We start from the raw sequence: 140,989 nt of genomic DNA, 5'->3' as shown, positions 1-140,989 counted from the left end.
GCCACATGTCAACACTGGGTCTGACAGAGGGCATCCAGGAGAGAGGCCCAAGCAAGACGCGCCCCGAGGAGCGTCTTGTCACATGTCACTACTCGATCTGACTGAGCGCCTCCAGGAGAGAAGCCCAAGCAAGACGCGCCCCGAGGAGCATCTTGCCACATGTCAACAGTGGGTCTGACTGAGCGCCTCCAGTAGAGAGGCCCAAGCAAGACGCGCCCCGAGGAGCGTCTTGCCACATGTGAACACTGGGTCTGACTGAGCGCCTCCAGGAGAGAGGCCCAAGCAAGACGCGCCCCAAGGAGCATCTTGACACATGTCTCCTCTGGGTCTGACTGAGCGCCTCCAGGAGAGAGGCCCAAGCAAGACGTGCCCCGAGGAGCGTCTTGCCACATGTCAACACTGGGTCTGACTGAGTGCCTCCATGAGAGAAGCCCCAGCAAGACGCGCCCCGAGGAGCATCTTGCCACATGTCAACACTGGGTCTGACTGAGCGCCTCCAGGAGAGAGGCCCAAGCAAGATGCGCCCCGAGGAGCGTCGTGCCACATGTCACTACTCGGTCGGACTGAGCGCCTCCAGGAGAGAGGCCCAAGCAAGACGTGCCCCGAGGAGCGTCTTGCCACATGTCAACAATGGGTCTGACTGAGGGCCTCCAGGAGAGAAGCCCAAGCAAGAAGCGCCCCGAGGAGCGTCTTGCCACATGTCAACACTGGGTCTGACTGAGCGCCTCCAGGAGAGAGGCCCAAGCAAGACACGCCCCGAGGAGCGTCTTGACACATGTCAACACTGGGTCTGACTGAGGGCCTCCATGAGAGAAGCCCAAGCAAGACGCGCCGCGAGGAGAGTCTTGCCACATGTCAACACTGGGTCTGACAGAGGGCATCCAGGAGAGAGGCCCAAGCAATACGCGCCCCGAGGAGCGTCTTGCCACATGTCACCACTGGGTCTGACTGAGCGCCTCCAGGAGAGAGGCCCAAGCAAGAAGCGCCCCGAGGAGCGTCTTGCCACGTGTCAACACTGGGTCTGATTGAGGGCCTTCGGGAGAGATGCCCAAGCAAGACGCGCCCCGAGGAGCGTCTTGCCACATGTCAACAATGGGTCTGACTGAGGGCCTCCAGGAGAGAAGCCCAAGCAAGACGCGCCCCGAGGAGCTTCTTGCCACATGTCAGCACTCGGTCTGACTGAGCGCCTCCAGGAGAGAGGCCAAAGCAAGACGCGCCCCGAGGAGCGTCTTGACACATGTCAACACTGGGTCTGACAGAGGGCCTCCATGAGAGAGGCCCAAGCAAGACGCGCCCCGAGCAGTGTCTTTCCACATGTCAACACTGGGTCTGACTGAGCGCCTCCAGGAGAGAGGCCCAAGCAAGACGCGCCCCGAGGAGCGTCTTGCCACATGTCACTACTCGGTCTAACTGAGCGCCTCCAGGAGAGAGGTCCAAGAAAGACGCGCCCCGAGGAGCGTCTTGCCACATGTCACTACTCGGTCTGACTGAGCGCCTCCAGGAGAGAGGCCCAAGCAAGACGTGCCCCGAGGAGCGTCTTGCCACATGTCAACAATGGGTCTGACTGAGGGCCTCCATGAGAGAAGCCCAAGCAAGATGCGCCCCGAGGAGCATCTTGCCACATGTCAACAGTGGGTCTGACTGAGGGCCTCTAGGAGAGAGGCCCAAATAAGACGCGCCCCGAGGAGCGTCTTGCCACATGTCAACAATGGGTCTGACTGAGGGCCTCCAGGAGAGAAGCCCTAGCAAGACGCGCCCCGAGGAGCGTCTTGCCACATGTAAGCACTCGGTCTGACTGAGTGCCTCCAGGAGAGAGGCCCAAGCAAGACGCGCCCGGAGGAGCGTCTTGCCACATGTAAGCACTCGGTCTGACTGAGTGCCTCCAGGAGAGAGGCCCAAGCAAGACGCGCCCCGAGGAGCATCTTGACACATGTCTCCTCTGGGTCTGACTGAGCGCCTCCAGGAGAGAGGCCCAAGCAAGACGTGCCCCGAGGAGCGTCTTGCCACATGTCAACACTGGGTCTGACTGAGTGCCTCCATGAGAGAAGCCCCAGCAAGACGCGCCCCGAGGAGCATCTTGCCACATGTCAACACTGGGTCTGACTGAGAACCTCCAGGAGAGAGGCCCAAGCAAGACGCGCCCCGAGGAGCGTCTTGCCACATGTCAACACTGGGTCTGACTGAGCGCCTCCAGGAGAGAGGCCCAAGCAAGACGCGCCCCGAGGAGCGTCTTGTCACATGTCACTACTCGGTCTGACTGAGCGGCTCCAGGAGAGAGGCCCAAGCAAGACGTGCCCCGAGGAGCGTCTTGCCACATGTCAACAATGGGTCTGACTGAGGGCCTCCAGGAGAGAAGCCCAAGCAAGAAGCGCCCCGAGGAGCGTCTTGCCACATGTCAACACTGGGTCTGACTAAGTGCCTCCAGGAGAGAGGCCCAAGCAAGACACGCCCCGAGGAGCGTCTTGACACATGTCAACACTGGGTCTGACTGAGGGCCTCCATGAGAGATGCCCAAGCAAGACGCGCCCCGAGGAGAGTCTTGCCACATGTCAACACTGGGTCTGACAGAGGGCATCCAGGAGAGAGGCCCAAGCAAGACGCGCCCCGAGGAGCGTCTTGTCACATGTCACTACTCGATCTGACTGAGCGCCTCCAGGAGAGAAGCCCAAGCAAGACGCGCCCCGAGGAGCATCTTGCCACATGTCAACAGTGGGTCTGACTGAGGGCCTCTAGGAGAGAGGCCCAAATAAGACGCGCCCCGAGGAGCGTCTTGCCACATGTCAACAATGGGTCTGACTGAGGGCCTCCAGGAGAGAAGCCCTAGCAAGACGCGCCCCGAGGAGCGTCTTGCCACATGTCAGCACTCGGTCTGACTGAGCGCCTCCAGGAGAGAGGCCCAAGCAAGACGCGCCCGGAGGAGCGTCTTGCCACATGTATGCACTCGGTCTGACTGAGCGCCTCCAGGAGAGAGGCCCAAGCAAGACGCGCCCCGAGGAGCATCTTGACACATGTCTCCTCTGGGTCTGACTGAGCGCCTCCAGGAGAGAGGCCCAAGCAAGACGTGCCCCGAGGAGCGTCTTGCCACATGTCAACGCTGGGTCTGACTGAGCGCCTCCAGGAGAGAGGCCCAAGCAAGACGCGCCCGGAGGAGCGTCTTGCCACATGTATGCACTCGGTCTGACTGAGCGCCTCCAGGAGAGAGGCCCAAGCAAGACGCGCCCCGAGGAGCATCTTGACACATGTCTCCTCTGGGTCTGACTGAGCGCCTCCAGGAGAGAGGCCCAAGCAAGACGTGCCCCGAGGAGCGTCTTGCCACATGTCAACACTGGGTCTGACTGAGCGCCTCCAGGAGAGAGGCCCAAGCAAGACGTGCCCCGAGGATCGTCTTTTCACATGTCAGCACTCGGTCTGACTGAGCGCCTCCAGGAGAGAGGCCCAAGCAAGACGTGCCCCGAGGAGCGTCTTGCCACATGTCAACACTGGGTCTGACTGAGCGCCTCCAGGAGAGAGGCCCAAGCAAGACGCGCCCCGAGGAGCGTCTTGCCACATGTGAACACTGGGTCTGACTGAGCGCCTCCAGGAGAGAGGCCCAAGCAAGACGCGCCCGGAGGAGCGTCTTGCCACATGTATGCACTCGGTCTGACTGAGCGCCTCCAGGAGAGAGGCCCAAGCAAGACGCGCCCCGAGGAGCATCTTGCCACATGTCACTACTCGGTCTGACTGAGCGCCTCCAGGAGAGAGGCCCAAGCAAGACGTGCCCCGAGGAGCGTCTTGCCACATGTCAACACTGGGTCTGACTGAGTGCCTCCACGAGAGAAGCCCCAGCAAGACGCGCCCCGAGGAGCATCTTGCCACATGTCAACACTGGGTCTGACTGAGAACCTCCAGGAGAGAGGCCCAAGCAAGACGCGCCCCGAGGAGCGTCTTGCCACATGTCAACACTGGGTCTGACTGAGCGCCTCCAGGAGAGAGGCCCAAGCAAGACGCGCCCCGAGGAGCGTCTTGTCACATGTCACTACTCGGTCTGACTGAGCGCCTCCAGGAGAGAGGCCCAAGCAAGACGTGCCCCGAGGAGCGTCTTGCCACATGTCAACAATGGGTCTGACTGAGGGCCTCCAGGAGAGAAGCCCAAGCAAGAAGCACCCCGAGGAGCGTCTTGCCACATGTCAACACTGGGTCTGACTAAGTGCCTCCAGGAGAGAGGCCCAAGCAAGACACGCCCCGAGGAGCGTCTTGACACATGTCAACACTGGGTCTGACTGAGCGCCTCCAGGAGAGAGGCCCAAGCAAGACGTGTCCCGAGGAGCGTCTTGCCACATGTCAACACTGGGTCTGACTGAGCGCCTCCAGGAGAGAGGCCCAAGCAAGACGCGCCCCGAGGAGCGTCTTGCCACATCTGAACACTGGGTCTGACTGAGCGCCTCCAGGAGAGAGGCCCAAGCAAGACGCGCCCCGAGGAGCATCTTGACACATGTCTCCTCTGGGTCTGACTGAGCGCCTCCAGGAGAGAGGCCCAAGCAAGACGTGCCCCGAGGAGCGTCTTGCCACATGTCAACACTGGGTCTGACTGAGTGCCTCCATGAGAGAAGCCCCAGCAAGACGCGCCCCGAGGAGCATCTTGCCACATGTCAACACTGGGTCTGACAGAGGGCATCCAGGAGAGAGGCCCAAGCAATACGCCCCCCGAGGAGCGTCTTGCCACATGTCACCACTGGGTCTGACTGAGCGCCTCCAGGAGAGAGGCCCAAGCAAGAAGCGCCCCGAGGAGCGTCTTGCCACGTGTCAACACTGGGTCTGATTGAGGGCCTTCGGGAGAGAGGCCCAAGCAAGATGCGCCCCGAGGAGCGTCTTGCCACATGTCAACAATGGGTCTGACTGAGGGCCTCCAGGAGAGAAGCCCAAGCAAGAAGCGCCCCGAGGAGCTTCTTGCCACATGTCAGCACTCGGTCTGACTGAGCGCCTCCAGGAGAGAGGCCAAAGCAAGACGCGCCCCGAGGAGCGTCTTGACACATGTCAACACTGGGTCTGACAGAGGGCCTCCATGAGAGAGGCCCAAGCAAGACGCGCCCCGAGGAGTGTCTTGCCACATGTCAACACTGGGTCTGACTGAGCGCCTCCAGGAGAGAGGCCCAAGCAAGACGCGCCCCGAGGAGCGTCTTGACACATGTCAACACTGGGTCTGACTGAGGGCCTCTAGGAGAGAGGCCCAAATAAGACGCGCCCCGAGGAATGTCTTGACACATGTCAACACTGGGTCGGACTGAGGAACTCCATGAGAGAAGCCCAAGCAAGACGTGCCCCGAGGAGAGTCTTGCCATATGTCAACACTCGGTCTGACAGAGGGCATTCAGGAGAGAGGCCCAATCAATACGCGCCCCGAGGAGCGTCTTGCCACATGTCAACAATGGGTCTGAGTGAGGGCCTCCAGGACAGAAGCCCAAGCAAGACGCGCCCCAAGGAGCATCTTGCCACATGTCAGCACTCGGTCTGACTGAGCGCCTCCAGGAGAGAGGCCCAAGCAAGACTTGCCCCGAGGAGCGTCTTGCCACATGTCAACACTGGGTCTGACTGAGCTTCTCCAGGAGAGAGGCCCAAGCAAGACGCGCCCAGAGGAGCGTCTTGCCACATGTCACCTCTGAGTCTGACTGAGCACCTCCAGGAAAGAGGCCCAAGCAAGACGCGCCCCGAGGAGCGTCTTGTCACATGTCAACACTGGGTCTGACTGAGCGCCTCCAGGAGAGAGGCCCAAGCAAGAAACGCCCGAGGAGCGTCTTGACACATGTCAACACTGGGTCTGACTGATCACCTCCCCAGGAGAGAGGCCCAACCAAGACGCGCCCTGAGGAGCGTCTGCCACATGTCAACACTGGGTCTGACTGAGTGCCTCCATGAGAGAAGCCCCAGCAAGACGCACCCCGAGGAGCGTCTTGCCACATGTCAGCACTCGGTCTGACTGAGCGCCTCCAGGAGAGAGGCCCAAGCAAGACGCGCCCCAAGGAGCGTCTTGCCACATGTAAACACTGGGTCTGACTGAGCGCCTCCAGGAGAGAGGCCCAAGCAAGACGCGCCTGGAGGACCGTTTTGCCACATGTCAACACTGGGTCTGACAGAGGGCCTCAAGGGGAGAGGCCCAAGCAAGATGCGCCCCGAGGAGCATCTTGCCACATGTCAACAATGGGTCTGACTGAGGGCCTCCAGGAGAGAAGCCCAAGCAAGACGCGCCCCGAGGAGCGTCTTGCCACATGTCAGCACTCGGTCTGACTGAGCGCCTCCAGGAGAGAGGCCCAAGCAAGATGTGCCCCGACGAACGTCTTGCCACATATCAACACTGGGTCTGACTGAGCGCCTCCAGGAGAGAGGCCCAAGCAAGACGCGCCCCGAGGAGCGTCTTGCCACATGTGAACACTGGGTCTGACTGAGCACCTCCAGGAGAGAGGCCCAAGCAGCCACATGTCAGCACTCGGTCTGACTGAGCGCCTCCAGGAGAGAGGCCCAAGCAAGACGCGCCCCGAGGAGCATCTTGACACATGTCTCCTCTGGGTCTGACTGAGCGCCTCCAGGAGAGAGGCCCAAGCAAGACGTGCCCCGAGGAGCGTCTTGCCACATGTCAACACTGGGTCTGACTGAGTGCCTCCATGAGAGAAGCCCCAGCAAGACGTGCCCTGAGGAGCATCTTGCCACATGTCAACACTGGGTCTGACTGAGAACCTCCAGGAGAGAGGCCCAAGCAAGACGCGCCCCGAGGAGCGTCTTGCCACCTGTCAACACTGGGTCTGACTGAGGGCCTCCAGGAGAGAGGCCCAACCAACACGCGCCCCGAGGAGCGTCTTGTCACATGTCACTACTCGGTCTGACTGAGCGCCTCCAGGAGAGAGGCCCAAGTAAGACGTGCCCCGAGGAGCGTCTTGCCACATGTCAACAATGGGTCTGACTGAGGGCCTCCAGGAGAGAAGCCCAAGCAAGAAGCGCCCCGAGGAGCGTCTTGCCACATGTCAACACTGGGTCTGACTGAGCGCCTCCAGGAGAGAGGCCCAAGCAAGAAACGCCCCGAGGAGCGTCTTGACACATGTCAACACTGGGTCTGACTGAGGGCCTCCATGAGAGAAGCCCAAGAAAGACGCGCCCCAAGGAGAGTCTTGCCACATGTCAACACTGGGTCTGACAGAGGGCATCCAGGAGAGAGGCCCAAGCAATACGCGCCCCGAGGAGCGTCTTGCCACATGTCACCACTGGGTCTGACTGAGCGCCTCCAGGAGAAAGGCCCAAGCAAGAAGCGCCCCGAGGAGCGTCTTGCCACGTGTCAACACTGGGTCTGATTGAGGGCCTTCTGGAGAGAGGCCCAAGCAAGACGCGCCCCGAGGAGCGTCTTGCCACATGTCAACAATGGGTCTGACTGAGGGCCTCCAGGAGAGAAGCCCAAGCAAGACGCGCCCCGAGGATCGTCTTGCCACATGTCAGCACTCGGTCTGACTGAGCGCCTCCAGGAGAGAGGCCCAAGCAAGACGTGTCCCGAGGAGCGTCTTGCCACATGTCAACACTGGGTCTGACTGAGCGCCTCCAGTAGAGAGGCCCAAGCAAGACGCGCCCCGAGGAGCGTCTTGCCACATGTGAACACTGGGTCTGACTGAGCGCCTCCAGGAGAGAGGCCCAAGCAAGACGCGCCCCGAGGAGCATCTTGACACATGTCTCCTCTGGGTCTGACTGAGCGCCTCCAGGAGAGAGGCCCAAGCAAGACGTGCCCCGAGGAGCGTCTTGCCACATGTCAACACTGGGTCTGACTGAGTGCCTCCATGAGAGAAGCCCCAGCAAGACGCGCCCCGAGGAGCATCTTGCCACATGTCAACACTGTGTCTGACTGAGCGCCTCCAGGAGAGAGGCCCAAGCAAGATGCGCCCCGAGGAGCGTCGTGCCACAAGTCACTACTCAGTCTGACTGAGCGCCTCCAGGAGAGAGGCCCAAGCAAGACGTGCCCCGAGGAGCGTCTTGCCACATGTCAACAATGGGTCTGACTGAGGGCCTCCAGGAGAGAAGCCCAAGCAAGAAGCGCCCCGAGGAGCGTCTTGCCACATGTCAACACTGGGTCTTACTGAGCGCCTCCAGGAGAGAGGCCCAAGCAAGACACGCCCCGAGGAGCGTCTTGACACATGTCAACACTGGGTCTGACTGAGGGCCTCCATGAGAGAAGCCCAAGCAAGACGCGCCCCGAGGAGAGTCTTGCCACATGTCAACACTGGGTCTGACAGAGGGCATCCAGGAGAGAGGCCCAAGCAATATGCGCCCCGAGGAGCGTCTTGCCACATGTCACCACTGGGTCTGACTGAGCGCCTCCAGGAGAGAGGCCCAAGCAAAAAGCGCCCCGAGGAGCGTCTTGCCACGTGTCAACACTGGGTCTGATTGAGGGCCTTCGGGAGAGATGCCCAAGCAAGACGCGCCCCGAGGAGCGTCTTGCCACATGTCAACAATGGGTCTGACTGAGGGCCTCCAGGAGAGAAGCCCAAGCAAGACGCGCCCCGAGGAGCTTCTTGCCACATGTCAGCACTCGGTCTGACTGAGCGCCTCCAGGAGAGAGGCCAAAGCAAGACGCGCCCCGAGGAGCGTGTTGACACATGTCAACACTGGGTCTGACAGAGGGCCTCCATGAGAGAGGCCCAAGCAAGACGCGCCCCGAGCAGTGTCTTTCCACATGTCAACACTGGGTCTGACTGAGCGCCTCCAGGAGAGAGGCCCAAGCAAGACGCGCCCCGAGGAGCGTCTTGCCACATGTCACTACTCGGTCTAACTGAGCGCCTCCAGGAGAGAGGTCCAAGCAAGACGCGCCCCGAGGGGCGTCTTGCCACATGTCACTACTCGGTCTGACTGAGCGCCTCCAGGAGAGAGGCCCAAGCAAGACGTGCCCCGAGGAGCGTCTTGCCACATGTCAACAATGGGTCTGACTGAGGGCCTCCAGGAGAGAAGCCCAAGCAAGATGCGCCCCGAGGAGCATCTTGCCACATGTCAACAGTGGGTCTGACTGAGGGCCTCTAGGAGAGAGGCCCAAATAAGACGCGCCCCGAGGAGCGTCTTGCCACATGTCAACAATGGGTCTGACTGAGGGCCTCCAGGAGAGAAGCCCTAGCAAGACGCGCCCCGAGGAGCGTCTTGCCACATGTCAGCACTCGGTCTGACTGAGCGCCTCCAGGAGAGAGGCCCAAGCAAGACGCGCCCGGAGGAGCGTCTTGCCACATGTAAGCACTCGGTCTGACTGAGTGCCTCCAGGAGAGAGGCCCAAGCAAGACGCGCCCCGAGGAGCATCTTGACACATGTCTCCTCTGGGTCTGACTGAGCGCCTCCAGGAGAGAGGCCCAAGCAAGACGTGCCCCGAGGAGCGTCTTGCCACATGTCAACACTGGGTCTGACTGAGTGCCTCCATGAGAGAAGCCCCAGCAAGACGCGCCCCGAGGAGCATCTTGCCACATGTCAACACTGGGTCTGACTGAGAACCTCCAGGAGAGAGGCCCAAGCAAGACGCGCCCCGAGGAGCGTCTTGCCACATGTCAACACTGGGTCTGACTGAGCGCCTCCAGGAGAGAGGCCCAAGCAAGACGCGCCCCGAGGAGCGTCTTGTCACATGTCACTACTCGGTCTGACTGAGCGCCTCCAGGAGAGAGGCCCAAGCAAGACACGCCCCGAGGAGCGTCTTGACACATGTCAACACTGGGTCTGACTGAGGGCCTCCATGAGAGATGCCCAAGCAAGACGCGCCCCGAGGAGAGTCTTGCCACATGTCAACACTGGGTCTGACAGAGGGCATCCAGGAGAGAGGCCCAAGCAAGACGCGCCCCGAGGAGCGTCTTGTCACATGTCACTACTCGATCTGACTGAGCGCCTCCAGGAGAGAAGCCCAAGCAAGACGCGCCCCGAGGAGCATCTTGCCACATGTCAACAGTGGGTCTGACTGAGGGCCTCTAGGAGAGAGGCCCAAATAAGACGCGCCCCGAGGAGCGTCTTGCCACATGTCAACAATGGGTCACACTGAGGGCCTCCAGGAGAGAAGCCCTAGCAAGACGCGCCCCGAGGAGCGTCTTGCCACATGTCAGCACTCGGTCTGACTGAGCGCCTCCAGGAGAGAGGCCCAAGCAAGACGCGCCCGGAGGAGCGTCTTGCCACATGTATGCACTCGGTCTGACTGAGGGCCTCCAGGAGAGAAGCCCAAGCAAGAAGCGCCCCGAGGAGCGTCTTGCCACATGTCAACACTGGGTCTGACTAAGTGCCTCCAGGAGAGAGGCCCAAGCAAGACACGCCCCGAGGAGCGTCTTGACACATGTCAACACTGGGTCTGACTGAGGGCCTCCATGAGAGATGCCCAAGCAAGACGCGCCCCGAGGAGAGTCTTGCCACATGTCAACACTGGGTCTGACAGAGGGCATCCAGGAGAGAGGCCCAAGCAAGACGCGCCCCGAGGAGCGTCTTGTCACATGTCACTACTCGATCTGACTGAGCGCCTCCAGGAGAGAAGCCCAAGCAAGACGCGCCCCGAGGAGCATCTTGCCACATGTCAACAGTGGGTCTGACTGAGGGCCTCTAGGAGAGAGGCCCAAATAAGACGCGCCCCGAGGAGCGTCTTGCCACATGTCAACAATGGGTCTGACTGAGGGCCTCCAGGAGAGAAGCCCTAGCAAGACGCGCCCCGAGGAGCGTCTTGCCACATGTCAGCACTCGGTCTGACTGAGCGCCTCCAGGAGAGAGGCCCAAGCAAGACGCGCCCGGAGGAGCGTCTTGCCACATGTATGCACTCGGTCTGACTGAGCGCCTCCAGGAGAGAGGCCCAAGCAAGACGCGCCCCGAGGAGCATCTTGACACATGTCTCCTCTGGGTCTGACTGAGCGCCTCCAGGAGAGAGGCCCAAGCAAGACGTGCCCCGAGGAGCGTCTTGCCACATGTCAACACTGGGTCTGACTGAGCGCCTCCAGGAGAGAGGCCCAAGCAAGACGCGCCCGGAGGAGCGTCTTGCCACATGTATGCACTCGGTCTGACTGAGCGCCTCCAGGAGAGAGGCCCAAGCAAGACGCGCCCCGAGGAGCATCTTGACACATGTCTCCTCTGGGTCTGACTGAGCGCCTCCAGGAGAGAGGCCCAAGCAAGACGTGCCCCGAGGAGCGTCTTGCCACATGTCAACACTGGGTCTGACTGAGCGCCTCCAGGAGAGAGGCCCAAGCAAGACGTGCCCCGAGGATCGTCTTGCCACATGTCAGCACTCGGTCTGACTGAGCGCCTCCAGGAGAGAGGCCCAAGCAAGACGCGCCCCGAGGAGCGTCTTGCCACATGTGAACACTGGGTCTGACTGAGCGCCTCCAGGAGAGAGGCCCAAGCAAGACGCGCCCGGAGGAGCGTCTTGCCACATGTATGCACTCGGTCTGACTGAGCGCCTCCAGGAGAGAGGCCCAAGCAAGACGCGCCCCGAGGAGCATCTTGCCACATGTCATTACTCGGTCTGACTGAGCGCCTCCAGGAGAGAGGCCCAAGCAAGACGTGCCCCGAGGAGCGTCTTGCCACATGTCAACACTGGGTCTGACTGAGTGCCTCCATGAGAGAAGCCCCAGCAAGACGCGCCCCGAGGAGCATCTTGCCACATGTCAACACTGGGTCTGACTGAGAACCTCCAGGAGAGAGGCCCAAGCAAGACGCGCCCCGAGGAGCGTCTTGCCACATGTCAACACTGGGTCTGACTGAGCGCCTCCAGGAGAGAGGCCCAAGCAAGACGCGCCCCGAGGAGCGTCTTGTCACATGTCACTACTCGGTCTGACTGAGCGCCTCCAGGAGAGAGGCCCAAGCAAGACGTGCCCCGAGGAGCGTCTTGCCACATGTCAACAATGGGTCTGACTGAGGGCCTCCAGGAGAGAAGCCCAAGCAAGAAGCACCCCGAGGAGCGTCTTGCCACATGTCAACACTGGGTCTGACTAAGTGCCTCCAGGAGAGAGGCCCAAGCAAGACACGCCCCGAGGAGCGTCTTGACACATGTCAACACTGGGTCTGACTGAGGGCCTCCATGAGAGAAGCCCAAGCAAGACGCGCCCCGAGGAGAGTCTTGCCACATGTCAACACTGGGTCTGACAGAGGGCATCCAGGAGAGAGGCCCAAGCAATACGCCCCCCGAGGAGCGTCTTGCCACATGTCACCACTGGGTCTGACTGAGCGCCTCCAGGAGAGAGGCCCAAGCAAGAAGCGCCCCGAGGAGCGTCTTGCCACGTGTCAACACTGGGTCTGATTGAGGGCCTTCGGGAGAGAGGCCCAAGCAAGATGCGCCCCGAGGAGCGTCTTGCCACATGTCAACAATGGGTCTGACTGAGGGCCTCCAGGAGAGAAGCCCAAGCAAGACGCGCCCCGAGGAGCTTCTTGCCACATGTCAGCACTCGGTCTGACTGAGCGCCTCCAGGAGAGAGGCCAAAGCAAGACGCGCCCCGAGGAGCGTCTTGACACATGTCAACACTGGGTCTGACAGAGGGCCTCCATGAGAGAGGCCCAAGCAAGACGCGCCCCGAGGAGTGTCTTGCCACATGTCAACACTGGGTCTGACTGAGCGCCTCCAGGAGAGAGGCCCAAGCAAGACGCGCCCCGAGGAGCGTCTTGACACATGTCAACACTGGGTCTGACTGAGGGCCTCTAGGAGAGAGGCCCAAATAAGACGCGCCCCGAGGAGTGTCTTGACACATGTCAACACTGGGTCGGACTGAGGAACGCCATGAGAGAAGCCCAAGCAAGACGTGCCCCGAGGAGAGTCTTGCCATATGTCAACACTCGGTCTGACAGAGGGCATTCAGGAGAGAGGCCCAAGCAATACGCGCCCCGAGGAGCGTCTTGCCACATGTCAACAATGGGTCTGACTGAGGGCCTCCAGGACAGAAGCCCAAGCAAGACGCGCCCCAAGGAGCATCTTGCCACATGTCAGCACTCGGTCTGACTGAGCGCCTCCAGGAGAGAGGCCCAAGCAAGACTTGCCCCGAGGAGCGTCTTGCCACATGTCAACACTGGGTCTGACTGAGCTTCTCCAGGAGAGAGGCCCAAGCAAGACGCGCCCAGAGGAGCGTCTTGCCACATGTCACCTCTGAGTCTGACTGAGCACCTCCAGGAAAGAGTCCCAAGCAAGACGCGCCCCGAGGAGCGTCTTGTCACATGTCAACACTGGGTCTGACTGAGCGCCTCCAGGAGAGAGGCCCAAGCAAGAAACGCCCGAGGAGCGTCTTGACACATGTCAACACTGGGTCTGACTGATCACCTCCCCAGGAGAGAGGCCCAACCAAGACGCGCCCTGAGGAGCGTCTTGCCACATGTCAACACTGGGTCTGACTGAGTGCCTCCATGAGAGAAGCCCCAGCAAGACGCACCCCGAGGAGCGTCTTGCCACATGTCAGCACTCGGTCTGACTGAGCGCCTCCAGGAGAGAGGCCCAAGCAAGACGCGCCCCAAGGAGCGTCTTGCCACATGTAAACACTGGGTCTGACTGAGCGCCTCCAGGAGAGAGGCCCAAGCAAGACGCGCCTGGAGGAGCGTTTTGCCACATGTCAACACTGGGTCTGACAGAGGGCCTCAAGGGGAGAGGCCCAAGCAAGATGCGCCCCGAGGAGCATCTTGCCACATGTCAACAATGGGTCTGACTGAGGGCCTCCAGGAGAGAAGCCCAAGCAAGACGCGCCCGAAGGAGCGTCTTGCCACATGTCAGCACTCGGTCTGACTGAGCGCCTCCAGGAGAGAGGCCCAAGCAAGATGTGCCCCGACGAACGTCTTGCCACATATCAACACTGGGTCTGACTGAGCGCCTCCAGGAGAGAGGCCCAAGCAAGACGCGCCCCGAGGAGCGTCTTGCCACATGTGAACACTGGGTCTGACTGAGCGCCTCCAGGAGAGAGGCCCAAGCAGCCACATGTCAGCACTCGGTCTGACTGAGCGCCTCCAGGAGAGAGGCCCAAGCAAGACGCGCCCCGAGGAGCATCTTGACACATGTCTCCTCTGGGTCTGACTGAGCGCCTCCAGGAGAGAGGCCCAAGCAAGACGTGCCCCGAGGAGCGTCTTGCCACATGTCAACACTGGGTCTGACTGAGTGCCCCCATGAGAGAAGCCCCAGCAAGACGTGCCCCGAGGAGCATCTTGCCACATGTCAACACTGGGTCTGACTGAGAACCTCCAGGAGAGAGGCCCAAGCAAGACGCGCCCCGAGGAGCGTCTTGCCACCTGTCAACACTGGGTCTGACTGAGGGCCTCCAGGAGAGAGGCCCAACCAACACGCGCCCCGAGGAGCGTCTTGTCACATGTCACTACTCGGTCTGACTGAGCGCCTCCAGGAGAGAGGCCCAAGTAAGATGTGCCCCGAGGAGCGTCTTGCCACATGTCAACAATGGGTCTGACTGAGGGCCTCCAGGAGAGAAGCCCAAGCAAGAAGCGCCCCGAGGAGCGTCTTGCCACATGTCAACACTGGGTCTGACTGAGCGCCTCCAGGAGAGAGGCCCAAGCAAGACACGCCCCGAGGAGCGTCTTGACACATGTCAACACTGGGTCTGACTGAGGGCCTCCATGAGAGAAGCCCAAGAAAGACGCGCCCCAAGGAGAGTCTTGCCACATGTCAACACTGGGTCTGACAGAGGGCATCCAGGAGAGAGGCCCAAGCAATACGCGCCCCGAGGAGCGTCTTGCCACATGTCACCACTGGGTCTGACTGAGCGCCTCCAGGAGAAAGGCCCAAGCAAGAAGCGCCCCGAGGAGCGTCTTGCCACGTGTCAACACTGGGTCTGATTGAGGGCCTTCTGGAGAGAGGCCCAAGCAAGACGCGCCCCGAGGAGCGTCTTGCCACATGTCAACAATGGGTCTGACTGAGGGCCTCCAGGAGAGAAGCCCAAGCAAGACGCGCCCCGAGGATCGTCTTGCCACATGTCAGCACTCGGTCTGACTGAGCGCCTCCAGGAGAGAGGCCCAAGCAAGACGTGTCCCGAGGAGCGTCTTGCCACATGTCAACACTGGGTCTGACTGAGCGCCTCCAGGAGAGAGGCCCAAGCAAGACGCGCCCCGAGGAGCGTCTTGCCACATGTGAACACTGGGTCTGACTGAGCGCCTCCAGGAGAGAGGCCCAAGCAAGACGCTCCCCGAGGAGCATCTTGACACATGTCTCCTCTGGGTCTGACTGAGCGCCTCCAGGAGAGAGGCCCAAGCAAGACGTGCCCCGAGGAGCGTCTTGCCACATGTCAACACTGGGTCTGACTGAGAGCCTCCATGAGAGAAGCCCCAGCAAGACGCGCCCCGAGGAGCATCTTGCCACATGTCAACACTGGGTCTGACTGAGCGCCTCCAGGAGAGAGGCCCAAGCAAGAAGCGCCCCGAGGAGCGTCGTGCCACATGTCACTACTCGGTCTGACTGAGCGCCTCCAGGAGAGAGGCCCAAGCAAGACGTGCCCCGAGGAGCGTCTTGCCACATGTCAACAATGGGTCTGACTGAGGGCCTCCAGGAGAGAAGCCCAAGCAAGAAGCGCCCCGAGGAGCGTCTTGCCACATGTCAACACTGGGTCTGACTGAGCGCCTCCAGGAGAGAGGCCCAAGCAAGACACGCCCCGAGGAGCGTCTTGACACATGTCAACACTGGGTCTGACTGAGGGCCTCCATGAGAGAAGCCCAAGCAAGACGCGCCCCGAGGAGAGTCTTGCCACATGTCAACACTGGGTCTGACAGAGGGCATCCAGGAGAGAGGCCCAAGCAATACGCGCCCCGAGGAGTGTCTTGCCACATGTCACCACTGGGTCTGACTGAGCGCCTCCAGGAGAGAGGCCCAAGCAAGAAGCGCCCCGAGGAGCGTCTTGCCACGTGTCAACACTGGGTCTGATTGAGGGCCTTCGGGAGAGATGCCCAAGCAAGACGCGCCCCGAGGAGCGTCTTGCCACATGTCAACAATGGGTCTGACTGAGGGCCTCCAGGAGAGAAGCCCAAGCAAGACGCGCCCCGAGTAGCTTCTTGCCACATGTCAGCACTCGGTCTGACTGAGCGCCTCCAGGAGAGAGGCCAAAGCAAGACGCGCCCCGAGGAGCGTCTTGACACATGTCAACACTGGGTCTGACAGAGGGCCTCCATGAGAGAGGCCCAAGCAAGACGCGCCCCGAGCAGTGTCTTTCCACATGTCAACACTGGGTCTGACTGAGCGCCTCCAGGAGAGAGGCCCAAGCAAGACGCGCCCCGAGGAGCGTCTTGCCACATGTCACTACTCGGTCTAACTGAGCGCCTCCAGGAGAGAGGTCCAAGCAAGACGTGCCCCGAGGAGCGTCTTGCCACATGTCACTACTCGGTCTGACTGAGCGCCTCCAGGAGAGAGGCCCAAGCAAGACGTGCCCCGAGGAGCGTCTTGCCACATGTCAACAATGGGTCTGACTGAGGGCCTCCAGGAGAGAAGCCCAAGCAAGACGCGCCCCAAGGAGCATCTTGCCACATGTCAACAGTGGGTCTGACTGAGGGCCTCTAGGAGAGAGGCCCAAATAAGACGCGCCCCGAGGAGCGTCTTGCCACATGTCAACAATGGGTCTGACTGAGGGCCTCCAGGAGAGAAGCCCTAGCAAGACGCGCCCCGAGGAGCGTCTTGCCACATGTCAGCACTCGGTCTGACTGAGCGCCTCCAGGAGAGAGGCCCAAGCAAGACGCGCCCGGAGGAGCGTCTTGCCACATGTAAGCACTCGGTCTGACTGAGCGCCTCCAGGAGAGAGGCCCAAGCAAGACGCGCCCCGAGGAGCATCTTAACACATGTCTCCTCTGGGTCTGACTGAGCGCCTCCAGGAGAGAGGCCCAAGCAAGACGTGCCCCGTGGAGCGTCTTGCCACATGTCAACACTGGGTCTGACTGAGTGCCTCCATGAGAGAAGCCCCAGCAAGACGCGCCCCGAGGAGCATCTTGCCACATGTCAACACTGGGTCTGACTGAGAACCTCCAGGAGAGAGGCCCAAGCAAGATGCGCCCCGAGGAGCGTCTTGCCACATGTCAACACTGGGTCTGACTGAGCGCCTCCAGGAGAGAGGCCCAAGCAAGACGCGCCCCGAGGAGCGTCTTGTCACATGTCACTACTCGGTCTGACTGAGCGCCTCCAGGAGAGAGGCCCAAGCAAGACGTGCCCCGAGGAGCGTCTTGCCACATGTCAACAATGGGTCTGACTGAGGGCCTCCAGGAGAGAAGCCCAAGCAAGAAGCGCCCCGAGGAGCGTCTTGCCACATGTCAACACTGGGTCTGACTAAGTGCCTCCAGGAGAGAGGCCCAAGCAAGACACGCCCCGAGGAGCGTCTTGACACATGTCAACACTGGGTCTGACTGAGGGCCTCCATGAGAGATGCCCAAGCAAGACGCGCCCCGAGGAGAGTCTTGCCACATGTCAACACTGGGTCTGACAGAGGGCATCCAGGAGAGAGGCCCAAGCAAGACGCGCCCCGAGGAGCGTCTTGTCACATGTCACTACTCGATCTGACTGAGCGCCTCCAGGAGAGAAGCCCAAGCAAGACGCGCCCCGAGGAGCATCTTGCCACATGTCAACAGTGGGTCTGACTGAGGGCCTCTAGGAGAGAGGCCCAAATAAGACGCGCCCCGAGGAGCGTCTTGCCACATGTCAACAATGGGTCTGACTGAGGGCCTCCAGGAGAGAAGCCCTAGCAAGACGCGCCCCGAGGAGCGTCTTGCCACATGTCAGCACTCGGTCTGACTGAGCGCCTCCAGGAGAGAGGCCCAAGCAAGACGCGCCCGGAGGAGCGTCTTGCCACATGTAAGCACTCGGTCTGACTGAGCGCCTCCAGGAGAGAGGCCCAAGCAAGACGCGCCCCGAGGAGCATCTTGACACATGTCTCCTCTGGGTCTGACTGAGCGACTCCAGGAGAGAGGCCCAAGCAAGACGTGCCCCGAGGAGCGTCTTGCCACATGTCAACACTGGGTCTGACTGAGTGCCTCCATGAGAGAAGCCCCAGCAAGACGCACCCCGAGGAGCATCTTGCCACATGTCAACACTGGGTCTGACTGAGAACCTCCAGGAGAGAGGCCCAAGCAAGACGCGCCCCGAGGAGCGTCTTGCCACATGTAAACACTGGGTCTGACTGAGCGCCTCCAGGAGAGAGGCCCAAGCAAGACGCGCCCCGAGGAGTGTCTTGCCACATGTCACCACTGGGTCTGACTTAGCGCCTCCAGGAGAGAGGCCCAAGCAAGAAGCGCCCCGAGGAGCGTCTTGCCACGTGTCAACACTGGGTCTGATTGAGGGCCTTCGGGAGAGATGCCCAAGCAAGACGCGCCCCGAGGAGCGTCTTGCCACATGTCAACAATGGGTCTTACTGAGGGCCTCCAGGAGAGAAGCCCAAGCAAGACGCGCCCCGAGGAGCTTCTTGCCACATGTCAGCACTCGGTCTGACTGAGCGCCTCCAGGAGAGAGGCCAAAGCAAGACGCGCCCCGAGGAGCGTCTTGACACATGTCAACACTGGGTCTGACAGAGGGCCTCCATGAGAGAGGCCCAAGCAAGACGCGCCCCGAGCAGTGTCTTTCCACATGTCAACACTGGGTCTGACTGAGCGCCTCCAGGAGAGAGGCCCAAGCAAGACGCGCCCCGAGGAGCGTCTTGCCACATGTCACTACTCGGTCTAACTGAGCGCCTCCAGGAGAGAGGTCCAAGCAAGACGTGCCCCGAGGAGCGTCTTGCCACATGTCACTACTCGGTCTGACTGAGCGCCTCCAGGAGAGAGGCCCAAGCAAGACGTGCCCCGAGGAGCGTCTTGCCACATGTCAACAATGGGTCTGACTGAGGGCCTCCAGGAGAGAAGCCCAAGCAAGACGCGCCCCGAGGAGCATCTTGCCACATGTCAACAGTGGGTCTGACTGAGGGCCTCTAGGAGAGAGGCCCAAATAAGACGCGCCCCGAGGAGCGTCTTGCCACATGTCAACAATGGGTCTGACTGAGGGCCTCCAGGAGAGAAGCCCTAGCAAGACGCGCCCCGAGGAGCGTCTTGCCACATGTCAGCACTCGGTCTGACTGAGCGCCTCCAGGAGAGAGGCCCAAGCAAGACGCGCCCGGAGGAGCGTCTTGCCACATGTAAGCACTCGGTCTGACTGAGCGCCTCCAGGAGAGAGGCCCAAGCAAGACGCGCCCCGAGGAGCATCTTGACACATGTCTCCTCTGGGTCTGACTGAGCGCCTCCAGGAGAGAGGCCCAAGCAAGACGTGCCCCGAGGAGCGTCTTGCCACATGTCAACACTGGGTCTGACTGAGTGCCTCCATGAGAGAAGCCCCAGCAAGACGCGCCCCGAGGAGCATCTTGCCACATGTCAACACTGGGTCTGACTGAGAACCTCCAGGAGAGAGGCCCAAGCAAGATGCGCCCCGAGGAGCGTCTTGCCACATGTCAACACTGGGTCTGACTGAGCGCCTCCAGGAGAGAGGCCCAAGCAAGACGCGCCCCGAGGAGCGTCTTGTCACATGTCACTTTTCGGTCTGACTGAGCGCCTCCAGGAGAGAGGCCCAAGCAAGACGTGCCCCGAGGAGCGTCTTGCCACATGTCAACAATGGGTCTGACTGAGGGCCTCCAGGAGAGAAGCCCAAGCAAGAAGCGCCCCGAGGAGCGTCTTGCCACATGTCAACACTGGGTCTGACTAAGTGCCTCCAGGAGAGAGGCCCAAGCAAGACACGCCCCGAGGAGCATCTTGACACATGTCAACACTGGGTCTGACTGAGGGCCTCCATGAGAGATGCCCAAGCAAGACGCGCCCCGAGGAGAGTCTTGCCACATGTCAACACTGGGTCTGACAGAGGGCATCCAGGAGAGAGGCCCAAGCAAGACGCGCCCCGAGGAGCGTCTTGTCACATGTCACTACTCGATCTGACTGAGCGCCTCCAGGAGAGAAGCCCAAGCAAGACGCGCCCCGAGGAGCATCTTGCCACATGTCAACAGTGGGTCTGACTGAGGGCCTCTAGGAGAGAGGCCCAAATAAGACGCGCCCTGAGGAGCGTCTTGCCACATGTCAACAATGGGTCTGACTGAGGGCCTCCAGGAGAGAAGCCCTAGCAAGACGCGCCCCGAGGAGCGTCTTGCCACATGTCAGCACTCGGTCTGACTGAGCGCCTCCAGGAGAGAGGCCCAAGCAAGACGCGCCCGGAGAAGCGTCTTGCCACATGTAAGCACTCGGTCTGACTGAGCGCCTCCAGGAGAAAGGCCCAAGCAAGACGCGCCCCGAGGAGCATCTTGACACATGTCTCCTCTGGGTCTGACTGAGCGACTCCAGGAGAGAGGCCCAAGCAAGACGTGCCCCGAGGAGCGTCTTGCCACATGTCAACACTGGGTCTGACTGAGTGCCTCCATGAGAGAAGCCCCAGCAAGACGCGCCCCGAGGAGCATCTTGCCACATGTCAACACTGGGTCTGACTGAGAACCTCCAGGAGAGAGGCCCAAGCAAGACGCGCCCCGAGGAGCGTCTTGCCACATGTAAACACTGGGTCTGACTGAGCGCCTCCAGGAGAGAGGCCCAAGCAAGACGCGCCCCGAGGAGCGTCTTGTCACATGTCACTACTCGGTCTGACTGAGCGCCTCCAGGAGAGAGGCCCAAGCAAGACGTGCCCCGAGGAGCGTCTTGCCACATGTCAACAATGGGTCTGACTGAGGGCCTCCAGGAGAGAAGCCCAAGCAAGAAGCGCCCCGAGGAGCGTCTTGCCACATGTCAACACTGGGTCTGACTAAGTGCCTCCAGGAGAGAGGCCCAAGCAAGACACGCCCCGAGGAGCGTCTTGACACATGTCAACACTGGGTCTGACTGAGGGCCTCCATGAGAGAAGCCCAAGCAAGACACGCCCCGAGGAGAGTCTTGCCACATGTCAACACTGGGTCTGACAGAGGGCATCCAGGAGAGAGGCCCAAGCAAGACGCGCCCCGAGGAGCGTTTTGTCACATGTCACTACTCGATCTGACTGAGCGCCTCCAGGAGAGAGGCCCAAGCAAGACGTGCCCCGAGGAGCGTCTTGCCACATGTCAACAATGGGTCTGACTGAGGGCCTCCAGGAGAGAAGCCCAAGCAAGAAGCGCCCCGAGGAGCGTCTTGCCACATGTCAACACTGGGTCTGACTAAGTGCCTCCAGGAGAGAGGCCCAAGCAAGACACGCCCCGAGGAGCGTCTTGACACATGTCAACACTGGGTCTGACTGAGGGCCTCCATGAGAGAAGCCCAAGCAAGACGCGCCCCGAGGAGAGTCTTGCCACATGTCAACACTGGGTCTGACAGAGGGCATCCAGGAGAGAGGCTCAAGCAATACGCCCCCCGAGGAGCGTCTTGCCACATGTCACCACTGGGTCTGACTGAGCGCCTCCAGGAGAGAGGCCCAAGCAAGAAGCGCCCTGAGGAGCGTCTTGCCACGTGTCAACACTGGGTCTGATTGAGGGCCTTCGGGAGAGAGGCCCAAGCAAGATGCGCCCCGAGGAGCGTCTTGCCACATGTCAACAATGGGTCTGACTGAGGGCCTCCAGGAGAGAAGCCCAAGCATGATGCGCCCCGAGGAGCTTCTTGCCACATGTCAGCACTCGGTCTGACTGAGCGCCTCCAGGAGAGAGGCCAAAGCAAGACGCGCCCCGAGGAGCGTCTTGACACATGTCAACACTGGGTCTGACAGAGGGCCTCCAGGAGAGAGGCCCAAGCAAGACGCGCCCCGAGGAGCGTCTTGACACATGTCTCCTCTGGGTCTGACTCAGCGCCTCCAGGAGAGAGGCCCAAGCAAGACGTGCCCCGAGGAGCGTCTTGCCACATGTCAACACTGGGTCTGACTGAGTGCCTCCATGAGAGAAGCCCCAGCAAGACGCGCCCCGAGGAGCATCTTGCCACATGTCAACACTGGGTCTGACTGAGAACCTCCAGGAGAGAGGCCCAAGCAAGACGCGCCCCGAGGAGCGTCTTGCCACATGTCAACACTGGGTCTGACTGAGCGCCTCCAGGAGAGAGGCCCAAGCAAGAAGCGCCCTGAGGAGCGTCTTGCCACGTGTCAACACTGGGTCTGATTGAGGGCCTTCGGGAGAGAGGCCCAAGCAAGATGCGCCCCGAGGAGCGTCTTGCCACATGTCAACAATGGGTCTGACTGAGGGCCTCCAGGAGAGAAGCCCAAGCATGATGCGCCCCGAGGAGCTTCTTGCCACATGTCAGCACTCGGTCTGACTGAGCGCCTCCAGGAGAGAGGCCAAAGCAAGACGCGCCCCGAGGAGCGTCTTGACACATGTCAACACTGGGTCTGACAGAGGGCCTCCAGGAGAGAGGCCCAAGCAAGACGCGCCCCGAGGAGCGTCTTGACACATGTCTCCTCTGGGTCTGACTCAGCGCCTCCAGGAGAGAGGCCCAAGCAAGACGTGCCCCGAGGAGCGTCTTGCCACATGTCAACACTGGGTCTGACTGAGTGCCTCCATGAGAGAAGCCCCAGCAAGACGCGCCCCGAGGAGCATCTTGCCACATGTCAACACTGGGTCTGACTGAGAACCTCCAGGAGAGAGGCCCAAGCAAGACGCGCCCCGAGGAGCGTCTTGCCACATGTCAACACTGGGTCTGACTGAGCGCCTCCAGGAGAGAGGCCCAAGCAAGACGCGCCCCGAGGAGCGTCTTGTCACATGTCACTACTCGGTCTGACTGAGCGCCTCCAGGAGAGAGGCCCAAGCAAGACGTGCCCCGAGGAGCGTCTTGCCACATGTCAACAATGGGTCTGACTGAGGGCCTCCAGGAGAGAAGCCCAAGCAAGAAGCGCCCCGAGGAGCGTCTTGCCACATGTCAACACTGGGTCTGACTAAGTGCCTCCAGGAGAGAGGCCCAAGCAAGACACGCCCCGAGGAGCAACTTGACACATGTCAACACTGGGTCTGACTGAGGGCCTCCATGAGAGAAGCCCAAGCAAGACGCGCCCCGAGGAGAGTCTTGCCACATGTCAACACTGGGTCTGACAGAGGGCATCCAGGAGAGAGGCCCAAGCAAGACGCGCCCCGAGGAGCGTCTTGTCACATGTCACTACTCGATCTGACTGAGCGCCTCCAGGAGAGAGGCCCAAGCAAGACGTGCCCCGAGGAGCGTCTTGCCACATGTCAACAATGGGTCTGACTGAGGGCCTCCAGGAGAGAAGCCCAAGCAAGAAGCGCCCCGAGGAGCGTCTTGCCACATGTCAACACTGGGTCTGACTAAGTGCCTCCAGGAGAGAGGCCCAAGCAAGACACGCCCCGAGGAGCGTCTTGACACATGTCAACACTGGGTCTGACTGAGGGCCTCCATGAGAGAAGCCCAAGCAAGACGCGCCCCGAGGAGAGTCTTGCCACATGTCAACACTGGGTCTGACAGAGGGCATCCAGGAGAGAGGCCCAAGCAATACGCCCCCCGAGGAGCGTCTTGCCACATGTCACCACTGGGTCTGACTGAGCGCCTCCAGGAGAGAGGCCCAAGCAAGAAGCGCCCCGAGGAGCGTCTTGCCACGTGTCAACACTGGGTCTGATTGAGGGCCTTCGGGAGAGAGGCCCAAGCAAGATGCGCCCCGAGGAGCGTCTTGCCACATGTCAACAATGGGTCTGACTGAGGGCCTCCAGGAGAGAAGCCCAAGCAAGACGCGCCCCGAGGATCGTCTTGCCACATGTCAGCACTCGGTCTGACTGAGCGCCTCCAGGAGAGAGGCCCAAGCAAGACGTGTCCCGAGGAGCGTCTTGCCACATGTCAACACTGGGTCTGACTGAGCGCCTCCAGGAGAGAGGCCCAAGCAAGACGCGCCCCGAGGAGCGTCTTGCCACATGTGAACACTGGGTCTGACTGAGCGCCTCCAGGAGAGAGGCCCAAGCAAGACGTGCCCCGAGGAGCGTCTTGCCACATGTCAACACTGGGTCTGACTGAGTGCCTCCATGAGAGAAGCCCCAGCAAGACGCGCCCCGAGGAGCATCTTGCCACATGTCAACACTGGGTCAGACTGAGCGCCTCCAGGAGAGAGGCCCAAGCAAGATGCGCCCCGAGGAGCGTCGTGCCACATGTCAGCACTCGGTCTGACTGAGCGCCTCCAGGAGAGAGGCCCAAGCAAGACGTGTCCCGAGGAGCGTCTTGCCACATGTCAACACTGGGTCTGACTGAGCGCCTCCAGGAGAGAGGCCCAAGCAAGACGCGCCCCGAGGAGCGTCTTGCCACATGTGAACACTGGGTCTGACTGAGCGCCTCCAGGAGAGAGGCCCAAGCAAGACGTGCCCCGAGGAGCGTCTTGCCACATGTCAACACTGGGTCTGACTGAGTGCCTCCATGAGAGAAGCCCCAGCAAGACGCGCCCCGAGGAGCATCTTGCCACATGTCAACACTGGGTCTGACTGAGCGCCTCCAGGAGAGAGGCCCAAGCAAGATGCGCCCCGAGGAGCGTCGTGCCACATGTCACTACTCGGTCTGACTGAGCGCCTCCAGGAGAGAGGCCCAAGCAAGACGTGCCCCGAGGAGCGTCTTGCCACATGTCAACAATGGGTCTGACTGAGGGCCTCCAGGAGAGAAGCCCAAGCAAGAAGCGCCCCGAGGAGCGTCTTGCCACATGTCAACACTGGGTCTGACTGAGCGCCTCCAGGAGAGAGGCCCAAGCAAGACACGCCCCGAGGAGCGTCTTGACACATGTCAACACTGGGTCTGACTGAGGGCCTCCATGAGAGAAGCCCAAGCAAGACGCGCCCCGAGGAGAGTCTTGCCACATGTCAACACTGGGTCTGACAGAGGGCATCCAGGAGAGAGGCCCAAGCAATACGCGCCCCGAGGAGCGTCTTGCCACATGTCACCACTGGGTCTGACTGAGCGCCTCCAGGAGAGAGGCCCAAGCAAGAAGCGCCCCGAGGAGCGTCTTGCCACGTGTCAACACTGGGTCTGATTGAGGGCCTTCGGGAGAGATGCCCAAGCAAGACGCGCCCCGAGGAGCGTCTTGCCACATGTCAACAATGGGTCTGACTGAGGGCCTCCAGGAGAGAAGCCCAAGCAAGACGCGCCCCGAGGAGCTTCTTGCCACATGTCAGCACTCGGTCTGACTGAGCGCCTCCAGGAGAGAGGCCAAAGCAAGACGCGCCCCGAGGAGCGTCTTGACACATGTCAACACTGGGTCTGACAGAGGGCCTCCATGAGAGAGGCCCAAGCAAGACGCGCCCCGAGCAGTGTCTTTCCACATGTCAACACTGGGTCTGACTGAGCGCCTCCAGGAGAGAGGCCCAAGCAAGACGCGCCCCGAGGAGCGTCTTGCCACATGTCACTACTCGGTCTAACTGAGCGCCTCCAGGAGAGAGGTCCAAGCAAGACGTGCCCCGAGGAGCGTCTTGCCACATGTCACTACTCGGTCTGACTGAGCGCCTCCAGGAGAGAGGCCCAAGCAAGACGTGCCCCGAGGAGCGTCTTGCCACATGTCAACAATGGGTCTGACTGAGGGCCTCCAGGAGAGAAGCCCAAGCAAGACGCGCCCCGAGGAGCATCTTGCCACATGTCAACAGTGGGTCTGACTGAGGGCCTCTAGGAGAGAGGCCCAAATAAGACGCGCCCCGAGGAGCGTCTTGCCACATGTCAACAATGGGTCTGACTGAGGGCCTCCAGGAGAGAAGCCCTAGCAAGACGCGCCCCGAGGAGCGTCTTGCCACATGTCAGCACTCGGTCTGACTGAGCGCCTCCAGGAGAGAGGCCCAAGCAAGACGCGCCCGGAGGAGCGTCTTGCCACATGTAAGCACTCGGTCTGACTGAGCGCCTCCAGGAGAGAGGCCCAAGCAAGACGCGCCCCGAGGAGCATCTTGACACATGTCTCCTCTGGGTCTGACTGAGCGCCTCCAGGAGAGAGGCCCAAGCAAGACGTGCCCCGAGGAGCGTCTTGCCACATGTCAACACTGGGTCTGACTGAGTGCCTCCATGAGAGAAGCCCCAGCAAGACGCGCCCCGAGGAGCATCTTGCCACATGTCAACACTGGGTCTGACTGAGAACCTCCAGGAGAGAGGCCCAAGCAAGATGCGCCCCGAGGAGCGTCTTGCCACATGTCAACACTGGGTCTGACTGAGCGCCTCCAGGAGAGAGGCCCAAGCAAGACGCGCCCCGAGGAGCGTCTTGTCACATGTCACTACTCGGTCTGACTGAGCGCCTCCAGGAGAGAGGCCCAAGCAAGACGTGCCCCGAGGAGCGTCTTGCCACATGTCAACAATGGGTCTGACTGAGGGCCTCCAGGAGAGAAGCCCAAGCAAGAAGCGCCCCGAGGAGCGTCTTGCCACATGTCAACACTGGGTCTGACTAAGTGCCTCCAGGAGAGAGGCCCAAGCAAGACACGCCCCGAGGAGCGTCTTGACACATGTCAACACTGGGTCTGACTGAGGGCCTCCATGAGAGATGCCCAAGCAAGACGCGCCCCGAGGAGAGTCTTGCCACATGTCAACACTGGGTCTGACAGAGGGCATCCAGGAGAGAGGCCCAAGCAAGACGCGCCCCGAGGAGCGTCTTGTCACATGTCACTACTCGATCTGACTGAGCGCCTCCAGGAGAGAAGCCCAAGCAAGACGCGCCCCGAGGAGCATCTTGCCACATGTCAACAGTGTGTCTGACTGAGGGCCTCTAGGAGAGAGGCCCAAATAAGACGCGCCCCGAGGAGCGTCTTGCCACATGTCAACAATGGGTCTGACTGAGGGCCTCCAGGAGAGAAGCCCTAGCAAGACGCGCCCCGAGGAGCGTCTTGCCACATGTCAGCACTCGGTCTGACTGAGCGCCTCCAGGAGAGAGGCCCAAGCAAGACGCGCCCGGAGGAGCGTCTTGCCACATGTAAGCACTCGGTCTGACTGAGCGCCTCCAGGAGAGAGGCCCAAGCAAGACACGCCCCGAGGAGCATCTTGACACATGTCTCCTCTGGGTCTGACTGAGCGCCTCCAGGAGAGAGGCCCAAGCAAGACGTGCCCCGAGGAGCGTCTTGCCACATGTCAACACTGGGTCTGACTGAGTGCCTCTATGAGAGAAGCCCCAGCAAGACGCGCCCCGAGGAGCATCTTGCCACATGTCAACACTGGGTCTGACTGAGAACCTCCAGGAGAGAGGCCCAAGCAAGACGCGCCCCGAGGAGCGTCTTGCCACATGTAAACACTGGGTCTGACTGAGCGCCTCCAGGAGAGAGGCCCAAGCAAGACGCGCCCCGAGGAGCGTCTTGTCACATGTCACTACTCGGTCTGACTGAGCGCCTCCAGGAGAGAGGCCCAAGCAAGACGTGCCCCGAGGAGCGTCTTGCCACATGTCAACAATGGGTCTGACTGAGGGCCTCCAGGAGAGAAGCCCAAGCAAGAAGCGCCCCGAGGAGCGTCTTGCCACATGTCAACACTGGGTCTGACTAAGTGCCTCCAGGAGAGAGGCCCAAGCAAGACACGCCCCGAGGAGCGTCTTGACACATGTCAACACTGGGTCTGACTGAGGGCCTCCATGAGAGAAGCCCAAGCAAGACACGCCCCGAGGAGAGTCTTGCCACATGTCAACACTGGGTCTGACAGAGGGCATCCAGGAGAGAGGCCCAAGCAAGACGCGCCCCGAGGAGCGTCTTGTCACATGTCACTACTCGATCTGACTGAGCGCCTCCAGGAGAGAGGCCCAAGCAAGACGTGCCCCGAGGAGCGTCTTGCCACATGTCAACAATGGGTCTGACTGAGGGCCTCCAGGAGAGAAGCCCAAGCAAGAAGCGCCCCGAGGAGCGTCTTGCCACATGTCAACACTGGGTCTGACTAAGTGCCTCCAGGAGAGAGGCCCAAGCAAGACACGCCCCGAGGAGCGTCTTGACACATGTCAACACTGGGTCTGACTGAGGGCCTCCATGAGAGAAGCCCAAGCAAGACGCGCCCCGAGGAGAGTCTTGCCACATGTCAACACTGGGTCTGACAGAGGGCATCCAGGAGAGAGGCCCAAGCAAGAAGCGCCCTGAGGAGCGTCTTGCCACGTGTCAACACTGGGTCTGATTGAGGGCCTTCGGGAGAGAGGCCCAAGCAAGATGCGCCCCGAGGAGCGTCTTGCCACATGTCAACAATGGGTCTGACTGAGGGCCTCCAGGAGAGAAGCCCAAGCATGACGCGCCCCGAGGAGCTTCTTGCCACATGTCAGCACTCGGTCTGACTGAGCGCCTCCAGGAGAGAGGCCAAAGCAAGACGCGCCCCGAGGAGCGTCTTGACACATGTCAACACTGGGTCTGACAGAGGGCCTCCAGGAGAGAGGCCCAAGCAAGACGCGCCCCGAGGAGCGTCTTGACACATGTCTCCTCTGGGTCTGACTCAGCGCCTCCAGGAGAGAGGCCCAAGCAAGACGTGCCCCGAGGAGCGTCTTGCCACATGTCAACACTGGGTCTGACTGAGTGCCTCCATGAGAGAAGCCCCAGCAAGACGCGCCCCGAGGAGCATCTTGCCACATGTCAACACTGGGTCTGACTGAGAACCTCCAGGAGAGAGGCCCAAGCAAGACGCGCCCCGAGGAGCGTCTTGCCACATGTCAACACTGGGTCTGACTGAGCGCCTCCAGGAGAGAGGCCCAAGCAAGACGCGCCCCGAGGAGCGTCTTGTCACATGTCACTACTCGGTCTGACTGAGCGCCTCCAGGAGAGAGGCCCAAGCAAGACGTGCCCCGAGGAGCGTCTTGCCACATGTCAACAATGGGTCTGACTGAGGGCCTCCAGGAGAGAAGCCCAAGCAAGAAGCGCCCCGAGGAGCGTCTTGCCACATGTCAACACTGGGTCTGACTAAGTGCCTCCAGGAGAGAGGCCCAAGCAAGACACGCCCCGAGGAGCGTCTTGACACATGTCAACACTGGGTCTGACTGAGGGCCTCCATGAGAGAAGCCCAAGCAAGACGCGCCCCGAGGAGAGTCTTGCCACATGTCAACACTGGGTCTGACAGAGGGCATCCAGGAGAGAGGCCCAAGCAAGACGCGCCCCGAGGAGCGTCTTGTCACATGTCACTACTCGATCTGACTGAGCGCCTCCAGGAGAGAGGCCCAAGCAAGACGTGCCCCGAGGAGCGTCTTGCCACATGTCAACAATGGGTCTGACTGAGGGCCTCCAGGAGAGAAGCCCAAGCAAGAAGCGCCCCGAGGAGCGTCTTGCCACATGTCAACACTGGGTCTGACTAAGTGCCTCCAGGAGAGAGGCCCAAGCAAGACACGCCCCGAGGAGCGTCTTGACACATGTCAACACTGGGTCTGACTGAGGGCCTCCATGAGAGAAGCCCAAGCAAGACGCGCCCCGAGGAGAGTCTTGCCACATGTCAACACTGGGTCTGACAGAGGGCATCCAGGAGAGAGGCCCAAGCAATACGCCCCCCGAGGAGCGTCTTGCCACATGTAACCACTGGGTCTGACTGAGCGCCTCCAGGAGAGAGGCCCAAGCAAGAAGCGCCCCGAGGAGCGTCTTGCCACGTGTCAACACTGGGTCTGATTGAGGGCCTTCGGGAGAGAGGCCCAAGCAAGATGCGCCCCGAGGAGCGTCTTGCCACATGTCAACAATGGGTCTGACTGAGGGCCTCCAGGAGAGAAGCCCAAGCAAGACGCGCCCCGAGGATCGTCTTGCCACATGTCAGCACTCGGTCTGACTGAGCGCCTCCAGGAGAGAGGCCCAAGCAAGACGTGTCCCGAGGAGCGTCTTGCCACATGTCAACACTGGGTCTGACTGAGCGCCTCCAGGAGAGAGGCCCAAGCAAGACGCGCCCCGAGGAGCGTCTTGCCACATGTGAACACTGGGTCTGACTGAGCGCCTCCAGGAGAGAGGCCCAAGCAAGACGCGCCCCGAGGAGCATCTTGACACATGTCTCCTCTGGGTCTGACTGAGCGCCTCCAGGAGAGAGGCCCAAGCAAGACGTGCCCCGAGGAGCGTCTTGCCACATGTCAACACTGGGTCTGACTGAGTGCCTCCATGAGAGAAGCACCAGCAAGACGCGCCCCGAGGAGCATCTTGCCACATGTCAACACTGGGTCTGACTGAGCGCCTCCAGGAGAGAGGCCCAAGCAAGATGCGCCCCGAGGAGCGTCGTGCCACATGTCACTACTCGGTCTGACTGAGCGCCTCCAGGAGAGAGGCCCAAGCAAGACGTGCCCCGAGGAGCGTCTTGCCACATGTCAACAATGGGTCTGACTGAGGGCCTCCAGGAGAGAAGCCCAAGCAAGAAGCGCCCCGAGGAGCGTCTTGCCACATGTCAACACTGGGTCTGACTGAGCGCCTCCAGGAGAGAGGCCCAAGCAAGACACGCCCCGAGGAGCGTCTTGACACATGTCAACACTGGGTCTGACTGAGGGCCTCCATGAGAGAAGCCCAAGCAAGACGCGCCCCGAGGAGAGTCTTGCCACATGTCAACACTGGGTCTGACAGAGGGCATCCAGGAGAGAGGCCCAAGCAATACGCGCCCCGAGGAGCGTCTTGCCACATGTCACCACTGGGTCTGACTGAGCGCCTCCAGGAGAGAGGCCCAAGCAAGAAGCGCCCCGAGGAGCGTCTTGCCACGTGTCAACACTGGGTCTGATTGAGGGCCTTCGGGAGAGATGCCCAAGCAAGACGCGCCCCGAGGAGCGTCTTGCCACATGTCAACAATGGGTCTGACTGAGGGCCTCCAGGAGAGAAGCCCAAGCAAGACGCGCCCCGAGGAGCTTCTTGCCACATGTCAGCACTCGGTCTGACTGAGCGCCTCCATGAGAGATGCCCAAGCAAGACGCGCCCCGAGGAGAGTCTTGCCACATGTCAACACTGGGTCTGACAGAGGGCATCCAGGAGAGAGGCCCAAGCAAGACGCGCCCCGAGGAGCGTCTTGTCACATGTCACTACTCGATCTGACTGAGCGCCTCCAGGAGAGAAGCCCAAGCAAGACGCGCCCCGAGGAGCATCTTGCCACATGTCAACAGTGTGTCTGACTGAGGGCCTCTAGGAGAGAGGCCCAAATAAGACGCGCCCCGAGGAGCGTCTTGCCACATGTCAACAATGGGTCTGACTGAGGGCCTCCAGGAGAGAAGCCCTAGCAAGACGCGCCCCGAGGAGCGTCTTGCCACATGTCAGCACTCGGTCTGACTGAGCGCCTCCAGGAGAGAGGCCCAAGCAAGACGCGCCCGGAGGAGCGTCTTGCCACATGTAAGCACTCGGTCTGACTGAGCGCCTCCAGGAGAGAGGCCCAAGCAAGACGCGCCCCGAGGAGCATCTTGACACATGTCTCCTCTGGGTCTGACTGAGCGCCTCCAGGAGAGAGGCCCAAGCAAGACGTGCCCCGAGGAGCGTCTTGCCACATGTCAACACTGGGTCTGACTGAGTGCCTCTATGAGAGAAGCCCCAGCAAGACGCGCCCCGAGGAGCATCTTGCCACATGTCAACACTGGGTCTGACTGAGAACCTCCAGGAGAGAGGCCCAAGCAAGACGCGCCCCGAGGAGCGTCTTGCCACATGTAAACACTGGGTCTGACTGAGCGCCTCCAGGAGAGAGGCCCAAGCAAGACGCGCCCCGAGGAGCGTCTTGTCACATGTCACTACTCGGTCTGACTGAGCGCCTCCAGGAGAGAGGCCCAAGCAAGACGTGCCCCGAGGAGCGTCTTGCCACATGTCAACAATGGGTCTGACTGAGGGCCTCCAGGAGAGAAGCCCAAGCAAGAAGCGCCCCGAGGAGCGTCTTGCCACATGTCAACACTGGGTCTGACTAAGTGCCTCCAGGAGAGAGGCCCAAGCAAGACACGCCCCGAGGAGCGTCTTGACACATGTCAACACTGGGTCTGACTGAGCGCCTCCAGGAGAGAGGCCCAAGCAAGACGCGCCCCGAGGAGCGTCTTGCCACATGTGAACACTGGGTCTGACTGAGCGCCTCCAGGAGAGAGGCCCAAGCAAGACGCGCCCCGAGGAGCATCTTGACACATGTCTCCTCTGGGTCTGACTGAGCGCCTCCAGGAGAGAGGCCCAAGCAAGACGTGCCCCGAGGAGCGTCTTGCCACATGTCAACACTGGGTCTGACTGAGTGCCTCCATGAGAGAAGCACCAGCAAGACGCGCCCCGAGGAGCATCTTGCCACATGTCAACACTGGGTCTGACTGAGCGCCTCCAGGAGAGAGGCCCAAGCAAGATGCGCCCCGAGGAGCGTCGTGCCACATGTCACTACTCGGTCTGACTGAGCGCCTCCAGGAGAGAGGCCCAAGCAAGACGTGCCCCGAGGAGCGTCTTGCCACATGTCAACAATGGGTCTGACTGAGGGCCTCCAGGAGAGAAGCCCAAGCAAGAAGCGCCCCGAGGAGCGTCTTGCCACATGTCAACACTGGGTCTGACTGAGCGCCTCCAGGAGAGAGGCCCAAGCAAGACACGCCCCGAGGAGCGTCTTGACACATGTCAACACTGGGTCTGACTGAGGGCCTCCATGAGAGAAGCCCAAGCAAGACGCGCCCCGAGGAGAGTCTTGCCACATGTCAACACTGGGTCTGACAGAGGGCATCCAGGAGAGAGGCCCAAGCAATACGCGCCCCGAGGAGCGTCTTGCCACATGTCACCACTGGGTCTGACTGAGCGCCTCCAGGAGAGAGGCCCAAGCAAGAAGCGCCCCGAGGAGCGTCTTGCCACGTGTCAACACTGGGTCTGATTGAGGGCCTTCGGGAGAGATGCCCAAGCAAGACGCGCCCCGAGGAGCGTCTTGCCACATGTCAACAATGGGTCTGACTGAGGGCCTCCAGGAGAGAAGCCCAAGCAAGACGCGCCCCGAGGAGCTTCTTGCCACATGTCAGCACTCGGTCTGACTGAGCGCCTCCATGAGAGATGCCCAAGCAAGACGCGCCCCGAGGAGAGTCTTGCCACATGTCAACACTGGGTCTGACAGAGGGCATCCAGGAGAGAGGCCCAAGCAAGACGCGCCCCGAGGAGCGTCTTGTCACATGTCACTACTCGATCTGACTGAGCGCCTCCAGGAGAGAAGCCCAAGCAAGACGCGCCCCGAGGAGCATCTTGCCACATGTCAACAGTGTGTCTGACTGAGGGCCTCTAGGAGAGAGGCCCAAATAAGACGCGCCCCGAGGAGCGTCTTGCCACATGTCAACAATGGGTCTGACTGAGGGCCTCCAGGAGAGAAGCCCTAGCAAGACGCGCCCCGAGGAGCGTCTTGCCACATGTCAGCACTCGGTCTGACTGAGCGCCTCCAGGAGAGAGGCCCAAGCAAGACGCGCCCGGAGGAGCGTCTTGCCACATGTAAGCACTCGGTCTGACTGAGCGCCTCCAGGAGAGAGGCCCAAGCAAGACGCGCCCCGAGGAGCATCTTGACACATGTCTCCTCTGGGTCTGACTGAGCGCCTCCAGGAGAGAGGCCCAAGCAAGACGTGCCCCGAGGAGCGTCTTGCCACATGTCAACACTGGGTCTGACTGAGTGCCTCTATGAGAGAAGCCCCAGCAAGACGCGCCCCGAGGAGCATCTTGCCACATGTCAACACTGGGTCTGACTGAGAACCTCCAGGAGAGAGGCCCAAGCAAGACGCGCCCCGAGGAGCGTCTTGCCACATGTAAACACTGGGTCTGACTGAGCGCCTCCAGGAGAGAGGCCCAAGCAAGACGCGCCCCGAGGAGCGTCTTGTCACATGTCACTACTCGGTCTGACTGAGCGCCTCCAGGAGAGAGGCCCAAGCAAGACGTGCCCCGAGGAGCGTCTTGCCACATGTCAACAATGGGTCTGACTGAGGGCCTCCAGGAGAGAAGCCCAAGCAAGAAGCGCCCCGAGGAGCGTCTTGCCACATGTCAACACTGGGTCTGACTAAGTGCCTCCAGGAGAGAGGCCCAAGCAAGACACGCCCCGAGGAGCGTCTTGACACATGTCAACACTGGGTCTGACTGAGGGCCTCCATGAGAGAAGCCCAAGCAAGACACGCCCCGAGGAGAGTCTTGCCACATGTCAACACTGGGTCTGACAGAGGGCATCCAGGAGAGAGGCCCAAGCAAGACGCGCCCCGAGGAGCGTCTTGTCACATGTCACTACTCGATCTGACTGAGCGCCTCCAGGAGAGAGGCCCAAGCAAGACGTGCCCCGAGGAGCGTCTTGCCACATGTCAACAATGGGTCTGACTGAGGGCCTCCAGGAGAGAAGCCCAAGCAAGAAGCGCCCCGAGGAGCGTCTTGCCACATGTCAACACTGGGTCTGACTAAGTGCCTCCAGGAGAGAGGCCCAAGCAAGACACGCCCCGAGGAGCGTCTTGACACATGTCAACACTGGGTCTGACTGAGGGCCTCCATGAGAGAAGCCCAAGCAAGACGCGCCCCGAGGAGAGTCTTGCCACATGTCAACACTGGGTCTGACAGAGGGCATCCAGGAGAGAGGCCCAAGCAAGAAGCGCCCTGAGGAGCGTCTTGCCACGTGTCAACACTGGGTCTGATTGAGGGCCTTCGGGAGAGAGGCCCAAGCAAGATGCGCCCCGAGGAGCGTCTTGCCACATGTCAACAATGGGTCTGACTGAGGGCCTCCAGGAGAGAAGCCCAAGCATGACGCGCCCCGAGGAGCTTCTTGCCACATGTCAGCACTCGGTCTGACTGAGCGCCTCCAGGAGAGAGGCCAAAGCAAGACGCGCCCCGAGGAGCGTCTTGACACATGTCAACACTGGGTCTGACAGAGGGCCTCCAGGAGAGAGGCCCAAGCAAGACGCGCCCCGAGGAGCGTCTTGACACATGTCTCCTCTGGGTCTGACTCAGCGCCTCCAGGAGAGAGGCCCAAGCAAGACGTGCCCCGAGGAGCGTCTTGCCACATGTCAACACTGGGTCTGACTGAGTGCCTCCATGAGAGAAGCCCCAGCAAGACGCGCCCCGAGGAGCATCTTGCCACATGTCAACACTGGGTCTGACTGAGAACCTCCAGGAGAGAGGCCCAAGCAAGACGCGCCCCGAGGAGCGTCTTGACACATGTCAACACTGGGTCTGACTGAGGGCCTCCATGAGAGAAGCCCAAGCAAGACACGCCCCGAGGAGAGTCTTGCCACATGTCAACACTGGGTCTGACAGAGGGCATCCAGGAGAGAGGCCCAAGCAAGACGCGCCCCGAGGAGCGTCTTGTCACATGTCACTACTCGATCTGACTGAGCGCCTCCAGGAGAGAGGCCCAAGCAAGACGTGCCCCGAGGAGCGTCTTGCCACATGTCAACAATGGGTCTGACTGAGGGCCTCCAGGAGAGAAGCCCAAGCAAGAAGCGCCCCGAGGAGCGTCTTGCCACATGTCAACACTGGGTCTGACTAAGTGCCTCCAGGAGAGAGGCCCAAGCAAGACACGCCCCGAGGAGCGTCTTGACACATGTCAACACTGGGTCTGACTGAGGGCCTCCATGAGAGAAGCCCAAGCAAGACGCGCCCCGAGGAGAGTCTTGCCACATGTCAACACTGGGTCTGACAGAGGGCATCCAGGAGAGAGGCCCAAGCAAGAAGCGCCCTGAGGAGCGTCTTGCCACGTGTCAACACTGGGTCTGATTGAGGGCCTTCGGGAGAGAGGCCCAAGCAAGATGCGCCCCGAGGAGCGTCTTGCCACATGTCAACAATGGGTCTGACTGAGGGCCTCCAGGAGAGAAGCCCAAGCATGACGCGCCCCGAGGAGCTTCTTGCCACATGTCAGCACTCGGTCTGACTGAGCGCCTCCAGGAGAGAGGCCAAAGCAAGACGCGCCCCGAGGAGCGTCTTGACACATGTCAACACTGGGTCTGACAGAGGGCCTCCAGGAGAGAGGCCCAAGCAAGACGCGCCCCGAGGAGCGTCTTGACACATGTCTCCTCTGGGTCTGACTCAGCGCCTCCAGGAGAGAGGCCCAAGCAAGACGTGCCCCGAGGAGCGTCTTGCCACATGTCAACACTGGGTCTGACTGAGTGCCTCCATGAGAGAAGCCCCAGCAAGACGCGCCCCGAGGAGCATCTTGCCACATGTCAACACTGGGTCTGACTGAGAACCTCCAGGAGAGAGGCCCAAGCAAGACGCGCCCCGAGGAGCGTCTTGCCACATGTCAACACTGGGTCTGACTGAGCGCCTCCAGGAGAGAGGCCCAAGCAAGACGCGCCCCGAGGAGCGTCTTGTCACATGTCACTACTCGGTCTGACTGAGCGCCTCCAGGAGAGAGGCCCAAGCAAGACGTGCCCCGAGGAGCGTCTTGCCACATGTCAACAATGGGTCTGACTGAGGGCCTCCAGGAGAGAAGCCCAAGCAAGAAGCGCCCCGAGGAGCGTCTTGCCACATGTCAACACTGGGTCTGACTAAGTGCCTCCAGGAGAGAGGCCCAAGCAAGACACGCCCCGAGGAGCGTCTTGACACATGTCAACACTGGGTCTGACTGAGGGCCTCCATGAGAGAAGCCCAAGCAAGACGCGCCCCGAGGAGAGTCTTGCCACATGTCAACACTGGGTCTGACAGAGGGCATCCAGGAGAGAGGCCCAAGCAAGACGCGCCCCGAGGAGCGTCTTGTCACATGTCACTACTCGATCTGACTGAGCGCCTCCAGGAGAGAGGCCCAAGCAAGACGTGCCCCGAGGAGCGTCTTGCCACATGTCAACAATGGGTCTGACTGAGGGCCTCCAGGAGAGAAGCCCAAGCAAGAAGCGCCCCGAGGAGCGTCTTGCCACATGTCAACACTGGGTCTGACTAAGTGCCTCCAGGAGAGAGGCCCAAGCAAGACACGCCCCGAGGAGCGTCTTGACACATGTCAACACTGGGTCTGACTGAGGGCCTCCATGAGAGAAGCCCAAGCAAGACGCGCCCCGAGGAGAGTCTTGCCACATGTCAACACTGGGTCTGACAGAGGGCATCCAGGAGAGAGGCCCAAGCAATACGCCCCCCGAGGAGCGTCTTGCCACATGTAACCACTGGGTCTGACTGAGCGCCTCCAGGAGAGAGGCCCAAGCAAGAAGCGCCCCGAGGAGCGTCTTGCCACGTGTCAACACTGGGTCTGATTGAGGGCCTTCGGGAGAGAGGCCCAAGCAAGATGCGCCCCGAGGAGCGTCTTGCCACATGTCAACAATGGGTCTGACTGAGGGCCTCCAGGAGAGAAGCCCAAGCAAGACGCGGCCCGAGGATCGTCTTGCCAAATGTCAGCACTCGGTCTGACTGAGCGCCTCCAGGAGAGAGGCCCAAGCAAGACGTGTCCCGAGGAGCGTCTTGCCACATGTCAACACTGGGTCTGACTGAGCGCCTCCAGGAGAGAGGCCCAAGCAAGACGCGCCCCGAGGAGCGTCTTGCCACATGTGAACACTGGGTCTGACTGAGCGCCTCCAGGAGAGAGGCCCAAGCAAGACGCGCCCCGAGGAGCATCTTGACACATGTCTCCTCTGGGTCTGACTGAGCGCCTCCAGGAGAGAGGCCCAAGCAAGACGTGCCCCGAGGAGCGTCTTGCCACATGTCAACACTGGGTCTGACTGAGTGCCTCCATGAGAGAAGCACCAGCAAGACGCGCCCCGAGGAGCATCTTGCCACATGTCAACACTGGGTCTGACTGAGCGCCTCCAGGAGAGAGGCCCAAGCAAGATGCGCCCCGAGGAGCGTCGTGCCACATGTCACTACTCGGTCTGACTGAGCGCCTCCAGGAGAGAGGCCCAAGCAAGACGTGCCCCGAGGAGCGTCTTGCCACATGTCAACAATGGGTCTGACTGAGGGCCTCCAGGAGAGAAGCCCAAGCAAGAAGCGCCCCGAGGAGCGTCTTGCCACATGTCAACACTGGGTCTGACTGAGCGCCTCCAGGAGAGAGGCCCAAGCAAGACACGCCCCGAGGAGCGTCTTGACACATGTCAACACTGGGTCTGACTGAGGGCCTCCATGAGAGAAGCCCAAGCAAGACGCGCCCCGAGGAGAGTCTTGCCACATGTCAACACTGGGTCTGACAGAGGGCATCCAGGAGAGAGGCCCAAGCAATACGCGCCCCGAGGAGCGTCTTGCCACATGTCACCACTGGGTCTGACTGAGCGCCTCCAGGAGAGAGGCCCAAGCAAGAAGCGCCCCGAGGAGCGTCTTGCCACGTGTCAACACTGGGTCTGATTGAGGGCCTTCGGGAGAGATGCCCAAGCAAGACGCGCCCCGAGGAGCGTCTTGCCACATGTCAACAATGGGTCTGACTGAGGGCCTCCAGGAGAGAAGCCCAAGCAAGACGCGCCCCGAGGAGCTTCTTGCCACATGTCAGCACTCGGTCTGACTGAGCGCCTCCAGGAGAGAGGCCAAAGCAAGACGCGCCCCGAGGAGCGTCTTGCCACATGTCAGCACTCGGTCTGACTGAGCGCCTCCAGGAGAGAGTCCCAAGCAAGACGCGCCCGGAGGAGCGTCTTGCCACATGTAAGCACTCGGTCTGACTGAGCGCCTCCAGGAGAGAGGCCCAAGCAAGACGCGCCCCGAGGAGCATCTTGACACATGTCTCCTCTGGGTCTGACTGAGCGCCTCCAGGAGAGAGGCCCAAGCAAGACGTGCCCCGAGGAGCGTCTTGCCACATGTCAACACTGGGTCTGACTGAGTGCCTCCATGAGAGAAGCCCCAGCAAGACGCGCCCCGAGGAGCATCTTGCCACATGTCAACACTGGGTCTGACTGAGAACCTCCAGGAGAGAGGCCCAAGCAAGATGCGCCCCGAGGAGCGTCTTGCCACATGTCAACACTGGGTCTGACTGAGCGCCTCCAGGAGAGAGGCCCAAGCAAGACGCGCCCCGAGGAGCGTCTTGTCACATGTCACTACTCGGTCTGACTGAGCGCCTCCAGGAGAGAGGCCCAAGCAAGACGCGCCCCGAGGAGCATCTTGCCACATGTCAACAGTGGGTCTGACTGAGGGCCTCTAGGAGAGAGGCCCAAATAAGACGCGCCCCGAGGAGCGTCTTGCCACATGTCAACAATGGGTCTGACTGAGGGCCTCCAGGAGAGAAGCCCTAGCAAGACGCGCCCCGAGGAGCGTCTTGCCACATGTCAGCACTCGGTCTGACTGAGCGCCTCCAGGAGAGAGGCCCAAGCAAGACGCGCCCGGAGGAGCGTCTTGCCACATGTAAGCACTCGGTCTGACTGAGCGCCTCCAGGAGAGAGGCCCAAGCAAGACGCGCCCCGAGGAGCATCTTGACACATGTCTCCTCTGGGTCTGACTGAGCGCCTCCAGGAGAGAGGCCCAATCAAGACGTGCCCCGAGGAGCGTCTTGCCACATGTCAACACTGGGTCTGACTGAGTGCCTCCATGAGAGAAGCCCCAGCAAGACGCGCCCCGAGGAGCATCTTGCCACATGTCAACACTGGGTCTGACTGAGAACCTCCAGGAGAGAGGCCCAAGCAAGACGCGCCCCGAGGAGCGTCTTGCCACATGTAAACACTGGGACAGGACTGAGCGCCTCCAGGAGAGAGGCCCAAGCAAGACGCGCCCCGAGGAGCGTCTTGTCACATGTCACTACTCGGTCTGACTGAGCGCCTCCAGGAGAGAGGCCCAAGCAAGACGTGCCCCGAGGAGCGTCTTGCCACATGTCAACAATGGGTCTGACTGAGGGCCTCCAGGAGAGAAGCCCAAGCAAGAAGCGCCCCGAGGAGCGTCTTGCCACATGTCAACACTGGGTCTGACTAAGTGCCTCCAGGAGAGAGGCCCAAGCAAGACACGCCCCGAGGAGCGTCTTGACACATGTCAACACTGGGTCTGACTGAGGGCCTCCATGAGAGAAGCCCAAGCAAGACACGCCCCGAGGAGAGTCTTGCCACATGTCAACACTGGGTCTGACAGAGGGCATCCAGGAGAGAGGCCCAAGCAAGTCGCGCCCCGAGGAGCGTCTTGTCACATGTCACTACTCGATCTGACTGAGCGCCTCCAGGAGAGAGGCCCAAGCAAGACGTGCCCCGAGGAGCGTCTTGCCACATGTCAACAATGGGTCTGACTGAGGGCCTCCAGGAGAGAAGCCCAAGCAAGAAGCGCCCCGAGGAGCGTCTTGCCACATGTCAACACTGGGTCTGACTAAGTGCCTCCAGGAGAGAGGCCCAAGCAAGACACGCCCCGAGGAGCGTCTTGACACATGTCAACACTGGGTCTGACTGAGGGCCTCCATGAGAGAAGCCCAAGCAAGACGCGCCCCGAGGAGAGTCTTGCCACATGTCAACACTGGGTCTGACAGAGGGCATCCAGGAGAGAGGCCCAAGCAATACGCCCCCCGAGGAGCGTCTTGCCACATGTCACCACTGGGTCTGACTGAGCGCCTCCAGGAGAGAGGCCCAAGCAAGAAGCGCCCTGAGGAGCGTCTTGCCACGTGTCAACACTGGGTCTGATTGAGGGCCTTCAGGAGAGAGGCCCAAGCAAGATGCGCCCCGAGGAGCGTCTTGCCACATGTCAACAATGGGTCTGACTGAGGGCCTCCAGGAGAGAAGCCCAAGCATGACGCGCCCCGCGGAGCTTCTTGCCACATGTCAGCACTCGGTCTGACTGAGCGCCTCCAGGAGAGAGGCCAAAGCAAGACGCGCCCCGAGGAGCGTCTTGACACATGTCAACACTGGGTCTGACAGAGGGCCTCCAGGAGAGAGGCCCAAGCAAGACGCGCCCCGAGGAGCGTCTTGACACATGTCTCCTCTGGGTCTGACTCAGCGCCTCCAGGAGAGAGGCCCAAGCAAGACGTGCCCCGAGGAGCGTCTTGCCACATGTCAACACTGGGTCTGACTGAGTGCCTCCATGAGAGAAGCCCCAGCAAGATGCGCCCCGAGGAGCATCTTGCCACATGTCAACACTGGGTCTGACTGAGAACCTCCAGGAGAGAGGCCCAAGCAAGACGCGCCCCGAGGAGCGTTTTGCCACATGTCAACACTGGGTCTGACTGAGCGCCTCCAGGAGAGAGGCCCAAGCAAGACGCGCCCCGAGGAGCGTCTTGTCACATGTCACTACTCGGTCTGACTGAGCGCCTCCAGGAGAGAGGCCCAAGCAAGACGTGCCCCGAGGAGCGTCTTGCCACATGTCAACAATGGGTCTGACTGAGGGCCTCCAGGAGAGAAGCCCAAGCAAGAAGCGGCCCGAGGAGCGTCTTGCCACATGTCAACACTGGGTCTGACTAAGTGCCTCCAGGAGAGAGGCCCAAGCAAGACACGCCCCGAGGAGCGTCTTGACACATGTCAACACTGGGTCTGACTGAGGGCCTCCATGAGAGAAGCCCAAGCAAGACGCGCCCCGAGGAGAGTCTTGCCACATGTCAACACTGGGTCTGACAGAGGGCATTCAGGAGAGAGGCCCAAGCAAGACGTGCCCCGAGGAGCGTCTTGTCACATGTCACTACTCGATCTGACTGAGCGCCTCCAGGAGAGAGGCCCAAGCAAGACGTGCCCCGAGGAGCGTCTTGACACATGTCAACACTGGGTCTGACAGAGGGCCTCCATGAGAGAGGCCCAAGCAAGACGCGCCCCGAGGAGTGTCTTGCCACATGTCAACACTGGGTCTGACTGAGCGCCTCCAGGAGAGAGGCCCAAGCAAGACGCGCCCCGAGGAGCGTCTTGACACATGTCAACACTGGGTCTGACTGAGGGCCTCTAGGAGAGAGGCCCAAATAAGACGCGCCCCGAGGAGCGTCTTGCCACATGTCAACAATGGGTCTGACTGAGGGCCTCCAGGAGAGAAGCCCAAGCAAGACGCGCCCCGAGGAGCGTCTTGCCACATGTCAGCACTCGGTCTGACTGAGCGCCTCCAGGAGAGAGGCCCAAGCAAGACGCGCCCCGAGGAGCGTCTTGCCACATGTCAACACTGGGTCTGACAGAGCGCCTCCAGGAGAGAGGCCCAAGCAAGACGCGCCCCGAGGAGAGTCTTGCCACATGTGAACACTGGGTCTGACTGAGCGCCTCCAGGAGAGAGGTCCAAGCAAGACGCGCCCGGAGGAGCGTCTTGCCACATGTCAGCACTGGGTCTGACTGAGCGCCTCCAGGAGAGAGGCCCAAGCAACACACGCCCCGAGGAGTGTCTTGACACATGTCAACACTGGGTCGGACTGAGGAACTCCATGAGAGAAGCCCAAGCAAGACGTGCCCCGAGGAGAGTCTTGCCACATGTCAACACTCGGTCTGACAGAGGGCATTCAGGAGAGAGGCCCAAGCAATACGCGCCCCGAGGAGCGTCTTGCCACATGTCAACAATGGGTCTGATTGAGGGCCTCCAGGACAGAAGCCCAAGCAAGACGCGCCCCAAGGAGCATCTTGCCACATGTCAGCACTCGGTCTGACTGAGCGCCTCCAGGAGAGAGGCCCAAGCAAGACGTGCCCCGAGGAGCGTCTTGCCACATGTCAACACTGGGTCTGACTGAGCTTCTCCAGGAGAGAGGCCCAAGCAAGACGCGCCCCGAGGAGCGTCTTGCCACATGTCACCTCTGAGTCTGACTGAGCACCTCCAGGAAAGAGGCCCAAGCAAGACGCGCCCCGAGGAGCGTCTTGTCACATGTCAACACTGGGTCTGACTGAGCGCCTCCAGGAGAGAGGCCCAAGCAAGAAACGCCCGAGGAGCGTCTTGACACATGTCAACACTGGGTCTGACTGATCACCTCCCCAGGAGAGAGGCCCAAGCAAGACGCGCCCCGAGGAGCGTCTTGCCACATGTAAACACTGGGTCTGACTGAGCGCCTCCAGGAGAGAGGCCCAAGCAAGACGCGCCCCGAGGAGCGTCTTGTCACATGTCACTACTCGGTCTGACTGAGCGCCTCCAGGAGAGAGGCCCAAGCAAGACGTGCCCCGAGGAGCGTCTTGCCACATGTCAACAATGGGTCTGACTGAGGGCCTCCAGGAGAGAAGCCCAAGCAAGAAGCGCCCCGAGGAGCGTCTTGCCACATGTCAACACTGGGTCTGACTAAGTGCCTCCAGGAGAGAGGCCCAAGCAAGACACGCCCCGAGGAGCGTCTTGACACATGTCACTACTGGGTCTGACTGAGGGCCTCCATGAGAGAAGCCCAAGCAAGACACGCCCCGAGGAGAGTCTTGCCACATGTCAACACTGGGTCTGACAGAGGGCATCCAGGAGAGAGGCCCAAGCAAGACGCGCCCCGAGGAGCGTCTTGTCACATGTCACTACTCGATCTGACTGAGCGCCTCCAGGAGAGAGGCCCAAGCAAGACGTGCCCCGAGGAGCGTCTTGCCACATGTCAACAATGGGTCTGACTGAGGGCCTCCAAGAGAGAAGCCCAAGCAAGAAGCGCCCCGAGGAGCGTCTTGCCACATGTCAACACTGGGTCTGACTAAGTGCCTCCAGGAGAGAGGCCCAAGCAAGACACGCCCCTAGGAGCGTCTTGACACATGTCAACACTGGGTGTGACTGAGGGCCTCCATGAGAGAAGCCCAAGCAAGACGCGCCCCGAGGAGAGTCTTGCCACATGTCAACACTGGGTCTGACAGAGGGCATCCAGGAGAGAGGCCCAAGCAATACGCCCCCCGAGGAGCGTCTTGCCACATGTCACCACTGGGTCTGACTGAGCGCCTCCAGGAGAGAGGCCCAAGCAAGAAGCGCCCTGAGGAGCGTCTTGCCACGTGTCAACACTGGGTCTGATTGAGGGCCTTTGGGAGAGAGGCCCAAGCAAGATGCGCCCCGAGGAGCGTCTTGCCACATGTCAACAATGGGTCTGACTGAGGGCCTCCAGGAGAGAAGCCCAAGCATGACGTGCCCCGAGGAGCTTCTTGCCACATGTCAGCACTCGGTCTGACTGAGCGCCTCCAGGAGAGAGGCCAAAGCAAGACGCGCCCCGAGGAGCGTCTTGACACATGTCAACACTGGGTCTGACAGAGGGCCTCCAGGAGAGAGGCCCAAGCAAGACGCGCCCCGAGGAGCGTCTTGACACATGTCTCCTCTGGGTCTGACTCAGCGCCTCCAGGAGAGAGGCCCAAGCAAGACGTGCCCCGAGGAGCGTCTTGCCACATGTCAACACTGGGTCTGACTGAGTGCCTCCATGAGAGAAGCCCCAGCAAGACGCGCCCCGAGGAGCATCTTGCCACATGTCAACACTGGGTCTGACTGAGAACCTCCAGGAGAGAGGCCCAAGCAAGACGCGCCCCGAGGAGCGTCTTGCCACATGTCAACACTGGGTCTGACTGAGCGCCTCCAGGAGAGAGGCCCAAGCAAGACGCGCCCCGAGGAGCGTCTTGTCACATGTCACTACTCGGTCTGACTGAGCGCCTCCAGGAGAGAGGCCCAAGCAAGACGTGCCCCGAGGAGCGTCTTGCCACATGTCAACAATGGGTCTGACTGAGGGCCTCCAGGAGAGAAGCCCAAGCAAGAAGCGCCCCGAGGAGCGTCTTGCCACATGTCAACACTGGGTCTGACTAAGTGCCTCCAGGAGAGAGGCCCAAGCAAGACACGCCCCGAGGAGCGTCTTGACACATGTCAACACTGGGTCTGACTGAGGGCCTCCATGAGAGAAGCCCAAGCAAGACGCGCCCCGAGGAGAGTCTTGCCACATGTCAACACTGGGTCTGACAGAGGGCATCCAGGAGAGAGGCCCAAGCAAGACGCGCCCCGAGGAGTGTCTTGTCACATGTCACTACTCGATCTGACTGAGCGCCTCCAGGAGAGAGGCCCAAGCAAGACGTGCCCCGAGGAGCGTCTTGCCACATGTCAACAATGGGTCTGACTGAGGGCCTCCAGGAGAGAAGCCCAAGCAAGAAGCGCCCCGAGGAGCGTCTTGCCACATGTCAACACTGGGTCTGACTAAGTGCCTCCAGGAGAGAGGCCCAAGCAAGACACGCCCCGAGGAGCGTCTTGACACATGTCAACACTGGGTCTGACTGAGGGCCTCCATGAGAGAAGCCCAAGCAAGACGCGCCCCGAGGAGAGTCTTGCCACATGTCAACACTGGGTCTGACAGAGGGCATCCAGGAGAGAGGCCCAAGCAATACGCCCCCCGAGGAGCGTCTTGCCACATGTCACCACTGGGTCTGACTGAGCGCCTCCAGGAGAGAGGCCCAAGCAAGAAGCGCCCCGAGGAGCGTCTTGCCACGTGTCAACACTGGGTCTGATTGAGGGCCTTCGGGAGAGAGGCCCAAGCAAGATGCGCCCCGAGGAGCGTCTTGCCACATGTCAACAATGGGTCTGACTGAGGGCCTCCAGGAGAGAAGCCCAAGCAAGACGCGCCCCGAGGATCGTCTTGCCATATGTCAGCACTCGGTCTGACTGAGCGCCTCCAGGAGAGAGGCCCAAGCAAGACGTGTCCCGAGGAGCGTCTTGCCACATGTCAACACTGGGTCTGACTGAGCGCCTCCAGGAGAGAGGCCCAAGCAAGACGCGCCCCGAGGAGCGTCTTGCCACATGTGAACACTGGGTCTGACTGAGCGCCTCCAGGAGAGAGGCCCAAGCAAGACGCGCCCCGAGGAGCATCTTGACACATGTCTCCTCTGGGTCTGACTGAGCGCCTCCAGGAGAGAGGCCCAAGCAAGACGTGCCCCGAGGAGCGTCTTGCCACATGTCAACACTGGGTCTGACTGAGTGCCTCCATGAGAGAAGCACCAGCAAGACGCGCCCCGAGGAGCATCTTGCCACATGTCAACACTGGGTCTGACTGAGCGCCTCCAGGAGAGAGGCCCAAGCAAGATGCGCCCCGAGGAGCGTCGTGCCACATGTCACTACTCGGTCTGACTGAGCGCCTCCAGGAGAGAGGCCCAAGCAAGACGTGCCCCGAGGAGCGTCTTGCCACATGTCAACAATGGGTCTGACTGAGGGCCTCCAGGAGAGAAGCCCAAGCAAGAAGCGCCCCGAGGAGCGTCTTGACACATGTCAACACTGGGTCTGACTGAGGGCCTCCATGAGAGAAGCCCAAGCAAGACGCGCCCCGAGGAGAGTCTTGCCACATGTCAACACTGGGTCTGACTTAGGGCATCCAGGAGAGAGGCCCAAGCAATACGCGCCCCGAGGAGCGTCTTGCCACATGTCACCACTGGGTCTGACTGAGCGCCTCCAGGAGAGAGGCCCAAGCAAGAAGCGCCCCGAGGAGCGTCTTGCCACGTGTCAACACTGGGTCTGATTGAGGGCCTTCGGGAGAGATGCCCAAGCAAGACGCGCCCCGAGGAGCGTCTTGCCACATGTCAACAATGGGTCTGACTGAGGGCCTCCAGGAGAGAAGCCCAAGCAAGACGCGCCCCGAGGAGCTTCTTGCCACATGTCAGCACTCGGTCTGACTGAGCGCCTCCAGGAGAGAGGCCAAAGCAAGACGCGCCCCGAGGAGCGTCTTGCCACATGTCAGCACTCGGTCTGACTGAGCGCCTCCAGGAGAGAGTCCCAAGCAAGACGCGCCCGGAGGAGCGTCTTGCCACATGTAAGCACTCGGTCTGACTGAGCGCCTCCAGGAGAGAGGCCCAAGCAAGACGCGCCCCGAGGAGCATCTTGACACATGTCTCCTCTGGGTCTGACTGAGCGCCTCCAGGAGAGAGGCCCAAGCAAGACGTGCCCCGAGGAGCGTCTTGCCACATGTCAACACTGGGTCTGACTGAGTGCCTCCATGAGAGAAGCCCCAGCAAGACGCGCCCCGAGGAGCATCTTGCCACATGTCAACACTGGGTCTGACTGAGAACCTCCAGGAGAGAGGCCCAAGCAAGATGCGCCCCGAGGAGCGTCTTGCCACATGTCAACACTGGGTCTGACTGAGCGCCTCCAGGAGAGAGGCCCAAGCAAGACGCGCCCCGAGGAGCGTCTTGTCACATGTCACTACTCGGTCTGACTGAGCGCCTCCAGGAGAGAGGCCCAAGCAAGACGCGCCCCGAGGAGCATCTTGCCACATGTCAACAGTGGGTCTGACTGAGGGCCTCTAGGAGAGAGGCCCAAATAAGACGCGCCCCGAGGAGCGTCTTGCCACATGTCAACAATGGGTCTGACTGAGGGCCTCCAGGAGAGAAGCCCTAGCAAGACGCGCCCCGAGGAGCGTCTTGCCACATGTCAGCACTCGGTCTGACTGAGCGCCTCCAGGAGAGAGGCCCAAGCAAGACGCGCCCGGAGGAGCGTCTTGCCACATGTAAGCACTCGGTCTGACTGAGCGCCTCCAGGAGAGAGGCCCAAGCAAGACGCGCCCCGAGGAGCATCTTGACACATGTCTCCTCTGGGTCTGACTGAGCGCCTCCAGGAGAGAGGCCCAAGCAAGACGTGCCCCGAGGAGCGTCTTGCCACATGTCAACACTGGGTCTGACTGAGTGCCTCCATGAGAGAAGCCCCAGCAAGACGCGCCCCGAGGAGCATCTTGCCACATGTCAACACTGGGTCTGACTGAGAACCTCCAGGAGAGAGGCCCAAGCAAGACGCGCCCCGAGGAGCGTCTTGCCACATGTAAACACTGGGTCTGACTGAGCGCCTCCAGGAGAGAGGCCCAAGCAAGACGCGCCCCGAGGAGCGTCTTGTCACATGTCACTACTCGGTCTGACTGAGCGCCTCCAGGAGAGAGGCCCAAGCAAGACGTGCCCCGAGGAGCGTCTTGCCACATGTCAACAATGGGTCTGACTGAGGGCCTCCAGGAGAGAAGCCCAAGCAAGAAGCGCCCCGAGGAGCGTCTTGCCACATGTCAACACTGGGTCTGACTAAGTGCCTCCAGGAGAGAGGCCCAAGCAAGACACGCCCCGAGGAGCGTATTGACACATGTCAACACTGGGTCTGACTGAGGGCCTCCATGAGAGAAGCCCAAGCAAGACACGCCCCGAGGAGAGTCTTGCCACATGTCAACACTGGGTCTGACAGAGGGCATCCAGGAGAGAGGCCCAAGCAAGACGCGCCCCGAGGAGCGTCTTGTCACATGTCACTACTCGATCTGACTGAGCGCCTCCAGGAGAGAGGCCCAAGCAAGACGTGCCCCGAGGAGCGTCTTGCCACATGTCAACAATGGGTCTGACTGAGGGCCTCCAGGAGAGAAGCCCAAGCAAGAAGCGCCCCGAGGAGCGTCTTGCCACATGTCAACACTGGGTCTGACTAAGTGCCTCCAGGAGAGAGGCCCAAGCAAGACACGCCCCGAGGAGCGTCTTGACACATGTCAACACTGGGTCTGACTGAGGGCCTCCATGAGAGAAGCCCAAGCAAGACGCGCCCCGAGGAGAGTCTTGCCACATGTCAACACTGGGTCTGACAGAGGGCATCCAGGAGAGAGGCCCAAGCAATACGCCCCCCGAGGAGCGTCTTGCCACATGTCACCACTGGGTCTGACTGAGCGCCTCCAGGAGAGAGGCCCAAGCAAGAAGCGCCCTGAGGAGCGTCTTGCCACGTGTCAACACTGGGTCTGATTGAGGGCCTTCGGGAGAGAGGCCCAAGCAAGATGCACCCCGAGGAGCGTCTTGCCACATGTCAACAATGGGTCTGACTGAGGGCCTCCAGGAGAGAAGCCCAAGCATGACGCGCCCCGCGGAGCTTCTTGCCACATGTCAGCACTCGGTCTGACTGAGCGCCTCCAGGAGAGAGGCCAAAGCAAGACGCGCCCCGAGGAGCGTCTTGACACATGTCAACACTGGGTCTGACAGAGGGCCTCCAGGAGAGAGGCCCAAGCAAGACGCGCCCCGAGGAGCGTCTTGACACATGTCTCCTCTGGGTCTGACTCAGCGCCTCCAGGAGAGAGGCCCAAGCAAGACGTGCCCCGAGGAGCGTCTTGCCACATGTCAACACTGGGTCTGACTGAGTGCCTCCATGAGAGAAGCCCCAGCAAGACGCGCCCCGAGGAGCATCTTGCCACATGTCAACACTGGGTCTGACTGAGAACCTCCAGGAGAGAGGCCCAAGCAAGACGCGCCCCGAGGAGCGTCTTGTCACATGTCACTACTCGGTCTGACTGAGCGCCTCCAGGAGAGAGGCCCAAGCAAGACGTGCCCCGAGGAGCGTCTTGCCACATGTCAACAATGGGTCTGACTGAGGGCCTCCAGGAGAGAAGCCCAAGCAAGAAGCGCCCCGAGGAGCGTCTTGCCACATGTCAACACTGGGTCTGACTAAGTGCCTCCAGGAGAGAGGCCCAAGCAAGACACGCCCCGAGGAGCGTCTTGACACATGTCAACACTGGGTCTGACTGAGGGCCTCCATGAGAGAAGCCCAAGCAAGACGCGCCCCGAGGAGAGTCTTGCCACATGTCAACACTGGGTCTGACAGAGGGCATTCAGGAGAGAGGCCCAAGCAAGACGCGCCCCGAGGAGCGTCTTGTCACATGTCACTACTCGATCTGACTGAGCGCCTCCAGGAGAGAGGCCCAAGCAAGACGTGCCCCGAGGAGCGTCTTGCCACATGTCAACAATGGGTCTGACTGAGGGCCTCCAGGAGAGAAGCCCAAGCAAGAAGCGCCCCGAGGAGCGTCTTGCCACATGTCAACACTGGGTCTGACTAAGTGCCTCCAGGAGAGAGGCCCAAGCAAGACACGCCCCGAGGAGCGTCTTGACACATGTCAACACTGGGTCTGACTGAGGGCCTCCATGAGAGAAGCCCAAGCAAGACGCGCCCCGAGGAGAGTCTTGCCACATGTCAACACTGGGTCTGACAGAGGGCATCCAGGAGAGAGGCCCAAGCAATACGCCCCCCGAGGAGCGTCTTGCCACATGTCACCACTGGGTCTGACTGAGCGCCTCCAGGAGAGAGGCCCAAGCAAGAAGCGCCCCGAGGAGCGTCTTGCCACGTGTCAACACTGGGTCTGATTGAGGGCCTTCGGGAGAGAGGCCCAAGCAAGATGCGCCCCGAGGAGCGTCTTGCCACATGTCAACAATGGGTCTGACTGAGGGCCTCCAGGAGAGAAGCCCAAGCATGACGCGCCCCGAGGAGCTTCTTGCCACATGTCAGCACTGGGTCTGACAGAGGGCCTCCAGGAGAGAGGCCCAAGCAAGACGCGCCCCGAGGAGCGTCTTGACACATGTCTCCTCTGGGTCTGACTCAGCGCCTCCAGGAGAGAGGCCCAAGCAAGACGTGCCCCGAGGAGCGTCTTGCCACATGTCAACACTGGGTCTGACTGAGTGCCTCCATGAGAGAAGCCCCAGCAAGACGCGCCCCGAGGAGCATCTTGCCACATGTCAACACTGGGTCTGACTGAGAACCTCCAGGAGAGAGGCCCAAGCAAGACGCGCCCCGAGGAGCGTCTTGTCACATGTCACTACTCGGTCTGACTGAGCGCCTCCAGGAGAGAGGCCCAAGCAAGACGTGCCCCGAGGAGCGTCTTGCCACATGTCAACAATGGGTCTGACTGAGGGCCTCCAGGAGAGAAGCCCAAGCAAGAAGCGCCCCGAGGAGCGTCTTGCCACATGTCAACACTGGGTCTGACTAAGTGCCTCCAGGAGAGAGGCCCAAGCAAGACACGCCCCGAGGAGCGTCTTGACACATGTCAACACTGGGTCTGACTGAGGGCCTCCATGAGAGAAGCCCAAGCAAGACGCGCCCCGAGGAGAGTCTTGCCACATGTCAACACTGGGTCTGACAGAGGGCATTCAGGAGAGAGGCCCAAGCAAGACGCGCCCCGAGGAGCGTCTTGTCACATGTCACTACTCGATCTGACTGAGCGCCTCCAGGAGAGAGGCCCAAGCAAGACGTGCCCCGAGGAGCGTCTTGCCACATGTCAACAATGGGTCTGACTGAGGGCCTCCAGGAGAGAAGCCCAAGCAAGAAGCGCCCCGAGGAGCGTCTTGCCACATGTCAACACTGGGTCTGACTAAGTGCCTCCAGGAGAGAGGCCCAAGCAAGACACGCCCCGAGGAGCGTCTTGACACATGTCAACACTGGGTCTGACTGAGGGCCTCCATGAGAGAAGCCCAAGCAAGACGCGCCCCGAGGAGAGTCTTGCCACATGTCAACACTGGGTCTGACAGAGGGCATCCAGGAGAGAGGCCCAAGCAATACGCCCCCCGAGGAGCGTCTTGCCACATGTCACCACTGGGTCTGACTGAGCGCCTCCAGGAGAGAGGCCCAAGCAAGAAGCGCCCCGAGGAGCGTCTTGCCACGTGTCAACACTGGGTCTGATTGAGGGCCTTCGGGAGAGAGGCCCAAGCAAGATGCGCCCCGAGGAGCGTCTTGCCACATGTCAACAATGGGTCTGACTGAGGGCCTCCAGGAGAGAAGCCCAAGCATGACGCGCCCCGAGGAGCTTCTTGCCACATGTCAGCACTCGGTCTGACTGAGCGCCTCCAGGAGAGAGGCCAAAGCAAGACGCGCCCCGAGGAGCGTCTTGACACATGTCAACACTGGGTCTGACAGAGGGCCTCCATGAGAGAGGCCCAAGCAAGACGCGCCCCGAGGAGTGTCTTGCCACATGTCAACACTGGGTCTGACTGAGCGCCTCCAGGAGAGAGGCCCAAGCAAGACGCGCCCCGAGGAGTGTCTTGCCACATGTCAACACTGGGTCTGACTGAGCGCCTCCAGGAGAGAGGCCCAAGCAAGACGCGCCCCGAGGAGCGTCTTGACACATGTCAACACTGGGTCTGACTGAGGGCCTCTAGGAGAGAGGCCCAAATAAGACGCGCCCCGAGGAGCGTCTCGCCACATGTCAACAATGGGTCTGACTGAGCGCCTCCAGGAGAGAGGCCCAAGCAAGACGCGCCCCGAGGAGCATCTTGACACATGTCTCCTCTGGGTCTGACTGAGCGCCTCCAGGAGAGAGGCCCAAGCAAGACGTGCCCCGAGGAGAGTCTTGCCACATGTGAACACTGGGTCTGACTGAGCGCCTCCAGGAGAGAGGCCCAAGCAAGACGCGCCCGGAGGAGCGTCTTGCCACATGTCAGCACTGGGTCTGACTGAGCGCCTCCAGGAGAGAGGCCCAAGCAACACACGCCCCGAGGAGTGTCTTGACACATGTCAACACTGGGTCGGACTGAGGAACTCCATGAGAGAAGCCCAAGCAAGACGTGCCCCGAGGAGAGTCTTGCCACATGTCAACACTCGGTCTGACAGAGGGCATTCAGGAGAGAGGCCCAAGCAATACGCGCCCCGAGGAGCGTCTTGCCACATGTCAACAATGGGTCTGATTGAGGGCCTCCAGGACAGAAGCCCAAGCAAGACGCGCCCCAAGGAGCATCTTGCCACATGTCAGCACTCGGTCTGACTGAGCGCCTCCAGGAGAGAGGCCCAAGCAAGACGTGCCCCGAGGAGCGTCTTGCCACATGTCAACACTGGGTCTGACTGAGCTTCTCCAGGAGAGAGGCCCAAGCAAGACGCGCCCCGAGGAGCGTCTTGCCACATGTCACCTCTGAGTCTGACTGAGCACCTCCAGGAAAGAGGCCCAAGCAAGACGCGCCCCGAGGAGCGTCTTGTCACATGTCAACACTGGGTCTGACTGAGCGCCTCCAGGAGAGAGGCCCAAGCAAGAAACGCCCGAGGAGCGTCTTGACACATGTCAACACTGGGTCTGACTGATCACCTCCCCAGGAGAGAGGCCCAACCAAGACGCGCCCTGAGGAGCGTCTTGCCACATGTCAACACTGGGTCTGACTGAGTGCCTCCATGAGAGAAGCCCCAGCAAGACGCGCCCCGAGGAGCGTCTTGCCACATGTCAGCACTCGGTCTGACTGAGCGCCTCCAGGAGAGAGGCCCAAGCAAGACGTGCCCCAAGGAGCGTCTTGCCACATGTAAACACTGGGTCTGACTGAGCGCCTCCAGGAGAGAGGCCCAAGCAAGACGCGCCTGGAGGAGCGTTTTGCCACATGTCAACACTGGGTCTTACAGAGGGCCTCAAGGGGAGAGGCCCAAGCAAGATGCGCCCCGAGGAGCATCTTGCCACATGTCAACAATGGGTCTGACTGAGGGCCTCCAGGAGAGAAGCCCAAGCAAGACGCGCCCCGAGGAGCGTCTTGCCACATGTCAGCACTCTGTCTTACTGAGCGCCTCCAGGAGAGAGGCCCAAATGAGACGCGCCCCGAGGAGCGTCTTGCCACATGTCAACAATGGGTCTGACTGAGCGCCTCCAGGAGAGAGGCCTAAGCAAGATGTGCCCCGACGAAAGTCTTGCCACATATCAACACTGGGTCTGACTGAGCGCCTCCAGGAGAGAGGCCCAAGCAAGACGCGCCCCGAGGAGCGTCTTGCCACATGTGAACACTGAGTCTGACTGAGCGCCTCCAGGAGAGAGGCCCAAGCAAGACGCGCCCGGAGGAGCGTCTTGCCACATGTCAGCACTCGGTCTGACTGAGCGCCTCCAGGAGAGAGGCCCAAGCAAGACGCGCCCCGAGGAGCATCTTGACACATGTCTCCTCTGGGTCTGACTGAGCGCCTCCAGGAGAGAGGCCCAAGCAAGACGTGCCCCGAGGAGCGTCTTGCCACATGTCAACACTGGGTCTGACTGAGTGCCTCCATGAGAGAAGCCCCAGCAAGATGTGCCCCGAGGAGCATCTTGCCACATGTCAACACTGGGTCTGACTGAGAACCTCCAGGAGAGAGGCCCAAGCAAGACGCGCTCCGAGGAGCGTCTTGCCACCTGTCAACACTGGGTCTGACTGAGGGCCTCCAGGAGAGAGGCCCAACCAAGACGCGCCCCGAGGAGCGTCTTGTCACATGTCACTACTCGGTCTGACTGAGCGCCTCCAGGAGAGAGGCCCAAGTAAGACGTGCCCCGAGGAGCGTCTTGCCACATGTCAACAATGGGTCTGACTGAGGGCCTCCAGGACAGAAGCCCAAGCAAGAAGCGCCCCGAGGAGCGTCTTGCCACATGTCAACACTGGGTCTGACTGAGCGCCTCCAGGAGAGAGGCCCAAGCAAGACACGCCCCGAGGAGCGTCTTGAAACATGTCAACACTGGGTCTGACTGAGGGCCTCCATGAGAGAAGCCCAAGAAAGACGCGCCCCGAGGAGAGTCTTGCCACATGTCAACACTGGGTCTGACAGAGGGTATCCAGGAGAGAGGCCCAAGCAATACGCGCCCCGAGGAGCGTCTTTTCACATGTCACCACTGGGTCTGACTGAGCGCCTCCAGGAGAAAGGCCCAAGCAAGAAGCGCCCCGAGGAGCGTCTTGCCACGTGTCAACACTGGGTCTGATTCAGGGCCTTCTGGAGAGAGGCCCAAGCAAGACGCGCCCCGAGGAGCGTCTTGCCACATGTTAACAATGGGTCTGACTGAGGGCCTCCAGGAGAGAAGCCCAAGCAAGACGCGCCCCGAGGATCGTCTTGCCACATGTCAGCACTCGGTCTGACTGAGCGCCTCCAGGAGAGAGGCCCAAGCAAGACGTGTCCCGAGGAGCGTCTTGCCACATGTCAACACTGGGTCTGACTGAGCGCCTCCAGGAGAGAGGCCCAAGCAAGACGCGCCCCGAGGAGCGTCTTGCCACATGTGAACACTGGGTCTGACTGAGCGCCTCCAGGAGAGAGGCCCAAGCAAGACGCGCCCGGAGGAGCGTCTTGCCACATGTCAGCACTCGGTCTGACTGAGCGCCTCCAGGAGAGAGGCCCAAGCAAGACGCGCCCCGAGGAGCATCTTGACACATGTCTCCTCTGGGTCTGACTGAGCGCCTCCAGGAGAGAGGCCCAAGCAAGACGTGCCCCGAGGAGCGTCTTGCCACATGTCAACACTGGGTCTGACTGAGTGCCTCCATGAGAGAAGCCCCAGCAAGACGCGCCCCGAGGAGCATCTTGCCACATGTCAACACTGGGTCTGACTGAGCGCCTCCAGGAGAGAGGCCCAAGCAAGATGCGCCCCGAGGAGCGTCGTGCCACATGTCACTACTCGGTCTGACTGAGCACCTCCAGGAGAGAGGCCCAAGCAAGACGTGCCCCGAGGAGCGTCTTGCCACATGTCAACAATGGGTCTGACTGAGGGCCTCCAGGAGAGAAGCCCAAGCAAGAAGCGCCCCGAGGAGCGTCTTGCCACATGTCAACACTGGGTCTGACTGAGCGCCTCCAGGAGAGAGGCCCAAGCAAGACACGCCCCGAGGAGCGTCTTGACACATGTCAACACTGGGTCTGACTGAGGGCCTCCATGAGAGAAGCCCAAGCAAGACGCGCCCCGAGGAGAGTCTTGCCACATGTCAACACTGGGTCTGACAGAGGGCATCCAGGAGAGAGGCCCAAGCAATACGCGCCCCGAGGAGCGTCTTGCCACACGTCACCACTGGGTCTGACTGAGCGCCTCCAGGAGAGAGGCCCAAGCAAGAAGCGCCCCGAGGAGCATCTTGCCACGTGTCAACACTGGGTCTGATTGAGGGCCTTCGGGAGAGATGCCCAAGCAAGACGCGCCCCGAGGAGCGTCTTGCCACATGTCAACAATGGGTCTGACTGAGGGCCTCCAGGAGAGAAACCCAAGCAAGACGCGCCCCGAGGAGCTTCTTGCCACATGTCAGCACTCGGTCTGACTGAGCGCCTCCAGGAGAGAGGCCAAAGCAAGACGCGCCCCGAGGAGCGTTTTGACACATGTCAACACTGGGTCTGACAGAGGTCCTCCATGAGAGAGGCCCAAGCAAGACGCGCCCCGAGGAGTGTCTTGCCACATGTCAACACTGGGTCTGACTGAGCGCCTCCAGGAGAGAGGCCCAAGCAAGACGCACCCCGAGGAATGTCTTGCCACATGTCACTACTCGGTCTAACTGAGCGCCTCCAGGAGAGAGGTCCAGGCAAGACGCGCCCCGAGGAGCGTCTTGCCACATGTCACTACTCGGTCTGACTGAGCGCCTCCAGGAGAGAGGCCCAAGCAAGACGTGCCCCGAGGAGCGTCTTGCCACATGTCAACAATGGGTCTGACTGAGGGCCTCCAGGAGAGAAGCCCAAGCAAGACGCGCCCCGAGGAGCATCTTGCCACATGTCAACACTGGGTCTGACTGAGGGCCTCTAGGAGAGAGGCCCAAATAAGACGCGCCCCGAGGAGCGTCTTGCCACATGTCAACAATGGGTCTGACTGAGGGCCTCCAGGAGAGAAGCCCAAGCAAGACGCGCCCCGAGGAGCGTCTTGCCACATGTCAGCACTCGGTCTGACTGAGCGCCTCCAGGAGAGAGGCCCAAGCAAGACGCGCCCCGAGGAGCGTCTTGCCACATGTCAACACTGGGTCTGACTGAGCGCCTCCAGGAGAGAGGCCCAAGCAAGACGCGCCCCGAGGAGAGTCTTGCCACATGTGAACACTGGGTCTGACTGAGCGCCTCCAGGAGAGAGGCCCAAGCAAGACGCGCCCGGAGGAGCGTCTTGCCACATGTCAGCACTGGGTCTGACTGAGCGCCTCCGGGAGAGAGGCCCAAGCAAGACACGCCCCGAGGAGTGTCTTGACACATGTCAACACTGGGTCGGACTGAGGGCCTCCATGAGAGAAGCCCAAGCAAGACGTGCCCCGAGGAGAGTCTTGCCACATGTCAACACTCGGTCTGACAGAGGGCATTCAGGAGAGAGGCCCAAGCAATACGCGCCCCGAGGAGCGTCTTGCCACATGTCACCACTGGGTCTGAATGAGCGCCTCCAGGAAAGAGGCCCAACCAAGACGCGCCCCGAGGAGTGTCTTGCCACATGCCAACACTGGGTCTGACTGAGCGCCTCCAGGAGAGAGGCCCAAGCAAGACGCGCCCCGAGGAGCGTCTTGCCACGTGTCAACACTGGGTCTGACTGAGCGCCTCCAGGAGAGAGGCCCAAGCAAGACGAGCCCCGAGGAGCGTCTTTCCACGTGTCACCACTGGGTCTGACTGAGCGCCTCCAGGAGAGAGGCCCAAGCAAGACGCGCCCCGAGGAGCGTCTTGACACATGTCAACACTGGGTCTGACAGAGGGCCTCCAGGAGAGAGGCCCAAGCAAGACGCGCCCCGAGGAGAGTCTTGCCACATGTCACCACTGGGTCTGACTGAGCGCCTCCAGGAGAGAGGCCCAAGCAAGACGTGCCCCGAGGAGCGTCTTGCCACATGTCAACAATGGGTCTGACTGAGGGCCTCCAGGAGAGAAGCCCAAGCAAGACGCGCCCCGAGGAGCATCTTGCCACATGTCAACACTGGGTCTGACTGAGGGCCTCTAGGAGAGAGGCCCAAATAATACGCGCCCCGAGGAGCGTCTTGCCACATGTCAACAATGGGTCTGACTGAGGGCCTCCAGGATAGAAGCCCAAGCAAGACGCGCCCCGAGGAGCGTCTTGCCACATGTCAGCACTCGGTCTGACTGAGCGCCTCCAGGAGAGAGGCCCAAGCAAGACGCGCCCCGAGGAGCGTCTTGCCACATGTCAAATCTGGGTCTGACTGAGCGCCTCCAGGAGAGAGGCCCAAGCAAGACGCGCCCCGAGGAGAGTCTTGCCACATGTGAACACTGGGTCTGACTGAGCGCCTCCAGGAGAGAGGCCCAAGCAAGACGCGCCCGGAGGAGCGTCTTGCCACATGTCAGCACTGGGTCTGACTGAGCGCCTCCGGGAGAGAGGCCCAAGCAAGACACGCCCCGAGGAGTGTCTTGACACATGTCAACACTGGGTCGGACTGAGGGCCTCCATGAGAGAAGCCCAAGCAAGACGTGCCCCGAGGAGAGTCTTGCCACATGTCAACACTCGGTCTGACAGAGGGCATTCAGGAGAGAGGCCCAAGCAATACGCGCCCCGAGGAGCGTCTTGCCACATGTCACCACTGGGTCTGAATGAGCGCCTCCAGGAAAGAGGCCCAACCAAGACGCGCCCCGAGGAGTGTCTTGCCACATGCCAACACTGGGTCTGACTGAGCGCCTCCAGGAGAGAGGCCCAAGCAAGACGCGCCCCGAGGAGCGTCTTGCCACGTGTCAACACTGGGTCTGACTGAGCGCCTCCAGGAGAGAGGCCCAAGCAAGACGAGCCCCGAGGAGCGTCTTTCCACGTGTCACCACTGGGTCTGACTGAGCGCCTCCAGGAGAGAGGCCCAAGCAAGACGCACCCCGAGGAATGTCTTGCCACATGTCACTACTCGGTCTAACTGAGCGCCTCCAGGAGAGAGGTCCAGGCAAGACGCGCCCCGAGGAGCGTCTTGCCACATGTCACTACTCGGTCTGACTGAGCGCCTCCAGGAGAGAGGCCCAAGCAAGACGTGCCCCGAGGAGCGTCTTGCCACATGTCAACAATGGGTCTGACTGAGGGCCTCCAGGAGAGAAGCCCAAGCAAGACGCGCCCCGAGGAGCATCTTGCCACATGTCAACACTGGGTCTGACTGAGGGCCTCTAGGAGAGAGGCCCAAATAAGACGCGCCCCGAGGAGCGTCTTGCCACATGTCAACAATGGGTCTGACTGAGGGCCTCCAGGAGAGAAGCCCAAGCAAGACGCGCCCCGAGGAGCGTCTTGCCACATGTCAGCACTCGGTCTGACTGAGCGCCTCCAGGAGAGAGGCCCAAGCAAGACGCGCCCCGAGGAGCGTCTTGCCACATGTCAACACTGGGTCTGACTGAGCGCCTCCAGGAGAGAGGCCCAAGCAAGACGCGCCCCGAGGAGAGTCTTGCCACATGTGAACACTGGGTCTGACTGAGCGCCTCCAGGAGAGAGGCCCAAGCAAGACGCGCCCGGAGGAGCGTCTTGCCACATGTCAGCACTGGGTCTGACTGAGCGCCTCCGGGAGAGAGGCCCAAGCAAGACACGCCCCGAGGAGTGTCTTGACACATGTCAACACTGGGTCGGACTGAGGGCCTCCATGAGAGAAGCCCAAGCAAGACGTGCCCCGAGGAGAGTCTTGCCACATGTCAACACTCGGTCTGACAGAGGGCATTCAGGAGAGAGGCCCAAGCAATACGCGCCCCGAGGAGCGTCTTGCCACATGTCACCACTGGGTCTGAATGAGCGCCTCCAGGAAAGAGGCCCAACCAAGACGCGCCCCGAGGAGTGTCTTGCCACATGCCAACACTGGGTCTGACTGAGCGCCTCCAGGAGAGAGGCCCAAGCAAGACGCGCCCCGAGGAGCGTCTTGCCACGTGTCAACACTGGGTCTGACTGAGCGCCTCCAGGAGAGAGGCCCAAGCAAGACGAGCCCCGAGGAGCGTCTTTCCACGTGTCACCACTGGGTCTGACTGAGCGCCTCCAGGAGAGAGAGGCCCAAGCAAGACGCGCCCCGAGGAGCGTCTTGACACATGTCAACACTGGGTCTGACAGAGGGCTTCCAGGAGAGAGGCCCAAGCAAGACGCGCCCCGAGGAGAGTCTTGCCACATGTCACCACTGGGTCTGACTGAGCGCCTCCAGGAGAGAGGCCCAAGCAAGACGTGCCCCGAGGAGCGTCTTGCCACATGTCAACAATGGGTCTGACTGAGGGCCTCCAGGAGAGAAGCCCAAGCAAGACGCGCCCCGAGGAGCATCTTGCCACATGTCAACACTGGGTCTGACTGAGGGCCTCTAGGAGAGAGGCCCAAATAAGACGCGCCCCGAGGAGCGTCTTGCCACATGTCAACAATGGGTCTGACTGAGGGCCTCCAGGAGAGAAGCCCAAGCAAGACGCGCCCCGAGGAGCGTCTTGCCACATGTCAGCACTCGGTCTGACTGAGCGCCTCCAGGAGAGAGGCCCAAGCAAGACGCGCCCCGAGGAGCGTCTTGCCACATGTCAAATCTGGGTCTGACTGAGCGCCTCCAGGAGAGAGGCCCAAGCAAGACGCGCCCCGAGGAGAGTCTTGCCACATGTGAACACTGGGTCTGACTGAGCGCCTCCAGGAGAGAGGCCCAAGCAAGACGCGCCCGGAGGAGCGTCTTGCCACATGTCAGCACTGGGTCTGACTGAGCGCCTCCGGGAGAGAGGCCCAAGCAAGACACGCCCCGAGGAGTGTCTTGACACATGTCAACACTGGGTCGGACTGAGGGCCTCCATGAGAGAAGCCCAAGCAAGACGTGCCCCGAGGAGAGTCTTGCCACATGTCAACACTCGGTCTGACAGAGGGCATTCAGGAGAGAGGCCCAAGCAATACGCGCCCCGAGGAGCGTCTTGCCACATGTCACCACTGGGTCTGAATGAGCGCCTCCAGGAAAGAGGCCCAACCAAGACGCGCCCCGAGGAGTGTCTTGCCACATGCCAACACTGGGTCTGACTGAGCGCCTCCAGGAGAGAGGCCCAAGCAAGACGCGCCCCGAGGAGCGTCTTGCCACGTGTCAACACTGGGTCTGACTGAGCGCCTCCAGGAGAGAGGCCCAAGCAAGACGAGCCCCGAGGAGCGTCTTTCCACGTGTCACCACTGGGTCTGACTGAGCGCCTCCAGGAGAGAGGCCCAAGCAAGACGCGCCCCGAGGAGCGTCTTGACACATGTCAACACTGGGTCTGACAGAGGGCCTCCAGGAGAGAGGCCCAAGCAAGACGCGCCCCGAGGAGAGTCTTGCCACATGTCACCACTGGGTCTGACTGAGCGCCTCCAGGAGAGAGGCCCAAGCAAGACGTGCCCCGAGGAGCGTCTTGCCACATGTCAACAATGGGTCTGACTGAGGGCCTCCAGGAGAGAAGCCCAAGCAAGACGCGCCCCGAGGAGCATCTTGCCACATGTCAACACTGGGTCTGACTGAGGGCCTCTAGGAGAGAGGCCCAAATAAGACGCGCCCCGAGGAGCGTCTTGCCACATGTCAACAATGGGTCTGACTGAGGGCCTCCAGGAGAGAAGCCCAAGCAAGACGCGCCCCGAGGAGCGTCTTGCCACATGTCAGCACTCGGTCTGACTGAGCGCCTCCAGGAGAGAGGCCCAAGCAAGACGCGCCCCGAGGAGCGTCTTGCCACATGTCAAATCTGGGTCTGACTGAGCGCCTCCAGGAGAGAGGCCCAAGCAAGACGCGCCCCGAGGAGAGTCTTGCCACATGTGAACACTGGGTCTGACTGAGCGCCTCCAGGAGAGAGGCCCAAGCAAGACGCGCCCGGAGGAGCGTCTTGCCACATGTCAGCACTGGGTCTGACTGAGCGCCTCCGGGAGAGAGGCCCAAGCAAGACACGCCCCGAGGAGTGTCTTGACACATGTCAACACTGGGTCGGACTGAGGGCCTCCATGAGAGAAGCCCAAGCAAGACGTGCCCCGAGGAGAGTCTTGCCACATGTCAACACTCGGTCTGACAGAGGGCATTCAGGAGAGAGGCCCAAGCAATACGCGCCCCGAGGAGCGTCTTGCCACATGTCACCACTGGGTCTGAATGAGCGCCTCCAGGAAAGAGGCCCAACCAAGACGCGCCCCGAGGAGTGTCTTGCCACATGCCAACACTGGGTCTGACTGAGCGCCTCCAGGAGAGAGGCCCAAGCAAGACGCGCCCCGAGGAGCGTCTTGCCACGTGTCAACACTGGGTCTGACTGAGCGCCTCCAGGAGAGAGGCCCAAGCAAGACGAGCCCCGAGGAGCGTCTTTCCACGTGTCACCACTGGGTCTGACTGAGCGCCTCCAGGAGAGAGGCCCAAGCAAGACGCGCCCCGAGGAGCGTCTTGACACATGTCAACACTGGGTCTGACAGAGGGCCTCCAGGAGAGAGGCCCAAGCAAGACGCGCCCCGAGGAGAGTCTTGCCACATGTCACCACTGGGTCTGACTGAGCGCCTCCAGGAGAGAGGCCCATGCAAGACGTGCCCCGAGGAGCGTCTTGCCACATGTCAACAATGGGTCTGACTGAAGGCCTCCAGGAGAGAAGCCCAAGCAAGACGCGCCCCGAGGAGCGTCTTGCCACATGTCAACACTGGGTCTGACTGAGGGCCTCCAGGAGAGAGGCCCAAATGAGACGCGCCCCGAGGAGCGTCTTGTCACATGTCAACACTGGGTCTGACTGAGCGCCTCCTGGAGAGAGGCCCAAGCAAGAAACGCCCGAGGAGCGTCTTGACACATGTCAACACTGGGTCTGACTGATCACCTCCCCAGGAGAGAGGCCCAACCAAGACGCGCCCTGAGGAGCGTCTTGCCACATGTAAACACTGGGTCTGACTGAGTGCCTCCATGAGAGAAGCCCCAGCAAGACGCGCCCCGAGGAGCGTCTTGCCACATGTCAGCACTCGGTCTGACTGAGCGCCTCCAGGAGAGAGGCCCAAGCAAGACGTGCCCCAAGGAGCGTCTTGCCACATGTAAACACTGGGTCTGACTGAGCGCCTCCAGGAGAGAGGCCCAAGCAAGACGCGCCTGGAGGAGCGTTTTGCCACATGTCAACACTGGGTCTTACAGAGGGCCTCAAGGGGAGAGGCCCAAGCAAGATGCGCCCCGAGGAGCATCTTGCCACATGTCAACAATGGGTCTGACTGAGGGCCTCCAGGAGAGAAGCCCAAGCAAGACGCGCCCCGAGGAGCGTCTTGCCACATGTCAGCACTCTGTCTTACTGAGCGCCTCCAGGAGAGAGGCCCAAATGAGACGCGCCCCGAGGAGCGTCTTGCCACATGTCAACAATGGGTCTGACTGAGGGCCTCCAGGAGAGAAGCCCAAGCAAGACGCGCCCCGAGGAGCGTCTTGCCACATGTCAGCACTCGGTCTGACTGAGCGCCTCCAGGAGAGAGGCCCAAGCAAGATGTGCCCCGACGAAAGTCTTGCCACATATCAACACTGGGACTGACTGAGCGCCTCCAGGAGAGAGGCCCAAGCAATACGCGCCCCGAGGAGCGTCTTGCCACACGTCACCACTGGGTCTGACTGAGCGCCTCCAGGAGAGAGGCCCAAGCAAGACGCGCCCCGAGGAGAGTCTTGCCACATGTCAACACTGGGTCTGACAGAGGGTCCAGGAGAGAGGCCCAAGCAATACGCGCCCCGAGGAGCGTCTTGCCACACGTCACCACTGGGTCTGACTGAGCGCCTCCAGGAGAGAGGCCCAAGCAAGAAGCGCCCCGAGGAGCATCTTGCCACGTGTCAACACTGGGTCTGATTGAGGGCCTTCGGGAGAGATGCCCAAGCAAGACGCGCCCCGAGGAGCGTCTTGCCACATGTCAACAATGGGTCTGATTGAGGGCCTCCAGGAGAGAAACCCAAGCAAGACGCGCCCCGAGGAGCTTCTTGCCACATGTCAGCACTCGGTCTGACTGAGCGCCTCCAGGAGAGAGGCCTAAGCAAGACGCGCCCCGAGGAGCGTCTTGACACATGTCAACACTGGGTCTGACAGAGGTCCTCCATGAGAGAGGCCCAAGCAAGACGCGCCCCGAGGAGTGTCTTGCCACATGTCAACACTGGGTCTGACTGAGCGCCTCCAGGAGAGAGGCCCAAGCAAGACGCATCCCGAGGAATGTCTTGCCACATGTCACTACTCGGTCTAACTGAGCGCCTCCAGGAGAGAGGTCCAAGCAAGACGCGCCCCGAGGAGCGTCTTGCCACATGTCACTACTCGGTCTGACTGAGCGCCTCCAGGAGAGAGGCCCAAGCAAGACGTGCCCCGAGGAGCGTCTTGCCACATGTCAACAATGGGTCTGACTGAGGGCCTCCAGGAGAGAAGCCCAAGCAAGACGCGCCCCGAGGAGCATCTTGCCACATGTCAACACTGGGTCTGACTGAGGGCCTCTAGGAGAGAGGCCCAAATAAGACGCGCCCCGAGGAGCGTCTTGCCACATGTCAACAATGGGTCTGACTGAGGGCCTCCAGGAGAGAAGCCCAAGCAAGACGCGCCCCGAGGAGCGTCTTGCCACATGTCAGCACTCGGTCTGACTGAGCGCCTCCGGGAGAGAGGCCCAAGCAAGACACGCCCCGAGGAGTGTCTTGACACATGTCAACACTGGGTCGGACTGAGGGCCTCCATGAGAGAAGCCCAAGCAAGACGTGCCCCGAGGAGAGTCTTGCCACATGTCAACACTCGGTCTGACAGAGGGCATTCAGGAGAGAGGCCCAAGCAATACGCGCCCCGAGGAGCGTCTTGCCACATGTCACCACTGGGTCTGAATGAGCGCCTCCAGGAAAGAGGCCCAACCAAGACGCGCCCCGAGGAGTGTCTTGCCACATGCCAACACTGGGTCTGACTGAGCGCCTCCAGGAGAGAGGCCCAAGCAAGACGCGCCCCGAGGAGCGTCTTGCCACGTGTCAACACTGGGTCTGACTGAGCGCCTCCAGGAGAGAGGCCCAAGCAAGACGAGCCCCGAGGAGCGTCTTTCCACGTGTCACCACTGGGTCTGACTGAGCGCCTCCAGGAGAGAGGCCCAAGCAAGACGCGCCCCGAGGAGCGTCTTGACACATGTCAACACTGGGTCTGACAGAGGGCCTCCAGGAGAGAGGCCCAAGCAAGACGCGCCCCGAGGAGAGTCTTGCCACATGTCACCACTGGGTCTGACTGAGCGCCTCCAGGAGAGAGGCCCAAGCAAGACGTGCCCCGAGGAGCGTCTTGCCACATGTCAACAATGGGTCTGACTGAGGGCCTCCAGGAGAGAAGCCCAAGCAAGACGCGCCCCGAGGAGCATCTTGCCACATGTCAACACTGGGTCTGACTGAGGGCCTCTAGGAGAGAGGCCCAAATAAGACGCGCCCCGAGGAGCGTCTTGCCACATGTCAACAATGGGTCTGACTGAGGGCCTCCAGGAGAGAAGCCCAAGCAAGACGCGCCCCGAGGAGCGTCTTGCCACATGTCAGCACTCGGTCTGACTGAGCGCCTCCAGGAGAGAGGCCCAAGCAAGACGCGCCCCGAGGAGCGTCTTGCCACATGTCAAATCTGGGTCTGACTGAGCGCCTCCAGGAGAGAGGCCCAAGCAAGACGCGCCCCGAGGAGAGTCTTGCCACATGTGAACACTGGGTCTGACTGAGCGCCTCCAGGAGAGAGGCCCAAGCAAGACGCGCCCGGAGGAGCGTCTTGCCACATGTCAGCACTGGGTCTGACTGAGCGCCTCCGGGAGAGAGGCCCAAGCAAGACACGCCCCGAGGAGTGTCTTGACACATGTCAACACTGGGTCGGACTGAGGGCCTCCATGAGAGAAGCCCAAGCAAGACGTGCCCCGAGGAGAGTCTTGCCACATGTCAACACTCGGTCTGACAGAGGGCATTCAGGAGAGAGGCCCAAGCAATACGCGCCCCGAGGAGCGTCTTGCCACATGTCACCACTGGGTCTGAATGAGCGCCTCCAGGAAAGAGGCCCAACCAAGACGCGCCCCGAGGAGTGTCTTGCCACATGCCAACACTGGGTCTGACTGAGCGCCTCCAGGAGAGAGGCCCAAGCAAGACGCGCCCCGAGGAGCGTCTTGCCACGTGTCAACACTGGGTCTGACTGAGCGCCTCCAGGAGAGAGGCCCAAGCAAGACGAGCCCCGAGGAGCGTCTTTCCACGTGTCACCACTGGGTCTGACTGAGCGCCTCCAGGAGAGAGGCCCAAGCAAGACGCGCCCCGAGGAGCGTCTTGACACATGTCAACACTGGGTCTGACAGAGGGCCTCCAGGAGAGAGGCCCAAGCAAGACGCGCCCCGAGGAGAGTCTTGCCACATGTCACCACTGGGTCTGACTGAGCGCCTCCAGGAGAGAGGCCCATGCAAGACGTGCCCCGAGGAGCGTCTTGCCACATGTCAACAATGGGTCTGACTGAAGGCCTCCAGGAGAGAAGCCCAAGCAAGACGCGCCCCGAGGAGCGTCTTGCCACATGTCAACACTGGGTCTGACTGAGGGCCTCCAGGAGAGAGGCCCAAATGAGACGCGCCCCGAGGAGCGTCTTGTCACATGTCAACACTGGGTCTGACTGAGCGCCTCCTGGAGAGAGGCCCAAGCAAGAAACGCCCGAGGAGCGTCTTGACACATGTCAACACTGGGTCTGACTGATCACCTCCCCAGGAGAGAGGCCCAACCAAGACGCGCCCTGAGGAGCGTCTTGCCACATGTAAACACTGGGTCTGACTGAGTGCCTCCATGAGAGAAGCCCCAGCAAGACGCGCCCCGAGGAGCGTCTTGCCACATGTCAGCACTCGGTCTGACTGAGCGCCTCCAGGAGAGAGGCCCAAGCAAGACGTGCCCCAAGGAGCGTCTTGCCACATGTAAACACTGGGTCTGACTGAGCGCCTCCAGGAGAGAGGCCCAAGCAAGATGCGCCTGGAGGAGCGTTTTGCCACATGTCAACACTGGGTCTTACAGAGGGCCTCAAGGGGAGAGGCCCAAGCAAGATGCGCCCCGAGGAGCATCTTGCCACATGTCAACAATGGGTCTGACTGAGGGCCTCCAGGAGAGAAGCCCAAGCAAGACGCGCCCCGAGGAGCGTCTTGCCACATGTCAGCACTCTGTCTTACTGAGCGCCTCCAGGAGAGAGGCCCAAATGAGACGCGCCCCGAGGAGCGTCTTGCCACATGTCAACAATGGGTCTGACTGAGGGCCTCCAGGAGAGAAGCCCAAGCAAGACGCGCCCCGAGGAGCGTCTTGCCACATGTCAGCACTCGGTCTGACTGAGCGCCTCCAGGAGAGAGGCCCAAGCAAGATGTGCCCCGACGAAAGTCTTGCCACATATCAACACTGGGACTGACTGAGCGCCTCCAGGAGAGAGGCCCAAGCAATACGCGCCCCGAGGAGCGTCTTGCCACACGTCACCACTGGGTCTGACTGAGCGCCTCCAGGAGAGAGGCCCAAGCAAGACGCGCCCCGAGGAGAGTCTTGCCACATGTCAACACTGGGTCTGACAGAGGGCATCCAGGAGAGAGGCCCAAGCAATACGCGCCCCGAGGAGCGTCTTGCCACACGTCACCACTGGGTCTGACTGAGCGCCTCCAGGAGAGAGGCCCAAGCAAGAAGCGCCCCGAGGAGCATCTTGCCACGTGTCAACACTGGGTCTGATTGAGGGCCTTCGGGAGAGATGCCCAAGCAAGACGCGCCCCGAGGAGCGTCTTGCCACATGTCAACAATGGGTCTGATTGAGGGCCTCCAGGAGAGAAACCCAAGCAAGACGCGCCCCGAGGAGCTTCTTGCCACATGTCAGCACTCGGTCTGACTGAGCGCCTCCAGGAGAGAGGCCTAAGCAAGACGCGCCCCGAGGAGCGTCTTGACACATGTCAACACTGGGTCTGACAGAGGTCCTCCATGAGAGAGGCCCAAGCAAGACGCGCCCCGAGGAGTGTCTTGCCACATGTCAACACTGGGTCTGACTGAGCGCCTCCAGGAGAGAGGCCCAAGCAAGACGCACCCCGAGGAATGTCTTGCCACATGTCACTACTCGGTCTAACTGAGCGCCTCCAGGAGAGAGGTCCAAGCAAGACGCGCCCCGAGGAGCGTCTTGCCACATGTCACTACTCGGTCTGACTGAGCGCCTCCAGGAGAGAGGCCCAAGCAAGACGTGCCCCGAGGAGCGTCTTGCCACATGTCAACAATGGGTCTGACTGAGGGCCTCCAGGAGAGAAGCCCAAGCAAGACGCGCCCCGAGGAGCATCTTGCCACATGTCAACACTGGGTCTGACTGAGGGCCTCTAGGAGAGAGGCCCAAATAAGACGCGCCCCGAGGAGCGTCTTGCCACATGTCAACAATGGGTCTGACTGAGGGCCTCCAGGAGAGAAGCCCAAGCAAGACGCGCCCCGAGGAGCGTCTTGCCACATGTCAGCACTCGGTCTGACTGAGCGCCTCCAGGAGAGAGGCCCAAGCAAGACGCGCCCCGAGGAGCGTCTTGCCACATGTCAACACTGGGTCTGACTGAGCGCCTCCAGGAGAGAGGCCCAAGCAAGACGCGCCCCGAGGAGAGTCTTGCCACATGTGAACACTGGGTCTGACTTAGCGCCTCCAGGAGAGAGGCCCAAGCAAGACGCGCCCGGAGGAGCGTCTTGCCACATGTCAGCACTGGGTCTGACTGAGCGCCTCCGGGAGAGAGGCCCAAGCAAGACACGCCCCGAGGAGTGTCTTGACACATGTCAACACTGGGTCGGACTGAGGGCCTCCATGAGAGAAGCCCAAGCAAGACGTGCCCCGAGGAGAGTCTTGCCACATGTCAACACTCGGTCTGACAGAGGGCATTCAGGAGAGAGGCCCAAGCAATACGCGCCCCGAGGAGCGTCTTGCCACATGTCACCACTGGGTCTGAATGAGCGCCTCCAGGAAAGAGGCCCAACCAAGACGCGCCCCGAGGAGTGTCTTGCCACATGCCAACACTGGGTCTGACTGAGCGCCTCCAGGAGAGAGGCCCAAGCAAGACGCGCCCCGAGGAGCGTCTTGCCACGTGTCAACACTGGGTCTGACTGAGTGCCTCCAGGAGAGAGGCCCAAGCAAGACGAGCCCCGAGGAGCGTCTTTCCACGTGTCACCACTGGGTCTGACTGAGCGCCTCCAGGAGAGAGGCCCAAGCAAGACGCGCCCCGAGGAGCGTCTTGACACATGTCAACACTGGGTCTGACAGAGGGCCTCCAGGAGAGAGGCCCAAGCAAGACGCGCCCCGAGGAGAGTCTTGCCACATGTCACCACTGGGTCTGACTGAGCGCCTCCAGGAGAGAGGCCCAAGCAAGACGTGCCCGAGGAGCATCTTGCCACATGTCAACAATGGGTCTGACTGAGGGCCTCCAGGAGAGAAGCCCAAGCAAGACGCGCCCCGAGGAGCATCTTGCCACATGTCAACACTGGGTCTGACTGAGGGCCTCTAGGAGAGAGGCCCAAATAAGACGCGCCCCGAGGAGCGTCTTGCCACATGTCAACAATGGGTCTGACTGAGGGCCTCCAGGAGAGAAGCCCAAGCAAGACGCGCCCCGAGGAGCGTCTTGCCACATGTCAGCACTCGGTCTGACTGAGCGCCTCCAGGAGAGAGGCCCAAGCAAGACGCGCCCCGAGGAGCGTCTTGCCACATGTCAACACTGGGTCTGACTGAGCGCCTCCAGGAGAGAGGCCCAAGCAAGACGCGCCCCGAGGAGAGTCTTGCCACATGTGAACACTGGGTCTGACTGAGCGCCTCCAGGAGAGAGGCCCAAGCAAGACGCGCCCGGAGGAGCGTCTTGCCACATGTCAGCACTGGGTCTGACTGAGCGCCTCCGGGAGAGAGGCCCAAGCAAGACACGCCCCGAGGAGTGTCTTGACACATGTCAACACTGGGTCGGACTGAGGGCCTCCATGAGAGAAGCCCAAGCAAGACGTGCCCCGAGGAGAGTCTTGCCACATGTCAACACTCGGTCTGACAGAGGGCATTCAGGAGAGAGGCCCAAGCAATACGCGCCCCGAGGAGCGTCTTGCCACATGTAACCACTGGGTCTGAATGAGCGCCTCCAGGAAAGAGGCCCAACCAAGACGCTCCCCGAGGAGTGTCTTGCCACATGCCAACACTGGGTCTGACTGAGCGCCTCCAGGAGAGAGGCCCAAGCAAGACGCGCCCCGAGGAGCGTCTTGCCACGTGTCAACACTGGGTCTGACTGAGCGCCTCCAGGAGAGAGGCCCAAGCAAGACGAGCCCCGAGGAGCGTCTTTCCACGTGTCACCACTGGGTCTGACTGAGCGCCTCCAGGAGAGAGGCCCAAGCAAGACGCGCCGCGAGGAGCGTCTTGACACATGTCAACACTGGGTCTGACAGAGGGCCTCCAGGAGAGAGGCCCAAGCAAGACGCGCCCCGAGGAGAGTCTTGCCACATGTCACCACTGGGTCTGACTAAGCGCCTCCAGGAGAGAGGCCCAAGCAAGACGTGCCCCGAGGAGCGTCTTGCCACATGTCAACAATGGGTCTGACTGAAGGCCTCCAGGAGAGAAGCCCAAGCAAGACGCGCCCCGAGGATCGTCTTGCCACATGTCAACACTGGGTCTGACTGAGGGCCTCCAGGAGAGAGGCCCAAATGAGACGCGCCCCGAGGAGCGTCTTGTCACATGTCAACACTGGGTCTGACTGAGCGCCTCCTGGAGAGAGGCCCAAGCAAGAAACGCCCGAGGAGCGTCTTGACACATGTCAACACTGGGTCTGACTGATCACCTCCCCAGGAGAGAGGCCCAACCAAGACGCGCCCTGAGGAGCGTCTTGCCACATGTCAACACTGGGTCTGACTGAGTGCCTCCATGAGAGAAGCCCCAGCAAGACGCGCCCCGAGGAGCGTCTTGCCACATATCAGCACTCGGTCTGACTGAGCGCCTCCAGGAGAGAGGCCCAAGCAAGACGTGCCCCAAGGAGCGTCTTGCCACATGTAAACACTGGGTCTGACTGAGCGCCTCCAGGAGAGAGGCCCAAGCAAGATGCGCCTGGAGGAGCGTTTTGCCACATGTCAACACTGGGTCTTACAGAGGGCCTCAAGGGGAGAGGCCCAAGCAAGATGCGCCCCGAGGAGCATCTTGCCACATGTCAACAATGGGTCTGACTGAGGGCCTCCAGGAGAGAAGCCCAAGCAAGACGCGCCCCGAGGAGCGTCTTGCCACATGTCAGCACTCTGTCTTACTGAGCGCCTCCAGGAGAGAGGCCCAAATGAGACGCGCCCCGAGGAGCGTCTTGCCACATGTCAACAATGGGTCTGACTGAGGGCCTCCAGGAGAGAAGCCCAAGCAAGACGCGCCCCGAGGAGCGTCTTGCCACATGTCAGCACTCGGTCTGACTGAGCGCCTCCAGGAGAGAGGCCCAAGCAAGATGTGCCCCGACGAAAGTCTTGCCACATATCAACACTGGGTCTGACTGAGCGCCTCCAGGAGAGAGGCCCAAGCAAGACGCGCCCCGAGGAGCGTCTTGCCACATGTGAACACTGAGTCTGACTGAGCGCCTCCAGGAGAGAGGCCCAAGCAAGACGCGCCCGGAGGAGCGTCTTGCCACATGTCAGCACTCGGTCTGACTGAGCGCCTCCAGGAGAGAGGCCCAAGCAAGACGCGCCCCGAGGAGCATCTTGACACATGTCTCCTCTGGGTCTGACTGAGCGCCTCCAGGAGAGAGGCCCAAGCAAGACGTGCCCCGAGGAGCGTCTTGCCACATGTCAACACTGGGTCTGACTGAGTGCCTCCATGAGAGAAGCCCCAGCAAGATGTGCCCCGAGGAGCATCTTGCCACATGTCAACACTGGGTCTGACTGAGAACCTCCAGGAGAGAGGCCCAAGCAAGACGCGCCCCGAGGAGCGTCTTGCCACCTGTCAACACTGGGTCTGACTGAGGGCCTCCAGGAGAGAGGCCCAACCAAGACGCGCCCCGAGGAGCGTCTTGTCACATGTCACTACTCGGTCTGACTGAGCGCCTCCAGGAGAGAGGCCCAAGTAAGACGTGCCCCGAGGAGCGTCCTGCCACATGTCAACAATGGGTCTGACTGAGGGCCTCCAGGAGAGAAGCCCAAGCAAGAAGCGCCCCGAGGAGCGTCTTGCCACATGTCAACACTGGGTCTGACTGAGCGCCTCCAGGAGAGAGGCCCAAGCAAGACACGCCCCGAGGAAAGTCTTGAAACATGTCAACACTGGGTCTGACTGAGGGCCTCCATGAGAGAAGCCCAAGAAAGACGCGCCCCGAGGAGAGTCTTGCCACATGTCAACACTGGGTCTGACAGAGGGTATCCAGGAGAGAGGCCCAAGCAATACGCGCCCCGAGGAGCGTCTTGCCACATGTCACCACTGGGTCTGACTGAGCGCCTCCAGGAGAAAGGCCCAAGCAAGAAGCGCCCCGAGGAGCGTCTTGCCACGTGTCAACACTGGGTCTGATTCAGGGCCTTCTGGAGAGAGGCCCAAGCAAGACGCGCCCCGAGGAGCGTCTTGCCACATGTTAACTATGGGTCTGACTGAGGGCCTCCAGGAGAGAAGCCCAAGCAAGACGCTCCCCGAGGATCGTCTTGCCACATGACAGCACTCGATCTGACTGAGCGCCTCCAGGAGAGAGGCCCAAGCAAGACGTGTCCCGAGGAGCGTCTTGCCACATGTCAACACTGGGTCTGACTGAGCGCCTCCAGGAGAGAGGCCCAAGCAAGACGCGCCCGGAGGAGCGTCTTGCCACATGTCAGCACTCGGTCTGACTGAGCGCCTCCAGGAGAGAGGCCCAAGCAAGACGCGCCCCGAGGAGCATCTTGACACATGTCTCCTCTGGGTCTGACTGAGCGCCTCCAGGAGAGAGGCCCAAGCAAGACGTGCCCCGAGGAGCGTCTTGCCACATGTCAACACTGGGTCTGACTGAGTGCCTCCATGAGAGAAGCCCCAGCAAGACGCGCCCCGAGGAGCATCTTGCCACATGTCAACACTGGGTCTGACTGAGCGCCTCCAGGAGAGAGGCCCAAGCAAGATGCGCCCCGAGGAGCGTCGTGCCACATGTCACTACTCGGTCTGACTGAGCACCTCCAGGAGAGAGGCCCAAGCAAGACGTGCCCCGAGGAGCGTCTTGCCACATGTCAACAATGGGTCTGACTGAGGGCCTCCAGGAGAGAAGCCCAAGCAAGAAGCGCCCCGAGGAGCGTCTTGCCACATGTCAACACTGGGTCTGACTGAGCGCCTCCAGGAGAGAGGCCCAAGCAAGACACGCCCCGAGGAGCGTCTTGACACATGTCAACACTGGGTCTGACTGAGGGCCTCCATGAGAGAAGCCCAAGCAAGACGCGCCCCGAGGAGAGTCTTGCCACATGTCAACACTGGGTCTGACAGAGGGCATCCAGGAGAGAGGCCCAAGCAATACGCGCCCCGAGGAGCGTCTTGCCACATGTCACCACTGGGTCTGACTGAGCGCCTCCAGGAGAGAGGCCCAAGCAAGAAGCGCCCCGAGGAGCGTCTTGCCACGTGTCAACACTGGGTCTGATTGAGGGCCTTCGGGAGAGATGCCCAAGCAAGACGCGCCCCGAGGAGCGTCTTGCCACATGTCAACAATGGGTCTGACTGAGGGCCTCCAGGAGAGAAACCCAAGCAAGACGCGCCCCGAGGAGCTTCTTGCCACATTTCAGCACTCGGTCTGACTGAGCGCCTCCAGGAGAGAGGCCAAAGCAAGACGCACCCCGAGGAGCGTCTTGACACATGTCAACACTGGGTCTGACAGAGGTCCTCCATGAGAGAGGCCCAAGCAAGACGCGCCCCGAGGAGTGTCTTGCCACATGTCAACACTGGGTCTGACTGAGCGCCTCCAGGAGAGAGGCCCAAGCAAGACGCACCCCGAGGAATGTCTTGCCACATGTCACTACTCGGTCTAACTGAGCGCCTCCAGGAGAGAGGTCCAAGCAAGACGCGCCCCGAGGAGCGTCTTGCCACATGTCACTACTCGGTCTGACTGAGCGCCTCCAGGAGAGAGGCCCAAGCAAGACGTGCCCCGAGGAGCGTCTTGCCACATGTCAACAATGGGTCTGACTGAGGGCCTCCAGGAGAGAAGCCCAAGCAAGACGCGCCCCGAGGAGCATCTTGCCACATGTCAACACTGGGTCTGACTGAGGGCCTCTAGGAGAGAGGCCCAAATAAGACGCGCCCCGAGGAGCGTCTTGCCACATGTCAACAATGGGTCTGACTGAGGGCCTCCAGGAGAGAAGCCCAAGCAAGACGCGCCCCGAGGAGCGTCTTGCCACATGTCAGCACTCGGTCTGACTGAGCGCCTCCTGGAGAGAGGCCCAAGCAAGACGCGCCCCGAGGAGCGTCTTGCCACATGTCAACACTGGGTCTGACTGAGCGCCTCCAGGAGAGAGGCCCAAGCAAGACGCGCCCCGAGGAGAGTCTTGCCACATGTGAACACTGGGTCTGACTGAGCGCCTCCAGGAGAGAGGCCCAAGCAAGACGCGCCCGGAGGAGCGTCTTGCCACATGTCAGCACTGGGTCTGACTGAGCGCCTCCGGGAGAGAGGCCCAAGCAAGACACGCCCCGAGGAGTGTCTTGACACATGTCAACACTGGGTCGGACTGAGGGCCTCCATGAGAGAAGCCCAAGCAAGACGTGCCCCGAGGAGAGTCTTGCCACATGTCAACACTCGGTCTGACAGAGGGCACTCAGGAGAGAGGCCCAAGCAATACGCGCCCCGAGGAGCGTCTTGCCACATGTCACCACTGGGTCTGAATGAGCGCCTCCAGGAAAGAGGCCAAACCAAGACGCGCCCCGAGGAGTGTCTTGCCACATGCCAACACTGGGTCTGACTGAGCGCCTCCAGGAGAGAGGCCCAAGCAAGACGCGCCCCGAGGAGAGTCTTGCCACATGTGAACACTGGGTCTGACTGAGCGCCTCCAGGAGAGAGGCCCAAGCAAGACGCGCCCGGAGGAGCGTCTTGCCACATGTCAGCACTGGGTCTGACTGAGCGCCTCCGGGAGAGAGGCCCAAGCAAGACACGCCCCGAGGAGTGTCTTGACACATGTCAACACTGGGTCGGACTGAGGGCCTCCATGAGAGAAGCCCAAGCAAGACGTGCCCCGAGGAGAGTCTTGCCACATGTCAACACTCGGTCTGACAGAGGGCATTCAGGAGAGAGGCCCAAGCAATACGCGCCCCGAGGAGCGTCTTGCCACATGTCACCACTGGGTCTGAATGAGCGCCTCCAGGAAAGAGGCCAAACCAAGACGCGCCCCGAGGAGTGTCTTGCCACATGCCAACACTGGGTCTGACTGAGCACCTCCAGGAGAGAGGCCCAAGCAAGACGCGCCCCGAGGAGCGTCTTGCCACGTGTCAACACTGGGTCTGACTGAGTGCCTCCAGGAGAGAGGCCCAAGCAAGACGAGCCCCGAGGAGCGTCTTTCCACGTGTCACCACTGGGTCTGACTGAGCGCCTCCAGGAGAGAGGCCCAAGCAAGACGCGCCCCGAGGAGCGTCTTGACACATGTCAACACTGGGTCTGACAGAGGGCCTCCAGGAGAGAGGCCCAAGCAAGACGCGCCCCGAGGAGAGTCTTGCCACATGTCACCACTGGGTCTGACTGAGCGCCTCCAGGAGAGAGGCCCAAGCAAGACGTGCCCCGAGGAGCGTCTTGCCACATGTCAACACTGGGTCTGACTGAGAACCTCCAGGAGAGAGGCCCAAGCAAGACGCGCCCCGAGGAGCGTCTTGCCACCTGTCAACACTGGGTCTGACTGAGGGCCTCCAGGAGAGAGGCCCAACCAAGACGCGCCCCGAGGAGCGTCTTGTCACATGTCACTACTCGGTCTGACTGAGCGCCTCCAGGAGAGAGGCCCAAGTAAGACGTGCCCCGAGGAGCGTCCTGCCACATGTCAACAATGGGTCTGACTGAGGGCCTCCAGGAGAGAAGCCCAAGCAAGAAGCGCCCCGAGGAGCGTCTTGCCACATGTCAACACTGGGTCTGACTGAGCGCCTCCAGGAGAGAGGCCCAAGCAAGACACGCCCCGAGGAGCGTCTTGAAACATGTCAACACTGGGTCTGACTGAGGGCCTCCATGAGAGAAGCCCAAGAAAGACGCGCCCCGAGGAGAGTCTTGCCACATGTCAACACTGGGTCTGACAGAGGGTATCCAGGAGAGAGGCCCAAGCAATACGCGCCCCGAGGAGCGTCTTGCCACATGTCACCACTGGGTCTGACTGAGCGCCTCCAGGAGAAAGGCCCAAGCAAGAAGCGCCCCGAGGAGCGTCTTGCCACGTGTCAACACTGGGTCTGATTCAGGGCCTTCTGGAGAGAGGCCCAAGCAAGACGCGCCCCGAGGAGCGTCTTGCCACATGTTAACAATGGGTCTGACTGAGGGCCTCCAGGAGAGAAGCCCATACAAGACGCTCCCCGAGGATCGTCTTGCCACATGACAGCACTCGATCTGACTGAGCGCCTCCAGGAGAGAGGCCCAAGCAAGACGTGTCCCGAGGAGCGTCTTGCCACATGTCAACACTGGGTCTGACTGAGCGCCTCCAGGAGAGAGGCCCAAGCAAGACGCGCCCCGAGGAGCGTCTTGCCACATGTGAACACTGGGTCTGACTGAGCGCCTCCAGGAGAGAGGCCCAAGCAAGACGCGCCCGGAGGAGCGTCTTGCCACATGTCAGCACTCGGTCTGACTGAGCGCCTCCAGGAGAGAGGCCCAAGCAAGACGCGCCCCGAGGAGCATCTTGACACATGTCTCCTCTGGGTCTGACTGAGCGCCTCCAGGAGAGAGGCCCAAGCAAGACGTGCCCCGAGGAGCGTCTTGCCACATGTCAACACTGGGTCTGACTGAGTGCCTCCATGAGAGAAGCCCCAGCAAGACGCGCCCCGAGGAGCATCTTGCCACATGTCAACACTGGGTCTGACTGAGCGCCTCCAGGAGAGAGGCCCAAGCAAGATGCGCCCCGAGGAGCGTCGTGCCACATGTCACTACTCGGTCTGACTGAGCACCTCCAGGAGAGAGGCCCAAGCAAGACGTGCCCCGAGGAGCGTCTTGCCACATGTCAACAATGGGTCTGACTGAGGGCCTCCAGGAGAGAAGCCCAAGCAAGAAGCGCCCCGAGGAGCGTCTTGCCACATGTCAACACTGGGTCTGACTGAGCGCCTCCAGGAGAGAGGCCCAAGCAAGACACGCCCCGAGGAGCGTCTTGACACATGTCAACACTGGGTCTGACTGAGGGCCTCCATGAGAGAAGCCCAAGCAAGAAGCGCCCCGAGGAGCGTCTTGCCACGTGTCAACACTGGGTCTGATTGAGGGCCTTCGGGAGAGATGCCCAAGCAAGACGCGCCCCGAGGAGCGTCTTGCCACATGTCACCACTGGGTCTGACTGAGCGCCTCCAGGAGAGAGGCCCAAGCAAGAAGCGCCCCGAGGAGCGTCTTGCCACGTGTCAACACTGGGTCTGATTGAGGGCCTTCGGGAGAGATGCCCAAGCAAGACGCGCCCCGAGGAGCTTCTTGCCACATTTCAGCACTCGGTCTGACTGAGCGCCTCCAGGAGAGAGGTCCAAGCAAGACGCGCCCCGAGGAGCGTCTTGCCACATGTCACTACTCGGTCTGACTGAGCGCCTCCAGGAGAGAGGCCCAGGCAAGACGTGCCCCGAGGAGCGTCTTGCCACATGTCAACAATGGGTCTGACTGAGGGCCTCCAGGAGAGAAGCCCAAGCAAGACGCGCCCCGAGGAGCATCTTGCCACATGTCAACACTGGGTCTGACTGAGGGCCTCTAGGAGAGAGGCCCAAATAAGACGCGCCCCGAGGAGCGTCTTGCCACATGTCAACAATGGGTCTGACTGAGGGCCTCCAGGAGAGAAGCCCAAGCAAGACGCGCCCCGAGGAGCGTCTTGCCACATGTCAGCACTCGGTCTGACTGAGCGCCTCCAGGAGAGAGGCCCAAGCAAGACGCGCCCCGAGGAGCGTCTTGCCACATGTCAACACTGGGTCTGACTGAGCGCCTCCAGGAGAGAGGCCCAAGCAAGACGCGCCCCGAGGAGAGTCTTGCCACATGTGAACACTGGGTCTGACTGAGCGCCTCCAGGAGAGAGGCCCAAGCAAGACGCGCCCGGAGGAGCGTCTTGCCACATGTCAGCACTGGGTCTGACTGAGCGCCTCCGGGAGAGAGGCCCAAGCAAGACACGCCCCGAGGAGTGTCTTGACACATGTCAACACTGGGTCGGACTGAGGGCCTCCATGAGAGAAGCCCAAGCAAGACGTGCCCCGAGGAGAGTCTTGCCACATGTCAACACTCGGTCTGACAGAGGGCATTCAGGAGAGAGGCCCAAGCAATACGCGCCCCGAGGAGCGTCTTGCCACATGTCACCACTGGGTCTGAATGAGCGCCTCCAGGAAAGAGGCCAAACCAAGACGCGCCCCGAGGAGTGTCTTGCCACATGCCAACACTGGGTCTGACTGAGCGCCTCCAGGAGAGAGGCCCAAGCAAGACGCGCCCCGAGGAGAGTCTTGCCACATGTGAACACTGGGTCTGACTGAGCGCCTCCAGGAGAGAGGCCCAAGCAAGACGCGCCCGGAGGAGCGTCTTGCCACATGTCAGCACTGGGTCTGACTGAGCGCCTCCGGGAGAGAGGCCCAAGCAAGACACGCCCCGAGGAGTGTCTTGACACATGTCAACACTGGGTCGGACTGAGGGCCTCCATGAGAGAAGCCCAAGCAAGACGTGCCCCGAGGAGAGTCTTGCCACATGTCAACACTCGGTCTGACAGAGGGCATTCAGGAGAGAGGCCCAAGCAATACGCGCCCCGAGGAGCGTCTTGCCACATGTCACCACTGGGTCTGAATGAGCGCCTCCAGGAAAGAGGCCAAACCAAGACGCGCCCCGAGGAGTGTCTTGCCACATGCCAACACTGGGTCTGACTGAGCGCCTCCAGGAGAGAGGCCCAAGCAAGACGCGCCCCGAGGAGCGTCTTGCCACGTGTCAACACTGGGTCTGACTGAGCGCCTCCAGGAGAGAGGCCCAAGCAAGACGAGCCCCGAGGAGCGTCTTTCCACGTGTCACCACTGGGTCTGACTGAGCGCCTCCAGGAGAGAGGCCCAAGCAAGACGCGCCCCGAGGAGCGTCTTGACACATGTCAACACTGGGTCTGACAGAGGGCCTCCAGGAGAGAGGCCCAAGCAAGACGCGCCCCGAGGAGAGTCTTGCCACATGTCACCACTGGGTCTGACTGAGCGCCTCCAGGAGAGAGGCCCAAGCAAGACGTGCCCCGAGGAGCGTCTTGCCACATGTCAACAATGGGTCTGACTGAGGGCCTCCAGGAGAGAAGCCCAAGCAAGACGCGCCCCGAGGAGCGTCTTGCCACATGTCAACACTGGGTCTGACTGAGGGCCTCCAGGAGAGAGGCCCAAATGAGACGCGCCCCGAGGAGCGTCTTGCCACATGTCAACAATGGGTCTGACTGAGGGCCTCCAGGAGAGAAGCCCAAGCAAGACGCGCCCCGAGGAGCGTCTTGCCACATGTCAGCACTGGGTCTGATTGAGGGCCTTCTGGAGAGAGGCCCAAGCAAGACGCGCCCCGAGGAGCGTCTTGCCACATGTCAACACTGGGTCTGACTGAGGGCCTCCAGGAGAGAGGCCCAAATGAGACGCGCCCCGAGGAGCGTCTTGCCACATGTCAACAATGGGTCTGACTGAGGGCCTCCAGGAGAGAAGCCCAAGCAAGACGCGCCCCGAGGAGCGTCTTGCCACATGTCAGCACTGGGTCTGATTGAGGGCCTTCTGGAGAGAGGCCCAAGCAAGACGCGCCCCGAGGAGCGTCTTGCCACATGTCAGCACTCGGTCTGACTGAGCGCCTCCAGGAGAGAGGCCCAAGCAAGACGTGCCCCGAGGAGCGTCTTGCCACATGTCAACACTGGGTCTGACAGAGGGCATCCAGGAGAGAGGCCCAAGCAATACGCGCCCCGAGGAGCGTCTTGCCACATGTCACCACTGGGTCTGACTGAGCGCCTCCAGGAGAGAGGCCCAAGCAAGAAGCGCCCCGAGGAGCGTCTTGCCACGTGTCAACACTGGGTCTGATTGAGGGCCTTCGGGAGAGAGGCCCAAGCAAGACGCGCCCCGAGGAGTGTCTTACCACATGTCAACAATGGGTCTGACTGAGGGCCTCCAGGAGAGAAGCCCAAGCAAGACGCTCCCCGAGGAGCTTCTTGCCACATGTCAGCACTCGGTCTGACTGAGCGCCTCCAGGAGAGAGGCCCAAGCAAGACGCGCCCCGAGGAGCGTCTTGACACATGTCAACACTGGGTCTGACAGAGGGCCTCCAGGAGAGAGGCCCAAGCAAGAGGCGCCCCGAGGAGTGTCTTGCCACATGTCAACACTGTGTCTGACTGAGTGCCTCCAGGAGAGAGGCCCAAGCAAGACGCGCCCCGAGGAGCGTCTTGCCACGTGTCAACACTGGGTCTGACTTAGCGCCTCCAGGAGAGAGGCCCAAGCAAGATGCGCCACGAGGAGCGTCTTGCCACGTGTCACCACTGGGTCTGATTGAGCACCTCCAGGAGAGAGGCCCCAGCAAGACGCGCCCCGAGGAGCGTCTTGCCTTATGTCAGCACTCGGTCTGACTGAGCTCCTCCAGGAGAGAGGCCCAAGCAAGATGCGCCCCGAGGAGCGTCTTGCCACATGTCACTACTCGGTCTGACTGAGCGTCTCCAGGAGAGAGGCCCAAGCAAGACGTGCCCCGAGGAGCGTCTTGCCACATGTCAACAATGGGTCTGACTGAGGGCCTCCAGGATAGAAGCCCAAGCAAGACGCGCCCCGAGGAGCGTCTTGCCACATGTCAACACTGGGACTGACTGAGGGCCTCCAGGAGAGAAGCCCAAGCAAGACGCGCCCCGAGGAGCGTCTTGCCACATGTCAGCACTCGGTCTGACTGAGCGCCTCCAGGAGAGAGGCCCAAGCAAGACGTGCCCCGTGGAGCGTCTTGCCAGATGTCAACACTGGGTCTGACTGAGAACCTCCAGGAGAGAGGCCCAAGCAAGATGCGCCCCGAGGAGCGTCTTGCCACCTGTTAACTCTGGGTCTGACTGAGCGCCTCCAGGATAGAGGCCCAACCAAGACGCGCCCCGAGGAGCGTCTTGTAACATGTCACTACTCGGTCTGACTGAGCACCTCCAGGAGAGAGGCCCAAGTAAGACGTGCCCCGAGGAGCGTCTTGCCACATGTCAACAATGGGTCTGACTGAGGGCCTCCAGGAGAGAAGCCCAAGCAAGAAGCGCCCCGAGGAGCGTCTTGCCGCATGTCAACACTGGGTCTGACTGAGCAACTCCAGGAGAGAGGCCCAAGCAAGACACGCCCCGAGGAGCGTCTTGACACATGTCAACACTGGGTCTGACTGAGGGCCTCCATGAGAGAAGCCCAAGCAAGACGCGCCCCGAGGAGAGTCTTGCCACATGTCAACACTGGGTCTGACAGAGGGCATCCAGGAGAGAGGCCCAAGCAATACGCGCCCCGAGGAGCGTCTTGCCACATGTCACCACTGGGTCTGACTGACCGCCTCCAGGAGAAAGGCCCAAGCAAGACGCGCCCCGAGGAGCATCTTGACACATGTCTCCTCTGGGTCTGACTGAGCGCCTCCAGGAGAGAGGCCCAAGCAAGACGTGCCCCGAGGAGCGTCTTGCCACATGTCAACACTGGGTCTGACTGAGTGCCTCCATGAGAGAAGCCCCAGCAAGACGCACCCCGAGGAGCGTCTTGCCACATGTCAACACTGGGTCTGACTGAGCGCCTCCAGGAGAGAGGCCCAAGCAAGACACGCCCCGAGGAGCGTCTTGACACATGTCAACACTGGGTCTGACTGAGGGCCTCCATGAGAGAAGCCCAAGCAAGACGCGCCCCGAGGAGAGTCTTGCCACATGTCAACACTGGGTCTGACAGAGGGCATCCAGGAGAGAGGCCCAAGCAATACGCGCCCCGAGGAGCGTCTTGCCACATGTCAACACTGGGTCTGACTGAGCGCCTCCAGGAGAGAGGCCCAAGCAAGACGCGCCCCGAGGAGCGTCTTGCCAAGTGTCAACACTGGGTCTGACTTAGCGCCTCCAGGAGAGAGGCCCAAGCAAGATGCGCCACGAGGAGCGTCTTGCCACATGTCACCACTGGGTCTGATTGAGCACCTCCAGGAGAGAGGCCCCAGCAAGACGCGCCCCGAGGAGCATCTTGCCTTATGTCAGCACTCGGTCTGAATGAGCTCCTCCAGGAGAGAGGCCCAAGCAAGATGCGCCCCGAGGAGCGTCTTGCCACATGTCACTACTCGGTCTGACTGAGCGTCTCCAGGAGAGAGGCCCAAGCAAGACGTGCCCCGAGGAGCGTCTTGCCACATGTCAACAATGGGACTGACTGAGGGCCTCCAGGAGAGAAGCCCAAGCAAGACGCGCCCCGAGGAGCGTCTTGCCACATGTCAACACTGGGACTGACTGAGGGCCTCCAGGAGAGAAGCCCAAGCAAGACGCGCCCCGAGGAGCGTCTTGCCACATGTCAGCACTCGGTCTGACTGAGCGCCTCCAGGAGAGAGGCCCAAGCAAGACGTGCCCCGAGGAGCGTCTTGCCACATGTCAACACTGGGTCTGACTGAGAACCTCCAGGAGAGAGGCCCAAGCAAGAAGCGCCCCCAGGAGCGTCTTGCCACCTGTCAACACTGGGTCTGACTGAGCGCCTCCAGGAGAGAGGCCCAACCAAGACGCGCCCCGAGGAGCGTCTTGTAACATGTCACTACTCGGTCTGACTGAGCGCCTCCAGGAGAGAGGCCCAAGTATGACGTGCCCCGAGGAGCATCTTGCCACATGTCAACAATGGGTCTGACTGAGGGCCTCCAGGAGAGAAGCCCAAGCAAGAAGCGCCCCGAGGAGCGTCTTGCGACATGTCAACACTGGGTCTGACTGAGCTCCTCCAAGAGAGAGGCCCAAGCAAGACACGCCCCGAGGAGCGTCTTGACACATGTCAACACTGGGTCTGACTGAGGGCCTCCATGAGAGAAGCCCAAGCAAGACGCGCCCCGAGGAGAGTCTTGCCACATGTCAACACTGGGTCTGACAGAGGGCATCCAGGAGAGAGGCCCAAGCAATACGCGCCCCGAGGAGCGTCTTGCCACATGTCACCACTGGGTCTGACTGAGCGCCTCCAGGAGAAAGGCCCAAGCAAGAAGCGCCCCGAGGAGCGTCTTGCCACGTGTCAACACTGGGTCTGATTGAGGGCCTTCTGGAGAGAGGCCCAAGCAAGACGCGCCCCGAGGAGCGTCTTGCCACATGTCAACAATGGGTCTGACTGAGGGCCTCCAGGAGAGAAGCCCAAGCAAGACGCGCCCCGAGGATCGTCTTGCCACATGTCAGCACTCGGTCTGACTGAGCGCCTCCAGGAGAGAGGCCCAAGCAAGACGTGCCCCGAGGAGTGTCTTGCCAAATGTCATCACTGGGTCTGACTGAGCGCCTCCAGGAGAGAGGCCCAAGCAAGACGCGCCCCGAGGAGCGTCTTGCCACATGTCAGCACTCGGTCTGACTGAGCGCCTCCAGGAGAGAGGCCCAAGCAAGACGCGCCCCGAGGAGCATCTTGACACATGTCTCCTCTGGGTCTGACTGAGCGCCTCCAGGAGAGAGGCCCAAGCAAGACGTGCCCCGAGGAGCGTCTTGCCACATGTCAACACTGGGTCTGACTGAGTGCCTCCATGAGAGAAGCCCCAGCAAGACACGCCCCGAGGAGCGTCTTGCCACATGTCAACACTGGGTCTGACTGAGCGCCTCCAGGAGAGAGGCCCAAGCAAGACACGCCCCGAGGAGCGTCTTGACACATGTCAACACTGGGTCTGACTGAGGGCCTCCATGAGAGAAGCCCAAGCAAGACGCGCCCCGAGGAGCGTCTTGCCACATGTCAGCACTCGGTCTGACTGAGCGCCTCCAGGAGAGAGGCCCAAGCAAGACGTGCCCCGAGGAGCGTCTTGCCACATGTCAACACTGGGTCTGACAGAGGGATTCCAGGAGAGAGGCCCAAGCAATACGCGCCCCGAGGAGCGTCTTGCCACATGTCACCACTGGGTCTGACTGAGCGCCTCCAGGAGAGAGGCCCAAGCAAGAAGCGCCCCGAGGAGCGTCTTGCCACGTGTCAACACTGGGTCTGATTGAGGGCCTTCGGGAGAGAGGCCCAAGCAAGACGCGCCCCGAGGAGCGTCTTACCACATGTCAACAATGGGTCTGACTGAGGGCCTCCAGGAGAGAAGCCCAAGCAAGACGCTCCCCGAGGAGCTTCTTGCCACATGTCAGCACTCGGTCTGACTGAGCGCCTCCAGGAGAGAGGCCAAAGCAAGACGCGCCCCGAGGAGCGTCTTGCCACGTGTCAACACTGGGTCTGACTTAGCGCCTCCAGGAGAGAGGCCCAAGCAAGATGCGCCACGAGGAGCGTCTTGCCACGTGTCACCACTGGGTCTGATTGAGCACCTCCAGGAGAGAGGCCCCAGCAAGACGCGCCCCGAGGAGCGTCTTGCCTTATGTCAGCACTCGGTCTGACTGAGCTCCTCCAGGAGAGAGGCCCAAGCAAGATGCGCCCCGAGGAGCATCTTGCCACATGTCACTACTCGGTCTGACTGAGCGTCTCCAGGAGAGAGGCCCAAGCAAGACGTGCCCCGAGGAGTGTCTTGCCACATGTCAACAATGGGTCTGACTGAGGGCCTCTAGGAGAGAAGCCCAAGCAAGACGCGCCCCGAGGAGCGTCTTGCCACATGTCAACACTGGGACTGACTGAGGGCCTCCAGGAGAGAAGCCAAGCAAGACGCGCCCCGAGGAGCGTCTTGCCACATGTCAGCACTCGGTCTGACTGAGCGCCTCCAGGAGAGAGGCCCAAGCAAGACGTGCCCCGAGGAGCGTCTTGCCACATGTCAACACTGGGTCTGACTGAGAACCTCCAGGAGAGAGGCCCAAGCAAGATGCGCCCCGAGGAGCGTCTTGCCACCTGTCAACACTGGGTCTGACTGAGCGCCTCCAGGAGAGAGGCCCAACCAAGACGCGCCCCGAGGAGCGTCTTGTAACATGTCACTACTCGGTCTGACTGAGCGCCTCCAGGAGAGAGGCCCAAGTAAGACGTGCCCCGAGAAGCGTCTTGCCACATGTCAACAATGGGTCTGACTGAGGGCCTCCAGGAGAGAAGCCCAAGCAAGAAGCGCCCCGAGGAGCGTCTTGCCACATGTCAACACTGGGTCTGACTGAGCAACTCCAGGAGAGAGGCCCAAGCAAGACACGCCCCGAGGAGCGTCTTGACACATGTCAACACTGGGTCTGACTGAGGGCCTCCATGAGAGAAGCCCAAGCAAGACGCGCCCCGAGGAGAGTCTTGCCACATGTCAACACTGGGTCTGACAGAAGGCATCCAGGAGAGAGGCCCAAGCAATACGCGCCCCGAGGAGCGTCTTGCCACATGTCACCACTGGGTCTGACTGAGCGCCTCCAGGAGAAAGGCCCAAGCAAGAAGCGCCCCGAGGAGCGTCTTGCCACTTGTCAACACTGGGTCTGATTGAGGGCCTTCTGGAGAGAGGCCCAAGCAAGACGCGCCCCGAGGAGCGTCTTGCCACATGTCAACAATGGGTCTGACTGAGGGCCTCCAGGAGAGAAGCCCAAGCAAGACGCGCCCCGAGGATCGTCTTGCCACATGTCAGCACTCGGTCTGACTGAGCGCCTCCAGGAGAGAGGCCCAAGCAAGACGTGCCCCGAGGAGCGTCTTGCCACATGTCAACACTGGGTCTGACTGAGCGCCTCCAGGAGAGAGGCCCAAGCAAGACGCGCCCCGAGGAGCGTCTTGCTACATGTGAACACTGGGTCTGACTGAGCGCCTCCAGGAGAGAGGCCCAAGCAAGACGCGCCCGGAGGAGCGTCTTGCCACATGTCAGCACTCGGTCTGACTGAGCGCCTCCAGGAGAGAGGCCCAAGCAAGACGCGCCCCGAGGAGCATCTTGACACATGTCTCCTCTGGGTCTGACTGAGCGCCTCCAGGAGAGAGGCCCAAGCAAGACGTGCCCCGAGGAGCGTCTTGCCACATGTCAACACTGGGTCTGACTGAGCGCCTCCATGAGAGAAGCCCCAGCAAGACGCGCCCCGAGGAGCGTCTTGCCACATGTCAACACTGGGTCTGACTGAGCGCCTCCAGGAGAGAGGCCCAAGCAAGACACGCCCCGAGGAGCGTCTTGACACATGTCAACACTGGGTCTGACTGAGGGCCTCCATGAGAGAAGCCCAAGCAAGACGCGCCCCGAGGAGAGTCTTGCCACATGTCAACACTGGGTCTGACAGAGGGCATCCAGGAGAGAGGCCCAAGCAAGACGCGCCCCGAGGAGCGTCTTGCCACGTGTCAGCACTCGGTCTGACTGAGCTCCTCCAGGAGAGAGGCCCAAGCAAGATGCGCCCCGAGGAGCGTCTTGCCACATGTCACTACTCGGTCTGACTGAGCGTCTCCAGGAGAGAGGCCCAAGCAAGACGTGCCCCGAGGAGCGTCTTGCCACATGTCAACAATGGGTCTGACTGAGGGCCTCCAGGAGAGAAGCCCAAGCAAGACGCGCCCCGAGGAGCGTCTTGCCACATGTCAACAGTGGGACTGACTGAGGGCCTCCAGGAGAGAAGCCCAAGCAAGATGCGCCACGAGGAGCGTCTTGCCACGTGTCACCACTGGGTCTGATTGAGCACCTCCAGGAGAGAGGCCCCAGCAAGACGCGCCCCGAGGAGCGTCTTGCCTTATGTCAGCACTCGGTCTGACTGAGCTCCTCCAGGAGAGAGGCCCAAGCAAGATGCGCCCCGAGGAGCGTCTTGCCACATGTCACTACTCGGTCTGACTGAGCGTCTCCAGGAGAGAGGCCCAAGCAAGACGTGCCCCGAGGAGCGTCTTGCCACATGTCAACAATGGGTCTGACTGAGGGCCTCCAGGAGAGAAGCCCAAGCAAGACGCGCCCCGAGGAGCGTCTTGCCACATGTCAACACTGGGACTGACTGAGGGCCTCCAGGAGAGAAGCCCAAGCAAGACGCGCCCCGAGGAGCGTCTTGCCACATGTCAGCACTCGGTCTGACTGAGCGCCTCCAGGAGAGAGGCCCAAGCAAGACGTGCCCCGAGGAGCGTCTTGCCACATGTCAACACTGGGTCTGACTGAGAACCTCCAGGAGGGAGGCCCAAGCAAGATGCGCCCCGAGGAGCGTCTTGCCACCTGTCAACACTGGGTCTGACTGAGCGCCTCCAGGAGAGAGGCCCAACCAAGACGCGCCCCGAGGAGCGTCTTGTAACATGTCACTACTCGGTCTGACTGAGCGCCTCCAGGAGAGAGGCCCAAGTAAGACGTGCCCCGAGGAGCGTCTTGCCACATGTCAACAATGGGTCTGACTGAGGGCCTCCAGGAGAGAAGCCCAAGCAAGAAGCGCCCCGAGGAGCGTCTTGCCACATGTCAACACTGGGTCTGACTGAGCGCCTCCAAGAGAGAGGCCCAAGCAAGACACGCCCCGAGGAGCGTCTTGACACATGTCAACACTGGGTCTGACTGAGGGCCTCCATGAGAGAAGCCCAAGCAAGACGCGCCCCGAGGAGAGTCTTGCCACATGTCATCACTGGGTCTGACAGAGGGCATCCAGGAGAGAGGCCCAAGCAATAGGCGCCCCGAGGAGCGTCTTGCCACATGTCACCACTGGGTCTGACTGAGCGCCTCCAGGAGAAAGGCCCAAGCAAGAAGCGCCCCGAGGAGCGTCTTGCCACGTGTCAACACTGGGTCTGATTGAGGGCCTTCTGGAGAGAGGCCCAAGCAAGACGCGCCCCGAGGAGCGTCTTGCCACATGTCAACAATGGGTCTGACTGAGGGCCTCCAGGAGAGAAGCCCAAGCAAGACGCGCCCCGAGGATCGTCTTGCCACATGTCAGCACTCGGTCTGACTGAGCGCCTCCAGGAGAGAGGCCCAAGCAAGACGTGCCCCGAGGAGCGTCTTGCCACATGTCAACACTGGGTCTGACTGAGCGCCTCCAGGAGAGAGGCCCAAGCAACACGCGGCTCGAGGAGCGTCTTGCCAAATATCAGCACTCGGTCTGACTGAGCGCCTCCAGGAGAGAGGCCCAAGCAAGACGCGCCCCGAGGAGCATCTTGACACATGTCTCCTCTGGGTCTGACTGAGCGCCTCCAGGAGAGAGGCCCAAGCAAGACGTGCCCCGAGGAGCGTCTTGCCACATGTCAACACTGGGTCTGACTGAGTGCCTCCATGAGAGAAGCCCCAGCAAGACGCGCCCCGAGGAGCGTCTTGCCACATGTCAACACTGGGTCTGACTGAGCGCCTCCAGGAGAGAGGCCCAAGCAAGACACGCCCCGAGGAGCGTCTTGACACATGTCAACACTGGGTCTGACTGAGGGCCTCCATGAGAGAAGCCCAAGCAAGACGCGCCCCAAGGAGAGTCTTGCCACATGTCAATACTGGGTCTGACAGAGGGCATCCAGGAGAGAGGCCCAAGCAATACGCGCCCCGAGGAGCGTCTTGCCACATGTCAACACTGGGTCTGACTGAGCGCCTCCAGGAGAGAGGCCCAAGCAAGACGCGCCCCGAGGAGCGTCAGGCCACATGTCACTACTCAGTCTGACTGAGCGCCTCCAGGAGAGAGGCCCAAGCAAGACGCGCCCCGAGGAGCGTCTTGCCACCTGTCAACACTGGGTCTGACTGAGCGCCTCCAGGAGAGAGGCCCAAGCAAGACGTGCCCCGAGGAGCGTCTTGCCACATGTCAACACTGGGTCTGACTGAGCGCCTCCAGGAGAGAGGCCCAAGCAAGACGCGCCCCGAGGAGCGTCTTGCTACATGTGAACACTGGGTCTGACTGAGCGCCTCCAGGAGAGAGGCCCAAGCAAGACGCGCCCGGAGGAGCGTCTTGCCACATGTCAGCACTCGGTCTGACTGAGCGCCTCCAGGAGAGAGGCCCAAGCAAGACGCGCCCCGAGGAGCATCTTGACACATGTCTCCTCTGGGTCTGACTGAGCGCCTCCAGGAGAGAGGCCCAAGCAAGACGTGCCCCGAGGAGCGTCTTGCCACATGTCAACACTGGGTCTGACTGAGTGCCTCCATGAGAGAAGCCCCAGCAAGACGCGCCCCGAGGAGCGTCTTGCCACATGTCAACACTGGGTCTGACTGAGCGCCTCCAGGAGAGAGGCCCAAGCAAGACACGCCCCGAGGAGCGTCTTGACACATGTCAACACTGGGTCTGACTGAGGGCCTCCATGAGAGAAGCCCAAGCAAGACGCGCCCCGAGGAGAGTCTTGCCACATGTCAACACTGGGTCTGACAGAGGGCATCCAGGAGAGAGGCCCAAGCAAGACGCGCCCCGAGGAGCGTCTTGCCACGTGTCAACACTGGGTCTGACTTAGCGCCTCCAGGAGAGAGGCCCAAGCAAGATGCGCCACGAGGAGCGTCTTGCCACGTGTCACCACTGGGTCTGATTGAGCACCTCCAGGAGAGAGGCCCCAGCAAGACGCGCCCGAGGAGCGTCTTGCCTTATGTCAGCACTCGGTCTGACTGAGCTCCTCCAGGAGAGAGGCCCAAGCAAGATGCGCCCCGAGGAGCGTCTTGCCACATGTCACTACTCGGTCTGACTGAGCGTCTCCAGGAGAGAGGCCCAAGCAAGACGTGCCCCGAGGAGCATCTTGCCACATGTCAACAATGGGTCTGACTGCGGGCCTCCAGGAGAGAAGCCAAAGCAAGACGCGCCCCGAGGAGCGTCTTGCCACATGTCAACACTGGGACTGACTGAGGGACTCCAGGAGAGAAGCCCAAGCAAGACGCGCCCCGAGGAGCGTCTTGCCACATGTCAGCACTCGGTCTGACTGAGCGCCTCCAGGAGAGAGGCCCAAGCAAGACGTGCCCCGAGGAGCGTCTTGCCACATGTCAACACTGGGACTGACTGAGGGACTCCAGGAGAGAAGCCCAAGCAAGACGCGCCCCGAGGAGCGTCTTGCCACATGTCAGCACTCGGTCTGACTGAGCGCCTCCAGGAGAGAGGCCCAAGCAAGACGTGCCCCGAGGAGCGTCTTGCCACATGTCAACACTGGGTCTGACTGAGAACCTCCAGGAGAGAGGCCCAAGCAAGATGCGCCCCGAGGAGCGTCTTGCCACCTGTCAACACTGGGTCTGACTGAGCGCCTCCAGGAGAGAGGCCCAACCAAGACGCGCCCCGAGGAGCGTCTTGTAACATGTCACTACTCGGTCTGACTGAGCGCCTCCAGGAGAGAGGCCCAAGTAAGACGTGCCCCGAGGAGCGTCTTGCCACATGTCAACAATGGGTCTGACTGAGGGCCTCCAGGAGAGAAGCCCAAGCAAGAAGCGCCCCGAGGAGCGTCTTGCCACATGTCAACACTGGGTCTGACTGAGTGCCTCCAAGAGAGAGGCCCAAGCAAGACACGCCCCGAGGAGCGTCTTGACACATGTCAACACTGGGTCTGACTGAGGGCCTCCATGAGAGAAGCCCAAGCAAGACGCGCCCCGAGGAGAGTCTTGCCACATGTCATCACTGGGTCTGACAGAGGGCATCCAGGAGAGAGGCCCAAGCAATACGCGCCCCGAGGAGCGTCTTGCCACATGTCACCACTGGGTCTGACTGAGCGCCTCCAGGAGAAAGGCCCAAGCAAGAAGCGCCCCGAGGAGCGTCTTGCCACGTGTCAACACTGGGTCTGATTGAGGGCCTTCTGGAGAGAGGCCCAAGCAATACGCGCCCCGAGGAGCGTCTTGCCACATGTCACCACTGGGTCTGACTGAGCGCCTCCAGGAGAAAGGCCCAAGCAAGAAGCGCCCCGAGGAGCGTCTTGCCACGTGTCAACACTGGGTCTGATTGAGGGCCTTCTGGAGAGAGGCCCAAGCAAGACGCGCCCCGAGGAGCGTCTTGCCACATGTCAACAATGGGTCTGACTGAGGGCCTCCAGGAGAGAAGCCCAAGCAAGACGCGCCCCGAGGATCGTCTTGCCACATGTCAGCACTCGGTCTGACTGAGCGCCTCCAGGAGAGAGGCCCAAGCAAGACGTGCCCCGAGGAGCGTCTTGCCACATGTCAACACTGGGTGTGACTGAGCGCCTCCAGGAGAGAGGCCCAAGCAAGACGCGCCCCGAGGAGCGTCTTGCTACATGTGAACACTGGGTCTGACTGAGCACCTCCAGGAGAGAGGCCCAAGCAAGATGCGCCCGGAGGAGCGTCTTGCCACATGTCAGCACTCGGTCTGACTGAGCGCCTCCAGGAGAGAGGCCCAAGCAAGACGCGCCCCGAGGAGCATCTTGACACATGTCTCCTCTGGGTCTGACTGAGCGCCTCCAGGAGAGAGGCCCAAGCAAGACGTGCCCCGAGGAGCGTCTTGCCACATGTCAACACTGGGTCTGACTGAGTGCCTCCATGAGAGAAGCCCCAGCAAGACGCGCCCCGAGGAGCGTCTTGCCACATGTCAACACTGGGTCTGACTGAGCGCCTCCAGGAGAGAGGCCCAAGCAAGACACGCCCCGAGGAGCGTCTTGACACATGTCAACACTGGGTCTGACTGAGGGCCTCCATGAGAGAAGCCCAAGCAAGACGCGCCCCAAGGAGAGTCTTGCCACATGTCAATACTGGGTCTGACAGAGGGCATCCAGGAGAGAGGCCCAAGCAATACGCGCCCCGAGGAGCGTCTTGCCACATGTCAACACTGGGTCTGACTGAGCGCCTCCAGGAGAGAGGCCCAAGCAAGACGCGCCCCGAGGAGCGTCTTGCCACCTGTCAACACTGGGTCTGACTGAGCGCCTCCAGGAGAGACGCCCAACCAAGACGCGCCCCGAGGAGCGTCTTGTAACATGTCACTACTCGGTCTGACTGAGCGCCTCCAGGAGAGAGGCCCAAGTAAGACGTGCCCCGAGGAGCGTCTTGCCACATGTCAACAATGGGTCTGACTGAGGGCCTCCAGGAGAGAAGCCCAAGCAAGAAGCGCCCCGAGGAGCGTCTTGCGACATGTCAACACTGGGTCTGACTGAGCTCCTCCAAGAGAGAGGCCCAAGCAAGACACGCCCCGAGGAGCGTCTTGACACATGTCAACACTGGGTCTGACTGAGGGCCTCCATGAGAGAAGCCCAAGCAAGACGCGCCCCGAGGAGAGTCTTGCCACATGTCAACACTGGGTCTGACAGAGGGCATCCAGGAGAGAGGCCCAAGCAATACGCGCCCCGAGGAGCGTCTTGCCACATGTCACCACTGGGTCTGACTGAGCGCCTCCAGGAGAAAGGCCCAAGCAAGAAGCGCCCCGAGGAGCGTCTTGCCACGTGTCAACACTGGGTCTGATTGAGGGCCTTCTGGAGAGAGGCCCAAGCAAGACGCGCCCCGAGGAGCGTCTTGCCACATGTCAACAATGGGTCTGACTGAGGGCCTCCAGGAGAGAAGCCCAAGCAAGACGCGCCCCGAGGATCGTCTTGCCACATGTCAGCACTCGGTCTGACTGAGCGCCTCCAGGAGAGAGGCCCAAGCAAGACGTGCCCCGAGGAGCGTCTTGCCACATGTCAACACTGGGTCTGACTGAGCGCCTCCAGGAGAGAGGCCCAAGCAAGACGCGCCCCGAGGAGCGTCTTGCCACATGTCAGCACTCGGTCTGACTGAGCGCCTCCAGGAGAGAGGCCCAAGCAAGACGCGCCCCGAGGAGCATCTTGACACATGTCTCCTCTGGGTCTGACTGAGCGCCTCCAGGAGAGAGGCCCAAGCAAGACGTGCCCCGAGGAGCGTCTTGCCACATGTCAACACTGGGTCTGACTGAGTGCCTCCATGAGAGAAGCCCCAGCAAGACACGCCCCGAGGAGCGTCTTGCCACATGTCAACACTGGGTCTGACTGAGCGCCTCCAGGAGAGAGGCCCAAGCAAGACACGCCCCGAGGAGCGTCTTGACACATGTCAACACTGGGTCTGACTGAGGGCCTCCATGAGAGAAGCCCAAGCAAGACGCGCCCCGAGGAGCGTCTTGCCACATGTCAGCACTCGGTCTGACTGAGCGCCTCCAGGAGAGAGGCCCAAGCAAGACGTGCCCCGAGGTGCGTCTTGCCACATGTCAACACTGGGTCTGACAGAGGGATTCCAGGAGAGAGGCCCAAGCAATACGCGCCCCGAGGAGCGTCTTGCCACATGTCACCACTGGGTCTGACTGAGCGCCTCCAGGAGAGAGGCCCAAGCAAGAAGCGCCCCGAGGAGCGTCTTGCCACGTGTCAACACTGGGTCTGATTGAGGGCCTTCGGGAGAGAGGCCCAAGCAAGACGCGCCCCGAGGAGCGTCTTACCACATGTCAACAATGGGTCTGACTGAGGGCCTCCAGGAGAGAAGCCCAAGCAAGACGCTCCCCGAGGAGCTTCTTGCCACATGTCAGCACTCGGTCTGACTGAGCGCCTCCAGGAGAGAGGCCAAAGTAAGACGCGCCCCGAGGAGCGTCTTGACACATGTCAACACTGGGTCTGACAGAGGGCCTCCATGAGAGAGGCCCAAGCAAGACGCGCCCCGAGGAGAGTCTTGCCACATGTCAACACTGTGTCTGACTGAGTGCCTGCAGGAGAGAGGCCCAAGCAAGACGCGCCCCGAGGAGCGTCTTGCCACGTGTCAACACTGGGTCTGACTTAGCGCCTCCAGGAGAGAGGCCCAAGCAAGATGCGCCACGAGGAGCGTCTTGCCACGTGTCACCACTGGGTCTGATTGAGCACCTCCAGGAGAGAGGCCCCAGCAAGACGCGCCCCGAGGAGCGTCTTGCCTTATGTCAGCACTCGGTCTGACTGAGCTCCTCCAGGAGAGAGGCCCAAGCAAGATGCGCCCCGAGGAGCGTCTTGCCACATGTCACTACTCGGTCTGACTGAGCGTCTCCAGGAGAGAGGCCCAAGCAAGACGTGCCCCGAGGAGTGTCTTGCCACATGTCAACAATGGGTCTGACTGAGGGCCTCTAGGAGAGAAGCCCAAGCAAGACGCGCCCCGAGGAGCGTCTTGCCACATGTCAACACTGGGACTGACTGAGGGCCTCCAGGAGAGAAGCCCAAGCAAGACGCGCCCCGAGGAGCGTCTTGCCACATGTCAGCACTCGGTCTGACTGAGCGCCTCCAGGAGAAAGGCCCAAGCAAGACGTGCCCCGAGGAGCGTCTTGCCACATGTCAACACTGGGTCTGACTGAGAACCTCCAGGAGAGAGGCCCAAGCAAGATGCGCCCCGAGGAGCGTCTTGCCACCTGTCAACACTGGGTCTGACTGAGCGCCTCCAGGAGAGAGGCCCAACCAAGACGCGCCCCGAGGAGCGTCTTGTAACATGTCACTACTCGGTCTGACTGAGCGCCTCCAGGAGAGAGGCCCAAGTAAGACGTGCCCCGAGGAGCGTCTTGCCACATGTCAACAATGGGTCTGACTGAGGGCCTCCAGGAGAGAAGCCCAAGCAAGAAGCGCCCCGAGGAGCGTCTTGCCACATGTCAACACTGGGTCTGACTGAGCAACTCCAGGAGAGAGGCCCAAGCAAGACACGCCCCGAGGAGCGTCTTGACACATGTCAACACTGGGTCTGACTGAGGGCCTCCATGAGAGAAGCCCAAGCAAGACGCGCCCCGAGGAGAGTCTTGCCACATGTCAACACTGGGTCTGACAGAAGGCATCCAGGAGAGAGGCCCAAGCAATACGCGCCCCGAGGAGCGTCTTGCCACATGTCACCACTGGGTCTGACTGAGCGCCTCCAGGAGAAAGGCCCAAGCAAGAAGCGCCCCGAGGAGCGTCTTGCCACGTGTCAACACTGGGTCTGATTGAGGGCCTTCTGGAGAGAGGCCCAAGCAAGACGCGCCCCGAGGAGCGTCTTGCCACATGTCAACAATGGGTCTGACTGAGGGCCTCCAGGAGAGAAGCCCAAGCAAGACGCGCCCCGAGGATCGTCTTGCCACATGTCAGCACTCGGTCTGACTGAGCGCCTCCAGGAGAGAGGCCCAAGCAAGACGTTCCCCGAGGAGCGTCTTGCCACATGTCAACACTGGGTCTGACTGAGCGCCTCCAGGAGAGAGGCCCAAGCAAGACGCGCCCGGAGGAGCGTCTTGCCACATGTCAGCACTCGGTCTGACTGAGCGCCTCCAGGAGAGAGGCCCAAGCAAGACGCGCCCCGAGGAGCATCTTGACACATGTCTCCTCTGGGTCTGACTGAGCGCCTCCAGGAGAGAGGCCCAAGCAAGATGTGCCCCGAGGAGCGTCTTGCCTTATGTCAGCACTCGGTCTGACTGAGCTCCTCCAGGAGAGAGGCCCAAGCAAGACGCGCCCGGAGGAGCGTCTTGCCACATGTCAGCACTCGGTCTGACTGAGCGCCTCCAGGAGAGAGGCCCAAGCAAGACGCGCCCCGAGGAGCATCTTGACACATGTCTCCTCTGGGTCTGACTGAGCGCCTCCAGGAGAGAGGCCCAAGCAAGATGTGCCCCGAGGAGCGTCTTGCCACATGTCAACACTGGGTCTGACTGAGTGCCTCCATGAGAGAAGCCCCAGCAAGACGCGCCCCGAGGAGCGTCTTGCCACATGTCAACACTGGGTCTGACTGAGCGCCTCCAGGAGAGAGGCCCAAGCAAGACACGCCCAGAGGAGCGTCTTGACACATGTCAACACTGGGTCTGACTGAGGGCCTCCATGAGAGAAGCCCAAGCAAGACGCGCCCCGAGGAGAGTCTTGCCACATGTCAACACTGGGTCTGACAGAGGGCATCCAGGAGAGAGGCCCAAGCAATACGCGCCCCGAGGAGCGTCTTGCCACATGTCAACACTGGGTCTGACTGAGCGCCTCCAGGAGAGAGGCCCAAGCAAGACGCGCCCCGAGGAGCGTCTTGCCACGTGTCAACACTGGGTCTGACTTAGCGCCTCCAGGAGAGAGGCCCAAGCAAGATGCGCCACGAGGAGCGTCTTGCCACGTGTCACCACTGGGTCTGATTGAGCACCTCCAGGAGAGAGGCCCCAGCAAGACGCGCCCCGAGGAGCGTCTTGCCTTATGTCAGCACTCGGTCTGACTGAGCTCCTCCAGGAGAGAGGCCCAAGCAAGATGCGCCCCGAGGAACGTCTTGCCACATGTCACTACTCGGTCTGACTGAGCGTCTCCAGGAGAGAGGCCCAAGCAAGACGTGCCCCGAGGAGCGTCTTGCCACATGTCAACAATGGGTCTGACTGAGGGCCTCCAGGAGAGAAGCCCAAGCAAGACGCGCCCCGAGGAGCGTCTTGCCACATGTCAACACTGGGACTGACTGAGGGCCTCCAGGAGAGAAGCCCAAGCAAGACGCGCCCCGAGGAGCGTCTTGCCACATGTCAGCACTCGGTCTGACTGAGCGCCTCCAGGAGAGAGGCCCAAGCAAGACGTGCCCCGAGGAGCGTCTTGCCACTTGTCAACACTGGGTCCGACTGAGAACCTCCAGGAGAGAGGCCCAAGCAAGATGCGCCCCGAGGAGCGTCTTGCCACCTGTCAACACTGGGTCTGACTGAGCGCCTCCAGGAGAGAGGCCCAACCAAGACGCTCCCCGAGGAGCGTCTTGTAACATGTCACTACTCGGTCTGACTGAGCGCCTCCAGGAGAGAGGCCCAAGTAAGACGTGCCCCGAGGAGCGTCTTGCCACATGTCAACAATGGGTCTGACTGAGGGCCTCCAGGAGAGAAGCCCAAGCAAGAAGCGCCCCGAGGAGCGTCTTGCCACATGTCAACACTGGGTCTGACTGAGCGCCTCCAAGAGAGAGGCCCAAGCAAGACACGCCCCGAGGAGCGTCTTGACACATGTCAACACTGGGTCTGACTGAGGGCCTCCATGAGAGAAGCCCAAGCAAGACGCGCCCCGAGGAGAGTCTTGCCACATGTCATCACTGGGTCTGACAGAGGGCATCCAGGAGAGAGGCCCAAGCAATACGCGCCCCGAGGAGCGTCTTGCCACATGTCACCACTGGGTCTGACTGAGCGCCTCCAGGAGAAAGGCCCAAGCAAGAAGCGCCCCGAGGAGCGTCTTGCCACGTGTCAACACTTGGTCTGATTGAGGGCCTTCTGGAGAGAGGCCCAAGCAAGACGCGCCCCGAGGAGCGTCTTGCCACATGTCAGCACTCGGTCTGACTGAGCGCCTCCAGGAGAGAGGCCCAAGCAAGACGTGCCCCGAGGAGCGTCTTGCCACATGTCAACACTGGGTCTGACTGAGCGCCTCCAGGAGAGAGGCCCAAGCAAGACGCGCCCCGAGGAGCGTCTTGCTACATGTGAACACTGGGTCTGACTGAGCGCCTCCAGGAGAGAGGCCCAAGCAAGACGCGCCCGGAGGAGCGTCTTGCCACATGTCAGCACTCGGTCTGACTGAGCGCCTCCAGGAGAGAGGCCCAAGCAAGACGCGCCCCGAGGAGCATCTTGACACATGTCTCCTATGGGTCTGACTGAGCGCCTCCAGGAGAGAGGCCCAAGCAAGACGTGCCCCGAGGAGCGTCTTGCCACATGTCAACACTGGGTCTGACTGAGTGCCTCCATGAGAGAAGCCCCAGCAAGACGCGCCCCGAGGAGCGTCTTGCCACATGTCAACACTGGGTCTGACTGAGCGCCTCCAGGAGAGAGGCCCAAGCAAGACACGCCCCGAGGAGCGTCTTGACACATGTCAACACTGGGTGTGACTGAGGGCCTCCATGAGAGAAGCCCAAGCAAGACGCGCCCCAAGGAGAGTCTTGCCACATGTCAATACTGGGTCTGACAGAGGGCATCCAGGAGAGAGGCCCAAGCAATACGCGCCCCGAGGAGCGTCTTGCCACATGTCAACACTGGGTCTGACTGAGCGCCTCCAGGAGAGAGGCCCAAGCAAGACGCGCCCCGAGGAGCGTCAGGCCACATGTCACTACTCAGTCTGACTGAGCGCCTCCAGGAGAGAGGCCCAAGCAAGACGCGCCCCGAGGAGCGTCTTGCCAAATGTCAGCACTCGGTCTGACTGAGCGCCTCCAGGAGAGAGGCCCAAGCAAGACGCACCCCGAGGAGCGTCTTGACACATGTCAACACTGGGTCTGACAGAGGGCCTCCATGAGAGAGGCCCAAGCAAGACGCGCCCCGAGGAGCGTCTTGCCTTATGTCAGCACTCGGTCTGACTGAGCGCCTCCAGGAGAGAGGCCCAAGCAAGACGCGCCCCGAGGAGCGTCTTGCCACATGTCACTACTCGGTCTAACTGAGCGCCTCCAGGAGAGAGGCCCAAGCAAGACGTGCCCCGAGGAGCATCTTGCCACATGTCAACACTGGGTCTGACTGAGGGCCTCTAGGAGAGAGGCCCAAATAAGACGCGCCCCGAGGAGCGTCTTGCCACATGTCAACAATGGGTCTGACTGAGGGCCTCCAGGAGAGAAGCCCAAGCAAGACGCGCCCCGAGGAGCGTCTTGCCACATGTCAGCACTCGGTCTGACTGAGCGCCTCCAGGAGAGAGGCCCAAGCAAGACACGCCCCGAGGAGTGTCTTGACACATGTCAACACTGGGTCGGACTGAGGGCCTCCATGAGAGAAGCCCAAGCAAGACGTGCCCCGAGGAGAGTCTTGCCACATGTCAACACTCGGTCTGACAGAGGGCATTCAGGAGAGAGGCCCAAGCAAGACGCGCCCCGAGGAGCGTCTTGCCTTATGTCAGCACTCGGTCTGACTGAGCGCCTCCAGGAGAGAGGCCCAAGCAAGACGCGCCCCGAGGAGCGTCTTGCCACATGTCACTACTCGGTCTAACTGAGCGCCTCCAGGAGAGAGGCCCAAGCAAGACGTGCCCCGAGGAGCATCTTGCCACATGTCAACACTGGGTCTGACTGAGGGCCTCTAGGAGAGAGGCCCAAATAAGACGCGCCCCGAGGAGCGTCTTGCCACATGTCAACAATGGGTCTGACTGAGGGCCTCCAGGAGAGAAGCCCAAGCAAGACGCGCCCCGAGGAGCGTCTTGCCACATGTCAGCACTCGGTCTGACTGAGCGCCTCCAGGAGAGAGGCCCAAGCAAGACACGCCCCGAGGAGTGTCTTGACACATGTCAACACTGGGTCGGACTGAGGGCCTCCATGAGAGAAGCCCAAGCAAGACGTGCCCCGAGGAGAGTCTTGCCACATGTCAACACTCGGTCTGACAGAGGGCATTCAGGAGAGAGGCCCAAGCAATACGCGCCCCGAGGAGCGTCTTGCCACATGTCACCACTTGGTCTGAATGAGCGCCTCCAGGAAAGAGGCCCAACCAAGACGCGCCCCGAGGAGTGTCTTGCCACATGCCAACACTGGGTCTGACTGAGCGCCTCCAGGAGAGAGGCCCAAGCAAGACGCGCCCCGAGGAGCGTCTTGCCACGTGTCAACACTGGGTCTGACTGAGCGCCTCCAGGAGAGAGGCCCAAGCAAGACGCGCCCCGAGGAGCGTCTTGACACATGTTAACACTGGGTCTGACCGAGGGCCTCCAGGAGAGAGGCCCCAGCAAGACGCGCCCCGAGGAGTGTCTTGCCACATGTCACCACTGGGTCTGACTGAGCGCCTCCAGGAGAGAGTCCCAAGCAAGACGCGCCCCGAGGAGCGTCTTGCCACATGTCAACAATGGGTCTGACTGAGGGCCTCCAGGAGAGAGGCCCAAGCAAGATGCGCCCGGAGGAGCGTCTTGCCACAGGTCAACACTGGGTCTGAAAGAGGGCCTCCAGGAGAGAGGCCCAAGCAAGACGCGCCCCGAGGAGCGTCTTGCCACATGTCACCTCTGGTTCTGACTGAGCGCCTCCAGGAGAGAGGCCCAAGCAAGACGCGCCCCGAGGAGCGTCTTGTCACATGTCAACACTGGGTCTTTCTGAGCGCCTCCAGGAGAGAAGCCCAAGCAAGACGTGCCCCGAGGAGCCTCTTGCCACATGTCAGCACTCGGTCTGACTGAGGGCCTCCAGGAGAGAGGCCCAAGCAAGACGCGCCCCGAGGAGCGTCTTGCCACATGTCAACAATGGGTCTGACTGAGGGCCTCCAGGAGAGAAGCCCAAGCAAGACGCGCCCCGAGGAGCGTCTTGCCACATGTCAGCACTCGGTCTGACTGAGCGCCTCCAGGAGAGAGGCCCAAGCAAGACGCGCCCCAAGGAGCGTCTTGCCACATGTCAGCACTGGGTCTGACTGAGCGCCTCCAGGAGAGAGGCCCAAGCAAGACACGCCCCGAGGAGTGTCTTGACACATGTCAACACTGGGTCGGACTGAGGGCCTCCATGAGAGAAGCCCAAGCAAGACGTGCCCCGAGGAGAGTCTTGCCACATGTCAACACTCGGTCTGACAGAGGGCATTCAGGAGAGAGGCCCAAGCAATACGCGCCCCGAGGAGCGTCTTGCCACATGTCACCACTTGGTCTGAATGAGCGCCTCCAGGAAAGAGGCCCAACCAAGACGCGCCCCGAGGAGTGTCTTGCCACATGCCAACACTGGGTCTGACTGAGCGCCTCCAGGAGAGAGGCCCAAGCAAGACGCGCCCCGAGGAGCGTCTTGCCACGTGTCAACACTGGGTCTGACTGAGCGCCTCCAGGAGAGAGGCCCAAGCAAGACGCGCCCCGAGGAGCGTCTTGACACATGTTAACACTGGGTCTGACCGAGGGCCTCCAGGAGAGAGGCCCCAGCAAGACGCGCCCCGAGGAGTGTCTTGCCACATGTCACCACTGGGTCTGACTGAGCGCCTCCAGGAGAGAGTCCCAAGCAAGACGCGCCCCGAGGAGCGTCTTGCCACATGTCAACAATGGGTCTGACTGAGGGCCTCCAGGAGAGAGGCCCAAGCAAGATGCGCCCGGAGGAGCGTCTTGCCACAGGTCAACACTGGGTCTGAAAGAGGGCCTCCAGGAGAGAGGCCCAAGCAAGACGCGCCCCGAGGAGCGTCTTGCCACATGTCACCTCTGGTTCTGACTGAGCGCCTCCAGGAGAGAGGCCCAAGCAAGACGCGCCCCGAGGAGCGTCTTGTCACATGTCAACACTGGGTCTTTCTGAGCGCCTCCAGGAGAGAAGCCCAAGCAAGACGTGCCCCGAGGAGCCTCTTGCCACATGTCAGCACTCGGTCTGACTGAGGGCCTCCAGGAGAGAGGCCCAAGCAAGACGCGCCCCGAGGAGCGTCTTTCCACATGTCAACAATAGGTCTGACTGAGGGCCTTCAGGAGAGAAGCCCAAGCAACACGCGGCTCGAGGAGCGTCTTGCCAAATATCAGCACTCGGTCTGACTGAGCGCCTCCAGGAGAGAGGCCCAAGCAAGACACGCCCCGAGGAGCGTCTTGACACATGTCAACACTGGGTCTGACTGAGGGCCTCCATGAGAGAAGACCAAGCAAGACGCGCCCCGAGGAGAGTCTTGCCACATGTCATCACTGGGTCTGAGAGAGGGCATCCAGGAGAGAGGCCCAAGTAATACGCGCCCCGAGGAGCGTCTTGCCACATGTCACCACTGGGTCTGACTGAGCGCCTCCAGGAGAAAGGCCCAAGCAAGAAGCGCCCCGAGGAGCGTCTTGCCACGTGTCAACACTGGGTCTGATTGAGGGCCTTCTGGAGAGAGGCCCAAGCAAGACGCGCCCCGAGGAGCGTCTTGCCACATGTCAACAATGGGTCTGACTGAGGGCCTCCAGGAGAGAAGCCCAAGCAAGACGCGCCCCGAGGATCGTCTTGCCACATGTCAGCACTCGGTCTGACTGAGCGCCTCCAGGAGAGAGGCCCAAGAAAGACGTGCCCCGAGGAGCGTCTTGCCACATGTCAACACTGGGTCTGACTGAGCGCCTCCAGGAGAGAGGCCCAAGCAAGACGCGCCCCGAGGAGCGTCTTGCTACATGTGAACACTGGGTCTGACTGAGCGCCTCCAGGAGAGAGGCCCAAGCAAGACGCGCCCCGAGGAGCATCTTGACACATGTCTCTTCTGGGTCTGACTGAGCGCCTCCAGGAGAGAGGCCCAAGCAAGACGTGCCCCGAGGAGCGTCTTGCCACATGTCAACACTGGGTCTGACTGAGTGCCTCCATGAGAGAAGCCCCAGCAAGACGCGCCCGAGGAGCGTCTTGCCACATGTAAACACTGGGTCTGACTGAGCGCCTCCAGGAGAGAGGCCCAAGCAAGACACGCCCCGAGGAGCGTCTTGACACATGTCAACACTGGGTCTGACTGAGGGCCTCCATGAGAGAAGCCCAAGGAAGACGTGCCCCGAGGAGAGTCTTGCCACATGTCAACACTGGGTCTGACAGAGGGCATCCAGGAGAGAGGCCCAAGCAATACGCGCCCCCAGGAGCGTCTTGCCACATGTCAACACTGGGTCTGACTGAGCGCCTCCAGGAGAGAGGCCCAAGCAAGACGCGCCCCGAGGAGCGTCAGGCCACATGTCACTACTCAGTCTGACTGAGCGCCTCCAGGAGAGAGGCCCAAGCAAGACGCGCCCCGAGGAGAGTCTTGCCAAATGTCAGCACTCGGTCTGACTGAGCGCCTCCAGGAAAGAGGCCCAAGCAAGACGCGCCCCGAGGAGCGTCTTGACATGTGTCAACACTGGGTCTGACAGAGGGCCTCCATGAGAGAGGCCCAAGCAAGACGCGCCCCGAGGAGCGTCTTGCCTTATGTCAGCACTCGGTCTGACTGAGCGCCTCCAGGAGAGAGGCCCAAGCAAGACGCGCCCCGAGGAGCGTCTTGCCACATGTCACTACTCGGTCTAACTGAGCGCCTCCAGGAGAGAGGTCCAAGCAAGAAGCGCCCCGAGGAGCGTCTTGCCACATGTCACTACTCGGTCTGACTGAGCGCCTCCAGGAGAGAGGCCCAAGCAAGACGTGCCCCGAGGAGCATCTTGCCACATGTCAACACTGGGTCTGACTGAGCGCCTCCAGGAGAGAGGCCCAAGCAAGACGCGCCCCAAGGAGCGTCTTGCCACGTGTCAACACTGGGTATGTCTGAGCGCCTCCAGGAGAGAGGCCCAAGCAAGACGCACCCCGAGGAGCGTCTTTCCACGTGTCACCACTGGGTCTGACTGAGCGCCTCCAGGAGAGAGGCCCAAGCAAGACGCGCCCCGAGGAGCGTCTTGACACATGTCAACACTGGGTCTGACAGAGGGCCTCCAGGAGAGAGGCCCCAGCAAGACGCGCCCCGAGGAGTGTCTTGCCACATGTCACCACTGGGTCTGACTGAGCGCCTCCAGGAGAGAGTCCCAAGCAAGACGCGCCCCGAGGAGCGTCTTGTCACATGTCAACACTGGGTCTTTCTGAGCGCCTCCAGGAGAGAAGCCCAAGCAAGACGTGCCCCGAGGAGCCTCTTGCCACATGTCAGCACTCGGTCTGACTGAGGGCCTCCAGGAGAGAGGCCCAAGCAAGACGCGCCCCGAGGAGCGTCTTTCCACATGTCAACAATAGGTCTGACTGAGGGCCTTCAGGAGAGAAGCCCAAGCAACACGCGGCTCGAGGAGCGTCTTGCCAAATATCAGCACTCGGTCTGACTGAGCGCCTCCAGGAGAGAGGCCCAAGCAAGACGTGCCCCGAGGAGCGTCTTGCCACATGTCAACACTGGGTCTGACTGAGCGCCTCCAAGAGAGAGGCCCAAGCAAGACACGCCCCGAGGAGCGTCTTGACACATGTCAACACTGGGTCTGACTGAGGGCCTCCATGAGAGAAGCCCAAGCAAGACGCGCCCCGAGGAGAGTCTTGCCACATGTCATCACTGGGTCTGAGAGAGGGCATCCAGGAGAGAGGCCCAAGCAATACGCGCCCCGAGGAGCGTCTTGCCACATGTCACCACTGGGTCTGACTGAGCGCCTCCAGGAGAAAGGCCAAAGCAAGAAGCGCCCCGAGGAGCGTCTTGCCACGTGTCAACACTGGGTCTGATTGAGGGCCTTCTGGAGAGAGGCCCAAGCAAAACGCGCCCCGAGGAGCGTCTTGCCACATGTCAACAATGGGTCTGACTGAGGGCCTCCAGGAGAGAAGCCCAAGCAAGACGCGCCCCGAGGATCGTCTTGCCACATGTCAGCACTCGGTCTGACTGAGCGCCTCCAGGAGAGAGGCCCAAGCAAGACGTGCCCCGAGGAGCGTCTTGCCACATGTCAACACTGGGTCTGACTGAGCGCCTCCAGGAGAGAGGCCCAAGCAAGACGCGCCCCGAGGAGCGTCTTGCTACATGTGAACACTGGGTCTGACTGAGCGCCTCCAGGAGAGAGGCCCAAGCAAGACGCGCCCCGAGGAGCATCTTGACACATGTCTCTTCTGGGTCTGACTGAGCGCCTCCAGGAGAGAGGCCCAAGCAAGACGTGCCCCGAGGAGCGTCTTGCCACATGTCAACACTGGGTCTGACTGAGTGCCTCCATGAGAGAAGCCCCAGCAAGACGCGCCCGAGGAGCGTCTTGCCACATGTAAACACTGGGTCTGACTGAGCGCCTCCAGGAGAGAGGCCCAAGCAAGACACGCCCCGAGGAGCGTCTTGACACATGTCAACACTGGGTCTGACTGAGGGCCTCCATGAGAGAAGCCCAAGCAAGACGTGCCCCGAGGAGAGTCTTGCCACATGTCAACACTGGGTCTGACAGAGGGCATCCAGGAGAGAGGCCCAAGCAATACGCACCCCCAGGAGCGTCTTGCCACATGTCAACACTGGGTCTGACTGAGCGCCTCCAGGAGAGAAGCCCAAGCAAGACGCGCCCCGAGAAGCGTCAGGCCACATGTCACTACTCAGTCTGACTGAGCGCCTCCAGGAGAGAGGCCCAAGCAAGACGCGCCCCGAGGAGAGTCTTGCCAAATGTCAGCACTCGGTCTGACTGAGCGCCTCCAGGAGAGAGGCCCAAGCAAGACGCGCCCCGAGGAGCGTCTTGACACATGTCAACACTGGGTCTGACAGAGGGCCTCCATGAGAGAGGCCCAAGCAAGACGCGCCCCGAGGAGCGTCTTGCCTTATGTCAGCACTCGGTCTGACTGAGCGCCTCCAGGAGAGAGGCCCAAGCAAGACGCGCCCCGAGGAGCGTCTTGCCACATGTCACTACTCGGTCTAACTGAGCGCCTCCAGGAGAGAGGTCCAAGCAAGAAGCGCCCCGAGGAGCGTCTTGCCACATGTCACTACTCGGTCTGACTGAGCGCCTCCAGGAGAGAGGCCCAAGCAAGACGTGCCCCGAGGAGCATCTTGCCACATGTCAACACTGGGTCTGACTGAGCGCCTCCAGGAGAGAGGCCCAAGCAAGACGCGCCCCGAGGAGCGTCTTGCCACGTGTCAACACTGGGTATGTCTGAGCGCCTCCAGGAGAGAGGCCCAAGCAAGACGCACCCCGAGGAACGTCTTTCCACGTGTCACCACTGGGTCTGACTGAGCGCCTCCAGGAGAGAGGCCCAAGCAAGACGCGCCCCGAGGAGCGTCTTGACACATGTCAACACTGGGTCTGACAGAGGGCCTCCAGGAGAGAGGCCCCAGCAAGACGCGCCCCGAGGAGTGTCTTGCCACATGTCACCACTGGGTCTGACTGAGCGCCTCCAGGAGAGAGTCCCAAGCAAGACGCGCCCCGAGGAGCGTCTTGCCACATGTCAACAATGGGTCTGACTGAGCGCCTCCAGGAGAGAGGCCCAAGCAAGACGCGCCCCGAGGAGCGTCTTTCCACGTGTCACCACTGGGTCTGACTGAGCGCCTCCAGGAGAGAGGCCCAAGCAAGATGCGCCCCGAGGAGCGTCTTGACACATGTCAACACTGGGTCTGACAGAGGGCCTCCAGGAGAGAGGCCCCAGCAAGACGCTCCCCGAGGAGTGTCTTGCCACATGTCACCACTGGGTCTGACTGAGCGCCTCCAGGAGAGAGTCCCAAGCAAGACGCGCCCCGAGGAGCGTCTTGCCACATGTCAACAATGGGTCTGACTGAGGGCCTCCAGGAGAGAGGCCCAAGCAAGATGCGCCCGGAGGAGCGTCTTGCCACATGTCAACACTGGGTCTGAAAGAGGGCCTCCAGGAGAGAGGCCCAAGCAAGACGCGCCCCAAGGAGCGTCTTGCCACATGTCACCTATGGTTCTGACTGAGCGCCTCCAGGAGAGAGGCCCAAGCAAGACGCGCCCCGAGGAGCGTCTTGTCACATGTCAACACTGGGTCTTTCTGAGCGCCTCCAGGAGAGAAGCCCAAGCAAGACGTGCCCCGAGGAGCCTCTTGCCACATGTCAGCACTCGGTCTGACTGAGGGCCTCCAGGAGAGAGGCCCAAGCAAGACGCGCCCCGAGGAGCGTCTTTCCACATGTCAACAATAGGTCTGACTGAGGGCCTCCAGGAGAGAAATCCAAGCAACACGCGGCTCGAGGAGCGTCTTGCCAAATATCAGCACTCGGTCTGACTGAGCGCCTCCAGGAGAGAGGCCCAAGCAAGACGCGCCCCGAGGAGCGTCTTGCCACATGTCAACAATGGGTCTGACTGAGGGCCTCCAGGAGAGAAGCCCAAGCAAGACGCGCCCCGAGGAGCGTCTTGCCACATGTCAACACTGGGTCTGACTGAGTGCCTCCATGAGAGAAGCCCCAGCAAGACGCGCCCGAGGAGCGTCTTGCCACATGTCAACACTGGGTCTGACTGAGCGCCTCCAGGAGAGAGGCCCAAGCAAGACACGCCCCGAGGAGCGTCTTGACACATGTCAACACTGGGTCTGACTGAGGGCCTCCATGAGAGAAGCCCAAGCAAGACGCGCCCCGAGGAGAGTCTTGCCACATGTCAACACTGGGTCTGACAGAGGGCATCCAGGAAAGAGGCCCAAGCAATACGCGCCCCGAGGAGCGTCTTGCCACATGTCAACACTGGGTCTGACTGAGCGCCTCCAGGAGAGAGGCCCAAGCAAGACGCGCCCCGAGGAGCGTCAGGCCACATGTCACTACTCAGTCTGACTGAGCGCCTCCAGGAGAGAGGCCCAAGCAAGAAGCGCCCCGAGGAGCGTCTTGCCAAATGTCAGCACTCGGTCTGACTGAGCGCCTCCAGGAGAGAGGCCCAAGCAAGACGCGCCCCGAGGAGCGTCTTGACACATGTCAACACTGGGTCTGACAGAGGGCCTCCATGAGAGAGGCCCAAGCAAGACGCGCCCCGAGGAGCGTCTTGCCTTATGTCAGCACTCGGTCTGACTGAGCGCCTCCAGGAGAGAGGCCCAAGCAAGACGCGCCCCGAGGAGCGTCTTGCCACATGTCACTACTCGGTCTAACTGAGCGCCTCCAGGAGAGAGGGCCAAGCAAGAAGCGCCCAGAGGAGCGTCTTGCCACATGTCAGCACTCGGTCTGACTGAGCGCCTCCAGGAGAGAGGCCCAAGCAAGACGCGCCCCGAGGAGAGTCTTGCCACATGTGAACACTGGGTCTGACTAAGCGCCTCCAGGAGAGAGGCCCAAGCAAGACGCGCCCGGAGGAGCGTCTTGCCACATGTCAGCACTGGGTCTGACTGAGCGCCTCCAGGAGAGAGGCCCAAGCAAGACACGCCCCGAGGAGTGTCTTGACACATGTCAACACTGGGTCGGACTGAGGGCCTCCATGAGAGAAGCCCAAGCAAGACGTGCCCCGAGGAGAGTCTTGCCACATGTCAACACTCGGTCTGACAGAGGGCATTCAGGAGAGAGGCCCAAGCAATACGCGCCCCGAGGAGCGTCTTGCCACATGTCACCACTTGGTCTGAATGAGCGCCTCCAGGAAAGAGGCCCAACCAAGACGCGCCCCGAGGAGTGTCTTGCCACATGCCAACACTGGGTCTGACTGAGCGCCGCCAGGAGAGAGGCCCAAGCAAGATGCGCCCCGAGGAGCGTCTTGCCACGTGTCAACACTGGGTCTGACTGAGCGCCTCCAGGAGAGAGGCCCAAGCAAGACGCGCCCCGAGGAGCGTCTTTCCACGTGTCACCACTGGGTCTGACTGAGCGCCTCCAGGAGAGAGGCCCAAGCAAGACGCGCCCCGAGGAGCGTCTTGACACATGTCAACACTGGGTCTGACAGAGGGCCTCCAGGAGAGAGGCCCCAGCAAGACGCGCCCCGAGGAGTGTCTTGCCACATGTCACCACTGGGTCTGACTGAGCGCCTCCAGGAGAGAGTCCCAAGCAAGACGCGCCCCGAGGAGCGTCTTGCCACATGTCAACAATGGGTCTGACTGAGGGCCTCCAGGAGAGAGGCCCAAGCAAGATGCGCCCGGAGGAGCGTCTTGCCACATGTCAACACTGGGTCTGAAAGAGGGCCTCCAGGAGAGAGGCCCAAGCAAGACGCGCCCCGAGGAGCGTCTTGCCACATGTCACCTCTGTTTCTGACTGAGCGCCTCCAGGAGAGAGGCCCAAGCAAGACGCGCCCCGAGGAGCGTCTTGTCACATGTCAACACTGGGTCTTTCTGAGCGCCTCCAGGAGAGAAGCCCAAGCAAGACGTGCCCCGAGGAGCCTCTCGCCACATGTCAGCACTCGGTCTGACTGAGGGCCTCCAGGAGAGAGGCCCAAGCAAGACGCGCCCCGAGGAGTGTCTTTCCACATGTCAACAATAGGTCTGACTGAGGGCCTCCAGGAGAGAAGCCCAAGCAACACGCGGCTCGAGGAGCGTCTTGCCAAATATCAGCACTCGGTCTGACTGAGCGCCTCCAGGAGAGAGGCCCAAGCAAGACGCGCCCCGAGGAGCGTCTTGCCACATGTCAACAATGGGTCTGACTGAGGGCCTCCAGGAGAGAAGCCCAAGCAAGACGCGCCCCGAGGAGCGTCTTGACACATGTCACCACTTGGTCTGACTGAGCGCGTCCAGGAGAGAGGCCCAAGCAACACGCACCCCGAGGAGCGTCAGGCCACATGTCACTACTCAGTCTGACTGAGCGCCTCCAGGAGAGAGGCCCAAGCAACACGCACCCCGAGGAGCATCAGGCCACATGTCACTACTCAGTCTGACTGAGCGCCTCCAGGAGAGAGGCCCAAGCAAGACGCGCCCCGAGGAGCGTCTTGCCACATGTCAACAATGGGTCATACTGAGGGCCTCCAGGAGAGAAGCCCAAGCAATATGCGCCCCGAGGAGCTTCTTGCAACATGTCAGCACTCGGTCTGACTGAGCGCCTCCAGGAGAGAGGCCAAAGCAAGACGCGCCCCGAGGAGCGTCAGGCCACATGTCACTACTCAGTCTGACTGAGCGCCTCCAGGAGAGAGGCCCAAGCAAGACGCGCCCCGAGGAGCGTCTTGCCACGTGTCAACACTGGGCCTGATTGAGGGCCTTCTGGAGAGAGGCCCAAGCAAGACGCGCCCCGAGGAGCTTCTTGCCACAGTACTCAGCACTCGGTCTGACTGAGCGCCTCCAGGAGAGAGGCCAAAGCAAGATGCGCCCCGAGGAGCGTCTTGACACATGTCAAGACTGGGTCTGACAGAGGGCCTCCATGAGAGAGGCCCAAGCAAGACGCGCCCCGAGAAGTGTCTTGCCACATGTCAACACTGGGTCTGACTGAGCGCCTCCAGGAGAGAGGCCCAGGCAAGACGCGCCCCGAGGAGTGTCTTGCCACGTGTCAACACTGGGTCTGATTGAGGGCCTTCTGGAGAGAGGCCCAAGCAAGACGCGCCCCGAGGAGCGTCTTGCCACATGTCAACAATGGTTCTTACTGAGGGCCTCCAGGAGAGAAGCCCAAGCAAGACGCGCCCCGAGGAGCTTCTTGACACATGTCAGCACTCGGTCTAACTGAGCGCCTCCAGGAGAGAGGCCAAAGCTAGACGCCCCCCGAGGAGCGTCTTGACACATGTCAACACTGGGTCTGACAGAGGGCCTCCATGAGAGAGGCCCAAGCAAGACGCGCCCCGAGGAGTGTCTTGCCAAATGTCAACACTGGGTCTGACAGAGCGCCTCAGGGAGAGAGGTCCAAGCAAGACGCGCCCCGAGGAGCGTCTTGCCACATGTCAACACTGGGTCTGACTGAGCGCCTCCAGGAGAGAGGCCCAAGCAAGACACGCCCCGAGGAGCGTCTTGACACATGTCAACACTGGGTCTGACTGAGGGCCTCCAGGAGAGAAGCCCAAGCAAGACGCGCCCCGAGGAGAGTCTTGCCACATGTCAACACTCGGTCTGACAGAGGGCATCCAGGAGAGAGGCCCAAGCAATACGCGCCCCGAGGAGCGTCTTGCCACATGTCACCACTGGGTCTGACTGAGGGCCTCCAGGAGAGAGGCCCAACCAAGACGCGCCCTGAGGAGCGTCTTTCCACATGCCAACACTGGGTCTGACAGAGGGCCTCCAGGAGAGAGGCCCAAGCAAGACGAGCCCCGAGGAGTGTCTTGCCACATGTCACCACTGGGTCTGACTGAGCGCCTCCAGGAGAGAGGCCCAAGCAAGACGCGCCCCGAGGAGCGTCTTGTCACATGTCAACACTGGGTCTTTCTGAGCGCCTCCAGGAGAGAAGCCCAAGCAAGACGCGCCCCGAGGAGCGTCTTTCCACATGTCAGCACTCGGTCTGACTGAGCGCCTCCAGGAGAGAGGCCCAAGCAAGACGCGCCCAAAGGAGCGTCTTGCAACATGTCAACAATGGGTCTGACTGAGGGCCTCCAGGAGAGAAGCCCAAGCAACACGCGCCCAAAGGAGCGTCTTGCAACATGTCAACAATGGGTCTGACTGAGGGCCTCCAGGAGAGAAGCCCAAGCAACACGCGGCCCGAGGAGCGTCTTGCCACATGTCAACAATGGGTATGACTGAGGGCCTCCAGGAGAGAAGCCCAAGCAAGACGCGCCCCGAGGAGTGTCTTGCCACATGTAAACACTGGGTCTGACTGAGCGCCTCCAGGAGAGAGGCCCAAGCAAGACGCGCCCCGAGGAGCGTCTTGCCACGTGTCAACACTGGGTCTGACTGAGTGCCTCCAGGAGAGAGGCCCAAGCAAGATGCGCCCCGAGGAGCGTCTTGCCACGTGTCACCACTGGGTCTGACTGAGTGCCTCTAGGAGAGAGGCCCAAGCAAGACGCGCCCCGAGGAGCGTCTTGCCACGTGTCACCACTGGGTCTGATTGAGCGCCTCCAGGAGAGAGGTCCAAGCAAGACGCGCCCCGAGGAGCGTCTTGCCACATGTCACTACTCGGTCTGACTGAGCGCCTCCAGGAGAGAGGCCCAAGCAAGACGTGCCCCGAGGAGCGTCTTGCCACATGTCAACAATGGGTCTGACTGAGGGCCTCCAGGAGAGAAGCCCAAGCAAGACGCGCCCCGAGGAGCGTCTTGCCACATGTCAACACTGGGTCTGACTGAGCGCCTCCAGGAGAGAGGCCGAAGCAAGACGCGCCCCGAGGAGCGTCAGGCCACATGTCACTACTCAGTCTGACTGAGCGCCTCCAGGAGAGAGGCCCAAGCAAGACGCGCCCCGAGGAGCGTCTTGCCACATGTCAACACTGGGTCTGATTGAGGTTCTTCTGGAGAGAGGCCCAAGCAAGACGCGCCCCGAGGAGCGTCTTGCCACATGTCACTACTCGGTCTGACTGAGCGCCTTCAGGAGAGAGGCCCAAGCAAGACGTGCCCCGAGGAGCATCTTGCCACATGTCAACACTGGGTCTGACTGAGCGCCTCCAGGAGAGAGGCCGAAGCAAGACGCGCCCCGAGGAGCGTCAGGCCACATGTCACTACTCAGTCTGACTGAGCGCCTCCAGGAGAGAGGCCCAAGCAAGACGCGCCCCGAGGAGCGTCTTGCCACGTGTCACCACTGGGTCTGATTGAGCGCCTCCAGGAGAGAGGTCCAAGCAAGACGCGCCCCGAGGAGCGTCTTGCCACATGTCACTACTCGGTCTGACTGAGCGCCTCCAGGAGAGAGGCCCAAGCAAGACGTGCCCCGAGGAGCGTCTTGCCACATGTCAACAATGGGTCTGACTGAGGGCCTCCAGGAGAGAAGCCCAAGCAAGACGCGCCCCGAGGAGCGTCTTGCCACATGTCAACACTGGGTCTGACAGAGGGCCTCCAGGAGCGAGGCCCAAGCAAGACGCGCCCCGACGAGCGTCTTGCCACATGTCACCTCTGGTTCTGACTGAGCGCCTGCAGGAGAGAGGCCCAAGCAAGACGCGCCCCGAGGAGCGTCTTGCCACATGTCAACAATGGGTCTGACTGAGGGCCTCCAGGAAAGAAGCCCAAGCAACACGCGGCCTGAGGAGCGTCTTGCCACATGTCAGCACTCGGTCTGACTGAGTGCCTCCAGGAGAGAGGCCCAAGCAAGACGCGCCCCGAGGAGCGTCTTGCCACATGTCAACAATGGGTTTGACTGAGGGCCTCCAGGAGAGAAGCCCAAGCAAGACGCGCCCCGTGTAGCGTCTTGACACATGTCAACACTGGGTCTGACAGAGGGCCTCCAGGAGAGAGGCCCAAGCAAGACGCGCCCCGAGGAGTGTCTTGCCACATGTCACCACTGGGTCTGACTGAGCGCCTCCAGGAGAGAGGCCCAAGCAAGACGCGCCCCGAGGAGCGTCAGGCCACATGTCACTACTCAGTCTGACTGAGCGCCTCCAGGAGAGAGGCCCAAGCAAGACGCGCCCCGAGGAGCGTCTTGCCACGTGTCAACACTGGGTCTGATTGAGGGCCTTCTGGAGAGAGGCCCAAGCAAGACGCGCCACGAGGAGCGTCTTGCCACATGTAAACAATGGGTCTAACTGAGGGCCTCCTGGAGAGAAGCCCAAGCAAGACGCGCCCCGTGGAGCTTCTTGCCACATGTCAGCACTCGGTCTGACTGAGCGCCTCCAGGAGAGAGGCCAAAGCAAGACGCGCCCCGAGGAGCGTCTTGACACATGTCAACACTGGGTCTGACAGAGGGCCTCCATGAGAGAGGCCCAAGCAAGACGCGCCCCGAGGAGTGTCTTGCCACATGTCAACACTGGGTCTGACTGAGCGCCTCCAGGAGAGAGGCCCAAGCAAGACGCGCCCCGACGAGCGTCTTGCCACGTGTCAACACTGGGTCTGATTGAGCGCCTCCAGGAGAGAGGCCCCAGCAAGACCGGTCAGGCCTGCAGTGTACACATCAGAGACATGATGTTCTTTCACAGAACTGAGGTTGTTCATTACTAAATGACTTTTACAGGAATATTGTTATTATACTATTCAACAGGTTGATCATAATAATGTGTATTAAACCCACAACCTAGCACTGAGGACAGAGGGACTTTATTTAAATTAGTACTTAATGGTAACGATACATAATGATACATAAGAGCCATGTCATACATTCAGCCTAGGAATAGTAGCATTGTGCACTATTAAAAATATACACATCAATTGCTCGAATCCCATTGTTGCAAAGTAAAACTCTAATAAAACTCTAGTCTGACATCAACAGAGAAGACTTAGTGTATGTACTACAAATACAGCATTAGGATTTCGAGTGGACCGTGCACCTTGTGAACCATCAGAGGCTTATGACGCAACATATCTTCCAGTTGCTATTAGACAAGTTATAATTCTCGACCATTTTTCGGAACTGGTTTCTTGGGTCCGTGAGTAAATGCCAAATGAGATGATAGTCCTTAAGTAAGTTCCTGGCGGTCCCATGTCACGCTCTTGCCCATCAGCCGGTGAACGCTGAGACGGAACACGATGAGAGCGATGTATTTTTTAAGTGCTCCGACTGTACTTCTAACAAGCGTGCGATTCACTTCGTGAGTAAACCGCAGCTGCAGCTGATTCAAACAGTCGAGCCAACTTTCTACATCACAATATTCGTTTTGTAGTTAGTCGAGTTACCTTTTGTGTGGCGCATGCACGGGTCGTTAGCGTCCAGCTCCCAGCTTAGAGAGTCCTGTATTGACACAGACGTCAATACATCTCGATGTCATGCAACACACAAAGTCTGTCGCATACAGGTGGGTTAACACATGTACGATACCTTTTGTGTGGCGCATGCACGGGTCGTTAGCGTCCAGCTCCCGGCTTATAGAGAGTCCTGTATTGACACAGACGTCAATACATCTCGATGTCATGCAACACACAAAGTCTGTCGCATACAGGTGGGTTAACACACATGTACGATGTGTGCAATGGCGCGCCCGTTTACAATGGGACATGACGATGATCATTGTTAACCAAACTCTTGTTTCTCACGACAGGTGGTAGCGTTGTCTCCTGCTCCTGGTCTTCGTGCACAGAGGGTGTTGTAATGTGCTCGTCATAGTCGCGATCGTTGTCACTCGAATCCGTTGTTCTCACGACAGGTGGTAGCGTTGTCTCCTGCATGTTGTCTTCGCGTGCGGCAAGCGTTGTGCTGTGCTCGTTATAATGGTTGTCTTCGTACAAAGGGGGTGTTGAATACTCCTTCGCAAGTAGTCTAGGAGGTGGTGTGATGGGACGTATCTCAGAGGCGTTATGTGAGCGTACCACCATGGCCTGAGCAACTGCGACTACTGAGAGTACACCCAGTACAGACAGCAAGATAATTTTTTTTCTTGGGTGTTGTACGTGTGGGTACAGCCGCTTTAATGGCAGTGAGAGCAAGTGGTCAAATGTATTTATAAGGTCACTAGCAGAAACTAAGGCACGTGGTCAGAGTGTAAACGTAACCACCGTAGCTCTTGTCATAATTTAATATATATAGAAATCAGAAACGGGCATGTCAGGATAGACATCGCGAGTGATAATGCGGCCAGTATCTGTTTGTGCTTGAGAGCACCTTGTTGTTCTACTGTGGTGCCCACGCCGCCGGGTCTGTAAATGTCATCGACCTTCTTTATATACGCATACGCTAAAGACCGTATATTCTCTATGGATTTGAACAAGTCCTTTGTTTTGAGTAAAGCTTGAGCTGTCTCGAACGTGATGTTGTAAGTGTACGCCAGTGTTTCGCGTGCACCGAGGTCCGAAAGGGCGTGCGCTACAACCATTAACCTTGGTTTGGGAGTGTGGCGAAACGCTCGCTCCGCTGTAATGGGCAGATGCAATGTTATCACCTGGTACGTTTCGTTAGTCGGGTCGTAACACACCGGTCCGTGACACGGACCGTCACATTGTATGGGGCACAGTAAGGACAACACGCCGCCGACCGTGACTTCGCACTCGACCTGGGATCGCCAGGAACTTACTTAAGGACTATCATCTCATTTGGCATTTACTCACGGACCCAAGAAACCAGTTCTGAAAAATGGTCGAGAATTATAACTTGTCTAATAGCAACTGGAAGATATGTTGCGTCATAAGCCTCTGATGGTTCACAAGGTGCAAGGTCCACTCGAAATCCTAATGCTGTATTTGTAGTACATACACTAAGTCTTCTCTGTTGATGTCAGACTAGAGTTTTATTAGAGTTTTACTTTGCAACAATGGGATTCGAGCAATTGATGTGTATATTTTTAATAGTGCACAATGCTACTATTCCTAGGCTGAATGTATGACATGGCTCTTATGTATCATTATGTATCGTTTCCATTAAGTACTAATTTAAATAAAGTCCCTCTGTCCTCAGTGCTAGGTTGTGGGTTTAATACACATTATTATGATCAACCTGTTGAATAGTATAATAACAATATTCCTGTAAAAGTCATTTAGTAATGAACAACCTCAGTTCTGTGAAAGAACATCATGTCTCTGATGTGTACACTGCAGGCCTGACCGGGGTTTGCACGCAAGGGCCTGTGTGTGTGTGTGTGTGTGTGTGTGTGTGTGTGTGTGTGTGTGTGTGTGTGTGTGTGTGTGTGTGTGTGAAACAAATAAAGATGAATATAGCTAGTGCGGCCACGAGCGGTCGTGCAGGGTAGAGGCTGCGCGAAAACGCCTCTAAAACAAGCGCGTGCCCGCGCCCAATCCGGCGTCTACTTGTTCGACGAACTCAGCAGGTCCTCCAACAATAGGGTCGGCGTGATCGTGTCCTTTCCACATGTCAACACTGGGTCTGACAGAGGGCCTCCAGGAGAGAGGCCCAAGCAAGACGCGCCCCGAGGAGCGTCTTGCCACATGTCACCTCTGGGTCTGACTGAGCGCCTCCAGGAGAGAGGCCCAAGCAAGACGCGCCCCGAGGAGCGTCTTGTCACATGTCAAAACTGGGTCTCACTGAGCGCCTCCAGGAGAGAAGCCCCAGCAAGACGTGCCCCAAGGAGCGTCTTGCCACATGTCAGCACTCGGTCTGACTGAGCGCATCCAGGAGAGAAGCCCAAGCAAGATGCGCCCCGAGGATCGTCTTGCCATATGTCAACAATGGGTCTGACTGAGGGCCTCCAGGAGAGAAGCCCAAGCAAGACGCGCCCCAAGGAGCATCTTGCCACATGTCAGCACTCGGTCTGACTGAGCGCCTCCAGGAGAGAGGCCCAAGCAAGACGTGCCCCGAGGAGCGTCTTGCCACATGTCAACACTGGGTCTGACTGAGCTTCTCCAGGAGAGAGGCCCAAGCAAGACGCGCCCCGAGGAGCGTCTTGCCACATGTCACCTCTGGGTCTGACTGAGCACCTCCAGGAGAGAGGCCCAAGCAAGACGCGCCCCGAGGAGCGTCTTGTCACATGTCAACACTGGGTCTGACTGAGCGCCTCCAGGAGAGAGGCCCAAGCAAGAAACGCCCGAGGAGCGTCTTGACACATGTCAACACTGGGTCTGACTGATCGCCTCCCCAGGAGAGAGGCCCAAGCAAGACGCGCCCTGAGGAGCGTCTTGCCACATGTCAGCACTCGGTCTGACTGAGCGCCTCCAGGAGAGAGGCCCAAGCAAGACGCGCCTGGAGGAGCGTTTTGCCACATGTCAACGCTGGGTCTGACAGAGAGCCTCAAGGGGAAAGGCCCAAGCAAGATGCGCCCCGAGGAGCATCTTGCCACATGTCAACAATGGGTCTGACTGAGGGCCTCCAGGAGAGAAGCCCAAGCAAGACGCGCCCCGAGGAGCGTCTTGGCACATGTCAGCACTCGGTCTTACTGAGCGCCTCCAGGAGAGAGGCCCAAATGAGACGCGCCCCGAGGAGCGTCTTGCCACATGTCAACAATGGGTCTGACTGAGGGCCTCCAGGAGAGAAGCCCAAGCAAGACGCGCCCCGAGGACCGTCTTGCCACATGTCAGCACTCGGTCTGACTGAGCGCCTCCAGGAGAGAGGCCCAAGCAAGATGTGCCCCGACGAGCGTCTTGCCACATATCAACACTGGGTCTGACTGAGCGCCTCCAGGAGAGAGGCCCAAGCAAGACGCGCCCCGAGGAGCGTCTTGCCACATGTGAACACTGGGTCTGACTGAGCGCCTCCAGGAGAGAGGCCCAAGCAAGACGCGCCCGGAGGAGCGTCTTGCCACATGTCAGCACTCGGTCTGACTGAGCGCCTCCAGGAGAGAGGCCCAAGCAAGACGCGCCCCGAGGAGCATCTTGACACATGTCTCCTCTGGGTCTGACTGAGCGCCTCCAGGAGAGAGGCCCAAGCAAGACGTGCCCCGAGGAGCGTCTTGCAACATGTCAACACTGGGTCTGACTGAGTGCCTCCATGAGAGAAGCCCCAGCAAGACGTGCCCCGAGGAGCATCTTGCCACATGTCAACACTGGGTCTGACTGAGCGCCTCCAGGAGAGAGGCCCAACCAAGACGCACCCCGAGGAGCTTCTTGCCACATGTCAACAATGGGTCTGACTGAGGGCCTCCAGGAGAGAAGCCCAAGCAAGACGCGCCCCGAGGAGCGTCTTGCCACATGTCAGCACTCGGTCTGACTGAGCGCCTCCAGGAGAGAGGCCCAAGCAAGATGTGCCCCGACGAGCGTCTTGCCACATATCAACACTGGGTCTGACTGAGCGCCTCCAGGAGAGAGGCCCAAGCAAGACGCGTCCCGAGGAGCGTCTTGCCACATGTGAACACTGGGTCTGACTGAGCGCCTCCAGGAGAGAGGCCCAAGCAAGACGCGCCCGGAGGAGCATCTTGCCACATGTCAACACTGAGTCTGACAGAGGGCATCCAGGAGAGAGGCCCAAGCAATACGCGCCCCGAGGAGCGTCTTGCCACATGTCACCACTGGGTCTGACTGAGCGCCTCCAGGAGAAAGGCCCAAGCAAGACGCACCCCGAGGAGCGTCTTGTCACATGTCACTACTCGGTCTGAATGAGCGCCTCCAGGAGAGAGGCCCAAGTAAGACGTGCCCCGAGGACCGTCTTGCCACATGTCAACAATGGGTCTGACTGAGGGCCTCCAGGAGAGAAGCCCAAGCAAGAAGCGCCCCGAGGAACGTCTTGCCACATGTCAACACTGGGTCTGACTGAGCGCCTCCAGGAGAGAGGCCCAAGCAAGACACGCCCCGAGGAGCGTCTTGACACATTTCAACACTGGGTCTGACTGAGGGCCTCCATGAGAGAAACCCAAGCAAGACGCGCCCCGAGGAGAGTCTTGCCACATGTCAACACTGGGTCTGACTGAGGGCCTCCAGGAGAGAAGCCCAAGCAAGACGCGCCCCGAGGATCGTCTTGCCACATGTCAGCCGTCGGTCTGACTGCGCGCCTCCAGGAGAGAGGCCCAAGCAAGACGTGCCCCGAGGAGCGTCTTGCCACATGTCAACACTGGGTCTGACTGAGTGCCTCCATGAGAGAGGCCCAAGCAAGACGTGCCCCGAGGAGCGTCTTGCCACATGTCAACACTGGGTCTGACTGAGCGCCTCCAGGAGAGAGGCCCAAGCAAGACGCGCCCCGAGGAGCGTCTTGTCACATGTCACTACTCGGTCTGACTGAGCGCCTCCAGGAGAGAGGCCCAAGCAAGACGTGCCCCGAGGAGTGTCTTGCCACATGTCAACAATGGATCTGACTGAGGGCCTCCAGGAGAGAAGCCCAAGCAAGAAGCGCCCCGAGGAGCGTCTTGCCACATGTCAACACTGGGTCTGACTGAGCGCCTCCAGGAGAGAGGCCCAAGCAAGACACGCCCCGAGGAGCGTCTTGACACATGTCAACACTGGGTCTGACTGAGGGCCTCCATGAGAGAAGCCCAAGCAAGACGCTCCCCGAGGAGAGTCTTGCCACATGTCAACACTGGGTCTGACAGAGGGCATCCAGGAGAGAGGCCCAAGCAATACGCGCCCCGAGGAGCGTCTTGCCACATGTCACCACTGGGTCTGACTGAGCGCCTCCAGGAGAGAGGCCCAAGCAAGAAGCGCCCCGAGGAGCGTCTTGCCACGTGTAAACACTGGGTCTGATTGAGGGCCTTCGGGAGAGAGGCCCAAGCAAGACGCGCCCCGAGGAGCGTCTTGCCACATGCCAACAATGGGTCTGACTGAGGGCCTCCAGGAGAAAAGCCCAAGCAAGACGCGCCCCGAGGAGCTTCTTGCCACATGTCAGCACTCGGTCTGACTGAGCGCCTCCAGGAGAGAGGCAAAAGCAAGACGCGCCCCGAGGAGCGTCTTGACACATGTCAACACTGGGTCTGACAGAGGGCCTCCATGAGAGAGGCCCAAGCAAGACGCGCCCCGAGGAGTGTCTTGCCACATGTCAACACTGGGTCTGACTGAGCGCCTCCAGGAGAGAGGCCCAAGCAAGATGCGCCCCGAGGAGCGTCTTGCCACGTGTCACCACTGGGTCTGATTGAGCACCTCCAGGAGAGAGGCCCCAGCAAGACGCGCCCCGAGGAGCGTCTTGCCTTATGTCAGCACTCGGTCTGACTGAGCGCCTCCAGGAGAGAGGCCCAAGCAAGATGCGCCCCGAGGAGCGTCTAACCACTTGTCACTACTCGGTCTGACTGAGCGCCTCCAGGAGAGAGGCCCAAGCAAGACGTGCCCCGAGGAGCGTCTTGCCACATGTCAACAATGGGTCTGATTGAGGGCCTCCAGGAGAGAAGCCCAAGCAAGACGCGCCCCGAGGAGCGTCTTGCCACATGTCAACACTGGGTCTGACTGAGGGCCTCCAGGAGAGAGGCCCAAATGAGACGCGCCCCGAGGAGCGTCTTGCCACATGTCAACAATGGGTCTGACTGAGGGCCTCCAGGAGAGAAGCCCAAGCAAGACGCGCCCCGAGGAGCGTCTTGCCACATGTCAGCACTGGGTCTGATTGAGGGCCTTCTGGAGAGAGGCCCAAGCAAGACGCGCCCCGAGGAGCGTCTTGCCACATGTCAACACTGGGTCTGACAGAGGGCATCCATGAGAGAGGCCCAAGCAATACGCGCCCCGAGGAGCGTCTTGCCACATGTCACCACTGGGTCTGACTGAGCACCTCCAGGAGAGAGGCCCAAGCAAGAAGCGCGCCGAGGAGCGTCTTGCCACATGTCAACACTGGGTCTGATTGAGGGCCTTCGGGAGAGAGGCCCAAGCAAGACGCGCCCCGAGGAGCGTCTTGCCACATGTCAACAATGGGTCTGACTGAGGGCCTCCAGGAGAGAAGTCCAAGCAAGACGCTCCCCGAGGAGCTTCTTGCCACATGTCAGAACTCGGTCTGACTGAGCGCCTCCAGGAGAGAGGCCAAAGCAAGACGCGCCCCGAGGAGCGTCTTGACACATGTCAACACTGGGTCTGACAGAGGGCCTCCATGAGAGAGGCCCAAGCAAGACGCGCCCCGAGGAGTGTCTTGCCACATGTCAACACTGGGTCTGACTGAGCGCCTCCAGGAGAGAGGCCCAAGCAAGACGCGCCCCGAGGAGCGTCTTGCCACGTGTCACCACTGGGTCTGATTGTGCACCTCCAGGAGAGAGGCCCCATTAAGACTGGCCCCGAGGAGCGTCTTGCCTTATGTCAGCACTCGGTCTGACTGAGCGCCTCCAGGAGAGAGGCCCAAGCAAGATGCGCCCCGAGGAGCGTCTTGCCACATGTCACTACTCGGTCTGACTGAGCGCCTCCAGGAGAGAGGCCCAAGCAAGACGCGCCCCGAGGAGCGTCTTGCCACATGTCAACAATGGGTCTGACTGAGGGCCTCCAGGAGAGAAGCCCAAGCAAGACGCGCCCCGAGGAGCGTCTTGCCACATGTCAACACTGGGTCTGACTGAGGGCTTCCAGGAGAGAGGCCCAAATGAGACGCGCCCCGAGGAGCGTCTTGCCACATGTCAACAATGGGTCTGACTGAGGGCCTCCAGGAGAGAAGCCCAAGCAAGACGCGCCCCGAGGAGCATCTTGCCACATGTCAGCACTGGGTCTGATTGAGGGCCTTCTGGAGAGAGGCCCAAGCAAGACGCGCCCTGAGGAGCGTCTTGCCACATGTCAACAATGGGTCTGACTGAGGGCCTCCAGGAGAGAAGCCCAAGCAAGACGCGCCCCGAGGAGCGTCTTGCCACATGTCAACAATGGGTCTAACTGAGGGTCTCCAGGAGAGAAGCCCAAGCAAGACGCGCCCCAAGGAGCATCTTGCCACATGTCAGCACTCGGTCTGACTGAGCGCCTCCAGGAGAGAGGCCCAAGCAAGACGTGCCCCGAGGAGCGTCTTGCCACATGTCAACAATGGGTCTGACTGAGGGCCTCCAGGAGAGAAGCCCAAGCAAAATGCGCCCCGAGGAGCGTCTTGCCACATGTCAACAATGGGTCTGACTGAGGGCCTCCAGGAGAGAAGCCCAAGCAAGACGCGCCCCAAGGAGCATCTTGCCACATGTCAGCACTCGGTCTGACTGAGCGCCTCCAGGAGAGAGGCCCAAGCAAGACGTGCCCCGAGGAGCGTCTTGCCACATGTCAACACTGGGTCTGACTGAGCTTCTCCAGGAGAGAGGCCCAAGCAAGACGCGCCCCGAGGAGCGTCTTGCCACATGTCACCTCTGGGTCTGACTGAGCACCTCCAGGAGAGAGGCCCAAGCAAGACGCGCCCCGAGGAGCGTCTTGTCACATGTCAACACTGGGTCTGACTGAGCGCCTCCAGGAGAGAGGCCCAAGCAAGAAACGCCCGAGGAGCGTCTTGACACATGTTAACACTGGGTCTGACTGATCGCCTCCCCAGGAGAGAGGCCCAAGCAAGATGCGCCCTGAGGAGCGTCTTGCCAAATGTCAGCACTCGGTCTGACTGAGCGCCTCCAGGAGAGAGGCCCAAGCAAGACGCGCCTGGAGGAGCGTTTTGCCACATGTCAACACTGGGTCTGACAGAGGGCCTCAAGGGGAGAGGCCCAAGCAAGATGCGCCCCGAGGAGCATCTTGCCACATGTCAACAATGGGTCTAACTGAGGGCCTCCAGGAGAGAAGCCCAAGCAAGACGCACCCCGAGGAGCGTCTTGCCACATGTCAGCACTCGGTCTTACTGAGCGCCTCCAGGAGAGAGGCCCAAATGAGACGCGCCCCGAGGAGCGTCTTGCCACATGTCAACAATGGGTCTGACTGAGGGCCTCCAGGAGAGAAGCCCAAGCAAGACGCGCCCCGAGGAGCGTCTTGCCACATGTCAGCACTCGGTCTGACTGAGCGCCTCCAGGAGAGAGGCCCAAGCAAGACGCGCCCCGAGGAGCATCTTGACACATGTCTCCTCTGTGTCTGACTGAGCGCCTCCAGGGGAGAGGCCCAAGCAAGACGTGCCCCGAGGAGCGTCTTGCCACATGTCAACACTGGGTCTGACTGAGTGCCTCCATGAGAGAAGCCCCAGCAAGACGTGCCCCGAGGAGCATCTTGCCACATGTCAACACTGGGTCTGACTGAGCGCCTCCAGGAGAGAGGCCCAACCAAGACGCACCCCGAGGAGCGTCTTGTCACATGTCACTACTCGGTCTGACTGAGCGCCTCCAGGAGAGAGGCCCAAGTAAGACGTGCCCCGAGGAGCGTCTTGCCACATGTCAACAATGGGTCTGACTGAGGGCCTCCAGGAGAGAAGCCCAAGCAAGAAGCGCCCCGAGGAGCGTCTTGCCACATGTCAACACTGGGTCTGACTGAGCGCCTCCAGGAGAGAGGCCCAAGCAAGACCTGCCCCGAGGAGCGTCTTGACTCATTTCAACACTGGGTCTGACTGAGGGCCTCCATGAGAGAAGCCCAAGCAAGACGCGCCCCGAGGAAAGTCTTGCCACATGTCAACACTGGGTCTGACAGAGGGCATCCAGGAGAGAGGCCCAAGCAGTACGCGCCCCGAGGAGCGTCTTGCCACATGTCACCACTGGGTCTGACTGAGCGCCTCCAGGAGAAAGGCCCAAGCAAGAAGCGCCCCGAGGAGCGTCTTGCCACGTGTCAACACTGGGTCTGATTGAGGGCCTTCTGGAGAGAGGCCCAAGCAAGACGCGCCCCGAGTAGCGTCTTGCCACATGTCAACAATGGGTCTGACTGAGGGCCTCCAGGAGAGAAGCCCAAGCAAGACGCGCCCCGAGGATCGTCTTGCCACATGTCAGCACTCGGTCGGACTGAGCGCCTCCAGGAGAGAGGCCCAAGCAAGACGTGCCCCGAGGAGCGTCTTGCAACATGTCAACACTGGGTCTGACTGAGCGCCTCCAGGAGAGAGGCCCAAGCAAGACGCGCCCCGAGGAGCGTCTTGCCACATGTGAACACTGGGTCTGACTGAGCGCCTCCAGGAGAGAGGCCCAAGCAAGACGCGCCCGGAGGAGCATCTTGCCACATGTCAGCACTCGGTCTGACTGAGCGCCTCCATGAGAGAAGCCCAAGCAAGACGCTCCCCGAGGAGAGTCTTGCCACATGTCAACACTGGGTCTGACAGAGGGCATCCAGGAGAGAGGCCCAAGCAATACGCGCCCCGAGGAGCGTCTTGCCACATGTCACCACTGGGTCTGACTGAGCGCCTCCAGGAGAGAGGCCCAAGCAAGAAGCGCCCCGAGGAGCGTCTTGCCACGTGTAAACACTGGGTCTGATTGAGGGCCTTCGGGAGAGAGGCCCAAGCAAGACGCGCCCCGAGGAGCGTCTTGCCACATGCCAACAATGGGTCTGACTGAGGGCCTCCAGGAGAAAAGCCCAAGCAAGACGTGCCCCGAGGAGCTTCTTGCCACATGTCAGCACTCGGTCTGACTGAGCGCCTCCAGGAGAGAGGCAAAAGCAAGACGTGCCCCGAGGAGCGTCTTGACACATGTCAACACTGGGTCTGACAGAGGGCCTCCATGAGAGAGGCCCAAGCAAGACGCGCCCCGAGGAGTGTCTTGCCACATGTCAACACTGGGTCTGACTGAGCGCCTCCAGGAGAGAGGCCCAAGCAAGATGCGCCCCGAGGAGCGTCTTGCCACGTGTCACCACTGGGTCTGATTGAGCACCTCCAGGAGAGAGGCCCCAGCAAGACGCGCCCCGAGGAGCGTCTTGCCTTATGTCAGCACTCGGTCTGACTGAGCGCCTCCAGGAGAGAGGCCCAAGCAAGATGCGCCCCGAGGAGCGTCTAACCACTTGTCACTACTCGGTCTGACTGAGCGCCTCCAGGAGAGAGGCCCAAGCAAGACGTGCCCCGAGGAGCGTCTTGCCACATGTCAACAATGGGTCTGATTGAGGGCCTCCAGGAGAGAAGCCCAAGCAAGACGCGCCCCGAGGAGCGTCTTGCCACATGTCAACACTGGGTCTGACTGAGGGCCTCCAGGAGAGAGGCCCAAATGAGACGCGCCCCGAGGAGCGTCTTGCCACATGTCAACAATGGGTCTGACTGAGGGCCTCCAGGAGAGAAGCCCAAGCAAGACGCGCCCCGAGGAGCGTCTTGCCACATGTCAGCACTGGGTCTGATTGAGGGCCTTCTGGAGAGAGGCCCAAGCAAGACGCGCCCCGAGGAGCGTCTTGCCACATGTCAACAATGGGTCTGACTGAGGGCCTCCAGGAGAGAAGCCCAAGCAAGACGCGCCCCAAGGAGCGTCTTGCCACATGTCAGCACTCAGTCTGACTGAGCGCCTCCAGGAGAGAGGCCCAAGCAAGACGTGCCCCGAGGAGCGTCTTGCCACATGTCAACACTGGGTCTGACAGAGGGCATCCATGAGAGAGGCCCAAGCAATACGCGCCGCGAGGAGCGTCTTGCCACATGTCACCACTGGGTCTGACTGAGCACCTCCAGGAGAGAGGCCCAAGCAAGAAGCGCGCCGAGGAGCGTCTTGCCACATGTCAACACTGGGTCTGATTGAGGGCCTTCGGGAGAGAGGCCCAAGCAAGACGCGCCCCGAGGAGCGTCTTGCCACATGTCAACAATGGGTCTGACTGAGGGCCTCCAGGAGAGAAGCCCAAGCAAGACGCTCCCCGAGGAGCTTCTTGCCACATGTCAGAACTCGGTCTGACTGAGCGCCTCCAGGAGAGAGGCCAAAGCAAGACGCGCCCCGAGGAGCGTCTTGACACATGTCAACACTGGGTCTGACAGAGGGCCTCCATGAGAGAGGCCCAAGCAAGACGCGCCCCGAGGAGTGTCTTGCCACATGTCAACACTGGGTCTGACTGAGCGCCTCCAGGAGAGAGGCCCAAGCAAGACGCGCCCCGAGGAGCGTCTTGCCACGTGTCAACACTGGGTCTGACTTAGCGCCTCCAGGAGAGAGGCCCAAGCAAGATGCGCCACGAGGAGCGTCTTGCCACGTGTCACCACTGGGTCTGATTGTGCACCTCCAGGAGAGAGGCCCCATTAAGACTGGCCCCGAGGAGCGTCTTGCCTTATGTCAGCACTCGGTCTGACTGAGCGCCTCCAGGAGAGAGGCCCAAGCAAGATGCGCCCCGAGGAGCGTCTTGCCACATGTCACTACTCGGTCTGACTGAGCGCCTCCAGGAGAGAGGCCCAAGCAAGACGCGCCCCGAGGAGCGTCTTGCCACATGTCAACAATGGGTCTGACTGAGGGCCTCCAGGAGAGAAGCCCAAGCAAGACGCGCCCCGAGGAGCGTCTTGCCACATGTCAACACTGGGTCTGACTGAGGGCCTCCAGGAGAGAGGCCCAAATGAGACGCGCCCCGAGGAGCGTCTTGCCACATGTCAACAATGGGTCTGACTGAGGGCCTCCAGGAGAGAAGCCCAAGCAAGACGCGCCCCGAGGAGCATCTTGCCACATGTCAGCACTGGGTCTGATTTAGGGCCTTCTGGAGAGAGGCCCAAGCAAGACGTTCCCCGAGGAGCGTCTTGCCACATGTCAACAATGGGTCTGACTGAGGGCCTCCAGGAGAGAAGCCCAAGCAAGACGCGCCCCGAGGAGCGTCTTGCCACATGTCAACACTGGGTCTGACTGAGGGCCTCCAGGAGAGAGGCCCAAATGAGACGCGCCCCGAGGAGCGTCTTGCCACATGTCAACAATGGGTCTGACTGAGGGCCTCCAGGAGAGAAGCCCAAGCAAGACGCGCCCCGAGGAGCATCTTGCCACATGTCAGCACTGGGTCTGATTGAGGGCCTTCTGGAGAGAGGCCCAAGCAAGACGCGCCCTGAGGAGCGTCTTGCCACATGTCAACAATGGGTCTGACTGAGGGCCTCCAGGAGAGAAGCCCAAGCAAGACGCGCCCCGAGGAGCGTCTTTCCACATGTCAACAATGGGTCTAACTGAGGGTCTCCAGGAGAGAAGCCCAAGCAAGACGCGCCCCAAGGAGCATCTTGCCACATGTCAGCACTCGGTCTGACTGAGCGCCTCCAGGAGAGAGGCCCAAGCAAGACGTGCCCCGAGGAGCGTCTTGCCACATGTCAACAATGGGTCTGACTGAGGGCCTCCAGGAGAGAAGCCCAAGCAAAATGCGCCCCGAGGAGCGTCTTGCCACATGTCAACAATGGGTCTGACTGAGGGCCTCCAGGAGAGAAGCCCAAGCAAGACGCGCCCCAAGGAGCATCTTGCCACATGTCAGCACTCGGTCTGACTGAGCGCCTCCAGGAGAGAGGCCCAAGCAAGACGTTCCCCGAGGAGCGTCTTGCCACATGTCAACACTGGGTCTGACTGAGCTTCTCCAGGAGAGAGGCCCAAGCAAGACGCGCCCCGAGGAGCGTCTTGCCACATGTCACCTCTGGGTCTGACTGAGCACCTCCAGGAGAGAGGCCCAAGCAAGACGCGCCCCGAGGAGCGTCTTGTCACATGTCAACACTGGGTCTGACTGAGCGCCTCCAGGAGAGAGGCCCAAGCAAGAAACGCCCGAGGAGCCTCTTGACACATGTTAACACTGGGTCTGACTGATCGCCTCCCCAGGAGAGAGGCCCAAGCAAGATGCGCCCTGAGGAGCGTCTTGCCACATGTCAGCACTCGGTCTGACTGAGCGCCTCCAGGAGAGAGGCCCAAGCAAGACGCGCCTGGAGGAGCGTTTTGCCACATGTCAACACTGGGTCTGACAGAGGGCCTCAAGGGGAGAGGCCCAAGCAAGATGCGCCCCGAGGAGCATCTTGCCACATGTCAACAATGGGTCTAACTGAGGGCCTCCAGGAGAGAAGCCCAAGCAAGACGCATCCCGAGGAGCGTCTTGCCACATGTCAGCACTCGGTCTTACTGAGCGCCTCCAGGAGAGAGGCCCAAATGAGACGCGCCCCGAGGAGCGTCTTGCCACATGTCAACAATGGGTCTGACTGAGGGCCTCCAGGAGAGAAGCCCAAGCAAGACGCGCCCCGAGGAGCGTCTTGCCACATGTCAGCACTCGGTCTGACTGAGCGCCTCCAGGAGAGAGGCCCAAGCAAGATGTGCCCCGACGAGCGTCTTGCCACATATCAACACTGGGTCTGACTGAGCGCCTCCAGGAGAGAGGCCCAAGCAAGACGCGCCCCGAGGAGCGTCTTGCCACATGTGAACACTGGGTCTGACTGAGCGCCTCCAGGAGAGAGGCCCAAGCAAGACGTGCCCGGAGGAGCGTCTTGCCACATGTCAGCACTCGGTCTGACTGAGCGCCTCCAGGAGAGAGGCCCAAGCAAGACGCGCCCCGAGGAGCATCTTGACACATGTCTCCTCTGTGTCTGACTGAGCGCCTCCAGGGGAGAGGCCCAAGCAAGACGTGCCCCGAGGAGCGTCTTGCCACATGTCAACACTGGGTCTGACTGAGTGCCTCCATGAGAGAAGCCCCAGCAAGACGTGCCCCGAGGAGCATCTTGCCACATGTCAACACTGGGTCTGACTGAGCGCCTCCAGGAGAGAGGCCCAACCAAGACGCACCCCGAGGAGCGTCTTGTCACATGTCACTACTCGGTCTGACTGAGCGCCTCCAGGAGAGAGGCCCAAGTAAGACGTGCCCCGAGGAGCGTCTTGCCACATGTCAACAATGGGTCTGACTGAGGGCCTCCAGGAGAGAAGCCCAAGCAAGAAGCGCCCCGAGGAGCGTCTTGCCACATGTCAACACTGGGTCTGACTGAGCGCCTCCAGGAGAGAGGCCCAAGCAAGACCTGCCCCGAGGAGCGTCTTGACTCATTTCAACACTGGGTCTGACTGAGGGCCTCCATGAGAGAAGCCCAAGCAAGACGCACCCCGAGGAAAGTCTTGCCACATGTCAACACTGGGTCTGACAGAGGGCATCCAGGAGAGAGGCCCAAGCAGTACGCGCCCCGAGGAGCGTCTTGCCACATGTCACCACTGGGTCTGACTGAGCGCCTCCAGGAGAAAGGCCCAAGCAAGAAGCGCCCCGAGGAGCGTCTTGACACGTGTCAACACTGGGTCTGATTGAGGGCCTTCTGGAGAGAGGCCCAAGCAAGACGCGCCCCGAGTAGCGTCTTGCCACATGTCAACAATGGGTCTGACTGAGGGCCTCCAGGAGAGAAGCCCAAGCAAGACGCGCCCCGAGGATCATCTTGCCACATGTCAGCACTCGGTCGGACTGAGCGCCTCCAGGAGAGAGGCCCAAGCAAGACGTGCCCCGAGGAGCGTCTTGCCACATGTCAACACTGGGTCTGACTGAGCGCCTCCAGGAGAGAGGCCCAAGCAAGACGCGCCCCGAGGAGCGTCTTGCCACATGTGAACACTGGGTCTGACTGAGCGCCTCCAGGAGAGAGGCCCAAGCAAGACGCGCCCGGAGGAGCATCTTGCCACATGTCAGCACTCGGTCTGACTGAGCGCCTCCAGGAGAGAGGCCCAAGCAAGACGCGCCCTGAGGAGCATCTTGACACATGTCTCCTCTGGGTCTGACTGAGCGCCTCCAGGAGAGAGGCCCAAGCAAGACGCGCCCCGAGGAGCGTCTTGACACATGTCAACACTGGGTCTGACTGAGCGCCTCCAGGAGAGAGGCCCAAGCAAGACGCGCCCCGAGGAGCGTCTTGTCACATGTCACTACTCGGTCTGACTGAGCGCCTCCAGCAGAGAGGCCCAAGCAAGACGTGCCCCGAGGAGCGTCTTGCCACATGTCAACAATGGGTCTGACTGAGGGCCTCCAGGAGAGAAGCCCAAGCAAGAAGCGCCCCGAGGAGCGTCTTGCCACATGTCAACACTGGGTCTGACTGAGCGCCTCCAGGAGAGAGGCCCAAGCAAGACACGCCCCGAGGAGCGTCTTGACACATGTCAACACTGGGTCTGACTGAGGGCCTCCATGAGAGAAGCCCAAGCAAGACGTGCCCCGAGGAGCATCTTGCCACATGTCAACACTGGGTCTGACTGAGCGCCTCCAGGAGAGAGGCCCAACCAAGACGCACCCCGAGGAGCGTCTTGTCACATGTCACTACTCGGTCTGACTGAGCGCCTCCAGGAGAGAGGCCCAAGTAAGACGTGCCCCGAGGAGCGTCTTGCCACATGTCAACAATGGGTCTGACTGAGGGCCTCCAGGAGAGAAGCCCAAGCAAGAAGCGCCCCGAGGAGCGTCTTGCCACATGTCAACACTGGGTCTGACTGAGCGCCTCCAGGAGAGAGGCCCAAGCAAGACCTGCCCCGAGGAGCGTCTTGACTCATTTCAACACTGGGTCTGACTGAGGGCCTCCATGAGAGAAGCCCAAGCAAGACGCGCCCCGAGGAAAGTCTTGCCACATGTCAACACTGGGTCTGACAGAGGGCATCCAGGAGAGAGGCCCAAGCAGTACGCGCCCCGAGGAGCGTCTTGCCACATGTCACCACTGGGTCTGACTGAGCGCCTCCAGGAGAAAGGCCCAAGCAAGAAGCGCCCCGAGGAGCGTCTTGACACGTGTCAACACTGGGTCTGATTGAGGGCCTTCTGGAGAGAGGCCCAAGCAAGACGCGCCCCGAGTAGCGTCTTGCCACATGTCAACAATGGGTCTGACTGAGGGCCTCCAGGAGAGAAGCCCAAGCAAGACGCGCCCCGAGGATCGTCTTGCCACATGTCAGCACTCGGTCGGACTGAGCGCCTCCAGGAGACAGGCCCAAGCAAGACGTGCCCCGAGGAGCGTCTTGCCACATGTCAACACTGGGTCTGACTGAGCGCCTCCAGGAGAGAGGCCCAAGCAAGACGCGCCCCGAGGAGCGTCTTGCCACATGTGAACACTGGGTCTGACTGAGCGCCTCCAGGAGAGAGGCCCAAGCAAGACGCGCCCGGAGGAGCATCTTGCCACATGTCAGCACTCGGTCTGACTGAGCGCCTCCAGGAGAGAGGCCCAAGCAAGACGCGCCCTGAGGAGCATCTTGACACATGTCTCCTCTGGGTCTGACTGAGCGCCTCCAGGAGAGAGGCCCAAGCAAGACGCGCCCCGAGGAGCGTCTTGCCACATGTCAACACTGGGTCTGACTGAGCGCCTCCAGGAGAGAGGCCCAAGCAAGACGCGCCCCGAGGAGCGTCTTGTCACATGTCACTACTCGGTCTGACTGAGCGCCTCCAGCAGAGAGGCCCAAGCAAGACGTGCCCCGAGGAGCGTCTTGCCACATGTCAACAATGGGTCTGACTGAGGGCCTCCAGGAGAGAAGCCCAAGCAAGAAGCGCCCCGAGGAGCGTCTTGCCACATGTCAACACTGGGTCTGACTGAGCGCCTCCAGGAGAGAGGCCCAAGCAAGACACGCCCCGAGGAGCGTCTTGACACATGTCAACACTGGGTCTGACTGAGGGCCTCCATGAGAGAAGCCCAAGCAATACGCGCCCCGAGGAGCGTCTTGCCACATGTCACCACTGGGTCTGACTGAGCGCCTCCAGGAGAGAGGCCCAAGCAAGAAGCGCCCCGAGGAGCGTCTTGCCACGTGTCAACACTGGGTCTGATTGAGGGCCTTCGGGAGAGAGGCCCAAGCAAGACGCGCCCCGAGGAGCGTCTTGCCACATGTCAACAATGGGTCTGACTGAGGGCCTCCAGGAGAAAAGCCCAAGCAAGACGCGCCCCGAGGAGCTTCTTGCCACATGTCAGCACTCGGTCTGACTGAGCGCCTCCAGGAGAGAGGCAAAAGCAAGACGCGCCCCGAGGAGCGTCTTGACACATGTCAACACTGGGTCTGACAGAGGGCCTCCATGAGAGAGGCCCAAGCAAGACGCGCCCCGAGGAGTGTCTTGCCACATGTCAACACTGGGTCTGACTGAGCGCCTCCAGGAGAGAGGCCCAAGCAAGATGCGCCCCGAGGAGCGTCTTGCCACGTGTCATCACTGGGTCTGATTGAGCACCTCCAGGAGAGAGGCCCCAGCAAGACGCGCCCCGAGGAGCGTCTTGCCTTATGTCAGCACTCGGTCTGACTGAGCGCCTCCAGGAGAGAGGCCCAAGCAAGATGCGCCCCGAGGAGCATCTTGCCACATGTCACTACTCGGTCTGACTGAGCGCCTCCAGGAGAGAGGCCCAAGCAAGACGTGCCCCGAGGAGCGTCTTGCCACATGTCAACAATGGGTCTGACTGAGGGCCTCCAGGAGAGAAGCCCAAGCAAGACGCGCCCCGAGGAGCGTCTTGCCACATGTCAACACTGGGTCTGACTGAGGGCCTCCAGGAGAGAGGCCCAAATGAGACGCGCCCTGAGGAGCGTCTTGCCACATGTCAACAATGGGTCTGACTGAGGGCCTCCAGGAGAGAAGCCCAAGCAAGACGCGCCCCGAGGAGCGTCTTGCCACATGTCAGCACTGGGTCTGATTGAGGGCCTTCTGGAGAGAGGCCCAAGCAAGACGCGCCCCGAGGAGCGTCTTGCCACATGTCAACAATGGGTCTGACTGAGGGCCTCCAGGAGAGAAGCCCAAGCAAGACGTGCCCCAAGGAGCGTCTTGCCACATGTCAGCACTCGGTCTGACTGAGCGCCTCCAGGAGAGAGGCCCAAGCAAGACGTGCCCCGAGGAGCGTCTTGCCACATGTCAACACTGGGTCTAACAGAGGGCATCCATGAGAGAGGCCCAAGCAATATGCGCCCCGAGGAGCGTCTTGCCACATGTCACCACTGGGTCTGACTGAGCGCCTCCAGGAGAGAGGCCCAAGCAAGAAGCGCCCCGAGGAGCGTCTTGCCACATGTCAACAATGGGTCTGACTGAGGGCCTCCAGGAGAAAAGCCCAAGCAAGACGCGCCCCGAGGAGCTTCTTGCCACATGTCAGCACTCGGTCTGACTGAGCGCCTCCAGGAGAGAGGCAAAAGCAAGACGCGCCCCGAGGAGCGTCTTGACACATGTCAACACTGGGTCTGACAGAGGGCCTCCATGAGAGAGGCCCAAGCAAGACGCGCCCCGAGGAGTGTCTTGCCACATGTCAACACTGGGTCTGACTGAGCGCCTCCAGGAGAGAGGCCCAAGCAAGATGCGCCCCGAGGAGCGTCTTGCCACGTGTCATCACTGGGTCTGATTGAGCACCTCCAGGAGAGAGGCCCCAGCAAGACGCGCCCCGAGGAGCGTCTTGCCTTATGTCAGCACTCGGTCTGACTGAGCGCCTCCAGGAGAGAGGCCCAAGCAAGATGCGCCCCGAGGAGCATCTTGCCACATGTCACTACTCGGTCTGACTGAGCGCCTCCAGGAGAGAGGCCCAAGCAAGACGTGCCCCGAGGAGCGTCTTGCCACATGTCAACAATGGGTCTGACTGAGGGCCTCCAGGAGAGAAGCCCAAGCAAGACGCGCCCCGAGGAGCGTCTTGCCACATGTCAACACTGGGTCTGACTGAGGGCCTCCAGGAGAGAGGCCCAAATGAGACGCGCCCTGAGGAGCGTCTTGCCACATGTCAACAATGGGTCTGACTGAGGGCCTCCAGGAGAGAAGCCCAAGCAAGACGCGCCCCGAGGAGCGTCTTGCCACATGTCAGCACTGGGTCTGATTGAGGGCCTTCTGGAGAGAGGCCCAAGCAAGACGCTTCCCGAGGAGCGTCTTGCCACATGTCAACAATGGGTCTGACTGAGGGCCTCCAGGAGAGAAGCCCAAGCAAGACGTGCCCCAAGGAGCGTCTTGCCACATGTCAGCACTCGGTCTGACTGAGCGCCTCCAGGAGAGAGGCCCAAGCAAGACGTGCCCCGAGGAGCGTCTTGCCACATGTCAACACTGGGTCTAACAGAGGGCATCCATGAGAGAGGCCCAAGCAATACGCGCCCCGAGGAGCGTCTTGCCACATGTCACCACTGGGTCTGACTGAGCGCCTCCAGGAGAGAGGCCCAAGCAAGAAGCGCCCCGAGGAGCGTCTTGCCACATGTCAACACTGGGTCTGATTGAGGGCCTTCGGGAGAGAGGCCCAAGCAAGACGCGCCCCGAGGAGCGTCTTGCCACATGTCAACAATGGGTCTGACTGAGGGCCTCCAGGAGAGAAGCCCAAGCAAGACGCGCCCCGAGGAGCTTCTTGCCACATGTCAGAACTCGGTCTGACTGAGCGCCTCCAGGAGAGAGGCCAAAGCAAGACGCGCCCTGAGGAGCGTCTTGACACATGTCAACACTGGGTCTGACAGAGGGCCTCCATGAGAGAGGCCCAAGCAAGACGCACCCCGAGGAGTGTCTTGCCACATGTCAACACTGGGTCTGACTGAGCGCCTCCAGGAGAGAGGCCCAAGCAAGACGCGCCCCGAGGAGCGTCTTGCCAATTGTCAACACTGGGTCTGACTTAGCGCCTCCAGGAGAGAGGCCCAAGCAAGATGCGCCACGAGGAGCGTCTTGCCACGTGTCACCACTGGGTCTGATTGAGCACCTCCAGGAGAGAGGCCCCAGCAAGACTGGCCCCGAGGAGCGTCTTGCCTTATGTCAGCACTCGGTCTGACTGAGCGCCTCCAGGAGAGAGGCCCAAGCAAGATGCGCCCCGAGGAGCGTCTTGCCACATGTCACTACTCGGTCTGACTGAGCGCCTCCAGGAGAGAGGCCCAAGCAAGACGCGCCCCGAGGAGCGTCTTGCCACATGTCAACAATGGGTCTGACTGAGGGCCTCCAGGAGAGAAGCCCAAGCAAGACGCGCCCCGAGGAGCGTCTTGCCACATGTCAGCACTGGGTCTGATTGAGGGCCTTCTGGAGAGAGGCCCAAGCAAGACGCGCCCCGAGGAGCGTCTTGCCACATGTCAACAATGGGTCTGACTGAGGGCCTCCAGGAGAGAAGCCCAAGCAAGACGCGCCCCGAGGAGCGTCTTGCCACATGTCAGCACTCGGTCTGACTGAGCGCCTCCAGGAGAGAGGCCCAAGCAAGATGCGCCCCGAGGAGCGTCTTGCCACATGTCACTACTCGGTCTGACTGAGCGCCTCCAGGAGAGAGGCCCAAGCAAGACGCGCCCCGAGGAGCGTCTTGCCACATGTCAACAATGGGTCTGACTGAGGGCCTCCAGGAGAGAAGCCCAAGCAAGACGCGCCCCGAGGAGCGTCTTGCCACATGTCAGCACTGGGTCTGATTGAGGGCCTTCTGGAGAGAGGCAAAAGCAGGACGCGCCTCGAGGAGCGTCTTGCCACATGTCAACAATGGGTCTGACTGAGGGCCTCCAGGAGAGAAGCCCAAGCAAGACGCGCCCCGAGGAGCGTCTTGCCACATGTCAGCACTGGGTCTGATTGAGGGCCTTCTGGAGAGAGGCCCAGGCAAGACGCGCCCCGAGGAGCTTCTTGCCACATGTCAACAATGGGTCTGACTGAGGGCCTCCAGGAGAGAAGCCCAAGCAAGACGCGCCCCGAGGAGCGTCTTGCCACATGTCAACACTGGGTCTGACTTAGCGCCTCCAGGAGAGAGGCCCAAGCAAGATGCGCCACGAGGAGCGTCTTGCCACGTGTCACCACTGGGTCTGACAGAGGGCCTCCATGAGAGAGGCCCAAGCAAGACGCACCCCGAGGAGTGTCTTGCCACATGTCAACACTGGGTCTGACTGAGCGCCTCCAGGAGAGAGGCCCAAGCAAGACGCGCCCCGAGGAGCGTCTTGCCTATTGTCAACACTGGGTCTGACTTAGCGCCTCCAGGAGAGAGGCCCAAGCAAGATGCGCCACGAGGAGCGTCTTGCCACGTGTCACCACTGGGTCTGATTGAGCACCTCCAGGAGAGAGGCCCCAGCAAGACTGGCCCCGAGGAGCGTCTTGCCACATGTCAACACTGGGTCTGACTGAGGGCCTCCAGGAGAGAGGCCCAAATGAGACGCGCCCCGAGGAGCGTCTTGCCACATGTCAACAATGGGTCTGACTGAGGGCCTCCAGGAGAGAAGCCCAAGCAAGACGCGCCCCGAGGAGCGTCTTGCCACATGTCAGCACTGGGTCTGATTGAGGGCCTTCTGGAGAGAGGCCCAAGCAAGACGCGCCCCGAGGAGCGTCTTGCCACATGTCAACAATGGGTCTGACTGAGGGCCTCCAGGAGAGAAGCCCAAGCAAGACGCGCCCCAAGGAGCGTCTTGCCACATGTCAGCACTCAGTCTGACTGAGCGCCTCCAGGAGAGAGGCCCAAGCAAGACGTGCCCCGAGGAGCGTCTTGCCACATGTCAACACTGGGTCTGACAGAGGGCATCCATGAGAGAGGCCCAAGCAATACGCGCCCCGAGGAGCGTCTTGCCACATGTCACCACTGGGTCTGACTGAGCACCTCCAGGAGAGAGGCCCAAGCAAGAAGCGCGCCGAGGAGCGTCTTGCCACATGTCAACACTGGGTCTGATTGAGGGCCTTCGGGAGAGAGGCCCAAGCAAGACGCGCCCCGAGGAGCGTCTTGCCACATGTCAACAATGGGTCTGACTGAGGGCCTCCAGGAGAGAAGCCCAAGCAAGACGCTCCCCGAGGAGCTTCTTGCCACATGTCAGAACTCGGTCTGACTGAGCGCCTCCAGGAGAGAGGCCAAAGCAAGACGCGCCCCGAGGAGCGTCTTGACACATGTCAACACTGGGTCTGACAGAGGGCCTCCATGAGAGAGGCCCAAGCAAGACGCGCCCCGAGGAGTGTCTTGCCACATGTCAACACTGGGTCTGACTGAGCGCCTCCAGGAGAGAGGCCCAAGCAAGACGCGCCCCGAGGAGCGTCTTGCCACGTGTCACCACTGGGTCTGATTGTGCACCTCCAGGAGAGAGGCCCCATTAAGACTGGCCCCGAGGAGCGTCTTGCCTTATGTCAGCACTCGGTCTGACTGAGCGCCTCCAGGAGAGAGGCCCAAGCAAGATGCGCCCCGAGGAGCGTCTTGCCACATGTCACTACTCGGTCTGACTGAGCGCCTCCAGGAGAGAGGCCCAAGCAAGACGCGCCCCGAGGAGCGTCTTGCCACATGTCAACAATGGGTCTGACTGAGGGCCTCCAGGAGAGAAGCCCAAGCAAGACGCGCCCCGAGGAGCGTCTTGCCACATGTCAACACTGGGTCTGACTGAGGGCTTCCAGGAGAGAGGCCCAAATGAGACGCGCCCCGAGGAGCGTCTTGCCACATGTCAACAATGGGTCTGACTGAGGGCCTCCAGGAGAGAAGCCCAAGCAAGACGCGCCCCGAGGAGCATCTTGCCACATGTCAGCACTGGGTCTGATTGAGGGCCTTCTGGAGAGAGGCCCAAGCAAGACGCGCCCTGAGGAGCGTCTTGCCACATGTCAACAATGGGTCTGACTGAGGGCCTCCAGGAGAGAAGCCCAAGCAAGACGCGCCCCGAGGAGCGTCTTGCCACATGTCAACAATGGGTCTAACTGAGGGTCTCCAGGAGAGAAGCCCAAGCAAGACGCGCCCCAAGGAGCATCTTGCCACATGTCAGCACTCGGTCTGACTGAGCGCCTCCAGGAGAGAGGCCCAAGCAAGACGTGCCCCGAGGAGCGTCTTGCCACATGTCAACAATGGGTCTGACTGAGGGCCTCCAGGAGAGAAGCCCAAGCAAAATGCGCCCCGAGGAGCGTCTTGCCACATGTCAACAATGGGTCTGACTGAGGGCCTCCAGGAGAGAAGCCCAAGCAAGACGCGCCCCAAGGAGCATCTTGCCACATGTCAGCACTCGGTCTGACTGAGCGCCTCCAGGAGAGAGGCCCAAGCAAGACGTGCCCCGAGGAGCGTCTTGCCACATGTCAACACTGGGTCTGACTGAGCTTCTCCAGGAGAGAGGCCCAAGCAAGACGCGCCCCGAGGAGCGTCTTGCCACATGTCACCTCTGGGTCTGACTGAGCACCTCCAGGAGAGAGGCCCAAGCAAGACGCGCCCCGAGGAGCGTCTTGTCACATGTCAACACTGGGTCTGACTGAGCGCCTCCAGGAGAGAGGCCCAAGCAAGAAACGCCCGAGGAGCGTCTTGACACATGTTAACACTGGGTCTGACTGATCGCCTCCCCAGGAGAGAGGCCCAAGCAAGATGCGCCCTGAGGAGCGTCTTGCCAAATGTCAGCACTCGGTCTGACTGAGCGCCTCCAGGAGAGAGGCCCAAGCAAGACGCGCCTGGAGGAGCGTTTTGCCACATGTCAACACTGGGTCTGACAGAGGGCCTCAAGGGGAGAGGCCCAAGCAAGATGCGCCCCGAGGAGCATCTTGCCACATGTCAACAATGGGTCTAACTGAGGGCCTCCAGGAGAGAAGCCCAAGCAAGACGCACCCCGAGGAGCGTCTTGCCACATGTCAGCACTCGGTCTTACTGAGCGCCTCCAGGAGAGAGGCCCAAATGAGACGCGCCCCGAGGAGCGTCTTGCCACATGTCAACAATGGGTCTGACTGAGGGCCTCCAGGAGAGAAGCCCAAGCAAGACACGCCCCGAGGAGCGTCTTGCCACATGTCAGCACTCGGTCTGACTGAGCGCCTCCAGGAGAGAGGCCCAAGCAAGATGTGCCCCGACGAGCGTCTTGCCACATATCAACACTGGGTCTGACTGAGCGCCTCCAGGAGAGAGGCCCAAGCAAGACGCGCCCCGAGGAGCGTCTTGCCACATGTGAACACTGGGTCTGACTGAGCGCCTCCAGGAGAGAGGCCCAAGCAAGACGTGCCCGGAGGAGAATCTTGCCACATGTCAGCACTCGGTCTGACTGAGCGCCTCCAGGAGAGAGGCCCAAGCAAGACGCGCCCCGAGGAGCATCTTGACACATGTCTCCTCTGTGTCTGACTGAGCGCCTCCAGGGGAGAGGCCCAAGCAAGACGTGCCCCGAGGAGCGTCTTGCCACATGTCAACACTGGGTCTGACTGAGTGCCTCCATGAGAGAAGCCCCAGCAAGACGTGCCCCGAGGAGCATCTTGCCACATGTCAACACTGGGTCTGACTCAGCGCCTCCAGGAGAGAGGCCCAACCAAGACGCACCCCGAGGAGCGTCTTGTCACATGTCACTACTCGGTCTGACTGAGCGCCTCCAGGAGAGAGGCCCAAGTAAGACGTGCCCCGAGGAGCGTCTTGCCACATGTCAACAATGGGTCTGACTGAGGGCCTCCAGGAGAGAAGCCCAAGCAAGAAGCGCCCCGAGGAGCGTCTTGCCACATGTCAACACTGGGTCTGACTGAGCGCCTCCAGGAGAGAGGCCCAAGCAAGACCTGCCCCGAGGAGCGTCTTGACTCATTTCAACACTGGGTCTGACTGAGGGCCTCCATGAGAGAAGCCCAAGCAAGACGCGCCCCGAGGAAAGTCTTGCCACATGTCAACACTGGGTCTGACAGAGGGCATCCAGGAGAGAGGCCCAAGCAGTACGCGCCCCGAGGAGCGTCTTGCCACATGTCACCACTGGGTCTGACTGAGCGCCTCCAGGAGAAAGGCCCAAGCAAGAAGCGCCCCGAGGAGCGTCTTGCCACGTGTCAACACTGGGTCTGATTGAGGGCCTTCTGGAGAGAGGCCCAAGCAAGACGCGCCCCGAGTAGCGTCTTGCCACATGTCAACAATGGGTCTGACTGAGGGCCTCCAGGAGAGAAGCCCAAGCAAGACGCGCCCCGAGGATCGTCTTGCCACATGTCAGCACTCGGTCGGACTGAGCGCCTCCAGGAGAGAGGCCCAAGCAAGACGTGCCCCGAGGAGCGTCTTGCAACATGTCAACACTGGGTCTGACTGAGCGCCTCCAGGAGAGAGGCCCAAGCAAGACGCGCCCCGAGGAGCGTCTTGCCACATGTGAACACTGGGTCTGACTGAGCGCCTCCAGGAGAGAGGCCCAAGCAAGACGCGCCCGGAGGAGCATCTTGCCACATGTCAGCACTCGGTCTGACTGAGCGCCTCCATGAGAGAAGCCCAAGCAAGACGCTCCCCGAGGAGAGTCTTGCCACATGTCAACACTGGGTCTGACAGAGGGCATCCAGGAGAGAGGCCCAAGCAATACGCGCCCCGAGGAGCGTCTTGCCACATGTCACCACTGGGTCTGACTGAGCGCCTCCAGGAGAGAGGCCCAAGCAAGAAGCGCCCCGAGGAGCGTCTTGCCACGTGTAAACACTGGGTCTGATTGAGGGCCTTCGGGAGAGAGGCCCAAGCAAGACGCGCCCCGAGGAGCGTCTTTCCACATGCCAACAATGGGTCTGACTGAGGGCCTCCAGGAGAAAAGCCCAAGCAAGACGCGCCCCGAGGAGCTTCTTGCCACATGTCAGCACTCGGTCTGACTGAGCGCCTCCAGGAGAGAGGCAAAAGCAAGACGTGCCCCGAGGAGCGTCTTGACACATGTCAACACTGGGTCTGACAGAGGGCCTCCATGAGAGAGGCCCAAGCAAGACGCGCCCCGAGGAGTGTCTTGCCACATGTCAACACTGGGTCTGACTGAGCGCCTCCAGGAGAGAGGCCCAAGCAAGATGCGCCCCGAGGAGCGTCTTGCCACGTGTCACCACTGGGTCTGATTGAGCACCTCCAGGAGAGAGGCCCCAGCAAGACGCGCCCCGAGGAGCGTCTTGCCTTATGTCAGCACTCGGTCTGACTGAGCGCCTCCAGGAGAGAGGCCCAAGCAAGATGCGCCCCGAGGAGCGTCTAACCACTTGTCACTACTCGGTCTGACTGAGCGCCTCCAGGAGAGAGGCCCAAGCAAGACGTGCCCCGAGGAGCGTCTTGCCACATGTCAACAATGGGTCTGATTGAGGGCCTCCAGGAGAGAAGCCCAAGCAAGACGCGCCCCGAGGAGCGTCTTGCCACATGTCAACACTGGGTCTGACTGAGGGCCTCCAGGAGAGAGGCCCAAATGAGACGCGCCCCGAGGAGCGTCTTGCCACATGTCAACAATGGGTCTGACTGAGGGCCTCCAGGAGAGAAGCCCAAGCAAGACGCGCCCCGAGGAGCGTCTTGCCACATGTCAGCACTGGGTCTGATTGAGGGCCTTCTGGAGAGAGGCCCAAGCAAGACGCGCCCCGAGGAGCGTCTTGCCACATGTCAACAATGGGTCTGACTGAGGGCCTCCAGGAGAGAAGCCCAAGCAAGACGCGCCCCAAGGAGCGTCTTGCCACATGTCAGCACTCAGTCTGACTGAGCGCCTCCAGGAGAGAGGCCCAAGCAAGACGTGCCCCGAGGAGCGTCTTGCCACATGTCAACACTGGGTCTGACAGAGGGCATCCATGAGAGAGGCCCAAGCAATACGCGCCCCGAGGAGCGTCTTGCCACATGTCACCACTGGGTCTGACTGAGCACCTCCAGGAGAGAGGCCCAAGCAAGAAGCGCGCCGAGGAGCGTCTTGCCACATGTCAACACTGGGTCTGATTGAGGGCCTTCGGGAGAGAGGCCCAAGCAAGACGCGCCCCGAGGAGCGTCTTGCCACATGTCAACAATGGGTCTGACTGAGGGCCTCCAGGAGAGAAGCCCAAGCAAGACGCTCCCCGAGGAGCTTCTTGCCACATGTCAGAACTCGGTCTGACTGAGCGCCTCCAGGAGAGAGGCCAAAGCAAGACGCGCCCCGAGGAGCGTCTTGACACATGTCAACACTGGGTCTGACAGAGGGCCTCCATGAGAGAGGCCCAAGCAAGACGCGCCCCGAGGAGTGTCTTGCCACATGTCAACACTGGGTCTGACTGAGCGCCTCCAGGAGAGAGGCCCAAGCAAGACGCGCCCCGAGGAGCGTCTTGCCACGTGTCAACACTGGGTCTAACTTAGCGCCTCCAGGAGAGAGGCCCAAGCAAGATGCGCCACGAGGAGCGTCTTGCCACGTGTCACCACTGGGTCTGATTGTGCACCTCCAGGAGAGAGGCCCCATTAAGACTGGCCCCGAGGAGCGTCTTGCCTTATGTCAGCACTCGGTCTGACTGAGCGCCTCCAGGAGAGAGGCCCAAGCAAGATGCGCCCCGAGGAGCGTCTTGCCACATGTCACTACTCGGTCTGACTGAGCGCCTCCAGGAGAGAGGCCCAAGCAAGACGCGCCCCGAGGAGCGTCTTGCCACATGTCAACAATGGGTCTGACTGAGGGTCCCCAGGAGAGAAGCCCATGCAAGACGCGCCCCGAGGAGCGTCTTGCCACATGTCAACACTGGGTCTGACTGAGGGCCTCCAGGAGAGAGGCCCAAATGAGAATCGCCCCGAGGAGCGTCTTGCCACATGTCAACAATGGGTCTGACTGAGGGCCTCCAGGAGAGAAGCCCAAGCAAGACGCGCCCCGAGGAGCATCTTGCCACATGTCAGCACTGGGTCTGATTGAGGGCCTTCTGGAGAGAGGCCCAAGCAAGACGTTCCCCGAGGAGCGTCTTGCCACATGTCAACAATGGGTCTGACTGAGGGCCTCCAGGAGAGAAGCCCAAGCAAGACGCGCCCCGAGGAGCGTCTTGCCACATGTCAACACTGGGTCTGACTGAGGGCCTCCAGGAGAGAGGCCCAAATGAGACGCGCCCCGAGGAGCGTCTTGCCACATGTCAACAATGGGTCTGACTGAGGGCCTCCAGGAGAGAAGCCCAAGCAAGACGCGCCCCGAGGAGCATCTTGCCACATGTCAGCACTGGGTCTGATTGAGGGCCTTCTGGAGAGAGGCCCAAGCAAGACGCGCCCTGAGGAGCGTCTTGCCACATGTCAACAATGGGTCTGACTGAGGGCCTCCAGGAGAGAAGCCCAAGCAAGACGCACCCCGAGGAGCGTCTTGCCACATGTCAACAATGGGTCTAACTGAGGGTCTCCAGGAGAGAAGCCCAAGCAAGACGCGCCCCAAGGAGCATCTTGCCACATGTCAGCACTCGGTCTGACTGAGCGCCTCCAGGAGAGAGGCCCAAGATAGACGTGCCCCGAGGAGCGTCTTGCCACATGTCAACAATGGGTCTGACTGAGGGCCTCCAGGAGAGAAGCCCAAGCAAAATGCGCCCCGAGGAGCGTCTTGCCACATGTCAACAATGGGTCTGACTGAGGGCCTCCAGGAGAGAAGCCCAAGCAAGACGCGCCCCAAGGAGCATCTTGCCACATGTCAGCACTCGGTCTGACTGAGCGCCTCCAGGAGAGAGGCCCAAGCAAGACGTTCCCCGAGGAGCGTCTTGCCACATGTCAACACTGGGTCTGACTGAGCTTCTCCAGGAGAGAGGCCCAAGCAAGACGCGCCCCGAGGAGCGTCTTGCCACATGTCACCTCTGGGTCTGACTGAGCACCTCCAGGAGAGAGGCCCAAGCAAGACGCGCCCCGAGGAGCGTCTTGTCACATGTCAACACTGGGTCTGACTGAGCGCCTCCAGGAGAGAGGCCCA

Source organism: Nothobranchius furzeri, chromosome 4, assembly GCF_043380555.1.
Source record: "Nothobranchius furzeri strain GRZ-AD chromosome 4, NfurGRZ-RIMD1, whole genome shotgun sequence".
Lineage (NCBI taxonomy): Eukaryota > Metazoa > Chordata > Actinopteri > Cyprinodontiformes > Nothobranchiidae > Nothobranchius > Nothobranchius furzeri.
Note: the sequence above shows the minus strand (reverse complement) of the source record.